This window comes from Xiphophorus maculatus, chromosome 16, assembly GCF_002775205.1.
Source record: "Xiphophorus maculatus strain JP 163 A chromosome 16, X_maculatus-5.0-male, whole genome shotgun sequence".
In the NCBI taxonomy this organism is placed as follows: Eukaryota; Metazoa; Chordata; class Actinopteri; order Cyprinodontiformes; family Poeciliidae; genus Xiphophorus; species Xiphophorus maculatus.
In genome coordinates, this window is record NC_036458.1 from 18,531,102 (window position 1) to 18,674,783 (window position 143,682).

A 143,682-nucleotide genomic window follows, 5' to 3' on the forward strand; every position below is an offset into this window, starting at 1 on the left:
TTCCTTTTTTAAATGTTTTTGTACTTCTTTAAGGTCTTTACTGCTTCTAGAAACAGCAAAGTGCTTTAAAACCCCTACAAAAGGCAGCTGTAGGGGTTTCACTGCCGTCTGGAAAACAAGCCATTTGAAAAACTTTTTGGTTATAATGTTAGGAATCAACAGCCACTGAACCTCATCCAGCGACGCAAGCGAAGCTGCTCAGCTTTACAACGGCTGCTGGAAAAAAAAGAAAGAAAAGTGTTTTGTAGTTGACTTAACATCCAGGAACAGCCACTGTATCCTTGACGATGCTTTTTGCTACGTTTGGCGAGTTTTTAGAAAGGGTTAAAGGGAAAACTATTTAAAAATAGTTGTTATTGTGTGGCAGAAAAGCCACTGTCACTGTGTAGTGTTATTGTAAAATGCAAATCCAAATGCAACTGTTATGTTTAAAATTCTTTATCCTTTGACAAAGAAACGATGAGAAATTAAAGATTATGTGTCCTGTTATGATCTGCTTCAAACTATTGATTTTTCCAGAGCTTTACGGGCGCATCAAGATGGAGTTTCCTGAATTAAAAAACAGAGAGAGACTTTACAATCGAAAAAGCACGGTGGCGAGGAATTCTGTGCTTCTGATATTTCATCTGGCGTCGTTAACTGTGACTCAAAGAACTGATGCATCGCTACGAATTGTAGCAAACGTGATTCCTGGCTGATGAGTTTGACTGAGAGCTCGGCTACTTCCTGAAGGATCCGTTACTCACGCAACGAAACGAGACTGAAGATGTGGCTTGTGAATGTGTGCATAAATTCTCAAATGCAGAGCGGAGGGAGAGTGAAGAGGAAGAGGGACGGGACTCGTTTATAATCTCAGGCTTTCAGTAAAAAGAAAAAAAAATGGCGGTGTCTCAAATCCATTTTGAACAGATGGCATTAAAAGCCTTTCGGAGGCCTCTAGTCTGAAGCTGACGAGGATACCTCACTCTCTGAGCGTTTTCATAATCTATTGATAAGCAAAGGCGGAGAAAGCAGCGACAGGACATGTTTTAGTAACGTGACAGCAAGGTATTACAAAAAATCTCAGACTTATTGTAAGCTGGATGGGTGTCATCCCGAAAGCGGACATTCCCGGCTGCGACTCTGCCGCCACTCGGTTGTCTCCCTGAATTTTCCGGCTGCCGTCTCACATTATCACAAGCCACTCGTTTTTCTCACTCTGCCGCTCGTCGCTTCACGCTCGTTCATCCTCTCATGACTGATTCTCCAACTGTATTGGAAATTCAACGCGGCGCGCACAAGTTAGAGAATAAATGTGTCCGAGGCAGACTGAAGTGTTGATGGCCTTCCCCAAAACGCGGCGGATAATTTGATTGGGAGTGGGTGCGTCAGCGGATTCGCTTGAAAATGCCACAGTAAATATGAAAGAGCTCTTCTTTAGACGGGAATAACAAAACGCTGTTGAGGACAAAAACCTCCGGGTGGGAAACAAGAGGTGGAGAAGACAAAGGTCGGAGTGTTAGATCAGACTAAGACTGCCTTACGACATTAAAGATTTTGCAGAAAATGTATGCTTTTTTCAGGGTATTTCCTGAGGGATGCATTAAGTACAGTCCTCTTCCTATTGATAAGTTTCCTGCAATGTTTAGAATAAATATGGAGCTTAGTCACCTAATCAGGCAGGCAACCATGGTCATTTTTTATAAAGCTTCTGGATCTGTGTCTGCAAGGTGCAAAATGAACAAAAGAAAAAGTGTAAGATTGATCCCAGCAGAGGAATTGTGCACACACCTCCAAATTGCGCATTTGCCGGTTGAATGGACCCGGACAAAACTCTATGTTTTGTCAGGTGGCAGTTTGAATGTATTTTTATGTCATTTTTAGCAGCCGGGAAATTGAAAGAGCAGGCGCTACAAACCGTATAGGGAACATCTCTCTTAGAATAAACTACAGTGGGTTTAAGAGTGAAGCCCCAAAAACATACTGATTTTGTTTAAAGGTATGATTCCTAATGACTGCTGATACACTCGCATAGAATACTGATGGTGTTTCCTCCTCCAAAGCGCTTTGATTATTGTATTGGAAATTACGAGGTAGATTAATAGTTACAGAAAAAAGGAGTCAATTTAGAGAAACTGACATCACTGTCTTCCAAACGACCTAAACGTTAACATCAACATTCTCATTCTTCCAAAAATATTTCTATGTATTTGAAGCTGTAAATGTCTACAAAGGACTACAGAAAAATAAACGCGCTCTACATGTTCTGGCTTTCAAAAGCCAATAACATTGATTAGAGAAGAAGACGCAAAGATGCTGCCTTCATCAGGACGTTTATCGTCTGGACTCTATAGTGAAAGGGTTCTTAAGACGGTAAAATGAGGACGAACTAAACAGGAAAATGCAGCAATTTGTCAGACTTGAGTTTAATTAAGGACACTAGCGAGAGCTCACAGGAGCCTGGTAAACAAAGAACAAACACTGTAACAAATGAATTAATAAGGAACGGGGCTGCAGGCCAGAAAATCCAATAAGAGTCCAAACACAAATCCAGAGGGAAAAGCAAAGGATGTCGGCAGCAGCACGGCACTGAGCTGCAGAGGAGAAAACCGGCTTCGTTCCCAGACGTGAAACCGAGACCAGGTGAAGAGAAGATAAGCCAACGAAACACATTAATGGAGATGCTGTCAAAGATGGTGCTTTTCTGGTGCATTTGCTCCTCTTGTACACATGCAAACCGAGAAGCTGGAGGGAAGCAAAAGATTTTTCCAAAATGGAGAATTTAGAGCCAAAGTTTGGTTTGTCGTGTGTCTGCGTTAACTACACGTCCAAAATTATTCAGAATGATGACATAGGACGACCTATCATCTGCTGATCTAAAGGCCAAAAGTAATAGAGGTGTTTCGCTTTTTTTTCCGAATCTGTTTCCATTAAACGTCAAATAGAGGAAGGGAAACTTAAATAGCTGAGAGAAAATGGTAAGAAATGTTAAAGACAAGCTATGATTGCTCTGGGACAATTTTAGCCTAGCATGACTTTAGCCGTGCTCAAAGTCTTCTAATTTGGAATCCTGATGCTGTCAGGTAGTTATCGCCTCCTGTTGGCAAAGATTAGGTATTGCAAAATGTTTGACTGGAATGCCACTTATTCATAAACAGAGAGAAAAAATATAACTGCTTCAAAAATACCAAAAAAAAAAACCTCCCCATCTTCCTTTGCTGCTCTTCAGTGTGCAGACGATCCCGTGTGCCCTTCCAAGGACCAGACCCTTTCACCAACCTTTTCATTTTGTTCAATAAACTTTATTTATCTGATTTCGCATTCTCCTGGTCTTCTGCATGTGGGTTAAGAAACTGGTACCCATCATGACAGAAACAGAACAAAAGTTCACTTGCATAAGAAAATAAGCATGGATCTAAGCAGCTGGAGTTCATTTGATACTTATTATATATATATATATATATATATATATATATTTCCTGGAGCTAGACATTTGTTGAAATATTGCAGTGAATAAACAAACAAAAAAATGTGACAGCTTCTATCTCTCTCTCTCTTTTAAAGTCACCCTGAACAACCAGGCAGAATATTCTTTTGTGAAGAAAAAAAAAAAACCAGAGGGTAAAAACTTTAACATTAAGAAGAATAACATAAAATAGTTGCACAGAAATGCCATTAGCAATAATCATACATTTCTCAGTGAAACAAATGGATACGAATCCCTCAGAACATCAGAGATCGTTTGAAGCATCAGCCATTAGCGGATTGAAGCGGCAGCATTAAAACATTGTTGGCAGATGAACACAATTTATCGCACGCCTCTTCGAACAGCGTTATGTATTTTTGCAACGGTGCCTCGCGGGGCAAACGGATCCGGCAACTCCTGTTCTTTTTGTTGCTCACACGAAGCCCGGAGCTTGCATCCGAAGGAGCGCTAAATAACAGAGCCGTTACAGATAAGTGAGGGATGGTGGGAGGATGAAAGATGCAAAGTGGGTGACGAACGGAGGAAGAGCCTGTTCCTGTCCAGATGGAGCCTCCATGGGAGTTTGGACCATTTGCAGAAAACGTGTGTGTGTTTGTGTGTGTGGGGAGGTTTATTGTGTGGAGAGAGAAAGAAATGTAATGATTCTGGCATTGGACCAAGTGGAGGCTGAGCAGTTTGGATCACAAAGTTTTTTTTTTAAACATTTCTGACATGCTGGAAAGCAACTAAAATGTCCAGGTTTTAAAAGCCGTCACGAGAAAATGTTACGTTGATGCAGAGACTCAATATTCAGAGTATTGACCGGTGATCATTTTGCAATTATTGATATGATAAATGTCAATTTATGGGCTAAATCCTGACTGGTGGTGGTGACCCACTGCAGGGAATTTCTACTTTTAAGAAACTGACCCCAGGTTGTCAATGAAGTTAAGATTTGAAGATTTTCCTGGCAACAGAAGTAAATTGTTACTGTTATCTGAAAAATTAGGTTTCAATACTGAGGTATCAACTGAAGATGGGTTTTTTTTGTGGAAATTGTTGTCCAATTAACAACTGTGTTAATTAACACATAGTCACACCCAACCTGCTGGCTCTCATAAGCAGGCTCTGCACAGATGGTAAGATGGAATATGACAAAAACATTTTTATATATATAAAACTTACATATTCCAGCTTTACAAACCACTAACACTAGAAGACAATCATTTCAACTACATTTGACATTCTTTTGCAGTTACCACAGCTGTATGGGCTAATGAATCCAAAATAATAACTAAAAACCATAGATGGACTATGATGTGTCGCCTGGATCCACGGTGTGTGATGAGCCATTCTTAATCATGTTTTTCCTGTCTCTTGTTTTTTCTTTCCTTTTTTTAAATATTTCAAGCCACATGTTTCACACACATTCCACCTACTAACATATTTTTTCGTTTTTCTCTTCAGTTTTTAGAGATAAATTGTTTACATGTCCTTCGGGCCTTGGCTGACGGACCGCTCTGTTTGATTTCATTTTTATCGCTCTGTCAGGATTCCTCGGGGCTGCAAATGAGTGGTTGTATACTTGATGTCTAATCCCAGCAGAGGCAGAATTTTTTTGTTTTAGTCACTTGTTAAATCTGCAGATTAATTTGTAGAGAAGAGAAAAAAAAGAAGCTGTTTCAGTTGGATGCCTAAGCTTTGAAAACCCAAAGGCTTTCGTACCCTCGGCTGTAAGAGCCGGCTCGCCCCTTAAATTACTCCTAGGGAAGCTTAGGCACTCTTCATCGAAGATGAGCGCTGATCACGCAGCGACATTACAGGACAGACCAGTGGGCATGTTTGATGTTTGCATGAAATGAGTTGAAGTGGTGTCAGTAAGCACAACAAAAACAAACAATTTGCTGGATTAGATTGGACCGCAATCCCTCCACTCCAACGCAGGATTAGACGGCAACTGGTAATCTGCAGGGAAAGTGGATAACACGGGTTGAACCCTAAAGATGGTGGTCAGTCTTGCCGGTCAGGAAGGTTTAACAGAAGCTGGAAAAGGGGGAGGTCAAAGGTTAAGACACTGCTGCAGTGCTGCAATGCGCCATTAACTTTATGTAATAGCGAGAAAATGTCAAATTCTCCCACGTTTGGTGCTCTCGTTTGTTAAGTTAAAGCAAAAACAGTGAACTGTTCAGAGATGGAAATTGCTCGAGTGATCGTTTGTTTCCTCTCACATTTCTCATGAATTTGGCAGGAGGACACACAGATATAACATGAAAGAAAGCAGTTAGTTGTAGTTGTGGAAAGCAATTTTAAAAAAAGAATAAGAATAAAAAAAATAGGCAGATTGGATAACAACACATTAAACTAGAGCTGTTGTTGATGTGGGTCGGCTCACCGCCCGGGGCATCATTGCGTCAGGGGATGACAGATAAACATGAACACTCAAAAACAAAAAAAGGCTCTATGTTATGAGCAGTTTAAGCGATGTAAGAAAATACATTAAAAAAAATTTACATTTAAAAAACTGATTTAAACCAAATGAAACTGAAACATAATTATAGCAACAACAACATTTATACATTTTGAAAAACATGGAAAAAATATCTCAGCTCTAGTTCCTGATTTAGTGGCAAACACGCTTTAAAGGGGCAGTTTTATGGAAGAATCGACTTTTCTGAGCTTCACATCCTGTCATAAAGTTATTCCCTCATCGGAAACACACCAGGTGTGTTGCCTTGATCCTTTCCAGCATGTTTGAGAAATCCTTGAATCTCCCGTGGCAACCACTCAGCTGTGCAAAATGTCTGCTTGGATCTAGTTCCGCCTTCGAGTTTCCAGGCTTCGGAGCTTCCTTCTCACAGAGCGCCCTTCCCCAACTCAGCTCCTTCAGACTAGCCAGCAGCAATTAGCAAACACCTGGTGGAACTGCTGAGCTCGTTATACGAGCTACTTCTCTGTGAAACGCCTCACCCAGGTCACCCAAGTTGTACCTTGCGCATTTTAAGCCTGTGTTGCCAAGAGAAAATGTTTGGTTGGAAAGGTTAGTTGGAAATGCATAGCTTTAGCCACAAATTTAGGAAGCTAAAGATTATTTGTAGTTTGATTCAAACATAATGTCGCCTTTTTTTTCTTAGAAAGCAGTAAAAAAAATTTTTTTACAGCAGCATTGACGCTGCTCTCAATATGAATAAATGATAACCAACGATAGCAGGAAACCTTCGAAGAATATCAAATTTACAGAAACTGTATCTAACCTCCTGAGACCCTGCATCCTCATATGAGGACATTACATTTTTATAAACACAGATGTAAATAATAACATTGATTGAATGGTCTTTTCGTCACACAGATAGACCCAATGTCCTCGTCTGAGGACATTGGGTTTTGAGATAACCACTTATTGTAGAAAGCTGAAATTTCATTTTTAGGCCAGTTGGGTCCTTATGATCCCAAATGACAAGGAGAAATGTATATGCAAAAACAGACCCATTGTCCTCATATGAGGGCATTGGTTTTGACATAGTTCAAGAGCACATAGACAGCTAAAATTTAATTTCAACTAAAATTAGGTCATACTAATCCCAAATAGTAAGGAGACATAAAAAATGCACATCAAACAAAAGCCCGGGTCTCAGGAGGCTAATCTGAGTGCATGCATCAAGAGGGACATCAGATTATCTCCATCTAACTCTGGCAATAACCAGGGTGCTGTGATGGCGTAGGGGCAACGCACAACCCACATATTGAGGCCTTAGTCCTTGTGGCGTTGGTCGCAGGTTCGAATCCAGGCGTGGTGACATTTGCCACATGTCTTCCCCCTCTCTCATTACCCTCTTTCCTGTCAAACCACTTTCAAATAAAGGCCACTAGAGCCAAAGCAAACTCTGGCAATAATATGATTTTTATTTTTTTTTTAAATAGAGAGAAAAATATAGAGCTATGTCAGGTCTCACTTACTAGAATAGCTGGCCACACTGTCACTAGAAAGTCACTGGAGTTTTCCCCCTAACAGCCCGGCGCATTGTATGCTAATTGGTCCAACTAAAAGGTGAGAGATTTGTCACATTTCTTAGTCATTTGACAGAACTCTGCGTGGCTCTTTTTGTGCCAGGAAATGTGTTGAATGCGTCTTGGCAGAAGAAACCGAGGAAACCAAAAATAAATAAATAAGTAAAAATGCAAGGAATGAATAAAGTGTGTTTGAATTAACTGTCACACGAGCGTATATTCAGGGAGGAATATTGCAAGGTTAACAATATCGTCTAACAAATGAGACATGCTGTTGCTTTCTTTGCTTGCTTCCTGCTTCTTCCAGCAAGTTTGTTTTCTTATAAGGTCTGATGAAGACTTCTAAAACAAATAGAGTGCATGTTTGTTTTTTTTAATTATTATGTTCTGCAAAAAGTGCTTTTAAAAACAATCGAGAGATTTGGATTGCTTTAGTTTCTTTTTTGGCAATCGAAGAGATGGCAGTTTTAAGGAATACAGCGTCTGGAGTTTACTTTTGTGGAAATAGAATTGAGAGCCTATTTTTTCTGAATTAAAATATGACGTTCATGGCATTTTCCTTGACTTCACAAGTACCTTGTACCTTACCAGCTCTTCTTTGTAATTTTACTTAAACTTCAGTGTAAGTGACCTTAAGAAGATTGCAGACTCCATGTTCTGAAAGGCTTCAGATTACAAGTTGTTCTATGCTATTGTTGGTACCTACCATCTGAATTTTATGCATTTCAGAAAAGTAACCTATAAGCTCCAACAAGTTTAACCTTCAGGTTCCAAGACAGGGAAGCTTGAACAGCTTGAAAAATAACCTAAAAGTTTTGGAAACCCGTTTTTTTTGTTTTGTTTTATTTATTTTTGTTCCAAGCCATTTGATAAGTGTAGACCAAACCCCAAGAAGTATTCAGCAAGTCCAAAGAAAAATAGTTATGAAAAGTTCCCAGGAAAGAAGCTCCTATATTTTTGGGAAAATCTGAAGGCTGAAGTCCATCTGGGCAATCGCCAGAAGAAAAAGTACAACAACAAAAAAAGTAACCTGCAAGCTCAAAAGGTCCTGGGAAAGGCAGGATGTATTATATATTACAAGGAACAAATGTGGAAGTAATATGTTTCTCCACCGTTAACGACGATGTTCTCATTAAGAGACAGCTCCCTGTTTCTTTGTACTACATGACTAAACAGCTTCGGCTTCAGGCGAGCATTTTGATTTTCCCTTGGGACTTCTGAATTGAATTGTAAGGAAGAGTTTTCTTTCCTTTTTTCTGATGCAGATTAAAATTTTATTGAGTCTGGCAAGTACCGTGTGTGAGAGAGATACTGTTGTTGCTGCTGCTGCTGCTCATCTGTTCCACCAGTTTGCTGCATTGAGTGCAATCGCTGAATAAAAGAAGGGCTGTCACAGTCTGAGGCTTCGCTCTCTTTGATTCTCTTTCAGTTTTTTGTTTTTAGAATCGGATAAATGGTTCTTTTTTTTTCTTTACTGCAATAATCTTCAGATGTCATCAGTTGCCCTTTTTTTTTTGTTTCCCTCCCACTCCATGATCCTCACCATTTTCGTTTTTGAAGCTGTCCCGAAATACGGCCTCTGATTTTTTTTAAAAGTATAGTTTCCTTGGCACTCTCCTATAAAACCCAGCAAGCTTCATTTCTATAATTTGGGGGGTTTTAGGTGAAACCAAACGACCACATTCCTTCCTCCAAAATATCACAACTTTAATAAAGATTCAGAGTTTTGTACACAGCACGTGTTCAGAACAATACGACACCATACAGGACGTGGACTTGTGCAATCAACGTAGATCATAGAGCATAATGGCAACAAAAGTATCTCCAACAATAGCTTTCAGTTTCATATATCATAAACACAATGACATTACAATAAAAAGAAGAAGAAGAAAAGCCCTAAAAAGTTCTGGCATGAGCTGAACAGACACCAATATCAAAGACACTAGACGAACAGAGGCACAACAAGACGGTTTTGACTTGTTAGTTCGGTGGCGCCGTGCAGAAGCTTCACGTACTGTGTTTATGATGCTGTAAAACTTTGATCAAACTGCTTTCATTTCGCAGTGTCACCGGGGACCTTAACGATGCTTAATTAGCTAAAAACATCTTCAGGATATTAAAGATGGCGACGGTACACGGGTACAAACACCCCTGACAGGCACTTTCCACCGTGAGTAGTAAAATAAAATCAGCTTCTATTTTTTTAAAGACACTTTGAAATGAACAACTTGTTTATACCAGAAGATTCTGGTGTTAATAGGAGTTAGTTTGGCATGAAGGGAAAGGAAAGTTTAGCAAGGCATTCTAACTCTGCGGCGTTCATGCATGGAATGTCTTCTCTCTCTTTTTTTTTTTTTTAAATGGTGAAAAGATTTTGGATTTATTTATCAGAAGCTGCGTTTCCGTTACGAACAGTGCGCAAATTTTGTCGCAAAATTAAAATGTCTCAATTGCTAGATTTTCCTGAATTAAGAATCACGTGAACGAGTTTGTTCACGCGATACAAAACAAATAAAAAACAACATGCCACGTCATCCTCCTCCTATCACTTCCTGTCTTCTCCACTTTTAACAATAATGATTGGTTATTGGTCACATGACTCGTGTGACGCGGGGAAAAAAGTGTTTCCATTGCACTTTTGCAAAATACGGTGAGTTCAATGCTCAAAAATCTTTTCATCAAAAACGTGTTAATTTGCAAAAAATTATGTGGTGAACGGAATTGCAGCTCCTGATGCATGTAGAACATTTAAAAACATTTCAAATTTTACAACTTTGAACATTGCATCAACATATCTCATACATATCAGATGTAATGTAACACCACATATTTAATAATGAAAAAAGAAGAGTTTAGGTTAGCAGTTCTCAAAAGTTGGTCAAGTCCATAATAAATGCATCAGACACTAAAAGTCACTCTCAGAAAGACAAACACAGCCACCCTGCAGGAATGTAAAACGCAACGACCTAGTCCGCGACACTTTGCAGTGGCAAGACATTATCAGTTCTAGATTACATCATGCAGAAGAGAAAAACAATGCAACATCATTCACATCTGATCCATCTTCCCCCTCATTCTCCTGTTTTCCTCTAGCTTTCATCATCGACTCCAGGCTGCCATCCGCTGCTTTAATATTCCCAACACTTTCTCCAACATTTTTTCACCGCCTCACCTTGACTCCGAGCTCTGAAGCTGTCACAGCCCTTAGATAATACCACTTCAAGCCTGGTGCACAAATGGAGGGATTCCAGCTGCCCCCTATTCAACTTCACGCTTCCCACATGGAGCTCTCAGCTGGAAGACGACGGCTCAGACTCGGAACTCACTGGATTCAGTACAAGCTTTCAAGAAGTTAAGCACACGACGGTGTCTGGAGTGCGCAGACATTAAATGACACTGGATCACTATTTTTAGTCATTCAGAAAAAAAATATATATATACACATATCTTGCAAAATAGAATATGAATACATGAAGTTAAGATATTAACCTTGGCACTGTGCTTTGAGAGGCTCGTTTCTGCTAAACCTCGACTGACACCAAACCGAAAACACTTATGAAACACTTGTTGGAAAATGAAGTGAGTGCTGTCTGAAATAAGCAAATTCACTGTTCTCTTAGTCTACTCTGCGTCACTGAGTGATTTGTTAAACTGTGGTCACAGTTAGGGGAGTAAGTTCAGACATTCAGAGCTGTTAGAAAATAATTCTTCAGCTCAGAGAAGTTTAGCTAATAGCCTGTTAACTCAGAGAGGATAAGCTAATAGCTTGTTAGCTCAGAGAGAAGGAGCTATCGGCCTGTTAGCTCAGAGAGAAGGAGCTAACGGCCGGTTAGCTCAGAGAGAAGGAGCTAACAGCCGGTTAGCTCAGAGAGAAGGAGCTATCGGCCGGTTAGCTCAGAGAGAAGGAGCTAATGGATTGTTAGCTCAGAGAGAAGGAGCTAACGGCCGGTTAGCTCAGAGAGAAGGAGCTAACAGCCGGTTAGCTCAGAGAGAAGGAGCTATCGGCCGGTTAGCTCAGAGAGAAGGAGCTAATGGATTGTTAGCTCAGAGAGAAGGAGCTAACGGCCGGTTAGCTCAGAGAGAAGGAGCTATCGGCTGGTTAGCTCAGAGAGAAGGAGCTATCGGCCGGTTAGCTCAGAGAAAATGAGCTAATGGATTGTTAGCTCAGAGAGAAGGAGCTAACGGCTGGTTAGCTCAGAGAGAATGAGCTAACGGCCGGTTAGCTCAGAGAGAAGGAGCTATTGGCCTGTTAGCTCAGAGAAAATGAGCTATCGGCCGGTTAGCTCAGAGAGAAGGAGCTATTGGCCTGTTAGCTCAGAGAAAATGAGCTATCGGCCGGTTAGCTCAGAGAGAAGGAGCTAATAGCCTCTGTGCTAGAATTTCACAAGTTCTGATTAGCCAACTGTGTTCAAAATGTTCACTCTTCACATCTTGTTAGCTGTAGAGATCTTGAAAGTGGATGGGTGTAGCTGGCCGGTTTCAAACACAGGACTTGAAAAATTCTCCAGTGAGTATTCTCATTGATATACATAAAACATCAGCAGGATAACAAGTTGGGGATACGCAACTTGATTTGGTTTGAAACGTGTAACGACTTGACTTAACAGCAGCTTCAAAGTTTTATTACCAGATCATATCTGAGGGAGTTTTTTTTTTTTTTTTTGCTTTTCATACAATATACAGTGGACTGCAGTTAGAAGCACACTGATCGGATCACGTGATAGCGACTTTATCCCGCTTTTGCTGCCAAAACAGTCGTCATCCGCCATGTTTGAGCTCTTAAGCCTGTCTCAATTTGTGGCAAAATGTTCCACCACCTTTGCTTAAAGAGGCCATAGCCATCAAGAAATTTTGTTAATGTGTTCCTGGTCTGCAACAACTCTCCAGTTCGTGGTACAATTCAAACCAACATCCACATTGATGCTGGTTCGGCACTGTTTTTTTTTCCCCTTTCCCTTTCCCTTTCAATAACCACCAGAAGCCCAGAACTCCCTGCAGGAGCTGGAGCTGCAGCTTTGCCGATGCTCCGACCCAGTCTAGCCATTGGGCCTTTGTCAGAGTTGTTCAAAATGTAAACGCTGACCCAATTTTTTATGCTGCTAACACACTGCGATGAGAACAAAAAAAAATCCTTTATCCAAGACACTAACAGGTCAGTGTTGTTCATTTCACCTGTCTGTGGTTAAAATCTCACAAGTGATGGACATATTTCAGTTTGCTAAAGTTTCTAGATCGTACTCATGAAATAATTCTAATTATTTTGTTCTAAATTAAATTTGTAGGAGTTCTTTGTGTACAAATAATAATAAAAAAAGAGAAAATGGCACCTATAGTTTATAATTTCTGTTGTAAAATTTCTTTGACACTGGAGTTGGAAAAAGTTTTAAAACCTTTTACTGATTATCTCTATATTCTCGTTTATGAGGCACAGGAACAGCAGAATTACTGCATCAGATATTTTTAATGAGCCTAAAAATCACAGGTTAGCATTAGCAGGCCAACATTAACTCACTTTGCTGGCTCCGATGCATTAAAATATATTTTATAGTCTTTTATAAAGAGTCACTATTATAAATGTCACAATTATGGATAATGTAAAAATAAAATTACAGTGAACATTCAAACTGAAAATCAGCTCAATTAAACATTTGAATCCAAATTCAGGGGCTACATCTGTTGAAGGCCGCATTTGACGACCGTGCTCCAAATTCAAAGACTCCTCCGAGTCCCCCAGACCTTCATCCTCCTTCCTCCTGGATTTGAAGGACGTTGAATCCTTCGCACTTCCACTGACACCCGTTGATTTCATTAATCTAATTAATGAATAAGATTCAAATAGATTGTAAACGGTTTACAAAAAAGCCCAGGAGCATTTCGAGTTACATTCTTGCTAGCTTGTGTTTGGCGCCGTCATGGTTGCTAGGCGACAGGGCACACGCAGATGTAAAGGGTAAATCGAAAGGCCAGACTGTTCAATTTTTCCGCCATATGTCCTTTGAAGAATGCGGCCCCTGAATTTGAACACGCTTACAGTAAACAAGTAGACAGAAAAGCTAGCAGGCAGGTAAAGTATAGATTTGTTTTTCTTGATCAAATTGTCAGGAGGGTTGCTGAGAATCTGAAATCATCTTCATCTTCCTGTTCTGACTTCAAACTAAGCAAACCCAAGCTTAAACATTTTAACATTTAACTAAAGTTCCAGCTGCATTTATGTGTAAATAATGTGTGGTGTTGCAGTGCACCGTTTTACCTTCAGAAATACCCCAGAAAAGTTGCTAAGATTATGACTCTCTTATGTCGCCTTGCTATTTATGTTTTTGTTGACATACTGAATCAGCGATAGTTGGTGAATTGAATCTTTTCTGCGATCCTCTCTCCACTGGTCACTGGGAGCTTTTGCTGTGTTTACTGCAAGGCTCCCCGGGGTCTTTGGTGGCTCCGCCGTAAACTTGCACCTTGTTTTCGCTCCAGAGGACCACAACGCCCTGAGTTACTCTGCTGCATCGAGCCAGGCTGGCGACCTGGGCGGCCGACAGGACCCGATCCCACAGGCCCACCTGGGACAGCTCTCCGACGAAGGCCTGGGTCGAATCGAAACCGCCACCCAGGGAATCCTGGAGAGGAATTAGTCTGCTGTTAGACAGTCGGATCACTTAAAAAGAGAAACACTTTTACTCTCAAGCACACACGACTCGGTTTTTTTGCAGCCTGGCTGCCTTGGGCGACCCCTCAGCTCTGTGGAAATTTAAGCAGGATTCGATAGAGCGGGGGATTATTTTTTACCTCTAAACGTTATTTTCCTACAGTTTGTGGCTTATGAACAAAATTCACATATTAAACATCCAATATTAGCCCAAACTAAACCTCAAGTGCAAATCAGCCATGAATGTTGATCCTTTCGCTTTAGAAATAACAAAAACTCCACGCCTACACTAAGGCTGCGTTCACACTGCAGGCGTTAATGTTCAATTCTGTTTTTGTCTCTGTTTCTTTCGCGTGGTCGTTCACATTTCCAAATATATGCGACCTGTATGCGATCTCTCGTGTGAACCGCAAACAACCTAAACGTGTCGGATTCACGTCACTTCAATCTGCAGTGTGAATGCAAACCAAGTTATTTTTAGCCTTCTTAGCAACTTGGAAACCAGTAACAACTAAACCATTTCTTCTTTTGTCTGTCTTTAAATATGAGTAACTCACCTGCTCTTGCCCGAGGACTAGCTCTCCCCCAGGCCTGATGTGATGTCCCGGGGCCAGTCCGTGGCCCTCGCCCCTCAACTTTCCTCCCTGGTAGGCCTGCCATGCTCCACCTTTCTGGGTCCAGCTCACACAGACATGCTGCCAGCTGCCTCGAGAGAGGTTCAGAGGCAGCTTCGCCACCTATGCATGGCAACGTGTTGTTAGGACGATGCAGTCTGCGCCGATTGTTTAAAACCCGGGCATGCCTTTATATAGCCACATAGAAAGGTGACAGTAATTCAGCAGGACGCAAATAAGATGCAGCAGTGTGAGGAGATTTCTGGATCCAAATCAGTCACTTCGATCATTTCACGCTAGGGGCGTTCTGCTGCTGCCTCTCCAAGCTATTCCCCGCAGGAATGGATTACCATAATGACTTCTACAAAATAAAAAAATCTATACATATATCACAGCACTGCTCTGCATCGCCGAACGATGCTTTCAAGGACTAAGCTTAATCTTCCATTAAATCACGTGAACAATGTATCAGACGAACACTTCATTCGCCGCTCTCTTATTGCTTTAATGCTAATCCAAAGCAGATGGCCTTCTTCGATATTCATTAGGACATTTAGAAGGAGGTCGTAACATTAACAGGTCGCTGATGCACTCTTCAAATCATAATAGGGATCAGAAATGAACTTTCTACAAGTACGCTTGTAAGATGAGGAAGATATTTTGAATGAAAAGATGCTACATCTTCCATTAAAGTGAGCAGAATAAGGAGGAAGAATCTATTCAAGCATAACGTTCACTTTAAGAGATAAAATTAATGTTTTGAGTCCGATTAGGCTTGAAAGGAGAAATTAAAAGATCATTCTTTTAGTGTTGCTGCTGCAATGGGAAGATCAGCGTTTGTGTGAATTTGCGGTTTTGGTTGATTTGTGCAGCCGTAGATTATTCCTTTGTATTCAACATACATCTGTTTGTTCTCACGTTTCACACTTGTTTTACCTGCTTTTACAGCCTGTGATTTAAAATATATATATTTTGTAAATAATCTACTCGTATTATTGTGTGGGGAGATTTGGTGGCACAGCTTCAGTAAACAACACAGGAGGTGATTGAGCGTTCTGTTTATTTCATCAAGGATCGTAAATTTAATCAGAGTTAAATAGCCGACAGAAGCGTTTAGCTGCCAGAGCTGGAGAGTATATTCAGGAGCGGTCGAGAAACTTTCTTGTTATAATGAGATTTTAAAAACTCATTAAAATAATACGTTTTCAGGAGAGTCAATGGAAAAAAGAGAAGGCTAATGAAAAATTAAATCAAACAGAACTTAAAGGTTTTTGTATTTTTGAATTTTTTTCCCCCAAATTTCAATGTTTTGGGGGTTTTTTTAAACTAATTTTAATGGGAGGTAAAAAAAAAAAAAAAGAAGCTAGAAAAAACCCTGCATATAGGAAAGGACATAATGGCAAAACTTTCTGAATCAGAAGGTTTTCTCTGAAACTGTCGACCAAGTTTTCATCACTGTTTTGTTAGGATCCTGGGCTGTTTTGGGGTTTGATTTATTGATTCCAGTTTCATTATTATTCTATGTTTCTTTTACTTTGATCAGATCAACCTTGTTTCTGTTCATCTCTTTCTTAGTGATTCTACTTTATTATGTTTAATTTTTGTCTCTAGTTATTCTTTGTAACTCTAATTATGTTCCTCATGCCTACTCATTCTTTAGGTAAGGTAATTTTATTTATATTGCACATTTTCAACAACAAGGCAGTTGAAAGTAAATCTTTAGTGTTAGATTTACTTTCTAGTCCGCTGTTTACTCTCCCTCGCCTCCTGAGCTACTTTCTCTCTCTCTCTCTTCCCTCACACCTGATTGCAGGTGTGGAGTGAATTGTTCCACATTCACTCTCCCAGTACTTAATCACTTTTTCTCCTGTCACTTTTTGCCTGTTCCTCCCATTAGATCCCGTTCCCAGTCAGGCTTCTTGTGCTTTTGTTTGCTCCTGATGTCTTTTGTTCTCCCCTGGCTCCCTGTCCTCCCATGATTTATTGTAAATCTTTCATTTTTTCATCAAATCCACAAAATTCTCCTCGGCGCCTCCGCCTGCTGCCTTTGTGTCCTCTCAACAGACACACACCATGACACGTTCACGCTTCCTGACAGCTGGGGTAAAGTCGGAACAAATGTAGAAAAAACCCCAAAATGTTTAGATTTTAAAATCTCTTACAAACGTCAAACCGTGATACTTTTCCTCGAGGTCGTCATTCCAGCCGATGCCGGCCTCAGTTAAATGTTTAGCTTTTTCGGCCCTGTGCGGGTTCCGTACCTTGTCGTCGATGAGCAGCTCAGCCGGAGCGCTCCGGTCTTGCAGGAGCACCAACTCGTTCGGTTGCTCGGCGACAGCGTAAGACAGGGGCGTCCCGATCCCTGCCGCGGCGGGCCGCAGCCACAGGCAGGCGGTGAAGGCCCGCAGCTTGGGGACGGCGTGTCTCATCAGGGCGAACATGTAGTTTGTCCGAGCCGGGAAGGACAACCTGTACCCCTCCGGGAACGAAAGCCCTGCGTCGCCTTTGGAAATGCGGAATGAAGAAAGTGACATGCGAGTCAATTATTTTCCATGTATTTTAAAAAGCATCACAGGATAATTGTGGGCTTTTTGTTTTTGCACAAATTATATTTACGCAGCTTAGGTGTCATAAATCAGAAGAAGGAAATCTGGTTCTCATCGTTATCGACTTGTGTCACGGTGAAATGAATAAATCAGTCATGCTGCTCTCTCTGTTACCGTCTCCACCTCCAGATCAAATAGAGCGATTAAATATGCGCACAGTTTGCTTCCCTCTCTGTCTCTCTCTCTCGCCCTTCTGCAGCTCACCTTCCTCCAGGCCTGAAACGCGGTGCTGTAGTTTGCTGATGCCCTGGTCAATTTCCTGTCTGTGTTTCGCTGCCTCCAGCCTCAGGGCTTTCCTCTCCTTCTCCAGCAGCTCCACCTTCCTCTCCAGCTCCTCTTCCAGGTCCTCCACCCCCCAGGGCCTGTCAGGACCGGCGCCGCGGCCCGGAGAGGCTGACCTCTCTGGCTCGCCCTCCTCTGATGCGTCCGAGGACTTGCTGTCCGTGCGGTTGTGAGAAAACGGACCAATGTCTGTCTGCAGAGGAGGGAGGTAGAAACTGGATCAGAATTTGGGGCTTTGCCGTCTCTGCAAGCACCAAAGGATTTATTCAAGAGGAGTTTATGTAATGCCGCTGCATTTGGCGTGGCTTGATGCATTGTTAACTGGCTGCTACGGTTTGGATTCTGTTTTTCTCTAAATTGAAACCTAAGGATAAAAGAGTGGTAGATTTATCCCAGTTTTCCAATATTGCACTATGTATCGGGATATGCTTTAAAAAAAAAAAAGAAAAAAAGGCAATCTGCAGTTTTGTAAGCAAGACTGCAGGTTGGAGGCTTCCCAGTCCCAAACACTGCTAAAAAGAAAAGGTGCAGCAGCAGGAACTGGCATCTAGCTTAATACTGAACAGATTGAAAGGAGGGGGAGGTCACCGCTGTGCCTTTCTGTAAATGTTAAACCGTTGCTCTACAACTTTCATGGTGTTTTAGTTGTTTATGCCGCATCCAGGAGTTTACCGCAGCTCAGCTTCTCTGAGAAATGCTGCAGAGGTAGAGGTTTTGGTTTTACAATGCCAGATTTGATTTTATACGCCACAGAACCAAATTTTAGGTTTTAGATCAAATCTCAGCGATTAGCGAGAAAATATAGGTATTCTTTTCACTACATTGAGTTCAGTGTGCAGGTGTGTTAGTGCTGTGCCTTAATAAAATATTTATGCCCTTCAATACCTTTGCATTTTTGCGACACTGCAGCCACAAACTTCAAAGTGTTTGTTTGGATTTCCTGTTATAGACTAACAAAACATTGTACAATATTGTAAGCTTGAAAGAAATTTGTTTTTCTTTCTTTTTTTTTCTTTTTTTTTTTTTTACAAATAAACATCTTAAAATTGCATCTGTATATTTTTTTTTCAGCATTACAGAGACCGGACCCTCAGCTACTTGTGGCTCAGAATCCACAGATTCACCGACTTGAAGTTTTTTTTTTTTTTCCCATACAGCAAAATTTTTTTTATTTTTTAAATGAAGCTTTATAAGCAGAAAAATCTAAACATAGAGCTATTTGACACACTAACTGGCTTGTTGGTGAAAAGCAGTCAACCCAGGATCACCATCTTGCCTTCCTTGATGCTAATTGGCTGCATCCTCAAGAGTGGAGACAAGTAGATATTAGCTACCATGGTGTTGCTAAGACATTTTCCACTGTGCTTATTAATGCATGCTAAGGGATATTTGGTGTTTGACTATCAAACTGGACATTTATCCTTTTTCAAAGGAGCGCTATGAAGTATTAGCCGTTTTAAATTTTGACAGACGGCTGTGGTTTTGGAGGTTACTAGCGACTGCGAACACTGGGAGTCCATTGTATTTACAAATGAAAAAATTGATAGCGCGAGATGCTTTTTTGCTCATTCTTCAGTATTATCACAGCTTTTATATTTTAATGCATGAATATGTTTTGATTTAATTTATTCCATTGTGTCTTCAGTGTTGCTCTCCCGCTGAAAGCTGAACCTCCACTGCCGTCTGACGACTCGTGCAGCAGATTTTCTTCTAGTGTAAACCTGTACCTGGTGCCACCCAACTTCCACTTAACATTTCTGAAATTTCATGTTTACCTTAACAGAAAATGATGGAGCCCCACCATTGTTTGAATGCAGGCCAAAAAAAAAGAAGAAGAAAGTTTTATCAGACCAGAGCAGCTGGTTGCTGGATCCCCTACGTGACATTCAGAAAGCTGCATCAAGTTATTTTTCAGAAGGGGTTTTCTTCCTACAAAGGTTGGGTTTGAGAAGAGTAATGTTCTACCACCTGAGCTTTGGATCCGTCCAACTATTCTAAAGTTTCCTTGTGTCTCTTGGCTGTTTTGATTAATCCTCTCCTTGTCCAGCCTGTCGGTTCAGGCTGATATCCGTCTCTGAGTAGTTGTGCTGCTGGTTGATGAACTGAGCGTCACTCTGTGAGCTGTTCACAGCAGCACTGCAGTAACAGACTACATTTGGATTGATTTTTCTTTAAGCATGTTTACCAGATGGCTGCACAGTGGCAAGAAGGTCCTGGGTTCAATTCCCGGCCCGGGGTCTTTCTGCATGTTCTCCCTGTTCATGTGTGGGTTCTCTCCAGGTACTCCGGCTTCCTCCCACAGCCCAGAAACATGACTGTCAGGTTAATTGGTCTCTCCAAATTCTCCCTAGGTGTGAGTGTGTGTGTATGGTTGTTTGTCCTGTCTGTTTCTGTGTTGCTCTGTGACAGACTGGCGACCTGTCCAGGGTGACCCCTGCCTCTCGCCTGGAACGTTAGCTGGAGATAGACACCAGCACCTCCCAAACCCTCTAGGGACAAGGGTGTAAGAAAATGGATGGATGTTTACCAGAGAGTATTAGCATTTGTAGCAGTAAACACATTTCAATGGAAACTTTTAAATTCTCTTTCCTATCAGTACCAAATGCAATAAAACCCCTTTCATAATATCATGACTTACCGCCTCCCGTTATGTAGCTGCTTCTCTATTTGGAAACAGATGTAGAAGGCATGAAACTTTGCACTGCGTTTAACTTTTAAGACGTTTAACATTTTGTGCAATTCTTAGTGCTTAGTGAAAATGATATTAAAAAAATGTACAAGGCCAGTGTAGGGTGGTTTAAATGTAGCTCTGATCTTATTGTTGGGCCAAAATCGTCACATGCTGCATGAGTGCTTAAAGGCATTGAGAGTTGTTGGTGCATAATGGGGAAAATATGTTAAAAAAACCCCCGATTGGACCAGTTTAATCTGAGCCAGTAGAAAACATCTCTTCATCCTACTCAAGTAGGTCAAGTAGCCCCTGCGTACAAAATGGCAGAAGAAAGAAAACGTGTTGATTAGGGAGGAAACTACCCGGTCGGACCTGTGAAAACCATCGATGAAACACAAAAGGCTGCAGAATGAAAGGATTCCTTATTCCCTGTAAAGTGTCAGAATTTGGACATCACACGTCTGCGTGGAGAAACAGACGGAACAAAGGAAATGACCCAAACGGTCACGTCCTACATATAACAGCAGGAGGCGTATTACACCGCGGGGACACACATCCACTCTGTTACTCCTAACAAATATAGGCATGCCATGAATTATGCATTGCATTTCTTTTGCCCAAAACAGAGCTATAAATCACTTTATCCTGGTCAAGTCAGAGCTTGTTTCTAGTTGCTCTGCTGTATTTTCGCTCCTTTTTTCGTTTTCCTGCTCTCTCCTTCTGACTCCACATTTGTCTTTAGAACTGACATTTTATTCTATATTACCGTGTTGAAAATGGCAACCTTTATAAAAAGAAATCCAATTAAAAATATCCATTATAACTGAGTGACATTCATAATTACATGATTATTACTGATCTGTGATGATTGGGCTTTGGAAGTAGCTCATAAATCCCTTCTGGTGTCAAATCATCTGTTTTTATCAAAGACTGAAGACATTTGATTTTATAAACAACTAAGTAAGTCCAAAGTCCAGTTGCTTTGGTCATTCACTGCTTACTCACCGCCTGCGTTTACAGCTATACAACAAATAAAGAAATCCACCCCGAGCAAAACTTGCAAATAATAACATAATGTTCATCCATATAAGCAAAATCCAAAATAGGTTGAAAACTGAACAGACATCTAGATTTAAGATATCTACTTGCGTCGAAGTAAGATAGAAATGTAGTTTGAGCTGATCAAATACTAGACGAACCGAGCCAGACCTTCAAAGATTTTGGCTTGGCAGATTTTGAACAGGATGTACGAACTAAAAAAAGTCCAATTTGAATATATTTCTCTGGGTCAAATGTAGACAAGGACTGGCTGACCAAGATATTTAATTTGACACATTAAAACATCTTGGTTTATTTATTAATCGTTTTGTGTCGTATTACTGAACTCATACCGGATATGGATTCCAGGTAAGATTGTGGTAAACAGTTTGCCACCTAGGTTAAGGTTTTCAGCTGGGTTCCTCTGCCAATTTCTTTATGATTTCCTGCTTTTTCTTTTCCCCTTTCAGTCTGGACTTTGGACAAAACAAGAAATCCCGGACAAGCCCCCAAGAAGTTCCCAGTAAGCAACATTTCTTTGAAAAGAAGTTGCCACATCTACACAAAGTGAACATGTGTTTATAAAGGCACGGGCCTTTATAGAATATATTTTTGCCTTTATGTCTAAAGTTATGTATAAAGTTGTTAGGGTTAATCAAATGAGCTAATCCAGTATGACATTACACATTTGTGCTAAAAATGCTTAACTTGGTTCTCAATACTGAATTAAGATAATGTCTGGCTTCCCTGAAAAAGCATAATAAAGCTGGATGTCCCGTTTTTAGAATAATTGCTGGGGCAAAACAGTAAATAAAGCAAAACAGCTTGACTGATTGTCACTTTTTGAAGTGGAACAGTGACTCAGTCAACTTGATTTGAATTTACCCAAAAGTGAGACGTGATAAACTGGCAGAAATAACTTGTCCTGATTGATGATTGGCCAGCTGGGGAAAAAAGGCAGCCAATCGGAATGTTCTTGATTACACATCATACCTCGGCACTAACAGGTCATAGTGACAACAACACTCTTCAGAGTTTAAGTAGCTACTGAGGTAAGAAGGCAGATATTTCCAGCATCAGTCAGGTGTTAACAGTTAATAAAGTCAGAGAAAGAAAGAAAACTCCTTGAAGTTAATATGAACACTTGGTTTTTGGTTTAGGCTGCGATTGAAGTCAGAACAGGACGTTTAAGATGTTACAGTAAAGCTGCTCTGTTGTGTCCTTTGGATGAATCTACTCTCTTTCTGCTAAGGACAGTCTAACATGTCACCTGTAATCTTTTTTTTCTTTTGTAGTGATATTTACCTGCCGATCTGTGTTACAACACCTGCACTCTCACACAGACAGTGTGACACTGCCTTTGCTTCCGATATAAGTAAAAATAAATGAAATAAGTAGATTCATATTTTAGCAATATGCAAATCAAAGGTACATTTAAATGTGTGATGCTGTAAACACCAGGAGGAGTTGACTGCAGCTGTCAAACTTGGACTGTTTTTTGAAGAAGTTATTGTTTTTTATTGAACATTTTGTAATCAGGGTAGTTAAATGTAGATGTTATTAAGAAAGAAAGAAAATTATTATTGTGCTTTTTCGACAGTCTATGGAAATTAGAGAAATTAGAGTTAGCCAAAATTGGTACTCTTTGTGAAACTGGTGCATCTATATTGACAAGGCAACAATCTGTCAACTCTGAAGCGGCTGAGATCTGAGATGGCCTGAATCTGACACACAGGGTTTCCTCCTCCATGCCTTTTCACAGATTAAACTGACTTTGGATGTTTTCTACTATAATTAGGATAAAGCTGTACTGTCTACATCTGACTTTAGAGTAGTAGAACTGATTTCATTCGTTAGTTCAGGGATTTTCTTACCTCCAGTCTGTCTATGCGGTCTTTGAGTTGGGTGATCGCCTGTTCGAGCTCATCCACAGTTCCAACCGTGAGCAGATGGACCCCGTCGGGCGCAGTACCCGGGCTGTCCCGCACCATCATCCGCTCCAAGTGGATCTCCCCCTCGGCTCCCTTTTCGCCTCTCAGCGCGGCGGCGTTCCCGCGTCTGTCCGGGCTGCCGCTCCTTCCCCCGAGCCCCTTCTCGCACTCGGTCAGCTTCCCCGACAGCTCCCTGATGGTCCGCTTGTCGGTTAAAATCTGGTCCTTCTGCTGCAGAACCGTCTGCCGGAGCTCCTCCGCCGTGGTCCGGAGGTAGCCCCAGTCTTCCCCGGCGTACAGCGACGGGTCGTCCGCCTGCTGCTGAAAGTTCCTGGGGTTGCATCCTCCGGCGGGGACCGGGGTGCAGATGAGCCGACTCACCGCGGGGTCGTGTCCCGTGAGTCCACTGACCCCGTCCGTCCCGCCAAGCCCGACGTCGAAGGTGGGCGCTTCGGATTCGGGCGTTTCAGAACCGTGGAGAGCTCCCAGGGATCCGGGCCGGGCCACGGAGCCCCTCGCGGCAGCGGGAGTCTGCGCGACCGCGTCCGGATACAGCGAGTGGTTGTCGGCCGCGGGCTGCCGCTGCGCCGCGGCAGCCTTGGAGGACCCGGTGTGGACAGCCGCGATGATGCAGATAACCGCTCCGATGAAGGCCACCATCCCGGCGGCCAAGATGACTACGATGAACTTCAGGGTGGCGGCGGGGGGGTCAATCAATTTCCAGAAAAAACCCCGAAATGTGAACACTCTTTCTCCGTAGGAAAGCAACAGCTCCAAATGCGGCAAAGAGTTGAATAATTCATCAGAAGCTAAACCGAGAGAGAGGAAAACGACTCCTGACGCCTCTCTACGAACACAAGCGAGCAGAACACGAGTTTGTCAGCACAGTTAAGTGATCATGGAGTCGACACTAAACATCTCTTTTTCACTGGGACACCGCGCAAACGCTTCCTCTCCTCCTGCAACGCGCATGTCCGCTGGTTCCGGCAGGATCCTGCCTATTAATACTGAGACCGAGTGAGGGGGCGAGAGATGGAGGAGAAACACAGCAGGACTGCCTCTGACAGAACACATCCGCTGATAATAGGTGCAAATCACTTTTCCGAGCACGTTTCCCAGGCTGTGGTCGCTGTCTGTCAGTGTCACACGGAGTTCAGATGTGGAGAAAACTAAATGTCAAATGTCAAATTCCATACTTTACTCATGTCTTTGCCTGTTTATGTATTTATTCTGAAATGTTCTCTATGTCCAAGCCCTGAAAACCAAAACCAGAACCATGCAACTTGAGAATTTCTTGACACAATTCAATCGCCAACTCCAATTTATTCAACTGGGATTTTAATAGGCTGTTCTGAAATACATGAGTGGAAAGTAAAATTAGACAAAAACAAAATAAAGTAAAGTAAGTCATGTCATATCTAGGTTTTAGGTTTCTTTCTGTTACCATTTTGACCATTTGTCCACTGCTTACCAGGTCTTTCCATATTTAGTTTCATTCGTGTTGCTTAAAAGTCTTGCTGCTCATGTTCCTTTCTTTCCATTTAGTTTGCTCCATTTCTTGTATTTATTTCTCCTAGATTATTTGTGAGGCTTTTTTACTTTTGGTTCTAGGTCGTGTCAGTCCTTGCCGAGTTCCTCCTCTGTTAAACTTCATCTTCTCTCAGTCGCCCTGTAATCATCCACCTGGCTGCACCTTGGCAGCGTTCACACTCCTCAGCGTGTAAAGCCTTTCCGTTTCGGTCGCTCCCTGCTGGATCCTTCTTCACTTCCCTGAATGTTGGTCCCGGGTTCATGTCCGGGTCGCTCTGTTCCAGTCTTTTGAGTTCTTGTCTGAATTCTGTCTCAGTTTCAAACCCACACTTTGATTTGTCTTTATATATTTTTACTTCTTAAGGTTTTAGCTCATTTATTCTCACCTTCACTTATTGATTCACTTTACTTGTAATAACTGAAATAACCTTTTTTAAAAAAAATCATTTGGACTGTTTCTGGAGATGGTTGTGGTTTAGTTGGTTTTTTCCTCACCGTTCATGGGCCTGAGGTTACAGTTCGCTATGAGCAAAGTAGGGGAAACAGCAAACATGTGGTCAGATTAGACCAAAAACAAAGTTTTACAGCCTACAAAGAAGTCCTCAAATACACTCCCTGCCCTGCACTGCCCCAGTGAAACATGGTAGTGGCAGCATCATGCCTCTCTACCCTCCTCCATCCTGAAAGAAAGGCTGCAGCAGCGGTTCACCTCGCAGCAGGACGACGGCTCTGAACATACAGGCGGAGGTATAAATGCAAGGATTTGGGCCAAGCATATTTCTGAGTTGGAATGGCCTAGTCAAAGTCCAGGGAAGAAACGTGAATGTGCAAAAAAGTTGGACTCTCTAGGTGGCGCCGTGGGGAGCTGAATCCGAACTCACACCACGTTTTTCCACATCATCCGTCCTTCCACTTCCCAACGATGCACAGCTTCCTGTTTTTTGTTTGTTTTACTTTGTCACAAAATATAAATAAAACAGAAGAAGAAGAAAAAAAATCAGGTTTGTACTTTTGGCTTCTTTTGCGAGACGACGCGTAAAAACGTCGAATGATGATTTGGTGTCTGATCGTTGCCATTTGCATTTCCAATGCATTTAAATAAAAGCATTAAATTCTGCTTTTCTACGACATATGGACGAAGATATGCAACATGAGTGTGAAGCTGCTGCTGCTGCTGCTGCTGCTGCTGCTGCTGCGCTACAGACAACGAGAGATCGATATAACTCCGCGTGTTAATGTGTGCACGGTAAATTACGAGGAAGTTTAATTTCACCACGCTCTCCTGGCTCACTCAGCGTGTGTGGGTGTGTGTGTGTCATCGTGATGAAGCGACGTAATTAAAACAAAAAGAAACGACGATGATGATGAGAGGGAGAGAAAGAAAAGGTGCAGGAATTTGTTTCAAATCGAGCTTTAGATCTAACAAGAGAGGAGTGGAAGGGAGGGAGGGAGGGGATTTAGGATGAGGCTTTTCATCAAGGCAGGAGCTGAAAGCTGAAATTTAAAGTGGGTGCAGCAGGAGAAGGTGAACGAGATTTAACACGGGCTCCCAGGCTTCACTGCAGGGATGGAGAGAGAGAGAGAGAGGCTGAGAAACATTAAACAGTCTGATGAGAAACAGTCAGGGTCTTTAAACCTCCTTCATTTATATGCAACACGTAAACTCGACGGCACTGACGGCTGGGGAAATCCTCCCTGTTCTCCAGTCTGGACGTAATTAAGTTTGTCGCTGACAGGCGACTAGTTGATATTTATTTGCTGTAAAGGAAGACTGAGCATAACAGGTAGCGGCAGAAAACATTAAAAAAAAAAAAAAAAAAAAAAAAAAAAAAAAAAAGTATGTGATCAGTCATGGCTTTTATGAACTTTCACTTATTTAGGAGGGAAGAGCCTCTCTGATGTAAAATGTACAGAAAGATGCAGGCAAAATCAGTAAATATGTAATATGTAGAGGTGAGGGACGGGGAGGATACAGCTTTGGCGTATTAGGGTCGACATCAGAAAATCCTATATATATATATATATATATATATATATATATATATATATATATATATATATATATATATATATATATATATATATATATATATATATATATATATATATATATATTAAAGGGGCGTTTAGCGTTGTCAAAACAGCACCGATTCTCTTTTTATCACATAAAATTTAGTCTACAGAGAAACTCCAGAACAAAGAGATTAGCTGAGCCCGTTAAATGTTCTGCTCATGTCTCCTGGTGGTTTATGGCGCCATCTGCTGTGCGCTGCGTCTCTTCTCCCGTCTTCATGCTCCTCTCCAAAACCGATTGTCAGAGCTGCTGCTTCATTTCCTGTTTGGATTTCATCCCCCCCCTCCCCGCCCCACTAATCAGATAAAACACTGCATGGGTTTTGCACCTTTTTTTTTTGTTTGTTTTTTTGCACAGGCTTTGAGAAAGAAAAAAATAGAGAGGAATGATTCAGTCTTGCAGCATCGCCTTGACTGCAGTGAGTTCACAGGGAGGTCACGAATGCGGGCAAAATATGACAAAAAGAAATATATGTATATATATATATATTTTAAAACGGAAGTTGAATGAAAGAAGAAAATCTGCATCTTCTTTTAATTGCAATTAAAACATTTTTTGGAAAGAACTGTACTCCTGTTTTGCTCCCCATTACTCTGACGCCACTAAAATCCAGAGCATCCAAATGGCTTCAGCAGTCGCCTGGCTGGCTAATGGTTCTCTGTGTACTGATGAAATGACAACACTGAACACATTTTGACTCCATTGTTGAAAGAAAACCCGCAACCTGTTCAAAGCCTCCACCAGTCATGTGAGGACGTTAGCGAACAGAAGGAGGAAGTTGCTCTGGTTAAAGGAGACCAAAACCGAACAAACAGAAACCTTCAATAAATCACGGTGGAGGCAGTATGAAGCTGTGGGAATTTTAAAGAGGTAGTGGAAGCTGAATTCAGAAAAAAAAAATCATCTTTCTTCTGGTCAGAAAATCCAAAGATGCAACCAGCTTCATCAGTGATGTGCATAGATGGACACCAGGTGGTGCTAGAGCTCCTGATATTTTCTATCTAGACAGAAAAAAGAGCCCTTCTGAAATCGTTGGTTTGTGTTCGTATTGTGTAATGTGTGGCCCAAAGTAACATTTCTGCACATGATGTTCAAGATGTCCCTGCAATAAATCTCACACCACTAATGTGGCCCGTTTCTCCCCTTCAGCATCTGCCTCCCAAAATGAAAGCCACTGACTTTCATGAATGAGAGTGGTCCAGTCAAAGTCCACATTGAAATCCAACTCAACAAGCTGTGGAAGACTTTAAAACACTTTCTTTATCCAATCTGACTCTGTAGTTGCTGTCGTGTTTTTCTCTTCTCAGAGCCGTAAAAAGTAAAAATCTGTGTCGTCACTGGAGGATGGCAATGTTTAGGTCAGTTTTATGAACTTATGGAACAAAATAAAACAAAAACAAAGAATGACAGACATGCCTTATGGGATCTCTGTTAGTCAGCTCAAAATGATGTGATAAATATGATTATTTACTGATGAGCAAAATAGTAAATGCAGAAAAGAAAACTAGATTTTTTTATGACTCTATGAAAACAACTCTGATATAAAATGAATAAAACATACAGTGAGTCTTGGACTCATGCACTCGCACGCACACACACACACACACACACAGAGAGAGAGAGAGCATGGGCCAGGCCAGTGTGTTTTATGATTTAGCCAAGTTTAATTATTTACTCCCTTCTTTCTCAGACAGGGCTGGTGTTGGTTTCCATCACACCGGGCTGCCTTCTCGCCTCTGCTCCTCGTCAGGTTCGATCCGGCTCGACCCGCCTTTCCTCCGCAGGCCTGACTGACTCGGTCCACCTGGATGACTGACGGGTTGGTTTCTGGTGTCCCCCAGGGTTTTGTTTTTTCTTTCCTGCTGACTGCTGCGCGCCGTCCTAGATGTGAACATGTCGGGAATTAATGGCGACCAGCTGCACCGCTCCACCTTGGGGATTTACCGGGTGAGTACAAAAGGCCTTCAGGGCCGGAGCTAGTGGGATCATTTCCACCAATCACGCGTGTTCCTTCATCCCAAGAACAATTTGAGTCATTTGGCTGTCAGAGAAAATGTGTGCACATCCTCACTGGTTGAATAGAACATGTTCTTGTACTGATCCCACTGTGGGTGAGTCCAGACTTTCTCAAAGTTTCCTTTTTTCTTCTCTCTCTCTCTTTCAAAATTCAACTAAACCTTCGGTGAATACCTGCCTGTGCTTTTCTAACAGAGTCTCACTGACGAGTTCAACCCCAGTCTACAGAAACTGGTTTCGCTGGGAAACAGCTATGCCCATGCCTTCAAAGGTAAGGAAGGAACGGAGGAAGGAAGGAAAGGACACAAGCAGTCATAGAGCAGGGATAAATAATTGAGAGAAAGACAAAAGCGAATCGAGATTTAAAGGTAGAAAAGAAAGTTTGCATGAGGGAAGGATAAAATGAAGGAAGGGGGAAAAGGAAGTAAAGAAGACAGGAAAGAGCAAAGGAAGGAAGTGAAAGAAGTGTTAGAGAAAAATAAAGTAGAAGAGGAAAATTATAAGAAAGATGAAGGAAAAAATGAGAGAAGAGAACAAAGAAAGCTGATGTTCTTTACTTCTACCAGCTCTCTCTTAGAGGTGAATTATTTTGAAGGAACTATTTACATCGTCATCCTCGCTCAGACGGAAAACGCCTCTATCTTCATTTGCCATCATACGTAAATAAAAATGAGCTGCAGCCATAAACAGATAGAGCTCTGACCAGTTAAAAGACGGTAAACGCTACGACCTTTTAACCGGTGGGGCGTTCAGTAACGGCCCCACCGCCAGACATTAAATATAGATTAAGATGCTATGTGCCACCTGCAGCGCCGCTGAGCCGTAACCTTACGCCGACCAGCTTTTCCCTCAACATCCATTCAAACACGGCTTGTTTACTCAATTGATTGAGCTCTTTACACACAAATGACGTGGCTAATCATAGCCGTTTTTATTGGTCTCAGATTTTGTCAATTATTCTGCGATTATTTTAAAAACTACAGAGTCGTAGCTTTGACTGGGTAACCCCAGACTCAACTCCTCTGTAGTCTCTACCTGGTTTTTACAGGATTTTCCTGTATTTATATCTTCCAATCAACGCAAACCCAACTTCCTTGTCCCCACTGAAGTACAGCATGATGATGCCGCCGCCGTGTTTCACGCTGGTGGTCGCGTACTCGGGTCATGAAGTGAAGTTTTTAGGTTTCTGCCACCTGCAAACGTTGTCTTTTGTCGTGCAGGTTGTGAGTCCGCACAAATTCTGTGTCTTAAGAAACCAGAAATGTAAATGTTTCAAACCGGGCTTCAGAGTGGATGAATTTCAAAATGGCGGTTTCATGTTTCCGTGCGAGCTACATCTTTTTTTTTTTTTTAATCGATGATGTCATAACTATCGCTCTCTTTCTCTTTCCCATGTGTGTCTAACTCTCACAAATAACAAAAATGGCTCCACGCTGTGTTTCTTTTTCTTTAGTGTGTGTGTGTGTGTAATTCTCTGGCGGTGTTACAGCGCCACCGATTGGCCCGGCATACCTATTACATCATATTCTGTGGCGATGCAACCTTTGGTATCGACATACATTTTATCTTAAACATTTACGGAAAAAAATACTGGAAAGTCTTAATTTTCGCCTCGTCTCCTAAATTACTTTAAAAAACAACAACAAACAAAAAAAAAATTTTCTCACATTTTTCTTTCAACAATAATTTTCCTCCTGCTACTCTTTTGTGAAGGCATGATTTATGGCGTGCGCAACTAAATAGTGTCCTCTGAAAAAAATGCTCTCTTCCTTTTCAGATGATAGATTCGACAGTTCTCTGAACGTTTTTCTTTATATACCATAAAAGTCTTCACAGCCTTCCACCGTGTATGAATTGTTCCCTGGTCTTCCTACTCCTCTTGCTTGTTAATTAATGTTTTCCAAGAAACCTGCGACGCTTTCATAGAACAGCTTGATTCGTACCGAGATTAAGTTACACACATGTGGGATGTTTTTACTAATTACATGAGCCCGAATAAAAGGGATGGAAACAAATGCACGCCACACTTTTCAGCTAAGTTATTGAGGAAAAATGTTTTCTTTCCTACCGCCTTCAGTTTTGCGTCTGTCACATAAAGTGCAACTGAAATGCACGTGTTTGTGTTTCAAATATGAAAACAGAAATGTGATAAAGTTTAAGCAGATATGAATGCATCTATTGCAAGACTCTGTTGATAAAGTGTATGTGTACGGCAGACGTGTCTGAAAGCACGACTACTTTCTGTTTCTGTGTTTCAGACCTTGTTGTCAGCAGCGAGGCTTACTTCATGGCGCTTTCAGAGATCGGACAGAAAGCTTTCTACACCACGTCGTCCCGCTCCCTGGGTACGTCGCCGCGCAGCTTCGCCGGGACTCGTTCGGTGTGTCATCGAGGTCATTTATTAAACGCAGGCTCTCCGCCGCGTCGAGAGGGTCAAAGTTTAACCTCGGGCCGTGTTTTATTGCTCCCCTGCAAACACGGCGGTGAGCGTGTAATGCGCTTTGCTGCGGATTTCCCTCGATGTGTGTGAAAAGCCGCTCTGAGAAGAAGGTATCCCACGTTGTTTAGCAGTCGGAGCTTCAGTCATTCTGGTTCCCAGCTCAAAGCGAAGCAAACCTGGCCCGATGCCAGGTTAAACAGCTGGCATGCAGGCACTCAGGTGGGCGGGTGTGCTGGTGTGAGTTTTCTTTTAGTTACTCTGACAGAACAGATCAATGTTCCACTCCATCGTTTCAAAATGCAAACACAAAGTCTTGTCAGGCGTCTGGTCTCTCTTCTGTCATTACAAAATGTTCAGAGCAACAGTTTTGTTGGCGTTTGAGCTCAACAAAAAGTGAAATTAGCTAACAGTGACCCCATTATACCGCCTATATCAGCACAACTAGCAGAAATATGCGCAGAGGCCTTGAAATAAATGGTTGTTATGGAGACTGTGTGCCCCCAACCTGCTACTCTTTGCTTTAGAGAGGTTCTTTTTTGTCATTCTTACCATTCTGCGGTGAAAAGATGTGGAGGTGACTTCCTGTTCTTAATCCACAGCAGTTAATATAATGTCGGCACAATCTTTACCTCGGGAGCAGATTCACGATCTTAGAAGTGTATTTGTAGGAATTTTTGCTCATTCTTCAAGAAGAGCATCTCTGAGGTCGGACGCTGTTGCTGGACATCTCAAAATCTGTTCTGTCGTTTTGCAGTTAGCACTCCGTGTGGTCCAGTTAAGGTTCTCCACACCGTGTTGTTGTCTTCGACTCTTTGAATTGGACCAGGTGACGCAAGGCCTTCATGCATCTGTTCAACCAAACCGTGTATCTGACACTTCTGACCAAAAGCTTCAGTCATGATCCAGACCTCTAGAGAAGCTAGAGGGACCGATAAGAGGAGAACTTTGATTTTAGCTTTGGCTCGTTCTTTAACACTAAAGGTTGGATGAGTTACATCAAATTAAACCCCATTCTGCCTATTAACCTTCATCTGACCATCACTGGCGAACAGGAAACTGGCATCATTCTATCATTCACATCCCTTGTTGTTAAGTTGACCCAATTAATCCGACCATTTCTTCTGGGCTCCGCTTTGTTTTTCAGTCAGCATGTAAATTATAAAAAAAAACAAAAAAAAACTCCAAGTCAAATTGTTTCAGCTTTCATTTCGTGACACTCGTAAATGTTCCTTTATTTAAATGTAGCTCTAACAAATCGTACCGAGTTCAGAACGATGCCCCAATGGGAGCCGCAAAGAAGAAGACGAGATAGAACAGAGGTCCGATAAAGAATCAAACAGTAACCGCTTCCTGTCCGGAGAATAAAGCTCTGAATGACAACCTAACATAAAAAATAAAAAAAATTAAATAAAATGTACAGATTTATTAGTCTGTAATAAATTATTTACCGCCTGAATTCGATTACGTAGCCGTGCCACGGGTTTCATATTTATTTTAACATCACAGGTTAATGATCAGTGAGTGAATCTGGTCATAGCAAACTATGTTCTTATCTTCAAGGAGATGTCCTGATCCAGATCGCCGACAACCAGCGGAGACTCGCCTTGGAGCTGGAGGGAGTGGTAAATGATGTCAATGTTGATCAGATTACCAGTTTAGTCACCAGTCAGGCTTTTTGTTTCTCTTTTGTTGACAGCAAAGGAAACTGTGTTCATCTTTTTCCAGTTCCGCAACTTCAGTTTGGAAGTCCTGCAGGTGATGGAGAACAGCGTCCAGCTGGACATCGACTACATCTCAGTGAGTGAGCGTCGATGTGACGAGGAATGTCGTCACAATAAAGACGCAAAATGATAAAATAACAGTCAGGAAAATGATGAGATTTATGAATTCGTTGGTCATTTTTATAACCCTGTGAGAAGCTATGTGTGCCGTGTTACCGGGGCAACGAAGTGTGACTCACATCTTTGACACGATCTTTGAAATCCAACACGAAATGTATATCCGATCCCGTTTTCAGGGACAATTATGAAGCAAACTATTTTAGCTGAATGCTAAATCTACTATTCAGAAGAGAAAAATGAAAATTTGGACAATAACCTCCGAACTGCCCCACAGCACAGCAGGGCGACGTACGAGAGGGAAGTCCACAAGCAGGCGGCGGCGGCTCAGCAGAGGCAGCGGAGAGGAGGAACCGGCCAGGTCTGCTTGTTTCCCCCCCCTTTTCTCACAACTGGAGCGAAACGCTTCCTAATGTGTTTGCTCCTGGGTTTGATGCATATCTGCACCGTCCGTCCTCAGGAGTACCTGCAGTTTCTGAAGGAGAGCCACCAGGAGGCGCTGCAGGAGGAGGAGCGGCGGTACCGCTTCCTGGCTGAGAAGCACTGCGGCCTCGTACAGTCGATCGGCCTCCTCCTGAACAAGGTACAAGGAGACATTTTTGACGCTCGCAGCTGAAACGATCTGCTCTGATCGCTGCGAGCAACCAAACTCTAACGGCAATTTAACGAATTTGAAACAGGAAAAGACGATGTACGGCTCCAATGGTCCGTGCATCTTGCTTTTCTTTTTACCCCTCCAGGGGTCTTTTGTGGGCTCTATTGTCCCTTATATGAAAGTAGGCTGACAGGAATGGAAGAGAGAGAGGGGGGAGGTCCGGGAATCGAACCCGCGACGGCCGCGTCGAGGACTCATGGCCTCCAAACATGGATCGCGCTATCCCTTACGCCACCACGCCCCCCGCATCTTGCTTTTCTGATAACCAGGAAACTGTGACGCTCCCACAGCAGCGTCACAGTTTCCACAGAAAGAGCAACTGCATTATCACAGGTTGCGTGTTTGAACTCTGGACTCGTTTTTATGACCCCGCAGTGTGGAAGTACTTTAATGTTTTACATTCACTGGGAACTCCTGAGTCATGAGCCGGTAGCTTTTCTTAAGCCACAAGTTATACTAAAACAGGTAGAATAATATCATATTTATACTCACAATGATCATTTATTGCTCTGCTCTGATCCAGGGGTGTCAAACTCCAGTCCTCAAGGGCCGCTGAACTGCAACTTTTAGATGTGCCTCTGCTGCACCACACCTGAACACAATAATTAGGTCGTTAGCAAGGCTGGGAGAACTGATCTACACAAGGAGGAGGTAATGAAGCCATTTCATTCCAGTGTTTGGTACCTGTGGCACATCTAAAAACTGCAGGACATCGGCTGTTGAGGACCGGAGTCTGACACCTGTGGTTACAGTGTTGGAACTGCGCTCGCCACGCCACACTTGAGGTCTGAAGTTATTTCTCTCTGTGCGACCAACACAAAACGTTGGAGGAAAAACACACAGCTTGTGTGTTGAAACAGTTGATTACCATTAATAAGACGTCTGGGTGCTGCCCTCATGTGGCCGCACTGTGCAAAGTACAAACCCATTCCAGACACGTGAAACAGTAAGCCTGTGTTTTTGCCACTTCTTGATCTTTTGGGCGTTTTTTTTTTTAACATAATCTATAGTTATCTTTTAAAGTACAAGTAAATAAGGTCAGTGTCCGATGGTGTGATATCCTACAGAGTAAAGACAACCAGACGTCAGTCGTGTGTTAAGAGCAATGCGATATCTCCTCTTCTTATCAGGGATGTAACCGACGCTCAGGCGTTGGCAGAATATTACTCATTGCTCTTATCTTAGTGGTTGCTAATTGGCAGCGTCCTCAACAACATCAATATTGACAACTACTAAACACACTCTGACTCCCCACAGTCACTATCTGACTAATTTAATTGGTTGTAACAAAAATCAATGAAGGGATCATAAGCTATTCTGCAACTGTTAAAAGCTGCTTCTTTTCTCAATTCAGGCAGCAAGGAGCTGTGCTGCACTCCTAGATCTATATTGTATTATTTGTGCTTTGATTTTTTTTTATGATTAGAGTTGGGAAGTTCAATGACTTTCTGTTTCCCTGTTGTGTCAAAGCGACCCAACTTTCAATCTGACAGGAAACTATGTTTATTTTTCTGCCATGTTGCCATGTTGGCAGAAAAATAAATGGAGGGTTAAAGGCAAAGTCTGAACGCTCAACAAGGATCACCACGTATCCATGACAACCATTACATAACATTCATTTGAGAGTGAGACCTGAAAAAGGTCTCAGTCATCACAAATCTAAAAAAAAATTCTGACGCTTATATCGACCTGAACAAATGATCCCAAATTAAATGTTTCGCTTTTATATTGAAATTATGCTGCTGCAGTTAAAGTTGAATTTTTTAAAAGGCGTTTTAACAGGCGTGCTGTTATATTTGGCCTGATGGAGAAGAAGCGCTGCACTGTTCACACTTTTCTGTTTTATGTGGCAGACATCAGGGCCTCTCCTGCAGAAAGCCGATGTCTGGACAGAGGAGGTCGACGCCACCAGGCGACCTGAGGCCCAGCGACCCGCTGCCGTGGATAACCCTGTGAGTTCAAGAGTGTCAACAACTCGCTGAGAAACAAACTGCTGAGTCCGTGAATCATTTATGAAGAGCTGCTGCCCAGGTTGAACTCGAAGCCCTTCAAAAACTGCACAGCAATGAAGCTGTGGTGTAGGAAAACCCATCACCGGGGATCTGCGCTGAATCCTTCTAAAAAGAGTTTCAATGTTTCGGTTTCAGCTGCAGGAGCGCCCTCTAGTGGAGGATCTGTGATTCAATTAGACTGGATTACAAAGAGGATTCAGCCTGCAGGAGAACGGGAGCAGAATTATGGCGTATAAATGTGTAAATCTGAATCTGAGCTGCAGAGCGCCTCAGGCTGACGGCCCGACATCTGTAATTACTGTTTGAATTAACAACCTGAGATTAAACCCTGCTCCTCGTCTGAAAGGTGAAAAGGATCAGCTGATCCCTTAGCAACAACAGGGAGTTAATATGGATTTTGTGGTTTATTTTTGACTGATGTATTAGAAATTAAGCCCATAAGACACTGAACGCAGCCACATGAGCTGCAATTATGTTCAAGTGTGTAAAAAAATATATTATCTTGTTATTCCCTCTCTTTGTACTATCATAACTAAGAATATTTGAATCTGTGGATCAGATATTCACAGATTATATGTTCAATCTTGAGTTAAGACTCCCAACGGTTTATCCACATTACAAGTTTAAAAATCGTGGAAATCACTTGATACAAAAAAACCCCTAAATTCTCAAGATAATTATTTTTTTTAACGTTTCAAAAGAACATAGAGATACCGTCGTCACTTTGCTGATTTGTGGGTGTCATAAAAACATGAGACCATGATAAACTACATTGAGTCAAGTGTGAGTTTTTTAGGGATTACGGTGTGGATTTGTGTTTTTTAAAGGTTTTGGCTCGGCCACTTTAGATCCGGTGACAATAGCTCCTAATAAACCAGCATAATAAATGTTGTTTTTTTTTTTGGTTTTTTTTTAGACGTAAAAACAATACCTTGTTGTCACAGTCATGCGTCGTAGCATAACTCTCCAAAATTACAAAAGAAAAAACGGTGGACATTTCCTTCCAGCTGCTCAGCATCCAAACCGAGAGGAAACAAATGTCCAAATGTGAAAAAGCGATGAGCAAAAAGAACAGGTGAGAGCTAAAGCGTCAGCGCTACTCCGACAATGAGTGGCGCAAATCTAGAATTGGACAAAGCGACTCAGAAGAACGACCAGAAATCTGAAAACTTGTAGAGATACACACCGAAAGACTTCCAGCTGGTCTTACAACCAAAGGTCGATTCAGGGATTTGAGCCAAATTGACAAACGCATCACATACTGCTGGACTAATGGATGAATACATGTTTACAGGGAGGGATGAGGGCGGAGGACATCCGACAGATCCGAGAGGAGATGACTCTGGGCAAGGTACCGTCAAGGGGTGAGTGGATTTTATGGAGGAATAAATATCACTATGCATTTTTACACACCAGGAGAGATTTTTCCAATAGGTGAACCTCTTCAAAAGTTTAGTTTTATTTAGCCTTCTTGTAATTAATTGCAGTCAGCAGCACCGTTGGTGGAAATCAGCTTATCTGATGGCTCATAATTATTTCAGTCTTTTTCATCCTCGTAGTTTTGCAGCCGACTAAAAGTGATCTCGACAATGTTAAATACCCTTCCTCGTCATTAGTCGGCTCTCTGTTCAGGAGGAAAAACGGCACCTTGTTGAGCACAATCAATTTATCTGCAACTCCCGCTGCCGAAACAAAAGGAAATTAGCATGCAGATTTAGTAGTCAGCTCAGAGTCCTAATGCATGTAATTAAGGAATAACAATGAATTAGAACTTTATCATGCAAATTCGAACAGGAATTAAAAACGAAGCTCAGCCGTTCACGTCTCCCGATGCATAATTTCTGCTCTTTATCGGCTAGATTTCTGCTCCAGCTGACTGCTCTGTGTGTGTTTCGCAGCGCCGTCCCCGGTGGGAAGCGTTTATCGCTCCAGAGGTGGCGGCGGCGGCGGCGGAGCTGTGTCCATGAGGGCCAAGGCGGCGCACCAGCCCTCTAGCTCCAACCCCACCCTGCTGCCCTTCTCCAGGGGGCAGGTCATCACCGTGAAGGCCCGGCAGCCCAGGAACGGCTGGCTCTACGGATACGCCGAGAACGGCTCAGGGTGAGGGGGCGGCAGCTGAGCTGTGGGCGAAGGGGCGTCACCCACTTGTGAGGTTAATGCTTACCTCCTGGTTGTCATCTTTGCTCCCTGTCGCCTTCGTTCTCAGTCAGGGATGGTTTCCAGCCTCCTATGTGGAAGAACTTGATGATCCTCCGATGTCGCCCAGCTCCTGGTAAATGACCTAATAATCTTTCCACCTTTAAAATGATCATAAGCATAAAACTATATTTTTTTTAAAATACATTGAGTCAAGCATAGATTTTTGAGGCTTACGCTGCCATGCAAAGACTTTTTGGACAATTTCATGCTCCAACTCCGTAGGGAACAGTTTAGGGATATTGTTTCAAAATGGCCGCGTGCCAATATACAAAATAAAGGTCAGTAAAGAAGATGATGAAGGATGAGTTTGGTGTGAAGAAAACCGTGACCTCATAGAACACCTTTGGGATGAATCAGCGCAGATACCGTGATCAAGGGCTTCTTGTCCAACATTAGTGTCTGACCTCACAAATGCTCTTCTAAAAAAGTTTCCATAAACCTTGTAGAAAGCCTTCCCAGATGTGTTGACGCTGCTGTGGCTATGTGGTGTATGTGAAACACAATATAATTGAAAATTATATATGTAAAAAAGTTTGCTATAGGGAAAAATCAAGTAAAAATGTTGCAAATTTGCTTTCATCTCTGATTATAAGCAACTTTTGATTCAATGTTGGTATTAAACCTTCTTTAATTCATACTTGCCATCGATTATGCGTCTTTTATCTAAACCCACATCCTGTGGAGAAGTTAAAAAGGATCAAAGTCACAAGAGCTGAAGGAATTTCGTCTTATTGCAGGTTACTCTTTCTTTCTGAGAAAACTTCCAGGCCAGCTAAAATCCGCTAAATACTCATGGGAAAGTGTTTTGTTTTGTTTTGTTTGTAAAGAAGAACGAAGCTGGCCGAAATAAAATCACTCAGGAAAACTATAATTGCTTCTAAACGTGTTCATCAATCAATAAAAACTTCATAATTAAGCACAACTGGATGAAGTGACTAAATGAAAGGCCTGAGGTTATAATAATAATAATAAAAAAAAAAGATCATGTTCATTCGCTCCAAGGCTGTTCGTCTTATTATTTTTGGGGCTAATCATTTGAAAACAGGGTCAGTTTCAAGCTTGAGTCTGGATGGATAAAATGAACTACTTACCATATATGGGTGACCCATAGCTGTGGGAGAACCCACAAAAAGCTGCTTAGTATTTTTACTTGCGACACGAACACAGCAAACATACACACAAAATTAAATTTGTGACAAATTTGACATGTTTGAGAACAGTTCTTTACTTTGTCAGTAGTCCAGGTTTAAAGCCCTTTGTGACAATACAAGGATTTTTATGTTTAAGATTTCTAAGAGTTGGCGACCATCAAACGGGGAAGATTTTACGTCTGTTGAGTTGAGATTTCTCTCGCCTGCACCCAGGAACTACACTCTTCGAAGCAGCAGCAGCATGAGCGACCTGCTGGACCAACCAGGGGTGAGCAGCAGCAGGACCAGCAGTGCCATGAGCAGCGTGTTCGACCTGCCAAAACCCAGCAGCAGCAGCAGCATCAGCAGCAGGAGTGGAGCCCCGCCTCCTCCGCCTCCTCCACCTACGCAATCCTCATCTGTGAGTTTGACGGAAATGTCGTCTTACTCAGAAAGCCATTAAGAATACAAGCCAGAAAGGGCTAAAGCGAGCGCTTCGATGATGACTAACTTTAAAATTTTACCACAGTTGAGATTTAAAATGTCACTAACCAGCCGGGGACGGGGGTTGTTTTTGTGTATTCGCCTGTTTAAAAAAAAATTTTTTTTTAATCATTATTTTATCATCAAACGTCTACTAACACAATTCATGCAGAAGGAGTATGGATTCTAGATGATGAAATTCAGATCCGCCATGTTTGCTACCACCTTGCTGGTGAGGCAGCGTCGTTAAAGAACCTGACAGGGAGGATCCACTTTGACTCCGTACAGAAATGACACAACTCTGAACCATGTGTCGGATGAATTTGGAAATTAAAATTTTCTTTAAAGATATTCTTTGAAGAAAAAAAAGAAAAACAACAACAAAAAAGTTATCAAAACTAATTTCCTTGTTTTGTTTTGGAATTTTTGTATTTTTATAAGGTTTTGTACGGTTATCTGTGTTTTTAGTTTTCTCAGGGGAGTTGTCTTACATTCATAAACTCTAAGCAGGAATAGCAGTAGCTGCGTTTCCATTACAAATATGCACAAATGTTTGTCGATATCCTGCTGATGTCAAGAGAAACAGAGGAGGTGTTTCCATTAAAATAAGAAAGGAAATTAAAATCACAAAAATGGTTGTCGCTAATTTCACAGAAGAGCTATTGATTCAACACGTCCGAATGACACACACAACTTTTCATGAACTTTGCCCAAAAACAAATCATCGTCATTCTCGCACGACTTCCCGTCGTCTTCTTTGTCGTTTCTGTCAGTAATAACATCCGTCTCTTGACCATGACTCGTATGATGCAAAAAAAAAAAACCCCGTTTTGTGAAACACATCTTGGAAATCCAACTCATCCTAGCACAAAAACGTGCACCTTTTCAAACTGTCGTCTCTCCATTGAGAGAATTTATTTTCGTGATTACAATTTGTGCAGTTTTATGGTTAATGAGTCGGTTTTTTTATTGCGCACACAAGATCCCCTTTTGCAACTCTACTGGGTGAGGAAGAAAACAGGCACAAGGGGAAAGTGAAGTACTTGTACAGGATGCTATTATTCCATCATGACCATGTCCAACATTTGGCCTTATGGGAATGACTTATAAGCAGCGCTCTCACTGGGACATAAACAAAAAGAGCAAAAAAATGATTCATCCTAAACTCATGTTATCTTTCATTTCAATAACTAATACCATTTGTAGTTTTATTAATACATTCTGCCTTTGAGGACATTTATAGTCTTGAATGTGGCCAGAAGTGAAAACGAGTTTGACACCCTGCTTTAAAAGAGCCGTGAACCCCTCCACTAGCAGAGAGATACGGTGGCCGGGATGGGGCTGCTCACATGAACTGTAGCTGTATTTCACCCGTCTGTCCACCAGGGGCACTGTGGCCGAGTTCTGTTCTCCATGACTCCTCAGCCTTCGTTCTGGTGGACGCAGGGCGGAAGCTCCAGCTGCTGACCACGTGAGCCCAGCGGTTTGCAGATGCGTGCTGTTGTTTGCTACTCAACCACTCAAATAGGCTGATTAAATATCCTTATATGTGTCAGTGTTATTGTTACCATGACAATAACCGTCTTGAAGTTCAATTAGCTGTAAATCTACCGTCTTAAGCGGTACATTTAGCTTAAAGTTAACCAAGCTAACGATGTAAATGAGAAAATGAAATAATATTTTATATTCATTTGTCTCTGCATGCTCCCAATCAGCTTCTCCGCTATTGCTACTTTAAAAATTAGAGTCATGTGAGTGAAGTGTGTGTATGTGTGTGCGCACTGCAAAAAACCCCAGAAAAAGTATTTTTGGTCTCATTTTAGTACAAATATCTTGGTACACTTGCAAATAAAACTGAGCTAACTTACAAGAAACTTAAAATTAAGACTTAGAAGTTTGTTTTTAATCAGTAATACCTTAAAATTGATGAAAAATGCTAGTAGCACTAGCAGATTATTTCACTTATTAAATAGGAACAACTTCTTGTTATAAAAGAAATAATCAGTCAGTGGACGTAGTACATTTTTCACCAATATTAAGGAGTTATTTACTCCTTTATCTTGATGTAAAGTTACTTGTATGTTAGTTTTGTCTCATTTCAAGCTGTGCTAATATATTTGCATTAGAAACTGGACCAAAAACCTGGTGATATTTTGCGTTTTTGCACGTCAGCGCACGACTTGCAGGAGGACAGGTTAAAGTCAGGCGTGCGACAGGGCAGCTGAGCCTCCGTTAGTGTGTGTGTGTGTGTGTGTGCCGTCTGTGTTGGTGCTCCCGGCTGGCCCTCGCTAACCTCTCTTCCTCTCTCAACTCTTCCTGCAGAAATCGCAGTCAGGGAGACCGCAGAACGAACTCTTCCCGAGGTAAGAGCAGCAGCCGCAGCCTCGGCTGTTAAAACGAAGCCAATTCATGACACTGAGACAGTGAGAACGGTGTTGTCACTGTTCTCCTCTGGAAGAAGGGAGATTTTTTTTGTTTTGTTTTTATTGCTGAGGTGAATCATGAGCCCATTAAATCTGAGAGCAATAGATGGGGGACACTGGTCTTAACTGCACAGACTGACTGCTCTTCCATTAAGAGAAACCATTTCAGCCGCAGACGCTTGGGAACCCGACTTCAGAAGAACAGTTCACTAAACGATGTTTGAAACGCAGCGCTGTTGTCTCTGGCTGTGGCTCCCCCATCTGCATGGCCAGATTCAGGAGCAATTATTTTTAGGTACGCCCAGTTTTTTTTAATTTTCTTCTCACATCTCTTCTCTCTCTCTTTTTCTCTCTGCTTCTTCTCGTCTTCCCGCCTGGGGTTCCTCAGGGGCACCAATCCGTTCGCCACGGTTAAGCTGAAGCCCACTCACACCAACGACAGATCTGCTCCGATACTGTACCGGAGATGACTCCTCGACGAGGGAAGAGGCGTTTCCGTTTAGTTTGACAGGTGGATGATCGGTGATGGCTGTTTTATTGAACCACAGTACTTATCTGTGTGCCATAATGCCTTTTAACCAAAAAAACAAAACAAAACAAAAAAACACCATATTTGTTCTTTTTCTTACATTCGTATTCTTTCCTGCAGATTATCGTGACCCGTTTTCAAACTTGCATTAATTTAACCAGATCGTAGATCAACTTTCTGGATGTTTTCTTGACAATTATCATCATGTGAACGAGTGAAGCAGTTAGTCTTTTAACATTTTAATACCTCATGTGTTTTTTTTGGTTTTTTACAATTTTTTTTTATTGTTACAAGCACAAACTTGAATGTGTTTGTTTTGGATTTTATGTGTAAGAGCACACTTTGTAATTTTTTTTGGGTGTGGGGGATTGTTCTCATCGGACAGACGTGACGTGGACTTAAAATGCTGCATCGTCTGCGAACATCAGTTTTAAAATCTAGGTTTGGACTTTAACTAGGCCACTTAAACAATATACTTTGGTCCAAACAAGAGGTTCCTCAAACAGCATGAGCTCCTGGCCGGGGACTCCTTTTAAAAACCCACAGACATTGCTATAACATTAGTAAAGAAACATTGAATTTAACTTCCCCCCCCCCCTAATTTTTATTCAGTAATTATTACATTCTTTTAGCATGAATGCTGCCTCTTTGTCTTCTGATTTTAGTTGGCAATGAAGTTTTTCACCACAATTGTGATAAAAGAAACGTAATACTTTTATATCAATCCTATCAAATTTTTATTATTCTCCATGGTTTAGTTTTTGGACGGTTCCTTCTGTCTTTTTTTTTTCTTCTTTTTTTCTTTTGTCCAATTAAAGGAACGGCTGTCAATTCCCCCCCCCCCCCCTCATTTTAAAAACTTTTCTACACCTTCTGGCGTGTTTCTCGGTCTTCCTCGATGTTCTCCAACCTACTAATTGGGCAACATTTGGGTTCTGTTCAGCAGAATAATGAAATAATTGTCACAGTTTGACACAAAGACCATGAACTGTCGCATAAAGTTGTAGAAAAATACATAGTTTGTGGTTTCAAAATGACAAAACATGAAAAGAAAACAAAAAACAATCCGATTTTGGGAATCAGATCAACAACATTTTGATATGCGTTCAAATGTATTTAGGTGTAAATAATTTATTCCTGATTTTTTTTTTTTTCGTGAATCTCTACAGCTCCATTTATATCCGTATGTCCTGATGAGATTATAGTTCTGTTGCTAAATATTAAAGGTGCCGCGAATGTACTTCTAGAAAATAATGGAACCCGAGGCAGATCGTGTAAAACTCTGGTGTTATGAATAATGCTGTGTATTAAAGGGTTAGGATAACGTCACGCCATCTCTCTGGGATGATCACTGATTTGAAATTCAAGCGCATTACGTCCAAATATCACGTTTTCCTCACTGCTGCTTTCTGGGAATATTAATAAATCCTGCTGCATTTGTTGTCTTTCTCTAATGAAGCAAACTAATGGGAGTTTAATGTAGCGCAGCGGGAGGTTTTCATCACTGTTTAAGAAACAAGCTCTCATTTTTGTTGTCCCAGTTGTCAATGGCTCCCCGTTTAACGGAGCGCTGGAGCAAGTAGGGAATTTATTGATAGTCGGTACGGTTCAGATCTTTTTGCTCAGGCACCGCAATGGCCTACTAAAAAAGAAAACGATCCAAGATTCCTGCGGTTCTTATTTGGGTTCTCCACTGGGCATACTTAACCTAAATTGAACCTTAGTGTGAATCCAGTTGTGCTAATGGTTTGACAGCAGCCTGGCTCTTCTGAGGAAAGACTCCGGCTACTTGGGATGTTGTGGAGTTTTTATCTCGTCCTCAGCGGAGAATATACATTCATAAATCGGGACTTCTTCACGGATTGCCTGAGCGGCTTGTTCATCGGGAGTCTTTTGCTAATGAGGGCCAATAAGGTGGCACCTATGACCCGCCTCAGTGCGCTTCTTGTTGTGCTTCTTAAGGAAGGAGGTGAAAGAAAACCAGAAACAAGTCAACACAGACTCGCATGTGAGAGCTAATTTTGAGCTTTTAATGATTAGTCGATGTTTTCGGCACAAAATGGCTAGATGGCAAACAAGTTAAATGACTTTGAAGGTGAATTTGGGGCACAAGTTTGAATTTATTCAGTGTTTTCTCTGTATGGAGTCCAAATAAGCTCCAAAATATAAACAACACCTTTAAAAATATATGGCTAAATATTGGTGAGCAAGTCACGTTTGGCGTAATTCTAGCTGGATATTTGCCTTATCTGGTTGCAGAATTAACTAGAATTAACTAGGCCTGTTGTATTTTTTTTTTAAGTTCACTCCAAATATTTTCAAAAATGTTGAGAGAAATCTGAATTTAGATCCTGCTGGCATTTTATGTGATCTTCAAACAAAAAATTGGACAAAACGATCCGAAACGATCCAAGAATCAAAAAGCCTGTCATGGAGTACCAGCTCTTTTTTGTTTTTTTTAATTTATTTTGTTGTTTTTTTTTCCAGTCACTTCTAAATCTTTGAACTTAATCTCAAATCAGCAGCTGTACGGCTGATTCAGGTTGTTCAAACAAGACATATGGACATTTTTGAGCTTGTGTGAATTGGAGAAAATCTTGTTTGCCCAAACGTTGATTTTAGTCATTTTTAAAGTTCTGTACGACATTATTTCCAATGTTGACTGAGTGTAAAATCTTGAACTGTAGATTGAAAGTAAAAGAAATAAACCCAGCATATCAGAAGACGTTGTCCAGACTTTTTGTATTTTACTCTTTTATTTTCTTTCACAGCTTGACTTCTGCCATCATTGTGTTTTTTGTTAGTCTTTTTTTTACAACAGCTCATTATCGGGGGGATAAAGTGATGGATGGAAAGCAGATGGATGGATGGGGCGGCGGGGTTCGGTGACGTCGATGGAGAGAAGAAAACAGAAGAACAAGCAGATTAGACAGACGGTGAGGTCAGGAAGTGGAAGGAAATGCTCTCTGTAAATATCTACATATGCTTCAAAGTACAAACTTTAGTTGCAGGAGTGTTTCGTATCTATACATGAACAGAAACGTGAAGAGTTTGTATAAAAAACAGGATAAATTATTAAACTGCGGTGTGGGACAAGAGGAGGGGGAGGGTCTGCGTAGCACAGCCGACTTCACTGCAGCGTTTCACTTTGTGGAGACAGCAGTGAGGCTGAGGTTAAAGGGAAGGAGCGCTTGAAGCGGGTTCTGGCCTGGGTCGGTCTGTGGGGTGGGGGGCAGGTTGCAGTGAGGCGTGGGGAAGGGGGTGAGCATGGAGTCGGGATGGTGAGGGCCGGGAGGCGATCCGTCACGGCGATGGGCGGCTGTTCATTCCTTCACGAGGGCAGCAAATTCTGGAGAAACAGAAAGCAGTCAAGACCTTTGAGTTATTCCCCCACGAACCGTCACATCCATCAGTCCAGAGCAGGAGGTTGTGTGTTTGCTGCTTTATGAGCTGTCCAACTGGGGGCTCGTGATTGGCTAGCTAACTGAGCTAACTTACAAGTCAGATTTTTTCTAACTCTTAAGACAAGTTCTCGTCAGAAGGTGAGATAAACACTTTCTCATCAAATTATGGTTTTAACACACCAGTCCTTTGGGGTAAGTATTTTTAAAGTTGTTGGGGTTTTTTTTTTGCCTCTAGTGACGTAATGAGAGAGAGAGAGAGAGCGAGGGTCACCAGGCCGGGATTCAAACCTGCGACGGCCGCGTGGAGGACAGGCCTCCTTATGTGGGCCATGCTTAACCCCTGCAGCACCCAGGAGAATTTGAATCTTGTACAAAGATTTAACATTTAGCTTTTGACCTTTAATTAATTAAAGGGACAGTATTATGTGTTTTTCAGGCACAGTGTAGTTTTATAATGTACTTGATTTAAGCTGTAAATAAAGTATGCTATACTTGATTTAGCATATGAAGTGCTATATATATATATATATATATATATATATATATATATATATATATATATATATATATATATATATATATATATATATATATATATATATATTTACACTGCTCAAAAAATAAAGGGAACACTTAAACAGGTGTTTAACACTTAAAGTGTTCCCTTTATTTTTTTGAGCAGTATAATATGATTTAAAGGAAATTTTACTGATTTAGCGCCTTGAAATTGGGCTTTTAGTGTCGACACTCATGCATGTGAGGTTTGACGAAACATCAGAGGAAAAACACAGTCTGGGAAATTTATGACGTTAGTCCAAAGTGGATCCATTTTACTAAAGACGACAGTTTCTGCTGGATGTAGTTTTGGCCTCGTCAAGCTACCTCTTCGTGTCTTTTTGTATTTCTGTTAGTGATTTTTGATTCAGACATTCGCAGCCGGATTTAGACGTTTTGTTTTTACCATCAATTCCAATCTTGCCGTCTCCGTCCTTGTCAGCCGCTTTTAAAAACGCTTTGGTTTCTTTGTCTGTCAGGTCTCTGCCATCTTTGGCAAAACCCTTCAGGACGAATCTGGCGGAACAGGAAACAGACGATTCAGTCAGGAAACGTGCCTCCGACTTCAGCTGGGTTCGTATGGAGTGAAAATAGTCTCAAAATACCTGTTTGTGTGTAATACTGAATTTGTAATCTGTGTAAGCATCTTTGTGTGTAACTTTGGATAGCTGTCTCTGTGAAACAAGGTTGTGAATAAAAAAAAATTGTGGGTAGAAATTTAACGTTTCTAGGAATTGCAATTGTGTGTGTGTACTTTTGTTTTGTATTTGTAATTTCTTATTTGTTTATGCATTTCACCACATATTTACAAGCACCCAGAGTTACGCACAAATTTTCTTTTTACGGTTTACAAATTATGTTTTACAGACACAACTATCCAAAGTTACACACAAAGATGCTTACACGGATTACAAATCCAGTATTTCACACGCACAGGTATTTTGAGACTATTTTCACTCCATAGGTTTGAGCTTTTCCGTCAGGTTTGTTTTCTTTTTCTTTTTTCTCACTTGAGCTCCTCTTCCTCTATAAAGCCGCTGTTGTCGGCGTCCAGCACCGTGAAGACCTTCTTCACGTCGCTGGGGGATTTGGACTTCAGACCAACGATCTCGAAGAACTTCTTGTGGTCGAAAGAGTCGGCAACTTCAGAAAGAAAGACAAGACGCAGGAGATGGTTCAACATCAGAACTCCCAGTGTTATCTCGGTGCGTTCAGCTTCGTAACATGTCTTCTGCAGCGCCGAACGCGTCTGGAAATAAAGGCGGACAACAAAAACAGGACGTGTGGTCCACAAAGATCAGGTGAAATACGAACCAGCATGCAGAAGTATCAATAAAATCAAGCCCTTAACGTTAACACCAAGATGGTAAAGAACCTGCGGCTGGAGCAGATTTGCTTCAACATAAGAACAAAGACGACAGATTTAAATTTTAATAAAAGGCACACAAATGTTTCAAAGTTTTTAATATATACTGCTCAAAAAAATAAGGGGAACACTTAAACAACACAATATAACTCCAAGTAAATCAAACTTCTGTGAAATCAAACTGTCCACTTAGGAAGCAACACTGATTGACAATCAATTTCACCTGCTGTTGTGCAAATGGAACTTTGTACAGAACAAAGTATTCAATGAGAATATTTCTTTCATTCAGATCTAGGATGTGTTATTTGAGTGTTCCCTTTATTTTTTTGAGCAGTGTATATTTATATATATATATATTGCAGATTAGTGTGGTTTAATCTGATTCTCTGCATTCATGGCAGTAAAACTGATTAGGTTTGATTTGTCAATCACTATGCTAGCCAACCATTTTTGTGGCTTAGATTGGTGGATTAATAAAAAAAGACAAAAGTACAAATGGTGTCCTCCTCTTTAATATTCCTGTCTGCGGCGACTCGTTTGCACGATCTTCCTCTAAAATCAAACCAAAAGTGGAGAAAAAAACTGTGCACTGCAGCAGCAAGTTTCCCTCCTTTAAATGGGATTCAATTTTTTAAATAACTCTGTAATCATACGGTTTGGTAGATTAAATTGACAAATTACCCAGTCACCATTTCTATTTCAGAAACTAAAAGCCTTCTGTGTCCTTAAAAAAAAAGAAAGAAAGAAAGTCGACATGCATAAAATGTTTATTTGCTCAGAATACATTTCCTCTAATACTAAAGACTCGGCTTTGCATAATTTATCGCTCATTTATGCAGGGAGGCCTTTCTGCTACAAAGTAAATTGATTTAAAAAAAAAAAAAACAGAAAAACATTTAGTTAATTCCAGAATTATTCTGACCCCTGGAAGGATTTAGGTGCAAAGTAATGTTTTAACATGCAAACGGGAATGTTAAAACGCATCCCTGACGTGAACTTGACGAAGAATCTGTGGGGGGAGAAAAAAAACAACAAAATAACTGATTGAATGAAAAATGGTTTTAAATTGAAATCTGCAAGGAGTATGTAAAGATTAAAAACCTGAAACTGTCATCCTGCTCCAAGGTTTCTGCCACGCACACAAAACTTTTGGGTTTTAAACAAAATTTAAAAACAAAACTTCTTTTAAATTTCACTGGGTTATGAGGAATCCAAGCTGGATTTTACGGATCCACCGCAAGTGTTTGTTTGTTTGTTTTTTTTTACCTGCAAATGCGTCGAGAGCTTTCTTGATGTCATCGGCGTTGAGGATGCTGCTCATTGCCATCTTGGCTGGCGAAGACAACAGGAAGGGGAGAAAAGGAAGGAAAAGGGGGAAACCGAGTGGACAAGGTGAAAAACAAGGTTGCAGAGACAGAGAGAGAGAGAGACAGTACTGAAATGTTCTCGCGTTAACACGCTCCAGAAATGGAGCAGGAAATCAGGACATGCGAGAGGGAAGTGATGGGTGACAAATGGATTGGAGACGGTTTAGAAAAGGTGTAAAGTTAAAGGCGGCTGCAGCAGGTGGAAGTGGAGGGAAACGATGCAGAAACCAGTTCACTGATACCAGCTGTGGATTCTGACGTCTCCAACAAACAAACGTGGAAACGACAGATCTGTGCTTTCCATTTTAATCGCGCGATGTCACTGAGTTGATGAAAACGAGGCACAGAAGCAAAGTCAGCGGGGCTCTAAAGGGGGCCAGCCGAGGCGTCTGCCGTCTCTGAAATACTGCTGGGGAATTTCACCCGTCGGCCCAGGCGACACGCAGAGCCTCCCCTGTGAAAGGCGAGCCCGGGCCCTGACGGCACTTTGGCTTTTTACTCGGTGTGTGACTGAACCCGATCGCCGCTTATGAAGTTGTCACCCTCTGGCGATGCCCTTTTTCACCTCTTCATATTGCAAGCGCACACAGAGCCCGGAAACGCCAGGAAGGCGAACCGGGGGGCAGGAGGGGAGTCAGGACTACAAAGGGCATCTGAGGAGACGAGCAACGTGTCAACAAATTGTTGAGGGGAAACATTTCTGCGTGACCTGCAGTCATTAGGTTTTGACGTGATTTCTGATTAAACTATTTGAGTAAACCTTCAAGACAGATTTTCAAAAATAACTGTTTTGTAAGCGTCCAGTGCAATTAAGTACGTCACGCATAGCTAATGGGGAAATCCTTCGGTAAAAGGCAAGACAACTTCAACCAATTAAACCCTCTTCAAGACACTGATAACAGTTTGGCCAAAAATGTCAAGTAAAAAAAATACTGAATCCTAAAAATTCACACACTGCAGCAATGATTAATGCTCAGTTGTGTCACTTGACTGATTTTTAAAAAAAACCAAACATTTTTTTAAGCAAAGCCAACAGAGTTAAGTGAAGCTGTGTTTTCAAGTTTTGCGCAGTAAGAGTGGAATGGGAACACTTTTCACACGCTTTCATCAGACGTCCTCTTGGCCAAGCAGGGAAAAACCCCATTCACTGCAGATTATAGCGAAGCGTTAAAAAAAAAGTTGGCCGAGGCAGAAAAGGAGAGATCTGCAGACCAGTCCGGAGGAAACTGAAAAATATTCACGTCACCACTTGGCTTTACTTACACACCATCACCAGCTGTTTGAATTTGATAACACATGGTTATTTTTTGGTATATTTTCTGAATTTTTGTGCAGAAAAAAAAACAAACAAACAAAACAATGACAAACAGCCTCAACACTCCATACAGTGAACACTGCCGTGGTAGTGGGCACACAATGTGATTGTTCCAATACTTTGAACTCAAACATGAGACGTTTGGAGCTCAAAATTCAACATGACAGCCAAACTGGATTTTGAATTATTAGAAAACTTTTGAAATAATATGAGTTACAACAACATTTGGCTCCCCTATGACATCAATAAAGTGTTTTCACATTGGATTGAACTGAACACATTTATGTTGCCATTCCCAGATTCAAGTGCTGACTTTCGAGTAAAATTATTGTTTTAATATTTTTACCGCTTTGCCGTCGTGTTAACAGGTGATTTGCACGATTGCGACGTGACAGAAAAAAAAATCCCACCATCTCTTTATTTAACCAATGGCCCAGAGAAGTTTTGAACTATTGCTTTTCTAGATTTCTGTTGAAGCTAGCTGCGCTGCCTCTGCCGACAGGTTCTTCAGCCATTTTTGGCAATGCTTCTGAGCTTGTTTTTATCATTTTGTTCCACCTGTAGGATTTATTTATGTCATTTTTTTCTGCTTCAAACACAACACAAATTGGGGATTTCATGTCTGCCTCTGTGGTTAAAAAACCAACAAAAACATGCCCATCAAGCGGGGAGGTTTAGTCAAGTACAAAGAAATAAGTCAAGTGTTCCTGACTATATGAAGTAGTTAATAGATTTTCTCCTCTGGTGTCAAACTGAGCTCCGGTGATGTACGAGCTTCTGCAGAGCCTTGGTGTTATCTACTTCAGTAACACCCTGCTGCACACAGATCAATAATGAACAGTGCTTAACTTGTGTGGGCCACACATCCAATCCTCTGTCACTGTAAAAGCCCCGTCTCCTTCCCTGACCTTTAGCACGAAGATATCCCGGGGGAAAACAAGCGATTCGAGACAAAACGAGGAGGAGAATATAGATTTATCGCAACGTGCTGCGAGCAGAACCGTACAACGTGAGTACATTAATCCAATTTGAAGCGATAATGTTTGTTATTCACTGACAATAAAAGCACGCGGACACGCTTGGCGGTCTCAGTAACCTCCACGGTTATCCAAACGTCACCGGATCACGAAAAATGTGGAAAACGTCATTACGGTATAAGGTTACACTACTCCTACATCCTAATAAATAAATAAAAATAAAATTCTGCTGATTTGTTTTGCCATCCTGCCCCAATGCAGCCACATCTGTATGAGATTTTTGCATCTCCATCATCAGTTTCAGCTCTACTATACGTAACCAAGTAAAACAATTGGGTACCTGTAAATATATTTGTAAATCTCGTTTTGCTTTTATTTCACCTACTGGTTGTAATTCTTGTTTTTGTTAGTGTGTGGTGCTGTTGTAACAGAGAGGCCTAAAAGTACCGGAAGTTTATAAAAAAACACAACTCTTGTTTACATACTCTGGCACTCTTTCTGGTAAAACGCAAGAGTAGGGCATTTTTGAGACTTTCTTTTAATATTTGAGGAGAAGACGACCTTATGGCCACGTGAGTGAAGAATCCAGATGTTCGGTAATTAATGTCTGAACTGTATTATTACGAAGCTGCAGTGATGTTGCCGACGTCATGTTTGTCTTCTTTTAGAGGCGCCACTGCCGTTTGTTACGATTAGTTTTTTTCTATTTCAGTTTTCTACGACGCTTTATTGCTACGTCTCTGTTTAGTGCTAATAGTGCTGCTAACACGACATTTGGTTAAAGTCGTTGCTAGTTAGGAGCTTTGTACTAGTATTATATGGACCGGCCACGTGACAAAAGACTATTTGTGCTCCATAACTTTAATATCTTTTATTTTGCAACTTTCTTTTTGAGAACAAAGAACCCCTTTTATTTGAAGTTCTGTGTTCTCTATTAATCTGGGCTTCGTTTAGTACTTTCTTTAGCAAGTGCAGGTGTGAGGGTTTTCTGCACAGTCATTTTAATGTTCTCATTTGTTTAGCTGCACCCTTTTTTTTTTTTATCTTGCAAGCTACACTTCATACATTATTTTTCCGCTCATTACTACTAAGCATCACCAAGAGGGTAACAATAAATTATTTCCAGTGCTCCCAGCACTGTTCAGACATGATTAGGTTGTAGCCTTTGCCTGAGGTCAGCACGGCCATTTGTACTTCATATTGTCTGATTAACAATCCATAATCCATAAAGTCTGCTGCTAACAGGTGACTGACTACACATTACACCCGCAACCAAAACCATAATAAGCTGGACGTTTGTGCACACTCACACCATCTGCTCCACCGAAACCATGCCACCCTGGTTGAATTAAATTTCTAATGGGAATCAATAATTTGCATCCTGAATAAAAGATATTCACTTTAAACAAAAAGTATTTTATTTTGCATTTGGTGAAAACAAACATAGTTGTTAATTTAACAAAAAAAGTCAAGTTGTCCACTTTTAATGTGGAAGTCTATCAGACAAAAGCGATTTAATCAAAATAGAATAGAATAGATTTCAACTTTATTGTCATTGCACTGTCACAAGTACAAGCAACGAGATGTAGTTTGCATCTATCCAGAAGTGCTCTACGAGATATAAATATTTATTTACAGATGTACAAGACTATGTATGTATGGACTATAAGGGGTTATAGCAAAGATATATAGATATTGTGTATAAATATAAATATGGGAGCTATATGCACAGATTATACAAAATGTCAGGTTACAGTGGAGTTTTCGGAATAACACACTAACGTCTACTTTATATATGGAGAACATCTATCAATATACATTAATGGTGGATAAAATATCATCCATGCTCTTCTCCAACTCTACTGGAGTTTCAGCTTTGCGCCCTTTGATGAAAATAGATGATTGTTTCCCTCTTGAGGATCTGACTGTCCGTAATGCTCTCAGTAGGTGTGGGAAACCTAACCGGTCCTGCGCAGCCACAGCTGTTCCAGTTGTATGAGTGGAACAGCTGCATGAGTGTGAACGTGTGTGTATTTATACTGAAGCACCAAGACGACTTGTGCCAAGGAGACTTAGAGAACAACTTGCCTCCATTTCAAGAAACTCGAGCTCTTCCATGCTTGAGCGTGGGTTCATTAAAGTGGCACGGATAAAGTAAGAGGTGTTAGGAGGGAGGTGACGCAGAGAAACATGATACTGCTGTGTAGGCAGAAAAGCAGGAATTAGATTTCACTGCAGAGGATTTTTGTTTTTGTTTCTGCTAATTGTGATGGTTCTGGCACAAACCCACTGAACTATGAGCATTGTTTCGTAGGATTGTGTGGCTCAGTAAGACTGAGATCAATGGCACTCAAAATGAAGCTTATATCCCAAACATTTAACGTCACACAAAGCTCTGGTCAATCCATCCCAAGGAAAAAAAAGACTATAACCCAACTAGAAGACCCACCAAGTCATTTCTGTCCACCTACACTAGAAAAGAGAGGTCAGGGGAGGACAATGATCAAACGGGCAACTATTAACCCGACCTTTATAAGACCGTGAAAAGCAGTTCTTTAAAACAACATAAATCAAGTATTTAAACCTTAAAAAAGTCACAGCTTGGTTCACCTTGTAATGTGTTCTCCTCAAACACGTCACGTGCAACCCGGGAATAAAACCTGACAGAAGCTGCAGAAGTCTTTGAACTAGCGTCCTTCAGAAGTACAACCCTAATCGTTGAAATCATTTAGATGGAGCCTTATTGATGTGTGAGAATGGTCCAGTCAAAGTCCAATCTTGAATCCGACTTAAATCTGTATTGGTTTGTTATAAGCCAATAAATCCATCATCAACACAAATCAAATCAAAATCACATTTTATAGTCGTCGTAGGGAAACTAGTCTTGGTCTCCAGAGCTGTTCCAATAACTGCCTTGGTATTGTGTCACACAACATAAACCAACGAATTTATCACATAGAAAGAAGCACACATGCATCCCATTAGAGAAGGGAACACCTTAAAAACAAAAAAACCCATAAAACCGTATCTAATGATGCTCTTCAAAATAGCCGGATAGAACAGCGACAAGATGTCTGGATTCACGCCGACCTTCCTAAATCTACATAAAAAATACAACCTTTGCTGTAGTCGAGGGCGCAGATAGTCAGTATAGTCATTCCAGCTGAAGAGGTGCTCTATAACAAAACCAAGATACCTTTAAGACTTGACTTGTTTTATTTCCTTATTGTGATTAAACAGTGAAGAATCTCGACCAGCAGGGGTCTCCAACATGCGGCTTCAGAGCCACATGGGTTAGCCAAAAATGCTAACGCATAGAGAAATGTTCTAACATATATAGGTAATATTAAACATGGTGGTGTAATGCTGTGGAAAAATAAGACACGTTCTTGAATAACTCTGCATGTATTAACGTTGCATATCGGGCACGAACTAAACGAAGGAGCATTTTACCGTCATGTATTTTTGCAACTTCACCGTAGTCATTCTTAGGCTCCCTACCTTTTCTCACTTACTTCTTGTCGGCGGCTCCACCTAGTGGCGTGGAGTGATATAACACCACGTAACACAACAGGTGGTATCAGCAGTTTTAAGGCGTTTCCATGCACTTATGTGTATATATAACATTTCCACAAAGAATGTCACCAATAGTAAAGTTAATATTCATTTTTCAGACTAATGTTTTGCAAATTTGTTTTTGCTTTTCCCTTTTTTTTTTTTTTTTTTTTTACAATTGTTTTCAAAGATGGAAATGTATTGCTTCCTTTTATGTAAATGTTTGATGCTATTCGTTGTTAAACATAAGAAAATCAAAATTGTTGAATTCAAAACAACAATTGAAACAATTTTCCAATAGCAGATTTTGCAAAAAAAGAAAAAAAAAAACAGAGAAAAATGTTTATAGCTTTTGTGGCTCTAAGCTAATTTTGTTTAGCTGAACCTAGGGAAAAAATGACATTTTTGCTTGAAAAGCTCACTGACGCCTGATCTAGACTGATAAATTGGAAAACAAGAACCACTTCAACAAACCATTCACAAAGTATATATATATACAGTACAGACCAAAAGTTTGGACACACCTTTTAATTCAATGAGTTTCCTTTATTTTCATGACTATTGACATTGTAGATTCACACTGAAGGCATCAAAACTATGAATAACACATGTGGAAATATGCACTAAACAAAAAAGTGTAAAATAACTGAAAATACCCCTTATATTCTAGTTTCTTCAAAGTAGCAACCTTTTGCTGTGATTACTGCTTTGCACACACTCTGCATTTTCTTGATGAGCTTCAAGAGGTCGTCACCTGAAATGGTTTTCACTTCATAGGTGCCCTGTCAGGTTAAGAAGTGGGATTTATTGCCTTGTAAATAGTCATGAAAATAAAGAAAACCCATTGAATTAGAAAGGTGTGTCCAAACTTTTGGTCTGTACTGTATATATTGTGCAAGAATGTAATCTGAACCGAGACTCATTTTTTTAAAACCAGCTCCCTTTCAGCGCGGGTTTTAGTTCCTATTGATTTAATTTCAAACAGGAAGACAAAAGCCTGTAGAGAAACAAACACCTTTGTGCATGCAGCTACGCGCTACTGCACAAAGAGAGAGTGGATGTGAGGGCCTTGCTGCGGAGGCCTGGGGATCATCTGGCTGTTATCACCGCTGTCCACTGTTTAATCCTCTAACAGGTACAGGACAGGATGGGAGGCTTCGCCAGCAACAGCAGTCAAGCACAGGAGGATGAGTGTCGAGAGGGGAAGCCGCGGACAGGTGCAAAAGTACTGACATGTTTTCAAATCATCCTCACCGCTTTACAGCTCGTTAATCTAATCACTGTTGGTTCTTACCTTCATTGGCTGTGTTGTCCTGTGTAAAGCTTTCAAGATTTTTCTAGCAAATAGATATAGAATTGCATAAAAGCAGATCCTAGAAACCAAAAAGAGAAACAAAAAACTATTGTTTTCAAGGTTTTCACATTGAGAGCACGTTTGTTTTACACGGGCATGAAGGACATTTTGAAAAGCAAATTTACTTTGGAAACGAAGTCACACTTATCCTGGCTTCGGCTTGCAACCAATGAAACATTGCTCTCTAAAGCTCGTTAAATGTGAATGGACTCTCTCCACAATGCATGCATGATACCTAATTTAAGCATGGGCCAACTTTATCAGCTCTTTTGTAAATATTACACAAGCATGCAGGAACCAGAACAGCCAGGGGTGCAAGTAAACAAAGAAAGAAACTGAGAAAATGACTAAATAAAGTTTTTATCACATCAATTAGCTTATTGGAATGGATTAGATTTAGGCAACAAACCCTTTTTATAAAGAAAACAACAATATCTATATTTTCCACAATTCCACATTTAAATGTGAATTAAAATGTAATGAAAGAAGTATACAGAATCACATTTGCATGAAATATTCCAAAACAAAAAATTCAGTTGATCTCATACCGAAAGCGTCACTAAAAACGGTATTTAAAGGCACAGGTGTTTCATTCGGATGCTGCTCTGCACATCGACTGAGACTGCATGTTGATCTGATCGTGAATATTTCAGGTTTAGTCTACCGTTGTTTATTGCACGCAAGTTACGATTTAATCGGTCCGCTTCATGTATTATTTTATCTAACTGAAGCCATCAACGGGAGACGCTTTTCCAGCCCTAAAAGGTGCGATTCAAATTTGTCCTTAGAACATTTCTAACTAGAAAAACATACCACGCCAACTTTTACTTTTTAGTACCACGAAGCAATTATTCTGCCGATACGCTCTCGCTGTATCTTAATCTGATCTGCTTTAATGAAGAAGGACGTGAAAGAGGCTAAATTGCCTTTTTGGACATTTCTCCAAACACTTTCATGTTAATCTCTTGCTGTACTTTCTTAAAACCACTTCAAAGTGTGAATATCAGCCTTGTGTTAGAGCAACCCGGTTTTCCCTAAAATGTCTTTTTTTGTTTGTTTTGTTAAAAATATATATATATATATATTAGCTGCTTCAGTAAACAGGATGAAACTCCACACCTAAATCATGCCCTTTGATTTTTACCTGGTTACTGGCTGATGGTGGGTTTTGGATGTGGGACGGGGGTTGGGTCGGTGCAGCAGGGGTGTCCAGTGAAAGATCAGAGGCTCTGCTCTTTGTGTTTTATACACGTCCTCTACAACTATTTTTGGGAGGAAAAATGGGCTCCCATTCGCGATGTTCCACCGCCGTATCGCTTTCCAGCTCGGCTCATGCTAATCAAACATTACTATTAATAATCGTCCATCTCCACCCCCGTCCTTCCAGACAGACGGACCACTCCACTTGGTTTTCTCCTCCTCATTTTCTCCCACCGCCTCCCACCCGGGGGACCTTGCTTTGTCCTCTGTTCCGCCTCGCCTCTGATCTCTTCTTCTTGTCTGCTCCGCTCTCTCTTAAACTTTTAATTTTCACTTTTAATTTCCATCAAACGCTTGTTCCTTTAAGGCACTTGGTAACATCAGTGAATAATTACAAGACCTTGCTCCATCTTTCTTCTTCTTCTTTTTGTAAGGCCCCCTCCAACTCGAACTGTAAGAATGAAGAGATGCGTCTTAAAGTGAACTCGAGCTTTGAAGTGCAACCATTGAAGGTTTCTGGAACTAAATCTGATGTGGTGAAAGATGTTTAAGATTGCTTGCAAAGATCCAACCTTGTCTCGTAAAGAAAAGACAAAGTATGACATTACTTTGCCAGTCTGCCATCTAGTCATAGATTCTCACATTATAATAACCTTATATTATTATAATATAAGGTTATATTATAACCTTATGGTACAAGATAGGAGTAAAATAAAAATTATTCCTACGAAAGTATAAAATATATTCACAATAAGTACATTTATTTCCAGTTAAAGTTGTTGTTTTTTGGGGAGTTTTTTTACATCATATGATTGTTGCTATTCAAACGTATATATTAAATATCTACATTTTGGAATAATAACTTTCCCCAGCTGAACAGAAACGAAACATTTTTTCCTGAAAAATTAAACATTTCCTATTTTACAAACACTAGAAAATTTCAGACTAATATTAAATTTGTGGGGTTTTTCTTGCAACTTTTTGACTTTCGTCCAGAGAATTTGGAGACCAGCTCAACACCTTAAACTGGTTTCTGTTTAAACTGGTTAGTTTAAGGTTAATTACTTAAGTTACTTAATTTAATTGTTGAGTAACTTGTAACAATTAAGTTACCAGTTTCTTTCTTGTAACTTCGTTGTACTGTAGTTACAAGTAAGTTGACTTTTCTGCAGCTGATTGAAAAGTGTAATAACTTCTTTCAGCCAGCTGACCAGGAGTGCTTATCAACAGGTGGGGGAAGGGCGAACAAAATGTACCGAGTGCTACTTCCTTCTTCACGAAATGTAAAATGAATTAAAAAAATGGCATGGCATCAGATTGTAGCTGGATTTTTCTTTTGGTTTTGGTAAAAGACCATGAGTCATTTGTCCTGCTAGCGCTACACTAGCGCGTTTTTTTTGTTTGTTATTTTTTTGGTTGTATTTACCCAAAATGCCCTGGATGAAAAGTAGTCCGCTTCCTGCTTTTGGAGCATGTTCCAGTCCGCTTGGCATCCAAATATTAATTAGAACAGGGCTCTAAATTTCTAAGTGGACCGTCCACATCAGTGTTTGATTGCACATGCACACCTCCCCAAACCAACTGGACTGACTAGGCAAACAAACTAGAGTTTGATTAAAGTGGACTAAACACACTAAACAGTGTGAATGCACTATTATTCCTGCTTACGGTCCTCTGTTAATGCAATACAAGGGTCCCACTTGGCCACTTGACTGATGCACACCAGACCGAAACTGAAGTCTGTATAACTTGCAACTTCGTTTGGTCCGAAACGAATCTGCGTCAGCTAGTTTAGGCTCAGTTTGGAGTTGAGCTTTAAGTAATTTTCTTTTCTTGAACACTTTAGACTTTTGAGAAATGATCTCTAACAATAACGGCCTCGGAATATTTTGGCAACAAAAATGCACCTCCAAAACTTGAATGATTGATTGTTCTGGATTAGCAGCTCTTTGACCCAAAAAACATAAAATAAAGTAATCAATGCTTTCCTTGGCTTTTTCCTTAAGTAAGAGTAAAACTCCTTATATAGAGAATAAAATCTATCGAGGATTCCTACTTGCCCAAAATGTGCCAGTATTTTCTCTTCCAACTCTCTCCCACTGGAGTCAAGAGGCAAAGAAGTGGAGAAAAAAAAGTTTTGGGGAAGACAAAGGTGGATGATAAAAGAAAGAAGATAAAATAGTGATGATAAAGGGGAGAGCAAGACATACCTGTGAAGTCAGCAAAAAAAGAAAGGGAGGAAGAGAAGGATGGAGCCGATCTGGGCACGGATAATGCGAAAGAAAACTACACTCAAGAAGTGGTGGCAGTAATCTTTACCTCACGTCCATCCAGTTGCAAAACTCTTGACACCATGATTTAAATAACGATCTCAGTTGTCCCACCGCCAGAAATCACTGGCCTGTCTCCACATTGTTGTCGCTTGGTTTATTAGTCCTAACCCGTCAATATATTTCTTTAGAGATTGGAGAGTTCATGTGGAGATGTGTCTCCGAAGTGACTGGAATACAAATGTGGAACAGAATCCACTTCAAACATGATTCATCTGTAGTCGATTGCTCCTGGGCAGCTCTCCACGCTGATGCAAACCGTCTCCAGATCGGTGGCGAATCTTTGAACGAGAGCATTTGAATCTATCATCGGAGGTGCTTTGTGAGATTTAACGACGTCGCAATGCATTAAAGCAAGTTACATAATTCTAAACTTTAGCGAGGTTAAGGAATGCATACAGTATACGCAAACTTCCGGTCACAGTGTTTCTCCTCTTTGTCTCATTTTGGTCGCGTACATTTCTTACTTCTAACTTTCCTTCCAGAACCGGGATTTAAGCAAACATTCGGTTCCACGTCACATAACTCGGGACAAAGGAAAATTACTCTTTGGCTCAACCGGAAAGATAAAAGTCGAGGTTGGAGCAGAATTCCTTGGAGGAAATAAGAGAGCGATGCTGATAAGACAAGGTGTGGAGACAGATGAGATGGGGTCCTTTGAACTCGAGTGCAGGTAAGCCAACATCCCGCAGACGCACCGCGAAGCTCGTCGACTACCAAGAAGCAGAGATAAAAATAGCAAGATTTCTTCCTTATCTCCAAGTTTTCTGCTTAATACAATAATTTTATTCATAAAAGTCTACAGTAAAAAAGAAAGTCTTTTATAAAGATGGTTTCACACTATAGGGTTTAAATTGGTAGCATTTGGTGAAAAAAAAATGAAGTGACAGATAAGACAAAAAATGTTTTAAGCTAAGAGCGTAATTACTGCTGCTTGTATCTGTGGTGTTGCATTTCCATCAAATTTTAAAAAAAAAAGATTCATAGTGCTGCTGTGGGGCATGCTGTGGTGGAGCAGGGGGTTAGCACGCCCCACATTTGGAGGCCTTAGACCCGCGGACGTCGCGGGTTCGACTCCCAGTTCCGACGACCTTTGCCGCATGTCCTCCTTCAAAAATGGCGCCGGCTCAGCTGGCTGCCTGCAGACGCAGCTACTGTCGTGTGTGTGTTAAAAATTCTTGCTGTAATTGCGAAATAATTTCCCTGCTGGGATGAATAAAGTAATTCTTCTTCTTCTTCTTAGTGCTCAAAAGATTACTGAATTAGTGATTCGTACATCAAACCTTCTGTAAAAACGACAAAATTTTCATTTGACATTTACAGTATGTACTTGCATTAAGGTTCAACTTAAATGAGATTCTGTTGAAAAGTCAACACAAAAGGACAATGCTTAAAGTCCTCCAAAAAGTTTTTTCCAGACTCATCCTGCTGTCATTCACGGCTTTGTAATGCATTGTGGGAAAAAAAAAAATAAAATTGGCTGAGCATGTTAATACTAACGCTCCCTTGAAAAATCTATTTAAATAATGAGTTAATGATGCAATTTGACCTTTGGGCATTTTTGTGCAGCACAACTTTCATCAGTAACTCCATCTTTGTTTACAAAATAGAAAAAAAGATGCAAGTATATTAATAGGCTCTCAAATCCTTCTGGATGGTTAAAAGATTTATTATTCTCCACTCACTTGGTCTCACTTTTGCTGGATGGAAATCATGAAATCCATCGCAGGAGGCCAGTAAACCGATTTACCCTCATCATCCAATTAGATCGAAGCTAACAACACATTTAAATCTGAACTCCCTGTCAAATTAACCAATAGAATTGATTCATGGATTGGGCGACATGCTGCGTTGAAACTGGGCACCTGCCTAATTTGGTGCTGGTCCTCCATTTTCTACCAGCTAATGCTGCTGTGTCTGACACAAATCAAAATCCTACAGCAAGGATGTCGGATCAAATTGTTTGTCCAAAGAATTTCACCGACAGTCAAATTTACCTTAAACCAGGGGTCCCCAAACTTTCTCCTGTGAGGGCCACATAACTTGTCCCTTCTCTGATGGGGGGCCGGGGTCAGTTTGTAACAGAAAAAGTGTGACGATTGTAAGAGTGCTAAACATAAAAATGTATTGTTTTTCAGAAAGCACAATCAAATAACCTTTTCTGGATTCTTCAGAGAACAAAAGTTAGGACATAACACTATTTATGAAATAAATAATAACCAAATAGCACTGGGTTCTCCACATAAAAAAAAAGGGTTAGGGCCAATTATATGCAGGTATAAAATAGTTACTAACTAGTAGTTAATAATAAATAAAGTTCATTACTAAGGAACATTTATTTTATTGCAAAAGTCCAACTTATCAAATAAGTTGGACTTATCTGGTATTAACTTATCTGGTATTGTTCAGGGGGCCGGACCAAATGTGGAGGCGGGCCGCATCTGGCCCGCGGGCCGTAGTTTGGGGACCACTGCTTTAAACTGATTCCTGTCGTTCTCAAACTGTTTCGGAACAATTTTTTTCTCTAGTTTTGGAGATTTTCTTACCCAACTGCCCAAATCAAACTCTCAAATCCTCATCTCTATTTTCATTTCTTCCAACACTTTAGAATCAAAGATTAATTTATTCCATAAATAATCAAGTTATTTACTTCACCTGACAGAGGTCCCAATATAACAAATGTAAATATTTATCCTGCTGCTTTTACAGCTTGATTAAGACGAATTTAACTTCCACATAAAGCAGTGGTTCCCAAAGTGCGGGGCGCGCCCCCTAGTTGGGGCGCAGTGCCATTGCAGGGGGGGAAGAGGTATGGATGAATGAAAAAAAAAAACAGTTACACAAACGTGTTTCACTGTAAAGATGGTTTGTAGTGTTTTGGGGGAGATTTTATTGTAATCCATGGGGGGGGGCAGAAAATCTTTGAGAACCACTGGCATAAAGGAAGAGTAAGGCGTTGAGGATTAGCTGCAATCTGCAATTGTCCCACTAGGTGTCACTAAAAAACCTTTTCATTGAATAGTGTCCGTTTCAGGCGCTATTAAGGAACGCTTTTATTTACATTTTTTTAGTCTTACGCAGAAAAGGCAGTATTTAATATGCACTGCTGATCAGAAAATGCCTCAAGATAAATGAAGGGAGAGGAATGAGTAAGAGGTAAAAGCGCCTGGTGGCAAAGAAAATAAATTAAGTATAAAGACGGCACGGGTTCAGGTTGACTCACATACGTTTGTGAAAGAGAGAACGGAGAGAAGAGTTCAAACGCCCGGTTTCCTTTGTCCTTGATGCCACTCTTGCATTACCCTGAGTCAGCACAATTTTCCTACCGTCCTTCTCACACTTGGAGGGCACAGAGTGGAAAGAGGGAGTTTATTCAGAACGATGAGAGAAACGTGAATGTAATGGAGAGATAAATCAAGGAGAGAATGGAAATGTTATAGGAAGAGATAGAAGCAGAGGAAGAATGTCACATTTAAACAACACAGCAAAAGAAATGACTTCCTAGACGATGTGAGATTCTGTCCGACGTCATTTCCTTTTAGTTTTTGTTTGTGCCTTCTTAATAATTGCTCTTTCAGACAAAACAGTAATCATGTTCATGAACATTTCCCTCCTGTTTCATCAAACCCTCGTTCATCTGGTACATTTTCATGCAAAGCAACGCATCTCCCGGCCATTGCTTTGCACAAACTGGAAATATCAGGCTACTGAGAGTTCAGCGGCACCAGGAGACTCTGAGTTCTGAAAGAACGATTGACGTGCCTTTGCAGCGCGGAACGGGCTGATGTTCTGATAGGGGAACAAGACGAGGCAGAAGAAAACATGTAGACGGGATCAGGGTGGAGGCTGCATCAGAGGGAGAAGGATATTGATTACTGTGTCGGCCCCGTGATCTGAACAGTGCGGAAGACATGAGCTGCCCAAGCAACTGAGTTGTCAAGGTTCCTCCATCAGCTGCATCTGGACGCCTTTTATCTGTTCAGAGCCGTCAGAGTGGAAGAAACGTTTTTAGAGCTATATTTTTTTAAAACTTATTTTGTTTGTTTGCCTTCTAATCACATCTAAAGTTATACATTTACTCCTCTGTCTAATAATAAGAGTGTAGAAACTATGTTTTGATTATTTTAGTCCTCATTTGCTCTGAGATATAATCACAGGCCCCACAGGGGCCTACATAGAAAACTACAAATTCATTTTTTAAAAATTTTTTGTTGGTTCATTATAGAGTTTTTGAGCCGTCTATCATATATCCTATCAACAGTATATAGTGTTTATCTTTGTCTTTTTTGTTTTGAGAACCAGAAAGATCTTGTGGTGGTTTACAGGACCGAGGCAAAATCCTCAAATTGATTTTTGACATTTAAAAATGTCTGGTCTCACAGATGTTAATATATATATATTTTTTTATCGTTGAATAAAGGATGGCTGATCAGAGTCTACAAACAGGTATGATGGGAGGAAGGTGAGAAGAGAAACGTGCACGTATGTGTATGTTGCAGAAGAGTGTTTGAAAATTTTATCCATCTTTATTTCTGTAACAAACGAATCTGATCTGCATTCTCTTTTTTTGTTGTAATTTTATCTTGATATATGACGTGCTATAAAAATACATTTGCCTCGACTTTTCTAGTGCAAAATTGATCTGCGATGAGTTAGTTTACTCAGCCTGGAAAGCGGCCATAAAAACCCAAACAGCAGAGAACCAAAAACAGATCCTGAACTCCAGAACAGAGCGTGAACAGACCGAGAAGCATTCCCCCCAGTGAGCGCCGAGGGGAGCGACGGCGTGTTAAATTCAGCTTCAGGAAGGGAGTGATTGTGTGATTCCCACAGTATCCATTGCCTTGGCTGGAAGAATGGTGTGAACTCAGACAACAGGTGTCTGGGCATATTTGAGAGTGACTCGAGGAGCTATATGAGATCCAGCACCCAGAAATGACTGTGAATGTCATAATGTAGCGTATGCAGACCAAAGCGAGGAGATATAAAAGTTGATTTTTTAATTTTTTTAAAAATCTTTTATGATTGACCCATCACTGGAAAATGCTTTAAATGACCAAGAATGGCATGAAAACCAAAGATTTAAAGCATAACCCAGAACAAACATTTAACAAGAGGAAGAGCATGAATATTGTTTGTTGTCCAAGAAAACTTTAGATTAAAGGAGAGAAAAAAACAAAAGGAGGAAAACAACAACAGCTTCTTAAGGAAATCTACTATTGATAACAGACCCCAGAGTGTAATTGTGGTCAGTGGCATCTGTATACATGGTATACAGTTTCTGCTACATGTAACCTAATCTCTGGCAAAGTCACTGTCGGCTAATTTTACCTGCCGTAGTTAATCTGAGTTTTGGGAATGGACTCCAGTTAGACGGTTTTGTTTTACGTTTGCGACCAGGCAAGAAAACAGAAGTTATCTGTAATAGTTTTTAGATTGAAACCAATCCAACTTAAGCCAAGCTGCTACCACGAAATATCAGTGGTCATTTTCAGCTTCTTCCCAGTAATTGGTAGAGGTCGTGAATATTAATATATTTTGCATTTATTCAACAGATTTGTTTGCCAACTTTGGAAGACATTATAGAAGGAGTCATGTTTACGGTTTGCAACAAGCCACGGAGGGGACACACGGCTAGCACTACGCCACTGGTGAAACATGATGCTGGCCCATTATTCTGTGGAGAGGCTTTCCGTTGGCAGGGAACGGAAACTCATCTCAGAGTTGATGAGAAGATAAATGGAGCTAAATGCGTGGCAATCTTGGTTAAAATCTGCTGGAATCTGCAGAAGGAATGGGGATTAGTGCAGAGGTTCACCTTTCTTAAACTCAGTCGGAGCTAAAATGGGACAATTTAGATCGACGCATATTCATGTAGTTTGAACGGTCCAGTTGATGCAGTTTGCCATTTTTGAAAAAGAAACAAGCAGAAATGTTAGTCAGTGGAAGCATGCCACCCGGAGATCTTCAAACTATTCACTCTGGCGGCTGAATCAAAATAACTCACTTTTCTGATTTCTACTCGGAAACAGTTTGAAAATTATGCCTCACTCTCCCTACGCTTTAAACTTTTATTGGTTTATCTCAGGAACGCTGATGAAATAAATTGAAGCTTGTTGTTGTAGTGCGGCCAAAGGGGAAAAAGTCCAAGGGGCTTTAACACTGGAAGGCACTGTGACTGCTCTGCTGACTCTGGCAGAGGTAAACACCTGGACTGGTTCTCCTCAGGGTCCGCTGCCTTATATGTCAAACTGTTTCCCTGCCTGATTTAAATGACAGGGTGGATAACAGGCTTGATGACAAAGAGAGTTTGCACAGCCATTGGAAGTGTGCTGGATGAGCGACACATCTAAAACATGAAGGACAGCGGGTCCAGGATGGTTGGATCTGCCTTTTCTGTTGCATAAAAGTAACAGGATCGCTTTAAAAGGCAAACCCATGTTCATTTCTTGCTTTTTGTTCAACTACATGTATATTGGTAGCATAATTTAGCTAAATTCTGGACATTGTAAAAACATCAGTGCTAAAATAAAGGCATTAATATACTAAAAAACACTGCGTCACCCTTTTAGCTCTCTCATTTTGTCCATTTCTGTCTTCATTTGCAAAACCAGTGCGTCTCCCAAAGAGTCACTTATATTGCATGTGAATAATAAATCTTTCAGTGCTCACCCACACCGCAATGGAAATGTTTATGCATTCAGAAGCTCATCCAGTTCTTTCTTTTAGAAGAAAAATTGTGTGTTTTATTAAAAAGTTAATAAATACTGTATTAAAGTTGGGATTTACCTGGAATGCTGCCTGGAGTCTCTGAAACGTGAACAGTTCTTAACGGTCTAAATTTCAAAGTTCTGTAGTATCCACAAGCTTTTGGGGGGATTTTGTACCAAGATAAAAATGATGTATAGAAGGTTAGGAAGCAGAGCCTGCCTGGACGAATGCTAATCGGACGGCTTTGGAGTTGGAGGCTGGGCTCCACCTAAAGCTCCACCTTTAGGAAACAAATGCAGCACAATGCTGTTTTCTAATGATGCTCTAGATAACAGCCTCGAGGATTTCTAGCTGCACTGACACACAAAGGATATTAAACTATGGGCTATAGACTCATCTTTACACCAATATGACTAACTGGACTACCAACACCCGTCTGCCACTAAACACTGACTGGTAGATGGAGGTTTATGGTTGCCATGTGAGTTCCCAAGAGAAATGTAGACATTGAATGTTTAGACACACTTCCAAACTTTCAGCTCATTATTTTCTGATGAACAACCAACACAAGCAGATTCTGCTGAGCAGCCAAGAGTCCAAGGCCTGGTGTCCACTGATACTTTTTGAGCCTGATCTCTTCAGGAGAGTCATCGCTCTTGATGAAACTACCCTGGGCTGAAGACCAGTAATCTGTTCTGTTATACTGTTCTTCAGTTTGTTGTTTCACGTGTGTATTAAAGGCATTAACAAATTAGTCACACTGCAGCCCTGCTGGTGTGTCTCGCTGAGGGGTGCCAAAGTCCGGTCCTCGAGAACTGCTAGTGTTTCAGAACCATCCATGATCCAGTACTGCTGAATCAAATGAATGCCTCGTCAGCAGGCCTCTGGATCTGAGGGACGTGCTGCTGTGGGGATTCAGCCATTTGATTCAGGAATGCTGGAGAACGGATGCATTCAATTTTGAAGGCTAGTTGCTCCTAAGGACTCCTGGTTTTGACATTTAGACAGTTTTCTGTGCTGCTTGGATGTCAAGCGGTGATACAGGTGCTTATCTCCTCCCAATCGCATTGTGATCTCCTGCATCTAATGATTCACTCTACTTCATCAGTTTTTCTTTCTTTGAATAGTTGCAATGTCCTACAGAAATCACCACAGCAAGATTGTTCTGTACCATTTCAGTAGATTGGGACAAGTCGATGCATTGTAATACTAAGAAGATTTCTTAGTGTCCTATTTTCTGTTATTTTACTACCCCCTAGTAGCTAATTTAAGTTAGGTATTGTTTTCATTAAAATTAAGTCTGTCTAGCGTTTTCAGCTTGCAACGTGGCAGAGCGACAGTTTGCTTCAAGCCTCAAGTATCTTTGTCCATAAGTAGTGTTATTGTGCTCAAATGTTGTTTGACAAAAGTTTGTCTGCTGTTTAAGTTTTTGTGTCATCTTTAACCTTGTTAAACGTGTCCAGCCTTCGAGGCACTACGTGTTAAAATTCTGTCTTCCATATGGCAATGTCTGTACTTGAGACGTGTAAACTCTTCATGTATGGGTTTTTTTACGCTTATTTTTCAGTTTTATAAAAATTAAAGCTCAGACGGCTAAACGTTTGAAGTTTTTTTTGTCCGCCATCTGTCTAATGCAGTCCAGCACACCTGTGTAAGGGCAGAATAGTCGATAAAGATATTTCCGGATTGCTGAACGATGCCAAGTGATTCAATAACACCTCTCTGCACTGAAGCAGTATGTCCAAATATGACATTTATTAATATTACTACACATTAAATACTGTTAAGAAAAAGTGATTAATTTTAATGCTTAATACAGTTAATCTTACGACATGTGTAAAGGTATAGCCAACACTCTTATTTGGAACAGTTTTCTGTTGAGCATGTGGGAGCTGAAAATAGCAGACATTCGAACAAGCAGGGCCCTTTTCCTCCCCGCTGAAGACAGAGCAATAAATTTACATTCCGATAGGGGGGAAGAGACTCTTTGGCGCCTCTCCCCGTACCAGACAGAGATGAACACGAAGTGGTCCGCCCTTTTACTTAGACAAAAACCAGACACCTTTGCCATAATGAGGGGAGTTTCCATGTTTTTCTGAGTCCCTGAGGGAGTTTCTAATTGGTCAAAGAACGGAACGCCTTGGCTGCATATATTAAATAGGGAAACACCTCTTTACTTTAAGATTCCGTGTTAAGAAAAAAACCAGAGAGAGAGAGAGACAGCGGCCGCTATTTTTTGCCTTTTTTTGTCTGTGTTTTATGTTTGTCTGTTTTCCCCTTGTGTGTTTTATTTTTATGAGAAAATACATATCTCTGTACCTCTGCAGCTTTGTTAATTGATTCATGCGTTGCTTTGTGTGGGATTAAACTCTGTGATCTGTGACGTCAACACGCTTTGTTGTTGTTTCGTTTTAGCAGCACGCCGTCGCTGCAGGTCGCCCACGGAGAACGCCGCTCGCCGAGGATCCCGGGAAAAATTAAAGAGGAAGAAGGAGCCAAACGTTTTATCCAAAGCTAGCATTAAATGATCCTCTTTTTTTAATAATACAAACACATTTCTCAGTCAAAGCAAACAGCTTGGCATTCTCAGTAATCACGGCTGTTTGGGTCATGGACAAGATACCATCTGCTAAAAGCTTGTGGTAATTACGACGAAGAAGAAAACAGGAAACCAGCGATGCACTGCCCGGTCAAGGATGTGGCAGAAGTGAAAGCATTCTCTCTTTCCCTGAGGTGTGAATTATATTCTTGTAAACAATCAAAGAAATAAATGTGTTTAAAGTGTTTTAATTAACTTAAGCAAAACTATTACAGAGAATAGAGGGAATTCCTGTGCTTCTTGAATTCTCTTCTGTTAATGTATATGTTGTTCAGATGCAGGGAATGCATTTTCACCCTCTTGTATTTCTAATTTTAGTTGGACCTATCTACAAAACACGAGGATTAGCTAAACCAACCCGTTGTTCTTGGATCAGAGATCAGGTTTTCAAGGTACATTGAATACATAATAACCTGATGTATTTAATACTACATATTCTGCTGTAATAACATATTTTTTTATTATTTGTAGACTAAACAAATAATGTAATGATACCTTCAATGTCAATAGCACCAAAAAGTTAAACCCCCTCCACAATAAAAATAAGTTTTGTAGTGTAGATCAATCGTTTTAACTCTACAAACTGCTAACATTAGCGGATATTTACGCATTCATGTGTTGCACAGCAAAGCAAAGTGCCTGGCACTAACAAAGATACCGTAATTAAATCAAGTTAATGCACTGGCATCTCATGTGCTTTGATCCACTCCCTGCTAATGACCCATGGCGGCATGAGACTCGTTAGACTTATGAAGCGCACACCTAGTGCTCAGTGCAATCTGATTAGATAATGGAGGACTGTTCAGGCTGCCCAGAGTCAACAAGTGACCGAAAGGAGGGTTAAACAAAGTCAAAGGAAGGATGTTGCTGCATGCAGTAACACTAATCTCATTCTCTCTAGTCTGCAATACACATTTATTTAATATCATTTAAAAAAAGCGTTAAAATATATTTCAGAATAATTGTTATGTTGCCTTCCGTCATTATTTAGTCATTTTGAGAGGATTGTAAAATGTAAATCTATATTTATGTTACTTTTTATGCCATTAAACAAGTAGAAATTGTTGTTGTTTTAGCTTTTGCATATAACCGAAGGTGGCAAGTAAAACTGTAATTTTGGTCTTGGAAGCTTAATGGCATTGAAATTTGTGGGAGTAAAAAAGGCTTTTTATCACAATCATTGATGCAAAAATATGAAGAATGTTTTAATGCCTGAGTCTCACCCAATATAATGAAATTATTCTAGTTTTTAAAATACATAATCAGTTAATGTAACTCGAATTGAGCAGTCACAGAAAAGTTGAAAAACTTATAAATGTTCACAATGGGAGGTTTAAAGGTATGCTCTATTTCACTTCTCTGATTTATTCAAATTACTTCCATAACGCATAAAAATTGCGGTTAGTTTCCTCCAGCTTGACTTACTGCTTCAAACCAATATTCCCTCTATCAAGAGGCTTGTGCTTTCAATGCAACGTTATGCCCAGATGACATTTCTTAAAACCTCGTGGGACAACGTGCTATAGTCTAATGAAACCAGGCTGGGCCTGTGGATCTTGGCTTTAAAAAGCAATTTAGACACCAAAACATAAGCACACATATCTAGAAAATGCTAAACCAACAGTGAATTATGTATATGTTTTTAGATGGAATATGTTTTTTTGTCAATGTGGATGAAAAATATAAACAGCTTTGACCAAAAACCTTTGGTGCAATGCTTATTCTTCAAACTGCATCATCTGTGGACATAATAAATCATTTAGTATGAAAGCAATAAGTAGAAGTAGTATAGACACAAAAAAACACGAATCTGTATTGTTTATGAAATTCCTGTAGATGTTGCCAAATACCTAATAACATCATTAATACCAAACAGATAGGAAATTCATAATTAACAACCACCATTCATTCTTGCATTTCTTTGGCGTGGAGTGCTTATATAGCATCCCCATCGCTTCCATTCTTTAATCCACAAAACGTGATTAAAATACCCTCTGAATCTGATTACATTTAACCCAGTGTGATGTTTGTACTGTAATGATCCAATCTGGATGAATATACAGTAATCCCAGGTTGGTTTTTTTCCAAAAATGGTTAATCATGTAGTAATCATGTCTACATCAGAGGACATGATGATGTATAATCATCATGTACAGTGACTGTACATGGTCACTGAACCATGTACAAAAACATGGTTCAGTGATTCACATAGCTCCAGCAGATCAATACTCTGAACTTTTGTTGTGACTCGGTGAAGGGACATTTAAGGGAGCCCGTGTTCAGCAGCATGTTTACAAAACCTAACGCTTCACCAGCCGGTGAATCCGTGTGCGTTATATTCTGTGCATGTGCGGAAATTCTCGAGTTCTTGTGGCTGGAGAGAATACAAAGCACGGATAAAAGGATAAACAAAGAAGAAGGCAAAGCAAATAGCCAGTTGTTCTAGTTTGGCAAAATGTGTCAGACCACACATAGACTCCTTCATTTCTTTGACTCTTTTCTAACTCACCGACACACAAGGATCGGGGTGGAAGTTGTGATTTTGGCTCTAGGTTTGCCAACAAGGCCTCCTGACGCAGAATGAAAGGCGACAGACGAGGCAGGTGAGGAGAGGAGGAAGGAGATGAGGAGACAAGGAAACAGACAGGGGCAATAATCAGGAGAGGCATGCGATCAAGTAGAGGAGGACGCAGGGAGGAGGTCGTTGGATGAAAGAGAGAGGGAACAGCTGAAAGATCCAGATTAAAGAAAAAACATCAGCGGACACTAATGGAAGTACTCAGCAGTGACAGTTCAAAGAAATTAAGAATGGTCCTCTTGAATTATCTTTCGTCCTTTGTCTCTCAGGTTCAGACATTGATGTGTCTTTAATAGCTTTGTAAGTCACCCTGTCCACCAGTACAGCACAGTCACTGACCCACTGAAGCATGGATGCCACTAGACCGTGATGTTAGCAGCAGGTCTCTTAAGTCATAATTCACTCTGTAAAACCATAATTTGTCAAACTCAGAGCCTCGTGTTTGGCAAGCTGCCAACAAATTGGCTGTGAAAATAAAACTTTTGCTCACTGACAAATACCTCTGTCGCACAATTATGCATGTGGGGGAACCAGGCGGCTCAGTGGTAGAAAGAGGCTTCAGTCCTCAATGCAGCACACCTGACCGTAGGCCATTTGCTGTATGTGTTGACTTTCTTCCTGTTGAACTAAAAGAAATGTTCTGTATCTGACTTTTGTTTCAAATTAAAAGAAAACCAATGCCTCTAAGGTGTGACAAGACTGGCCAGGCCCTGTTTTTCATCACACCTTCACACATAACAAGATTAGAAACACTGAGACAGCAGCTTTCTTTACCAGAGATGTTCATTATTATCCATTTCTTGTGTCAGTAGTCATAATGTGCCTGATCAGTGAATATCTTTCTCCTCATTTTCCTGTCCTTTCAGTCTTATCTATGGTTCTTTTCTTCGTGGTTTATCTTTTTTGTCTTTTGCTTCAACTCCTCAGTTACCTTGTCAGTTCTTCGTGTTATGCCGACATGTCAAACAAACATCTCTGAATTGTCTTCGTTTCCGTCTTTGCCAAATCTCATTCCCTCTCTCAGATGGAAGCTGGCAGCTGGCAGTCACGTCCGGGGCTGTGATGATGATTTTCTCACTTTTTCTCATTTCATCATTATGCCATCCTCCGCTCAACCGAGACGGGATAAAATCGCCAGCTATGCCTCAACAGGCAGGTGTCTCCTTGCATATCAAGCAGTTCCCAACGGGACTTTGCCGGGTTATATGCAGAGGCGGGGGGAGGATTTTACTCAAGAGGCGACGGATTTACCGGAGAGCTCTGCAAACTCTGCGAACATAATTTCAAACGTGTGCGGTATCACTTGATGCTGGAGTGGTTCCTGACCACTTATGATGACATCTCTCTGTTTGTAATAAAAAAAAAAGCTCTGGATCAATTTTCATTCCATAAAAGCTAATCACCGGCTGGAGTTTGGATACACCAGGCCTGTGATTACAAGTCCGGGGCGATGCTTGTGTCAGCCTGTTACGAGCATGTTTTAATTTTTACAAGGCTAAAATGATTTATGGTGCTGAATTAGAAAACAACCTGAAATAGTGTGAGTACTCACTATTAAGCACTTAAGCTTCTAAGTTTATTTACGTCATTTGGAAATGATTCTTTTTATCATGACTCAGCCTTTTCTTTGACACGGTATATCTGAATTTCCCTTTCCATATGTAGAAAAGTTCCCAAATAGTGACTCTATTGAACTTATTTAGCTTAGGCAGATAGCTGGACAGACAAATTTCATTTAACAACAATTACTTTTTGAATTGTAAGAGATGCTAGCAAGTGTGGAGAATTTATCCGTTCTCCATGCTAAGTTCTTGATGCATGAGATTGAAAAGAGTCAGTGAGTTTAATTCATGAATTATATTTATTAATACCAAAATACAGCTGGTCCATTTCACATGCTACTTTTAAGAGCTAGCAGAACAAAATGGCAACCAAGAAGAGTTTGTGATCTCCTTTGTTAGCCTCCAATCTAAGCTACGCCCTAAATAGGGCGTTCCCTAGTGTGTCATTTCCTCTAACCCTAGCTCTCATTTGCATTTCCTAACATGTCATTTTCTTTAGCTTCAGTTTAGCAACTAGCTAAAAGAAATAGAAGGAAAACACAGAATTATTTATTCTCAACACAAGCAAACTACCAAGAAGAAGTAGTTCTTAGTTCATGCCGAGGCATTGTTGTTAGCTGTAGCTTCGTGCAAGAGGCGTATAGAAATAAAAACAGCGCTGAACATGAGTGCATGCATCCACAATGGCATTAGATTTTGCTGTTCAAACTTCTTTTCTTTTCTTTTCACAGGTCTGGCCAAAACCCACGAGTCAGAGAAGAGAGGAGTTAATCAGAGGGATTACATAAGTAACTTCATAAAGCTGAGATCAAAGTTTCTTTGATCATAAACCTCCGTTTGACCTGAAGAACAGCAGATCGTTGGAGAAGCACGAAAGTGGCAGCATTGCCACAGACAGGTGGGAACACTCAGGTGAATCAGGAAGAAGTGTTCGCTTGATGTTCACAAGCAACTTGGCTTGAATTGAGACTGACCTCTCTAAAGTTGTGTTGCCGTGGCTGACTTGAATGATATGAATGGCTCTGCCTTCGGAAATAAAAATATTAAGTGTAAGTATGTCTGGATCCCAGATCAGCGGAAGATAATAGACGGAGGGATTGCAAAGGTTGAAAAACACTTGGAGTGTTGTGGAAAACAAAGTTGGCAGATTAATAAAATAATGTAGAGTTTAGCAAGGAAAACAGATGAAAACAGTAAGGAAACTGGAAGAACACTGGCAGTCCAACAACAGGTACTGGGAGCTTAAGTTTCTTCGGGAAAGCTGATCCAGATTGTTTTAAAAAGTCATCATCCATTGTATGTTGTTTAAATGAGAGACACTTTGGAAAATGTATTAAATTGTAGTAAAACTTTAGATCTGTGCAAAATTCAAAAGACCACAGAAAGTAAAGAGAGTGCAATAAAAAAATTTAAATGCCAGATATAAATAGAGACTTTTAAATGAAAGTGAAACGTGTCCAAAAAGTACAACAAAAACAATAGTCAAGTGTGATGTTGAAATTTCTTTAACATTTCTGCTAAACAAAAAAAAAAGTGAAATGGCATTCAATACCAACCCAATGAGGATTGTTCTCAGTCTTTGTTACATTTCTTTGTTTTAAATTGTCCTCATTTTTGATCTTTGACTCTTTCTGTTGATTTGCCTTTGTGGCTCGACTCGATCTGCTTCAAGATGAAGGAGCAGTGTGTCCCGGCAACCTAAGTGGATGCTCTCGTCTCTCCGCGCATCCCTCCATCCGTCTCCTCCCTCTCATTTAGCCATCCTTCTCTCCGTCTCCTTCACTCGCGCTCTCTGCTTCCCATCGCCCCCCATTAATTTTATGCTTTCATTTTCTCTCAGCGGCACACATCTAACAAGCCAGGGATCATCAGACCGTCTTGGCAAATTTTGCTATCACCCCTTCTCTTCTTATGTCCTTAATGCCCCCCCTCCTGTCTTTTTCTATTTTTCTCTCTCCGACTCTCTAGATCATTTGGCCCCAGCAGTCAGCCTCTTAAACTCCAGGTGTGCCGCACTGAATGATGACCGCAGGAGAACCAGGATGTGGCTTACACACAAACCTGCAAACACACACACGCTGAGCAGTCAACGGCCCCATCATTGCACCAACGGTTCTGTGCCAAGACTTTCTTTCTCTTTCTCTATAAAGACCATCTTTCATGCATAAAGCCTGAGTTATAATATCAAATTTAGACAAAAGCCTCTCTTTGAAGGATCATAACAATTGTTTGGGGAGAAAATCCATTCAGTGCATAAAAACCAAACTAAATTTAACTTGAGTGTGTGCTCTACAAACATGTCTCTCAGTGTTTATGAGGGTTTTTAGTCTGTGTGTGTGTGAGACAAATGTGCATTCAGTACCATTTCCCTCCTCCTCCTCTGGGTTCTCTGCCAAGCGATTACTCTCCCCACTTCGTGTCTCTTTTATTCTAATTCCAATGGATAAATTCATCCGGCTGATTAAAAGGACAGCATCATCAATACTGCGCTATCACAGTTTTGCCTCTCAGTTCAGTGAGGCGTAAAAACTGCTGTTATGTTTTGTGGGGAAAATGCAGAAAAGTCATGGCGTCCATAAAGAGGAATTCATTATTTACGGATGAAAGCAATAGAAAGTTCCATCCAGTGAGGAGGATTTCAAAATAAATAACTTTTTTTTTTTTTGTGCGTCAGCGCCCGACTTTAGGAGAAAGTTTCTAATAATTTTTAAGGTTTATCATTGTTGTTCCAGGAGTTTAGACTTAAATGTATATTCATACATATTTGGTCCAAACAGACCAGAGTTTGAGTCCCCGGTTGTTCCGGACCGTTTGGGTCTCTGTTGTTGTGCACAATGATGAAAATGAGCCTCTTAGTGTTGCTAATGCTAATGCTAATACTGCTAATACTGGGATAATTGGGCTGAAACATACCTGATCCGCCGTTTTCTGCTTTGCGACGCTGCTGCCAGCGTGTTGGGGATCAGAACACTCATCATCAGCTTTCAGTGGCTTCTGCCAATACTTTTCAAAAGTTAGAAACATAACATCGCAAAACCGTCATTGGAGGAGCTACTCTTGACATTCAGTTTTAATTCAGAAGTGCAGCTAGGAGGTCTTCCAAAGCTATGCTCTCTCCCACCGCCGTCATTCCTGTGGAGTGAGACGATGATCGTCAGCCATCCTTTGTTTACAAGTTACAGCGCGCTCACAAAAAAGCACAATGTGAAAGAAAACAGTACCAAACAAAAAAGCCAGCTGTAGTTGTCATGCCAGCCCCCAAACGACGCAGTGATGCTAGTGTGTCACTGAATGTGCATGCACTGATGACCCTTAGCCAACAACAAGACAAGACAGGATGCTCCATATCGACACGGTTAGGTAGACCAACAATGTCATAGCAAAGGATGTTGGTTCATACTTCATACAATCTGCAGTTTGCGAACAGCGCTGGTCTTCGAGGGTTTGAAACCTTGCTGTGATTTGCTTTTTGCGGTTATGATTTGAATCCGCAGAAAAAATTGCCATATTTTCACCCTAAACACATGATTAATGCTCCATTTAGAGGTGGATTTTTCTTTTTGACCAATCATTCGCAGAACTTCATGATGTAACATTTGTGAGTACTTTCTCCTTGCAGAAAGACAAAGTTTGCAGGTTCTCCTTGTGGTTCTCTCCGGGTGCTCCGACTTCCTCCCACCATCCAGACACATGAATGTTAGGTTACTCTAAATATGTGTGTGTGTGTGTGTGTGTGTGGGCGTGTACGCACATGTATTTCTCTGTCTTTGTATTGGCTTACGATGTGTTGTGGAGCTTCTTCTTGCCCATTGACCGATAGACGTAATTTACGACCCTCGACCCTCCAAGCAGAAAACTTTTCTGGTCAACTGAAGGACGACTTTGCCAACATGTAGCAGAAAGTAATTTTTAAAATCTGTGCTCATACATGAGTAGTAGACTTGTGCATTTCAGCTTTGAGCACAGATGACACCGATTCAGAGTGACGGTCATGCTGTTGTGTTCGCCCATGACTTGCGGATGCAGTCTCTGTAGAATCCGTCCTTTTAATAAACTTTGACCACCCTCATTTTGTCTGCACATCAGCACCGGGAACAACCTGTAGAGCAATTAGAACCTAAAAGAAGCCGGTCTATTTCTTCAGGAACGTACACAATCTCTGGATAAAGGAAACTACTCTAGTCAATTCCTCACCGATGCATTCCCTTTGGCCGTGAAATGTCCGTTTTACGTGTGATTGGTGTCACCATGCTGCAGGCTGCATGTCAGACAGAGTGATGCCCTCCATCCTGTGTCACTTTATTGTGATGCCTCTTCCTTTTTTGCTGTCTTGTTCACTTGTTTTATTCCTCAGCTTTTCAGCAAGGAAAGCCTGCAGGCCACCCAAACACACACACCACGACACACGCACACACAACGAAATCAAGCATACACTCTTTTTCACAGAGCAAGTAAAAAGCACACACACGCTTACAACAAGACAAGGTCAATATGTAATATTGCAATGAAACATGATATCTGCTTGCAAAATGTAGACCGCAAAGCTGACAGCCAAGGATTAACGGCAACAGAGCGGGTTGAAATGTCCAAATTTCAGGATTTATCTGTTTGATCCCAGTGTTTTAGACCAAATTAAATTAAATGCTTTTCTATCACACTCCTTTGATTCGCCTTTGAGCATTTTTGAAGTGAAAGCCGGCAGAGGAGCACGGAGTACGACCTTCGTCTAAAAATTCAGTCTGAAACGTTTATGTCTGCTTTTGAATAACATCTAAAAACAGTTTATAGTCGCTTTGGTGAGGTTCGATGAGTTTCCTGTTGCATCTTTCTCGCGGGGTCGTGTGCATCGGAGTCCGTGTCTCCCCAGCTGAAAATACTGCAGTCTTCGTCATGCCTGACTGGCTCACAGCAGTGTGATGTAAGGGTCTTTTTTTTTTTTTTTTTTGTGGCTGCTGTAAAGGGAAGGAGGGCCGGTTTTACTTTGATTCGGTTGGAGGGGGGGATAGAAAATTAATCGAATAGGACAGATGTTGATTATGTCACAGAGTATGCATGTGTAATAGCTTACTGGTGTAGCGCTCGGGGCAACGGGACACAAATACGGTTTGGGCCCAGAGTAAATGGGGTCAGGGAGAGTCATGGATGTGTCTTTAACAGACACACATCCTGTGGCCAACCGGATGGCCACATGGTCTGACATACAAAATAAGCGCAATCACATATTTTGACCGCTGCGTGCCTTCTCTATGTTCCTTATAATGTTAGAGAATAAAGGAACAAAGAGCATCTGGAACAAAGTGGTTAGATTATCTATGCTTTAATCCAGCACACTGAGAGCTCCTCGGGGGTAAATGGCAATCAGACCCATTTTTGATGATTTTAATGAGGGTTGATGGATTTGGAGACGTGACTCACTGTACGCAGCAGAATAAAACAGCCTCGCCTTGTTAATGCCCGCGACTTAATTAATTGTCAGTTTCTTAATCAGTGCTGTCCACAGAAAAACACAGATATTGTCTTTGCTGCAAGAGTGGTGCCAAGTGCTGAGCCCATGCGTCTAATAATAATAAAAGTCAATGTGCCACATGTGGAAAGCAAGGCCTCAGCAACATCATTATCATTATTTTTAATGTACTTTCTGCCTCTGTGTTTAAAAAGCAAATGTAGTTCTGGGGAAAAATCCAAAAATTTCAATTAGTGCTGGCGTATCATTCCAGGCCACCAGGTGGCAGTGCAGCCGTAACCGTACGTCCATACAACAAGACGAAGCAAGGCAACGTTTTAGGTTTTAGAGTAAACGATGAGATGAGGTTTTAATGCCATTTTTGGCTAAATTTATAATCCCAATTTTCTCTGATTTTGCAAATCACCAGCTTTGTTTTAAAGAATCTGATATCAGTGTAGAATAATTTGCCCTGGGATTTGACTTGGCGTTTGAAATGTTAGCTTATGAAGTTTTCATGCTTGTCTAATTGTAAGGCGATGCTAACGCCAAAAAGGATTAAAAATTTTTCCTCTTGTGTGTTACATGGGACAAATATTTCTTCAAAGAAAGACTCTCTCGTCACAATAGAATTATCCAGTCCAGGTTTGAACTCCTTAATAATTTATATTTTGAAAAAGCAATAATTAAAATGCTGTTCAGGCATATCTAAAGTTTCTGACAGTGGGCTACAAAGACTTCACATCATCACCTTCCTAAAACCGTCTAAAAATAAAGAGGGAGATAAAAACGTATTTTTTTCTGGAGGAAATTAAAGCTGCGTTACTCAAACAGTTTTAGAACAAAATAACTTGACTGGATACCAATTTGCAAAGTTTTGGGACAGTAAGACAGTTTCATTAGGTGAATAAGTCAGTATCATCGTTAGAGAGAACAATAAACCTTGTAGAAGTCTAGTCTGTTTTCCACAGAGGTCGCTTTTTGTCTTTCTTCTTTCCATCTTTTCCTCCCTTTTCATGGACCCCTCCTTTATCTCAATTTGTCATCATTCACTGCCACTGTCTCAATTTCTTCATTGTTTCCCCCTCTTTTGTCTGTTGAGCAGCTTTTCTTCGCTGGGGATCCACGTATTCGGCTTCAGCGGGACACATTCGCTACCATCCCCTACTCTCCTCTGTACTGCAGCATCATAGGCAACAGAAATAAAGAAAGCAAGCCACAATTTGTATTCCAGTCCACGTCTGCGATGCAAGTACAAAACAGGAGAAAGGGTAGGTGGACAGAAAAGAGGCAAGGGGATGTTAAAGTAACAGCTGGAAGACTGGTTAAACTCTGTGGACAAAAGGGCAAGTGCTATAGGGCTCTGAACACGCTGTTAACAAACTTTCTTATTCAAAAATGTGACCTTCAGCAACATGATGGCTTCTTGGTGCTATTAAGAGGATGTGTGCAGCAACTTGAAGTTAGGAATTAATCTTGCATCGCCGAATTTCTCAGTCATTACCTGAGTGGCTCCACGTTGACACAAGTCTTATCTGCACTGCGCTCGAGGTTGTTCGTGTTTTACAGGATTGCCTAAATGTAGACTTGCAGTCTGTTTCCACACACAGTTTGCAGAATGAGAGAGTATACGGGCTCTACCCGTGGCACCGGGAGTGCTCATCATTTTGTATTGTGCATGAGTGAGCAGCGCTCATCACGACCACAGATTTGCACACAGATGCCAATTTGTGCCATTTGTGCCTCTACCTCTGCCAGGGAAGCCTGGTCAGCTGCTTGCTCTCTTGTCACTCATGGCAGCCCCTGCAGTGCTGTGTGTGGGAAACAATTGAGCAGAGCTCCACTGAACTTGCAGCAGAGAGCTTAAACAGTTAAAAACTCACAAAACAAAACAGAGTTTTCATGGAACAACAAAAGGCAGTCAATATTTAAGCTCGCTTTGGTGAATCATAAATCATCAGTGTAGCCGGCTGCGTCCCGCATAACGAGAGCAAGTTTTCTTTCAAAAAGCTAACGTTGAAGAACGGGAGTGAGGCTCAACTGGATCGACGTTGAGCGTCTACTGAAAGAAGTACACTCTTTCTGGGCATGTGCTGAAATGTGCTGATCCAGGACAAATTCAGCCATATGTAGTTCAAATAGAACCGTTGTCGCGTCTGAACAGAACAGTTTCAGAAAAGATTGATGGATGAATCTAGGAGTTTTGGCCTTTGACGTGGAGCTGCTGGTTTGAGTTTGACAGAAAACCAAAGGATAGATTTTTTGACCCACAAGATATACTCTGGTCTTGTATAGAGTCTTCAGACATTTCTCACTGTAAATGGTGAAGCATATTGACAATTAAGTGCGTATTAAATAATACCTACATTTGAGGCATTTCACAGCTGATTAAAGTTAAGTGATCAATTTTGCGTCTGCGCACTTCAGTCCAACTCATTCATTTTGGCAATGCCAATAATTGACAAGCATAAAAAGAGTGTATTTTTCACGACAAACCAGGAAACCCTATGTTGTGTTGGTCTCAGAGGTCATCTGCCCTTACTACATCCAACTGCTTGCCCTTACTCACGTTGACCTTAATCTGCACTGTCACTACCTCAAATGGAGTTGCATGATTACCCCAAAAAGGAAAATAAGCTCACCATTGGAACCGGTGCCTTTCAGGGACTAAACATGGCCTGGAATATGACAAGTCTTAGCAGGATTGATGGATATTGTTCTCAATGAATGAGTCTTTGCAAGGCCGCAGGAAAGGCCTTGTCATTCGTGTCATGGATAAAACTGCTGGCTGAGCTGAATGATGGCTCACTTAAAGTGTAATTTGTTGCTAGATCGTTATTCAGCATACCTCAGGTACATGCACTCTCACTAAAGTGAAAACAATAAGAACCAACCAAAACTTAAGAAATTCCCAAAGCTACAGACTTTGTGTTTTTTGATGTAGGCACACCAAAGCCTTGATTTGCCCTCTGACTCAAAGACATAAAAAGAGAAAGTTAAAAAGATATACATCAGTTCAAAACATTGTGGTCCTGTCACATTATGTACACACTGTAAAGAATGACATGTTTCTGAAGGCAATAATGGAACACCTTCAGAGTAACAAGCAGGAAAGGGTGAGATTGGTGTCAAAACCGAACAAGTCAAGACAAGATAACTTGTCCCTTATTTTGTGTTCTATCTTATTCATAAAAGGTTCTGTGATATATTCAAGTCTCCTTGACATGTTGACAAGTTACTAAATAATGGAACATATAAAGAATATATACAGTATATATATATGTGTATGTATGTATGGTTAATGGACTGTGACATATTACTAGTTTCAGCATGTTTACTGTTCTGAAGTCATCAGAAAAGTCTACGAATTATCCTCCGACAAAGTAAAAAAGCAGTCAAAAGAAATGTCAAGAGTTCTTTTTTATCTTATCAACTAATGGTTATTCTTTAAAAGTGACAAGACATATCACAAAAAAATAATTTCTTATGGAAAAAATAAATATAACGGACTAATTACAGGAGAGTATTAGTACAGAAAGTGAAGGCCATACTGGGCTGCAGAAGGTTTCTTTAATTATACAGAGTTCAACGTATCTAAAAGCACCTTAGGCCCCCCTGTCCTCTCACACACACTATGCAATTGTCGTGAAAGAATCCCTTGCACCAAATATTACAGTAGCATCCCACACAAGATGCCACTATAAATGGTCTCCAGGCCCCTTCCCCGTGGCACGACTATGAAGGTCCACCGTCCCTTGTCCAGGATAGAAGCTATACACCTCACGCTACGTCTAAGGTTAAGAAACTATCAAAACGTTTGGAACATCTTAGGAGTCTCCAGTTTCAGATTGACCCCGGCAACTTCATTTTCACAATCACCATGTGCTGTCCTTCAGGTGACACTGAAGAGGTTTTATGTTAGGTCCAGATGTCCAATGTCCAGAGAGGAATCCAGGCAAATATCATCCTCCCATGGTCCTTGGAAGCTCCTAACTACCTCAGCAATAAACTCTGCCTCCTCCCCAGTGGACAAGGTGATTGCTGTGTTGAAATCTTCAAGATGTTTTTTCCATCCTAAGTTGTATAATTTAAAAAGTAATATGGGAGTCTTACTGTTGGCTAAGTATTGACCAAGTAGATGTATAACCTTACGTCTCAGTGCTTGAGGACAGTACATCTATATATACCGAGATATTGCTCCCCAAAGATGGCTACTTTAAGTGGCTTTGACAAAATAGGTCACATCATCATCCAATTAATTTTCTTTTTCTAAAAAAAAGGAAAAAGAAAAAAAAACGACCAGGCTAAAATAACAAGAGACCTCTCTATCCGTTTTCTGGCTCTCTGTCCCATCTGACCGCGGGTTTGTTAATGATCTCATTTAAGGGGTCACGGGTTTTCTAATTGGAAATGGGCGGACTCCTGTTGCTCTGGACTGACCTCAGTGACAGTCTAAAGTTAGCAGCGACTTTTCGTCCTCGTTGAATATACTCAAACTCCTGTCACACTCTGTGCCCACAAGCACGGCCAATCATTTAAATTACTCAAATGGCCTCTGAACCTCCTCCGAGAAGGAAGCGCCTACCATTCAGAACATTATGGAGAGATGTACTCACACGTGCACCAATGCATGTTGGGCTTATGAGAAATTAGCACCACACACACAGGCGCCTACACACAAAGAACAGAGAGGAGATAAAACAAGCTGCAGTGGTAAAACTAAGAATATGATCTTATGTCCTAAGGCATGTTCTGTGGCATCCGCACCTTCAGCAAAACACCTAAGCCCTTCTGCTTATTGCAGGATTGAGCAGGACCTTCACATGACTTGACAAAGTCCAGCTGTATGGTAGAATACTATAAACTGGCACACACACACTAAAAAAAAAACCCTGCATCGAACAGATTCAGTTTAATCCACACTTATGATGCCTTATTAAAGGCTGTTGGCGTGTGATGACACTCTCATGTCTACAGATGCATACAGACAAAATTAAGCCCCAAACAGGCAGCACGGATCACGTTTTACATCGATCAACGTGTGTATCAGCCGGCTCATCAAGCTCTCGGCCGCATCGCACAACATCTGTCCTTGACCTTGGCGGCGGCGTCTGAACAGTGAAAACTCTGGGGAGTGAGCATGGCTATCACAGCCTTCTGTCAGGGACCATTACAATAACAGGAGCATTCATTAACGTGTGCGCGTGCTGCATAATTGCAATAAGTAGAAGAGTGCATGTCATCTGCATAGCTTATGCCTGTTCTTGTCAGCTTGCTGAGGTTTGAGCGGATTGAAAGAAAGCTTCTTGCATAGCTAATGTGGTTCCTTTTTTTTATTATATCAGCTCAAGAGAACCGTGGAGCTCGCTCCTCCAATTTTTATCAAAATCTACTTTAATTAATGTCATTAAAACAAAGGGCATTACAGGGGGTTAATTGTGCTTTTCCCAAAAATCAGAGTAAATGCAAATTCTCCGAGAGACTTCTGCTCTACAGCGAGGAGTGATGGAGTTTTAATTATCCAGACAGCCTCTTGCGTTGCTCAGGCACCCCGGTGACAAGGTGGCTGTATTTGCAAAGTAGATGAAATGAGAGGAATATTGTAAAAAATAAAATAAAATTCAACATGTGTGAAACCAGAAGAAAGAATAGGCCGAAAAAAGAAAAAGACAATACCTTAAATGCCAGAATGTAGTAAATAAAGGTCAACCAGAGGAAGGAACAAGCTGAATCACTTCCCCTTCTGACTGTTCGCAACTCAGTGACCCCTTTCTGACATCTCTCACTTTCAAACAAGAGCCCACGCAAACAGCTACTCCTCTGTCTTCCTCCATTCAGTCCCCCTACCAGCACACGATCTCAACCACGCTCCACAGGCCTGAGCAGCGGAGGGAGGGAACATTGGGAACCAGAGGGCAATTGGCAAAGTATCTATGACCTTTGTGCCATACATACATTTGATGTTGTTTTGTTTTATTATTATTATTTTAGCAGCAACAGGAAAGATTTTCAGAGTTCATGGGAGAATGGATGATGGAGGCAAATCTTGGCTTCAATCCCTAAGCCAGGCGATTACAAATTATGTGGATGCATTTCAGGTAACTTGCAACTTCTTGTGCAAATGCACCATTTTCAATAGTTCTTAAAAGTCAACATTTGAAAAGGATCCTATCCATTACTTTTCACCCCCCGGTGTCAATACATTGTAGATCCACTTTTTGGGGTGTGTCTGCAGCAGCTTTACAAACGTACAGGCTGACGATTCGGTCGGGTGTTCTTGGAAAGATATCTCAAGCTGTCAGCTTCTCATCGAGTCTGACCAACTTCACTCCACCTACTGACGAAAAGCGTCCCCACAGCATGACACTGCCATCACCATGTATCATGCAAGGCACTGTAAAAGTTGGACCGTATTTTCTGGACTACAAGTCACACTTTTATTGACAGGTGCTTAGATATTAATTGATATTGACGGACGTGAGCCAAGGATTAAACATTAACTCTGCAGCTGAGAAGAAAGCTTATTTCAGGACGAAATGTGTAATGAAATTTAAGCTGCAGCTTTATGTTGATTCATAATTATGTCATCGTGTGAGGCTTGTGTAAAACGACCTTCTACATCATAATAACAACCACATTGTGAAAGTATTTTCTTCAAGACATTTCCACTTTGCTGTCACTCATAATGTCAAACCAGTAGTCAGAAAAATACTAGCAAAATAAAAATGTGATGTTTCCGTATCTACAGTATATCATAATGTGATGGTCTGAGGTGAGATGGTCCTTCCGGATTCATTTTTGAAGCCTGCATTGACACAGTCTCTTTTTAAAGATCTTTTCTTATATTTATCCTATAAAAGGAGCATTTAGCTGCACTAACAACAAACACTTAATTTTTTTTTTTACAGAAGCTGTCTACTGATTTTTTTATTTTTTTGTGGTCAGAGTTCAACAGTTCAAAGCATTTAGTGTAAAATAAATCCAGGTCTTACTGTCCTCACATTCTCTAAAGATTCTCAGGTGGAAAATCTTCACATACACCAGTCCCCACACTTTCACTTTGACCTTTCAGTAGCTCCCATTAGCACAGCTCACACTTGGCACTGGCAGGAGTTTTATGTGATCTTTTTACAAGTAAGGCAGCTCTTCAGATGCGATTATGAGACATTAATAACACATTTTACCCTTTTACGACTAAGACTTGTCCTTTGCTAGTTTAAAAGCCAACTCCTGTCTTAAAACCTCTTACAAGGCCAATGGCTCAATGTCTACCTGATTCATGAGGGAACAAATAAATACTGGGGTTAAACCTAGACAGGTAATCAGAGATGCACTAGCTCTAGAAGTGATTAAATCTCTGAGTTTGTCCTTTGCATGATGCATAAACTTAAAACCAGAGTTAAAGCTGGTTAAGACATTTGTGGATCTGCTTGGATTTCTGTGCCATGTGACCTAAATAATGTCCAAGAACCACCTTTGTGCACATTTGGCATGTTATCACATCATTAGGTCTACAGCTATGCCGGGTTGTCACAGTATTTCTTTTGGAAATGTTGTACATTTTGCTGCATGGACACCACAACACCAAGTCGCCATCAATACTTCTACAGAATAAGCAACTGCTGCACAATTTACTGTAAAGCCAAACAAATGTGACAGCAGTCACTTCATTACATAATCGCACTAATCAGATGCTTTGTCTGCACTGAGCAAGCTTCAAATAACTCTCAATAATTCAGATACATGACCACCTCATCGACTGCATACAGTACTAAAAGTGTAGCCTGAGATGAACAGGTGTGGAAATAGAAAAAACAAGATGCTAATACAACAACAAACACTTGTTTACTCTGTCCTAATGCAGTAGCTCGTGCGACATTGCATACCCATAATCCAAATATATAACACACATAAGAGACATAAAACAAATGTCAATATCACTCAGATTACCCGAGTGATGACATGAATTTTTAAAGTCAGTGCTAAATCACTAACGGAAAAGAAATAACTTGGTTCAGTGTGACAATGAATTAAAAATAAGAGCTTGCTGTGACAACCTTAGGAGCAACAACGGGGTTCAAGTATTTTAACTGACCATCTGTTTTTTACATCACTGTGAAGGGATTGTCCCTCTTTTCTTGTCACAATTAGTTAATTCAGGCACATCGACACATCGTTTCATGAGTGAACAGCTATGTTTGGTGACATACCATGCCATTTCCAGTCCAAACTTTAACTAGACCATGCAAATATCCCAAGTTTGGCTTTAAGGAAAGCTTTAAGCTTTAACTCCATTCAGCTCAGATCTGGTGGAGTTATCACTCTGAACAGCCAAGTAACCGAATCACAAAACCCAATCAGTGTGAAGTTGGAGACAGAATTTTAACACGAGTAGTGGTTCATTATAAACTTCAACGCTGCTCACACTCTGCACACTGATGCAGTGCTTAGAGATTTATGAAGGGTAGAAGGAGTCCCAAAGAGAGACCAGTTCATAAAGGCATTTTAAAAAGACTTAGCATGAAGATACCACATCCACCAGACAAGCCTTTTCCTTTGCAACTGATGAAAGTTTATCACAATAATTTGGACCTTTAAATCACTTTTTTCAGCCATTTAAACACAACTGTGTCCTGGATCACTCTGGAAGATCATCTACCACCAATTTGTCTTTCATCTGTACCATAAACCCCCACAAGTAAGGTACATTTTGGTCTCTAATCAAAGTTAAAGCAAGCTAATTACACTGCTTTCAGATATTGCTTAAAAGCACTCTAAGGTGAGAGAGAGTTAGTGTGTGTGTTAATCCATCAGTCAGGGCGAGGGACTCAAATTAGTGGGTCAGATGGAACTTGGTTTAACTATTGGGATATTTACAGATTTCTCCAGGTGTACATTTATGCCAGGTCTATACAAAACCTTTTAAACACACTGACATGCGCAACTACTCAGCCTGCCTGCTTGGCTTTGATTTTCTCAGTCACACCCCGCGGCGAAATTGCGAGGTCTCCTCCCACAGGAACATCATTTCACACCTGGGTATTTCACACTTCGCCGAGCTTCATCCTCGGTGAAATCAGTGAATTCCCAAGAAATCGGGTGGAAATATTTAACCATGTATCAAGCTCGACTTGTATCGTTAATGGAAAAGTGGTGATTTAGTTTGTGGAGATGTGTGATGTGATGAGAGGAGAAACCACAGGAGCTAAAAGGGAAAAGGGGATAGAGTATAAAGTGTATTCTCAGTGTCCACTTGTTTCAAACTAATGTAAGAAGAGGGCATTAGTTGAAGGTGATTAAGGTGTCTGGAGGATAGATGTTTAAAGACCTGCAAAAATTAACTCAGACTTGACTGCTGCTGCTATCTGATCATATGCTTCCTTGCAAAATGATGAGTATTCATCGAATCTTCCCATATTCTGTCACATTACAAAGGCAAACATCTTGGTATTTTGCAGAGCAGCATGGTTTGGTTTTAGCCCCTTCAGTCAATACTTCAATCAATTTTTGCTTCATTCAGCTGCTATGTCTTCTGTGTCTCCTGGGTTTGTACACCTAGAGACTGAAATGTTTGTCCCGTTCTGTGCAAAGTACCCCAGCCTTACTCAGATTTAACGGATGGGTCAGTGTTCAAGACCTCACCTGGATTAGAGACTGAATGTTCTCTGGGCCAGTTTATGAATTTGCTTTTACCTGATCTATGCCATTGTACCTGTGGCTGTATAAGAAAGGTCAATGTCTTAATGCAGCTTTTGAGAGATCTGCATTCAGCTCCAGTCATCCTGACATCAACTTCATCCTCATTGCATATTTCATCATTTTTCAGAGGTTTTCTGTGTCCCCTACATCAGTGGTCCCCAACCCCCGGGCCGCGGACCGGTACCGGTCCGTGGACCAATTGGGACCGGGCCGCGCAAGAAATAATTAAATGCTTCCGTTTTATGTGTTGAGTCTGGAGGATCTTTTATTTTGAAAATCCTTTAACCGGATTCTGTCAGTTACGTCTTGTGTGCCAACATTGAGCCCACAAGCAGCAGAATGAGTTAGAAACAGCAGCAACAGCATCGGTGTCGGTTCGTCTCCCCGCAAATTTCCGAAGTCTTGACATTAAATTACACACAAGTCGACTGTACTTACCAACTGGGTGACTAGTTGCAAAGGGAGCTAAATATGATCACATATTCCTTCTACTCATCCTTCACCTCCTTAAGTTTATTCATCACCACCTGCACTTTAGTTGTAAGCTAATGTTACTTCTAGGTGGTCAGATAAGATTATTGAGCATCAAATATAATAATAAATGTATTTTAAAAGGGTTCAGACATGGGTTTAAAGAAGCGCTTATTTGTGACTATATCTCTCTGTCGGCGAGCCACAAATCCACATCGCCATTACTGCAGCACTGTGCCATACGGATGGCGGTGTTATAGATAATGTTAATGTACCAGAGCGGACGCCGCAGCTTCATTCTGCCGTTCTCTCCCAAGATTCACCTGAACAGGAATGTAATGTCCTTTCCCCCTCCTTCATATCTACCTCTTTTTCTTTTTCCTGACAGACACACACACACACACTAAGGCACGCACACTCTAACGCAGCGCTCAGGGAACCAATCAGCACTGCCTGTTCGCTGGTCCTGTTTGTGAATGGGATCCGTACGGGAGAGGAGCAGGAGGAAGAGGAGGAGGAGGAAGAGAGGGGCAGGCGCAGATGCATTTGTAGGCATGCAGAAAAGATTTATCAGCAAGCAAATTTCTTTCTTTTAAAAACATTCCTGGTCTGGTTTCTCGTTTATCCTCATCCTCTCCAGCTCTTAATCCCTTCCTATCTTCTCTGTGTTTGTGTCTTTTTTTCGATACTGCTTTTTTTTTTGTCAATGCTGCACTAAAACAGCCTTTATCAAAAAGGTTTTCCCTCACTTTCCTCCTCGCACATCATCACTACCATGATCCCTCTTCATGTTCTCCACACTTTTCCCCCCTGCCCTCTCTCTACTGCAGACACGCCATCATGTCCACACCTGTGTCCTGAAGCAGGTGCCAACCGGGGCAGGTACAGTGAGCACACACTCAACGAGACACTCGCGCAAACTCCTCAGAAGAGGCGCTTACCTTCTGTGGCGAGGTCTTTGTCCGGGGTGCTTCTGAATTGTCAGTGGCTGGATTGTCAGGGGCGCCGAGCCTGCGAGCTTCTGGCAGCTGGAGAGGAGTGAAGGACAAGGGAGGAAGAGATGGAAAGGGTGAGGAGGAGAGACAAGAGGATGCAGAGGGAGAGAGAGAGGGAAAAAGTGGACTAGAATAATCCAAGAGAAGGAGGAGGGGTGCTCCGGCTTGCTGGAGGTGAGATGAAGGGGAGAAAGAGGGAGGTAGGAGGGCGATAAAGAGAGAGAGAGAGAGCAGGGGTGCACTGGGTTGGGATAGGAGGGATTCCAGCGGATGGTGGGATGAGGAGGTGAACTGATGAAGAAGAGAAGAGGAGGACGAAAGAGCAAGAAGCTGAGAATACCCTCAGCAACATACTTGAGGTTAAACGGGGAAGGAGGCAGATTAAAAGTAGAGCGGCGCAGCAAAAAGAGGCGGAGAGTTTATCGGGACACACTCACAGAAGCATAATCACTGCGTAATTCATGGGAAAGTAAATGCTTGGTACCGGCCGAGCGCCCCTTTATTACAACTGTAACCTTTAACGGGCTGTTACAACTCATGTCAAGCCATCGCAATGCCGGCAGTCACTTGAGACAATCAATTCCAGAGCGCAGAAAATGTCCTTCCATCCATTAAATCACGGCGTAATCCAATCTGGAGTTGGTGCGGAGCAGTCCAGATTCCGCAATCAAGTTCGGAGTGATAACTTAGCGGCTCGGAGAGGAGGCACGGAAAACAGGGTGAGGAGAAGGAAGGAAGGAAGGAAGGAAGGAAGAGGAGCGATCTTTGTTGGAGAGTGAGTGACAAATGGAAGCCAGAGGAGTCGGCGTCCTGAGGAAGAGTTTGTGCTGACGGTTGACGGCGTCGGACACAACAAGAGGAAGACTAGCAGTTTAGCCTTCAACTCAGGGATGAAGGACAGTGAACCGGAGGCTATAGGACAGCGGAGGAGATGGAAAAAAAAGGTTAAATGGAGGGTGTGGTGTCACGCAGCAGGAGCCTAAAAGCACTTTATAGCTGTGGGTTATAGATTAGAAAACAACTGGCCTCTGAGCAGAGACACGTGCCAACAGAAACACACCCAGGCCCAAATTATAAGTGAAATAATCTTGTTATAAGATTATTCCACTTATAACAAGACATTTTTCCCACAAATACATTTTTCTGCCAGTGAAACCAGTACTTTTTCATCAATATTAAAGAATTATTTTCTTAAAATAAGCCTCCATTTCTTGCAAAAAAATTACTTGTAAGTTAGTTTGTCTCATTTCAAAGGTACTGAGATATTTGCACTAGAACCTAGACTACAAAATACTTGGTAAGATTTAGTGTTTTTGCAGTGACAACAGGATAATGTTCTTGTTGTCAAGGAAAAAGGACTTTTTGTGATGATGAGATACTTGCCAGATGAATACGATGCATATATCGGTGCGCCTTTTCTTCCACTTATTCATTCAGTCTTATAAATTTAAGTGTGAACTACACAGATCATGCTAAATTGACTGTAAGTATTTTGATGAATTTCAGGGGCAAATAATTGTTTAAAAAATGCCTAGATGCTCATTTATAATTTAACTTCAATGCAAATGAATTTCAGAGTGCTTCATATTGCGCCCCATTTCCATTGATGGAATTTCTGATCTCCATTTGGGTCGGTTGAGTTTATAAGTCGGTTTAATTGGAGCCAGAGGCCAGATGGCCCATTTTTGTAAAGCATTAATCACAATTTGTGCGTATTATGCGTGTCCCCGTGTCAGGGAGTGTCGCTTTGCAGGCACAGAAAAACCTCTGTCAGTTTTCTGTCCGTTTGCACCTCTGGAAGTGATTTGAGAAAAGGTGCCAACTTCATCTCAACTCTCATTCATCCCAATACGACACGACAGCCATAAATGGCTATCTAGAGAAGAAAGTCACATTGCAGTTTCCTGTTTGTTTTGGGGTTTTTTGCATTTTGTAGCAGAGACTTTGCTCAGTTAGTTTCATCTGGTGAGAATTCAGTTTTGCCAAGGTGACTATTTATTTACCCAAGGACGCATTAGCTAAGTGGAAGCTGCAGCTCCGCCGAGGTTCTTCAAAGCAACATACCCGGTTGCTTTAATGTATTACAAATAGTGGAAGTCCATTTACACACAGAAAAAATAAAAATCAACCATGCCGAGCGTATAAACGTATTAGAGCTTTGAGGAATGCAGTTTATCCGTGTGAGGCAGCGCAACAAAGAGCGGTTACTCTGGCTACGGACATTTTGGGCGCTAGATGGACATTGTCCAAGAGACGGGGACAGGGACGCGACTCGGGCATCGGTCCAGCTTTGAAGGATTTTGCTTGATAAGCTGCTGAGTTTCCTCTGACCGTAGAGCTGCAACATCTAAGGGAAGGCACCGGGTGCACCAGCGTGTTGAGGGGTAATAAAACGCAACTCATTTGAAGTCAATTATAATAACATCAAATACAAATAACTAAATATCTATCATTGCTTCAAGGCTTTCTCTTGTGTTTTTGAGTGTTGCTGACACTCGCAGAAAATCTCAAGGATTTATTTATTTTTATTTAATATTGCTGTAATCTAATCTAACTGTGCTCAACTTCCCTAAATGGCTGTGAAATCCAACTCAGCACTGAACCAGGGTAATGTGCGACAGACCGTGGGTTTTTTTGTGGGGGGTTTTTTTGGAGTTGAGAAATAGTCACTACACCACGTCATTTTAAAGCACTTATGCTTCAAATACCCCACATATCGGCAGTTTGTCCTTCCCCACATCTGCAGATGCGCCAGCCATCGATCCAATTAACTCAAGTTACCTTCTCATTAGCCTGACAGATGATTTCACTCCACACATGCAGACTGTGCGTTGCGAAAGCTGCGTCGTTAAGCACCACCAGCAGCAGACTGGTGTAATCTTGCCGATCATAATCTGTTTCTAATAGCGACATGTATTATTATTGTTGTGGGCAAATGTGCCTCTTTGCATTTATTTTCAACCTTTCTTTTGACTCTACACCATTTATGTTCTCTGGCTTTCCTGATATTTTTAGGATATGTGCTGAAACAGATGGAGAACAAAAGTCTAATTTTTAAGGTCATATTTATTGAAAGGAATATAATTCAAATGCTAACTGAGACACTGAAACTACCAGAGAACACTGGTGGAGATAAACAGGCAGGAAACAGGATGATCTGACAAGCAAAACTAACTAGCTTATAACTGCCTGGGAGGTGATTAGTGACCAAAAGAAATTTCATTTTCTCAATGCTTGAAATTAAATGAGAGTAAAGTAAATACTGTTTCAGCTCAGTTAGCAGTACTCAGATTATTTCTCTTTGATCAGATTGTTTTTGAAACAGTCAGATGTCTGACTTATTGTTGCCATGGCTTCATAAGCTTCTTGTACACAATATCTAAGTTAACAGGAGGCCAACCTGCAGATGTCTGATGGCAGAAACTTCTTCCTTGTGTCATGTCATGAAAGACATCGAAACAAATTAGCCACGATATCAGGAAGAGAATCATGGGCCTTCATAAGTCCGGGTCGTCCATGGCGACCTGGACAGGCGTTTCTTGAAGCTTTCGTTATTTAAAGAGTTCAAACAAAATGGCGGTCCGTTTTCAAAACGCAGACCAACAGTGACAGAAAAAACTGATCTGAGCGACATGTTCAGAATTACCAAAGACAATAAATGTATCTGTGGATCTGACCCAATCATGAGACCGTCGCTTTACATTAACTTTCACATACCCTGCAAACAAGGCAACATTTTGCTGTAAATATTTGAAGAAATTACATTGTGCAAATGAAGAGCTCTGTTTGAGCCAAGGATGAATTCAGCCTTCTTTGTATGCAAATACTGAGCAGTTATTCTTCCTGTGTTATTAGGGAAATAAGGGTTTGCTGCAGAGTCACATTCACTCATGTGTGTCATGTAAATAATCATTGCTGATGGTACTTCCCCTGGCCCTTAACTTTCTCACTATTATGCCTCGACATGCAGTGGATTTAAGCTGGGCATCTAAATGTTTGGTAAAATTGTTGGGTTTTTTTTTTTGCTCTGGTGGTTATTTCTCCTACTACTAAACTGAATGAATTTTACTAAATTCAATTCAGTTTACTTGACTTAAACAAACTAAAGACAGAGCAGATCTGAATCTGGTCCAAACATAAACCATTTTTACATTTTTGTCCTTTTAACCAAATATAAGCAAAAACTATACTTGGGTATAATTACTGCACAGCCAGAATTTGTGATCTGTGTTGTGTCCATATCAGAATTACTGAATTTATTTATATGATTAGATTTAATTCTTTAAAAGAGCACTGAGGGCGTCTTTACACTGTGGGAAAATGCTCCACAGTAGCAGATTTTATTTGTGACCACTAGGGGCCACAGTTGAGCCTTAGATTGGCACCCAGAAGCTTTCTGCTTCTTACACATCATTAGTGTGCAGTTTAGCTCTTTTAATTTGCACTAAAGACATTAGAGAGCAGAATAAAGCCTCTTAACATAATTTGAAAATTTGTTTTATGTGGACATTTACTGTCTCGTGTTATTTTTTAGGCCAACAGACCGTTAAAAAAAAATGGACAAAATCCAAATCTGCAATCAGAATCGCTCCTACGCTGCTTTCACATTCATGTGTGCTCATTTCTACACTCTGTGGTTTTATATGAATATGTCTTGAGTTTTGTATATTCTCATATATTTCTTAAGAGCGTGAAGTCATGAGATGTTGAGTTCCTCATTTCTTAGAAACACACTGACTTTTTTTGTTTTTTCTCTGATTCTCTAGAGAAAGCAGCTTCCCAGCAACAACCCTGGACCCAAAATAAGCTGCATTGCAAAACACTCATACTGACTGTTCTGCATCAATAGTTACGTCTGCTTAAATTTAGTCGTTCTACAGTGACAAAAATCTACAAAACTGGGTTGCTCATACGCTGTATAAAGTAGTTTTAATTTAATCGTGCATGTTGCCGTTATTGGCATGTAGCTTTCTTTCACTAAACGCCGTCGTTTTGTTAAAACAAACAAGAGTCAAAAACAAAAACCAGAGAGAAGAATTGAGGAATTGGTCACATTGGTGTCTTCGCTCACCAGCTTTTCTCATAGAGAGGTGTGAAAAGTATTTGCTGACAGGAAGTGTCAGGGCTAAAAAGAAAACACATGAAGGGTCAGCTCATTTTTTTATAGCAAACTGCAGAGCTGACCTAGGTAAACAATCTTGAGTTTGATACTTTTTGAGCGCTGATGATTTTATCTTTTAAAGTTCATTCTGGTTTTGACGTTTTTTTAAAAACAAAACTAATTTCGAGGTAATCCTCGGCGCATGAAAGCTCCTCAAAAAGAGGTTTCTGAATGATTATGTACTGTGAATATTAGCGTTTATGAATGTGTAACGTCCATTTGCAACCATGCAAGTTGGAAAAAAGAGAAGCAGAGACTTTTATGGCCCAAACAATACAACAGGAAGGTAGAAATTCATGTAAGAATAAAAAACTATTTAAAAAATTCTAATTACAATTTGAAAGAAAGAAAAAACACAACATCGATGCATTAAAGCTTCGAATTTTACTACAAAAAAGGCTATGGAAATAGATGGAAAATTACCATAAATTATAAAATAAATGAAATAAATAAAGTTTCAATTAGCAAATAAATCATACATAAATCACTTAACTCAGTAGCAAAAACTAATTTCTTTAATATAAATGCTGAGTTATTATTTTGGGAGAGAAGTTAAGATGGTGACCCAGACTGGAGGAGAGTTTATCACCAGTGTTACTATTCTTCAAGAGCCGCCATTTTGAATTTTACCACAACTTTGTTCAAACTTTTCTGAATCTCTTTTACAAGGTGAAATAAGAAATGTTTATTTGATCCTGCATCATAATATTCTGTTTAATTTACACCAAAGAACCAGCTTGTTCACTTAGGATAACATTGGCCTTTTACTTGCCAAGCAGCTAGCTTAAGCTAATGCTAATGCTGCCTACAGTCAACATTCACTCTTTACCAAAGAACGTGTGAGATTTGTAGTGTTACATAAAGAGTCCAAATTCAGTTCTTAGTCAGTGAAAGTCTTTATGAAGTCGATGTATTTACTGTTACGGTTCATTTCTGTTTCAAAACTATGTTTAATATGGGTCTAAATTTGTGTAAATTATGCCACTTTTGTGTAATATCAAGTTCTGTTGTGTCTGTAAAGTAAATATGTTGCCTTCTACGCATCTCCTAACTTAGCATAGTGCATCTGCATTGGGATGAAAGGAGTAAAATGCAAACTGTTCAGTAGTGCAAAGTGGGTAAAGTCACGGTTTTGTTGCGTCCATCCGAAAAATAATTTCACCCTATAAAGTAATCTGTGCCATTGTTTATTCTTCATAGCCTTTTGTCACTTTAAATATAGTTAATTTAAACCTTTTTTAGGGTTGAAGAGCTAACTATGCTGTTCCAAATTCACAGCCAATATCCATTTAGTCAGAGGCCAGGATTTTTTTTTTGTTCAAACATGACTCAGGTTGTGCTGTTTCGCCACAGCAACTTTTAAAGTATTTCACAGCATTTTCCTACAGTTTCATGATTTCTAAATGTTCTTTTTTTATTTTGCATTTTCACCCTGATTTCTTTATTAAATTAATTTCACTTTCTGATTTAAAAAAAAAAAAGTAATCTAGTTTTACCTTTTCTCTCTTCCAGAAACTGTCACACTAAGTCGCGACAAAAACATCCTGCAGCCTCTGCTAGAAATCTGAAAAAGTGATTTAAAACTTAAAAGCTTGACATTACTGGAAGGCGAAGGAAGGACTGGAGCCGTTTTCTAGAAGAAAAAAAAAAAGCTAACGCGTTTAAGAAAGCAGATCTGAAAAACGTCTCTTTGTCACGCTGCAGTTTCTAATTTTGGTTTTGAGGAATTAATATTTCTGCAAAGACTGCTAAAAGCGCTGCAACGATCCAAGGAAACGTTCCAGTTCAACTCATTTAAAATAAAAATGCTGTTCTCTGCTTCGGTGCTTCTTCAGCTTAACGCACGAAACGAGTGCAGGCATTGAAATCACATTTTACTCTAGGTGTCATTAGCTGGTGAATGTGTGAATAACGTGAGCCGGTAATGACTGTGACGATCCGGTTATTTAAGTTCTGAGTTGAGCGATAACAGAACCAAAAGTGTTAGAAGCAGAACAATCTGACTCAACAGCATTGGCTGACTAGAAAGAGTCACGCTAGATAAAGGAATCTGCTCTAATTTCCAATTTCCAATGGGGGACATTATGGCAAACCTTACAGATTTAAGCTGTTTTGGTTCAAAATATTGTTAGATTTCATTCACAAAGATTTTTTTTATAATAAATCCCCCAATTCCTACGCGATGATGTAACCGGCTTTTTCCACTTCAGAAAATGTCTGAAATGAAAATCTGGGTAAAATAAAGATTTGTATATTCTGAATGGATGCATATTTTTATATTCATAATTTTAAGAAGCATTTAATGACATCATAATTTCAGACGGGCTTCAAATGTCCTGGTTTATCAATAGCTTAGCACATAAACGGTGTCTCATGGTTGCCATGGAGACTTGATGACCCCTCCCCCCCCAAGAATGTTTATTTATTTACTTGTTTATTCTTATTTTCCTGCTGAATAAATGTTTTGCAATTAAAATTTGGTGGCTGTGAGATTATGCTGTTACAATACAAAATTAAAGAAGCTTCATTGTGGCCACACAAATAAATTTGGTACCAATAAATTCACCCTGTTTACATCACAATCTGTTTCAATAAGCCATCGCTGTTTTAGCCAAAGCAAAATCAAAGGAAGTTCTGTTTTATTGCAGACTTTTATTTTTCATTTTCAAGATCCTATTTTTATTACAAAAAAAGAATTGTTTCCCCTCTGACCTTTGATCCTTTCAATGTAAATAAATTCCTCCGTTTAAGATGCAAAGCCGACCAGAGAACAAGTGGGCGTGACGCACGCTCTTCAACACTGAATGAACACACTTTGAAGACGCGTTAATTACGCCTACCTCCTGCTAACTGCAGCGCGCTCAGGTACATTTTGTCAAGCGTTTAGAGCCTCGGGTTGGAAATATCTGAAGTGGTTCGGGTAAGACAAACAGCGTAAACGGAAAACAACTTTGCGTGATCACATGTCAGTCAGTGTAGCTGGTAATATCTCCTGAATGTAAACATATGGTAGCACATCCTGGCAGAGTTTCAGTTGCGTGTGGCGTGAGCCACATAAAGGACATAACGCTGCTATCTCAAAGAAATGCGGTCGGTGGTTGTTTGTTTTTACTCACGGTTATCTTAAAAGTCTTGCAGATTGCAATCTATAATCTACCGCATGCTTGTGCACCGACAAAACGGGTAAGCGGCATCCCAGAGTAACGCATCAGGCGTTGGTTTGCTTCGATGCGCTCCGAGGTTTTAGGGTTTTCAGGCGTCTCCTCAGCAAAACAACTGATTGTGCCTTAAAGGCGAGCTGACGTCGAGAGTCGGTCTGGGCAGAAAGGGGAAACTGAAGCAGTCGCACAGGAAACTCCCACAGAGTTCTCGTCAGCGTTCATACGGAGCCGTCAGACGAGAAGGAAGGAGTGATGACTGTCGGACAAAAGGAAAGGCGCTCCTCAAACAGAAAAACCAAGTAATTGGGTGAGATTTTTTTAATATTACAAAATATATTCAGGTATTCATGCAGTCAGAACATAGACGATTATTACTGTATATGATAAATTTAACCTTGTATTGATTAGTGAAAGTCTTAATATTTGTCTCCATTAGGGTGGATTAGCCCTCTGTGTTATAAAGGTATAAATTTAACACTAAAAAATGTTTTCTCTGGTGTTTTTTTTACTGTCTTTATGCCTCTTTTATGCGAATCGCTGCCTCTTTTCATGTATCTCTGCCTGATGGTTTCACGTCAGAAAACACCGCAAACATCAACAGCTTGTCTTTTTCACTTTTTCTGCTGGATTCCTGATATTCTCTTTGTGGGATTTCCCCCAACCTGCTTCTGTAAACCAGCAGCTAAAAGGGTAAAGGTCACGCCCGGGAGACCCTCGAAACCCCCCCTCCCCAGTTTACAGAGCAATATCGTGACTTCTTCTCTGAAACTATTTGATCTTTACGCGCCGTTTCCCCTTTTTTCAAACTGAAAATTTAAAAGTGTTTTCCGAAATGATTTAAAATCATTTTAATTTCAAAATATATTTGCAGGAATTCACGGTGTTTGTCGGAGTCTTTGCATCACGTTTCTCTAAATTGAAGTGATTGACTTTTTTATTAGGAAGCCGCGTTAAAACATACACAGATGATTTAATTATGATTGATTAGAGCTGTAGATGGATTCTAGTTACTTGTTTTAATTTGTACATTTTTCCGCACATTAATCGCAGTTATACTATAATTGCACAAAATAAATACGTATTTTAATTCTTTATACTAAAATAATTAAACGTAATCATTTTAAACCCTTTAAAATAATTTTTGAAACATTTTTTTAAAAATCTCATTTTTAATTATTTTTAAAAATATTTTTTAAATATGCTTATTTCCTAAAAACACAGTGACCGAGATGATGGTTTTTGTCTTGTGGCTGAAACGGCTCGAGCTTTTCTGTTGTCTTTCCCTTCTTGAAGGTTAAACTACAATCTTATTCACGAATGCCTGCAAAAGTAAAACTTTGAAATAATGCCATGTATTTATTTATTGATTTTTTTTCATGCCAGTGTGTGTGTGCTCCTAGAGCGTATGCTTCTTTTTCTTCTTTTTTTTTTTACTCTTTACAACATGTGGAAGCGAGAGATAAGAGGGAGGCGGATGTGTGGTGACATCCCACAAAAAGCATACACTCAGAGCGGAAGACTGCTGGTGATGTGGTCATGACTCATTTCTATATTATTTCTAGTAAATGGACTGTTTCTCTCTCTGTCTGTCTGTCACACATCTACGCTGCCTATTTATATATATATAAACATAAAAAAAAACAGCCTCACCTCTAAGGCAAGAGCGCCTTGATGATGTGGAGGAAACGCCGCTGATGTGGATCATTAAAAAGAAAAGAAACGAGGCTCCGTGAACCCTGAAGGGATGGCTCTCCTCCTGGTCTTGATGTGGTTGGTTCTCCCGAATCGGGCTCTCCTCTCTGGTCTGGATCACTGCGGCGTTCATGACGGCAGCAGCTCAAACAACAGTGAGTATCCATCTGAAAAAGATATTAATAATAATCATTTAAAAACAGCAAAAAGAAATGGAAGCTTGTTTCACATATTTGTGGGACCGTCTACCTTTGGGTTTACAGTGATGCACAGTAAACATAACTTATTTAGGGGTGAATCATTTTAATTTGAGTTTATCTGCGTCATGGCAAATATCATTACAAGACAATTGAAAAGCCTGAATTGAATTACATATAAGCAGATGTGGGCAGAGTACTCAAAAACATTAGTACTCAAGTAAGTGCAGCAATACTTCAACATATTTCTACTCAAGTTAAAGTCGCAAGTAGCCGTTTAAGAAATTATTCAAGTAAGACTAAAAAAGTATTTGGTAAAAATGAAAATCAAGTATCGAGTAACTGATCAAAACATCAATCATTTTATATTTTGAAATTACATAATCAGACAGACCAAAATATAAAGTTATGTGGAGAAGACCAAAACCAAAATAATTCAGATAAGTAACATAATTACAAAGTAACAAAAGCAGGCGAAAGAAAACACTTTTCAAATCAATTTCTATAAGCATAAAACTCACAAAAACTGAAGAAAAACTGCAGGTGTGTGTCTATGTTCGGTTATTTTTTGGTTAAAATATGTTTGTTCTTCATTCGGTGAAGCTGCTCATACTGTAAAAAGACATTTTACTCAAGTAAGAGCAGCAATACTTCATGGTAAAATTTCTGAAGTAAAAGTAAAAAAAAAACAAAAAGTACAGTGTGGTAAAACTTTTTTGTTGTAACCAAAAAGCTACTCAAGTAAATGTAGCTAATTGCTATCTAATTCTGGATATCAACCTCTTCAGGGTGACGGTTAAGGGGTTGAAACGATTCTGACGTTGCCTCTTTAATTCCCTCATATACCCATTTGGGTCAATGGTGGCGTCTTGTGTGCCGGAAAGGTGGTTTGCCCAGGGCGCCAAAAAGGCTAGGACCGCCTCTGCATTTGGGATTGCAAAATTCCAAAATTAGAAATTTCCTGAGTCATTAATTTTTTAGCAATGAATTGACTCTTCTTTGTCGTGCTGCAGTGTCGCCTTGGCTGCAGTCCTTGCAATGCCACAATGACTACAAGACCCATGTGGACTGCAAATGGAAGGCACCGACAAACACGACTCTGCAGGTCTGGCTGAGGGGAAACGATGGCAGCAGGTAAACGGAGCAGACATTTCTAGAAGTTGCCTTCTCTAGAGGTGAGGTTCTCCCTAACAGATTGGTGTCTATATCTACGCAGTGAGCTCTGTGTGCCTTTTAAAGACGAAACAACAACCGAGGATGGAGTTGTCCAGTGCAGATATAAAACTCTTGTGCTTGGCATGGGAATCCGCCATACTGTCTTCTTCACGAACAACCAGACAACAAGCTTCTGCTCGTCTTCCAATCACACATCTCTGGATCTTGTTCGGCGCCGTAAGCAACAGTTACATGTACAGTAGTAGATTATGTAAAGCAAAACTAAGCCTTACAGTGATGGTGGTGTTGCACAGTGAGGGCACGTCCGCCTGGGGGTCTGACTGCGTCTGAGGAAAGCGATGGCAGCTGCTGGCTGAAGTGGTCCAGTCCGTATCCTCCATCGTCCTCCCTGAACCAGAACCTCTCGTATCAGCTCAGCTTCAGGACGCAGGACGAGGACGGCTGGACTGTAAGCTACAAACACAACAAATCACCACATTGCCTTTCTGTGCAGCAGGGGAGTGTTTAGAGTTGTTGTTTTGTTGTTGTTGTTTTTTTTTACAGTAGAGAAGAGAGGGACACTAACATGGCCAATACTTCAATAACCAAACTATTTATTTAACTAAACAAAACACATGAATTTGCTTCTTACAGCGGTTTAGGGCACGGGCATTAGCCCGTGTTTATCGTACGACTAGAAAAATTATTTTTACGATTAGCTTGATTAGCTTAGCCTAGCTTAACTGCAAACAACTCTATTTTTACCACTATGCTAACTCTACTTAAATTATTTATCAACTTAAAGTGAAAATTATTGAACTTATTTGCTAGAAATTGTAAACAGCTGCTTAATTACCGCGTTTTTGCCTTTATGGAGAGTTTTTGTTGCACAGTAGAGGCTCTTTCTTATTAATAAACATCATTTAAATCAGCCTGCCAATGGGACTAGCAATGGAAATTAGCCACTCAGCTCTTATGTAAATGTTAATTCATATGTAATGTCCCATCTGGTGGGTGTGGCCAGGCAGGCTGACCAATCAGATTTAAAGGGTAACAGGAGCCACCTCCCCCCTCCAATCCCACAGTCAACTCTGTGCCCATAGCCTACTCATAGTAGACAATAATGAGACAGAGGGTGAGTCAGTGCTTATTAAATTTCGTTTTTAATGTTAAATACACACCTCTTTACTCAGACTGAGGCTGTCGCAGACACCAGCGTGAGACTGGAGAGGCAGAAGCTGCTTCCCGGCCGTAGATACGAAGCCAGAGTGAGAGCCCGGGCCGGCGTGGGTCGGTGGAGCGAATGGAGTCCTGTGGCGAGCTGGAAAACTGGAGATGGTGAGTGAAATAAAGAGGAAGCATAAATACCCTTTCAACTTTTTCACACTACCACTTTGCAACCAAAGTACACACTGCAATATGGGGGAATTTTTCTGCCATAATTCGAGCGCACACATTTTCAGTCTGAAAGCAGGATTTCAGTCTGATATGTGGTCCAACAGCTCTGACTCGATCACCAAGCTGCTCCGCTGTTAGACGTATACACTAAAAAGGTCCAGCACTCACATCGAGGGACTAAACATAAATCGAACCACATGAACATTTTTCTACCCATTTCATCACGTCCTACTTTCTGTTGGTCTACTGCAGAAAATCCCAGTAAAATGATGCAGTAACAAACAGTTTTGCTTTCTTTTCAAACTTCAATTTTCTGGGTCTTTTCACAGTTATGGGAACTACGTCTGGTGTTTTCCAGCTGTGAGTTAACTATTGTTTTCCTTCCCTTTCACATCAGACCTCGGGCAGGTTCCGTCTCTGGACTGTGTTCTGGATGGAGAGAAGGAAGTGACGTGTAGCTGGGAGGTGAGCAGAGAGCTGGCTTATCTCGTCACCTACCAGCTGACCTGTCGACACGACCCGACAGCACGGTAAGTCAAACTCAAAGCCGTAGACGCGCCCGCCCTCTGCTGCTTCTTCTGAACTGACGCGAACTTCAATCCTTTAAAGGTTTGAGGGATGTTGCATGAACCCAGCTGTGAGTTCTGACCCCGGAGGGACAGAAGTGAGGTACAGCTGCCCTCTCACCGATGTGGACCCTGAACGTCTGCAGCTGAAGCTCCAGCCGGCACACAACGCTAAGACCTTTCAAGCGTACAAACACAGTGAGTACAGAGAATACAGAGGAGGTGAGAAGTGGTGGCGGCGGAAGTCCCTCTGTGCTTATCTGAGCATATAAGGCTAAATTAAAAACACACAAGGGGGTGATAAGACCACAGGAAGCAGTGCAGACAAACAGCGGTTAACCAGGTTTGTGCCATGGTTGCACAGCACCCCCTAGTGTTTGATTTGTGCTATTACCTCTAAATCAGTACATAGGACTCTGATCAGCTGTTTAATTGGGGATTTAGTCGCTGGTAGGTCACTATGTTAAACACCGACCCCTAGTGGACGTTTTTAACCATTACATTCATGTTTGTTTTTTCTTTTGAAAATATACATGTATTATGTTATATATGATGTACATAAAGAAATGGGGGGAGAAAAGGTTACAGCAAACATAAAACATACAACCTTGCAGTAGGTCAGGTGTTTTGCAAATATATTTATGCCCCTTTTTCAGGACTCGTCAGATCACAATCACAATCCCTGACTTATTTTAATAGTGTTTTGTGTGATGGACGTCCAAAACATAACATGTTGATTAATAACATAACATAATGTGTAATTAGAAGGAAAATAGTACACTGTACAGTTAAGTGTCACATGTTTACTTTAGTGGCTTGGGAAGACAGTTATGTACTATTTCGGGTTAAGAAAGGAAAGGTTGTGGGGCGTGCTGTGGTGGCGCGGTGGGTTAGCACGCCCCACGTTTGGAGGCCTTAGTCCTCGACGCGGACGTCGCGGGTCCGACTCCCGGTCCCGACGACCTTTACCGCATGTCTTCCCCCCTCTCCTCACCCTCCTTCCTGTCTGCCTACTGTACAAAAAAAAAAATACGAGCCACTAGCGCCGCAAAAACTCTTCGGAAAAAAAAAAGAAAGGAAAGGTTGCCGATTTCTAAATGTGAAAAACGGTGAAACTTTTGCTTCCACTCAATAATTACAAATTAACTTCGCAAAACGCTGTGTACGACGTAAATGGTGGGGTTACGCAGAGTATATTTTCAAAAGAGCGCCAACAATGGGAACCACTTGTACAAAAAGATCTGTTAAACCCTGCGTTTTGACTCAAGCTACAAACAGTTATTTTCTGTTGCCTTTTTTCAACAGTCCGTACCAATTCACCAGTGCAGGTGAAAGTGAGGGAGAATAACGGTGACTGGGTTGTGGAGTGGTCTCCACCAGCTGAGGCAGCTACAGAGCTGTTGTACCAGGTCTGGTATTACAGGACCACAGATCAGGTGAGAGGATTCTACGTCTTCGTTTTCATTTCCCCGCTTTCCTTTTAGCGGCTAATCACCACAGCAGCTCTGGAAAAACGGGCCTGAATATTCATAGGTTGTGTGTTTTATTTATTTCTGCCGCCAGGGATCCACGGAGCTGCTGAACATTTCCGAGGGGTCCACACGGGTGAGCATCCTGGGAACATCCCTCGTGCCGCTCCAGGACTACGAGGTGAAAGTGAGGTCACTGGTTGCCCCTGGAGAAGGTTCCACCTACGAGGGAATCCCCTCAGAATGGTCTGAACCTGCGAACTGGACCTCAAATAAAGGTGCTTACAGTATTAGTGTGTGCAATGTTGATGTTTTCCTGCTGTTTTGTGCTTTGAAAAAAAAACAAAATCTTCAAATGACATTATGAACAGGACCTTCTCTTTAATCTGGTTTCTGCTCCTCGACAGCCACCTGGTCCGTCTCCACACTGATTTATTTCTTCTGTGGCGTGATTGCAGCCGCGCTCTTTCTGACTCTGTACCACACTATCCCAGTTTGCCGGAAGTAAGCGCTGCTTTGCGTTGACTGCAACGTGTAAAATGCAGTTAAAACAGCAGTCAGAATCGCTGATTTTCTTTTTAAATGTACGTTTTAAATTAACGCCCATTTATGTTTTTCACCAATAAGGGAAGTTGTGATGTGGGTGGACTCAGTTCCCTCTCCAGGCAAAAGCAAGAGCCTGTCTGAGATCAAGGTGAGACTGGATTATTTTCTAAAAGTGACTCTAAAATGTTACTAATTTTCACATAGTGCATAAAGTAATGCAAAAAAAAAAGCATTTGCCCCCTTACAAGTCTCTTCAGTTTTAGCTTTTTCAATTATTATTATTGCGTCCAGCCACTCAAAAACGTAGTCTTACTACTGTAATTTAGATCACTGTCCTGTTGCAGAACCAAAGTTCAACCGGACTAAAGGTCCTGTACTGATGACTGGACTTTCTGCTAAACAATTTCTGCCACAGAGCAGAATTTATGACTCCATCAATTATGGCAAGTCTTGAAGAAGCAAAGCCTCACACTACCACCATGTCTGACTGACTTCTGTTTATGACATTCTGTGTGAGCCTCTGGTCAAATGTACATCTTCCTAAAATAATATTTCCCCTTAATCTTTGGGGATCATCAAGATTTCTTTGGGTAAATGTGAGATAGGTCTTTGTGTTCATTTTGGTGGGCGATGGTTCTGATCTTGGAACACTACCATAGAGGCCATTTATGCCCAGTTACTGAATCGTGACCTCTGACCTTAGTAGAGGTAGTGAGGCCTGCAGGCCTTTAGATGCGTCTGACTGCATTCTTTGAGTAATTCTGGTTGAACTTTCACCACTGCTCCATCCCAAAGTCTTAGAAATGGCTTTCCAAACTCATAAACGACACTGACCTTGGTTTTCTGTTGGTTTTTGAACAAGTGTTGCTGAAGTAAGCTTTGCTTCATTGCCACGTTTTCTTCCAATTCAGTCTTCCTCGTCCCCGACCCTCGTGCAGAGCGAGAAGACGTCCATTTGTAGCGTGCAGCACCTCGACCGCGTATCGACCTGGTACTAAATTTCACACTTTACTCACATGACGCCACAAAAGTCAGATAATGAATGCAGCGACAACTCAGGATGCATTCTTCTGTTGATAGCCGATGTCTGCACTCTGCCGCCGTGGCGATCGAGAAGAAAGAGGGAGCTGATGAAATTATGCACCTTTCCCCCCCTTGCAGCTCCACAGAAGCTTTGCTTTGGCCGACCAAGAGCACTGAGACGACGGGCGGCGACCAGAGCAGGAGTTGCTGGAACTGTGATAACCTCCCCTCCCCTCTTGATAACGCTCACGACTCGGACACGTCGTCCATGAGCTTCAGCGGGCCATACATCTTTTGTCAGGTCAGCTACTTCCAAAAAGAGAACAAGAGCAACTGAATAATAAAGGAGTACTCAGCATTTGTATAAGGAATCAAATGGAAACAATAAAAATGTTGTCCTAAAAATCCAGCAAAACGTGTTATAGACACTGACTCACCAGCTCTCTTACTAAGATCTGTTTAGTTGTGTTTCCATGTGTGTCGGTTAAATCCTTTATAGAAAAGACATAACGTGAGATGGTAACACACTGTATTATAAGCCTGGTGGGCCACCAGGCTTTATTTGTGCCCTCAACAGGCTTAGCATTGCCTAGTTATTTATTTATTTTTTTTTTTATGTTTGCATTTTTTGAGACCTTATAGTTGCTGTTCAGGTATTAATCTTCCAATGTTTCAATAACATAATTATAAAGTGACATTTTCAAGTTTTCTGTCAACTTTTAACTCAAAAGCACGACGGGCCGCTGGATCAATGACTGCCCTGTGACCCAACCACAGGGCTTAGCAAATTTTCTGTAACGTTGGAGAAAAACATATCCTGTCACAATGCAGCAGGACACACGAAGGCCCACCTCAGTGATCTGTGGGATTCATACATTTTTGATGGGAGCGTGTCAAAAGTCTCACACATACTGAAAAATACTTTTTAACTTCCATCGGTATCTAGCTTTGCTACAGTGTTCAAGCTAGCTTGTACGTATGAACAATAAACTGAGACTTAGCTTCTGTTATTTGGTGTCTGTAGCAGCCCTACTACGTCCACAGACCTTTTTTGTTGGCATTTCGTTTTAGAGCTAGCCTTCTGTTTTGTTAAGCTGCTACATCCTTTAGCTTGCAAATAACAGGGAAACTGCTACACAAACAGTAGCTTTTTACACACCTGCTAGCAATGAAAGGTATTAGGATTTAGAGCTAGCCTACAAGAACTTCAAAAAATGTACTTTAAAAAGTACTTACTGTTCACTCGCTTTGCTTTGCAGCTGTTTAACGCGCTTGAGTCTCTTTCACAGGGATCAGGACAAATGTCAATGGAGGTCCAGCAAGAAGAAGTCCGCGAAACTAAATCGGATGAAGCCGTGCCTCTCTTCCCGGCGCCATGTCCTCTTCGCGATGGAGATTACGTGTGTCTTCCCAACCGCACTCTCTCAAGGTCCACAGAGGACCTCACCTCCCACAGCAGCTCAGGCCCAAAATGGTACCACAGTCCTGAGCAGGACCAGCAGCACCTGAACGCCACACTGCGGCCTGTTCAGTCTGGCAGCCGGTCCGGCTTCGGAGAACCAGCGGTGAGAAGTCAACCGCCTGATTACACTGCAGGGCCGCTCCCCTCTTGGCCTCAAGGGGGCGCTAACTCGGGATACTGCCAGCTCCCAGCAGCCTTCACGGTACCGCCAAAATGAACAGCTGCATGCAAGAAACAAAACAACAAGGCAGGATCAATCAGTAATTGACTTTTTGTAAGCTTCTACTTTATTATAAGCTCCTCAAGCTGTTAGAGGGAGAAAAAAAAATCTTGTTGTCGTTGCACATATTTTATATTGCCTTTACTGATTTTAATTTAGTAATATGCAACCAAACATTTAACAGGGTAAATAAAGTGTTTTTATATCTACAAATATTCCAGGAAGAATATTTATATATATTTTTTTTATTAATGTTTATCTTCAGCATGATTTTCTTTAAACAAGCTGCCACTATGTGTATTAAAGTGCTTTTCATAATTATCCAAAAAAAAGAAAAGTGCCCTTACTGGCACTGACAATTTTACCAATTTATTACCCCATTTAATGTGCAATTATAACATGTAAAATTTTGTCTTTTCCATGAAACTGCTAAAGCAAAGAAACAGAAGGCGAGTTAAAGTCAGAACATTGACGCTGTGACCTTTTTCACCATTTTATTTCCTGTACAGAGCATTTTAATTTCAATAAAAGTTAAACTCACATGCTAATAAGACAAACTGGCATATTTACTGTCAATACAGTCATCATTCAGATCATAATCAGACAAACAAAATGAAGTTGTTTCCGTGTCAGAAGTGAAGCCATTTTATTTCAGATTATTATCTCTGGAGGCCTCAAAAAAATGAAAGCTATAGTTCTATAATGTTTTTGAAACAGGGGGATGATGTATATTTAATAAAAATTACGACAAGGGAAGTCTCTGATCACATTATGTGATGGTTACTCCTTTCCTGTTACTAGCTTCACCATGTTATCGCACAAAGTGGAAGTACAAAGATAAATTTGCTTAATGGAAACACTCCAATGTCAAAAACACAAGCTTTTTTTTTTTTTTTGCTAGGATGAGGCGGCTTTTTTTTGACTCTATCAGAATTTGTGTATATCACAAAACTGCAACAGAAACCCTTTTTTCACATCATACAGGTGATGTGACCAACAACACAAGGTTACTACAGGAGGAAAAGATGAAGATGACAGGAAGTGGAAGGAGAATGACGGCGTCGCATGTTTTTTAATGACATCATGTGAAAAAACTAGTTAACCTTTGATCTTAAATCCGAAATCGTGTTTCGGATTCAATAAAAATACCGCAATTGCGAAATTGTGTTGTTTTTTTTACATTAGGGAACATCGATAAAGTTTTGTGCACACTTGTAATGGAAACTGACAGTGGGTTGGCCTGAATTTGGTTTTGGCCAACTAGAGGGAATTCTTGACTGAAATTATTTAAAGTGTAAATTTATTTCATTTGCATTAACCTGCTCTTTTATAATGACCTATTTGGAGCTGCTTTACTTCACTTCTTAACGTTGGGACAATTTCCAAATGAATCATTTGCCATAAACTGCTGTAATGTACCTGTAAAAGGGTTTTCTTTGCCAAAGTAGCAGCAAGAAAGAGCTACAATCTCCCCAAGGACAATAACTAAACAAACTGTGTGATATCAAGTATCATTCAATACACTTGTTACAATAAAGGCAAACTCAAATTTATTAATACTCCGGGCAGATTAAGATTTTGATTAAGCAGATTAAGCAAAAGAATATACATTTTGAAAACAAATGATTGCCAGGACTTTAGCAGTAGAAACTAGTTGTTAATAATTGAAGATTAATATAAATGCATCTGCCAGGGTATGAATAATTTGGGGCCAAAGGGAATGTTGCAATGTTTATCAATATAAAAGGTTGGATAAGGCTCCTGCTTACTCAAGGACATGCCTGCTGGATCCATTTTTAACAGTGTACTGTATATTTCACTGTATCCATGCCACACACATTTTCACTGTTTTCAAATTTATTGCTCTGTTCTTCTTTCCATCTGTTCGGCTTAATGGGGTTGCAGAAAGTTCAAGGGTTTGACAGTTTTCTCGAGGCAGGAGAAAACTAAGCATGCAATGTGCAAGCGTGCAAGTGGCTCGCAAAAATAATCCGACCTCTTGAACTTTTCCACGTTTCGTCACTTTCCAGTGAAAAAAATTCAGTGCATTTTATTGGGGTTTGATGTGACAGTTTGGAATCCAGTATGGATTTAATTTTATATGCTTATACGTATTTAAAAACTTAACCTACATCCACCACAAATAGCAGATTTATTGTGAAACATGGCATCCCTACAGTAAAACACGGCGGTGGCGGCATCTTTCTGTGGTAATTATTTTCTTCACTTGGATCAGAGAACCTGGTCAGAGTTGTTTGGAAGCGCAGAATGGTTTGCATCAAACCCATTTATGTGTGTTTATTACAAAAGTACATAAAACACCACTTATTATTTTCCTTCCACTTCAGAATTATGCACTTTAAGTTTCGGTGTGCAACTTAATTTTCCAATAAAAAACATTGTATTTTGTAGTTTTAGCAGGAAGGAGTGAGGAAAAGTTCCAAGGGAGTCATTGCATGGGATTGCTACGCGTCCGTATCGTAATTCATATCATGAAAAACAAAATCCCTTTTCATAAAAACAACAGAAGGTTGGAATTCCAGGCATTCTGACATCAACTTCCTGTGTTTCGAGCCCGTTCCAAGGTGCAACTTCCTGTCCGATGGGACTGACGGGCACTTTGACACCCTGCGTCATCACAACCACATTACTGGTTCATACTTTACCCACACTGTAACCAAAGGGAGGACACGTGGATTTTTTCCCCAGCGTGGGCTTTTCCAAATTCTCTGAGCAAAACAGATTCCTTCGTCTTCATCTCACTTCAAAGGGCTATTGTTTCTCCAGCCGTAGCTGAAGGATGGATCCTTTTCATTTTTTCCCTTGCTCGTTTTAGAGATTTAAATCTGGTGCGTTGAAACACAAGGGCTTGATTTGAGGAGCGAAACGCAGGATCTCGGCTTAATGAGAAGGTAGCTGCGCGGTCGTGTGTGTGCACGGCATGTCCTATTGGACGGTCAAGTGGAAAAACAGGAAAATAAAAGTACTGGAAGGCGTAGGGATGCTTGTGTAACCTCCTGTTTCCTCACAGCTGTGCGTCAGGTAATCCAGGCCTGACCAGGGTCATGGAAAAGAAATATCCTTGAAGGTAGACTAGATCATTAGAGACATTGTGATTGATGTTTGTATGATCAGACGAGTCCCGGTGTGTTTTTATAACACAACTCCTGTGTCATCCACTGCATCTACGAAGTGCTTGTTGTGTAATCTTTCATGATTGTTCTGTCATTGTAACACCTTGCTGTTTTAGTGTTGCTTGGATGCTCTTTCCCTGAAGCGCGCCACATGTTTCAATGCCTTCGTTTCACAAACAAGCTACGGCTTATGAGTTTTTGTTTTCATTTAACCTGGGGAGATTTACACCAATTTACATCTCCAATGTTTATTCTGTCTTTATGGATTTCAGCTGAAGATAACGTTGAAAGGATTCAAATGCCCTTCGTCATGTTTGGCCCATGCAAACATCACGGTGCACTGAGAACGTCTTGACCTCAAAAGTTCCTAATATGTTATTTCTTTATTAAAAATACATCTGTTGTCCATAGTTCTAGTAACTGGGATATAATTTAATTAATCTGGAAGATATTTTCACCTCTCCTCTGAAAGATTTACCAAAACGTTTAGTCTACATAGTCGTTTTAGTCACGTTTGACTCACTGACTCTTCATCTGATCCAACTGCTTGGGTTGGGATGTAACAGTGGCATACCTCAGGGATTAGTTCTGGTTTTCCTCTTTTTTCCATTGCCCCCCTCACCACTGCCTCCATTTTCCAATTTATTGAGAACATTAGAGTATATCAGTTAATTTTTCAGTTGTTTCCAATTGCTTATCTTCCAGCATTTTGTCTACACTGTAAACAATAAAGGTAGTAATGTGTTGGCAGAGAGGATATAAAGGATTTGTGAACATTGTCAAAAAACTGACAAACTATCAACCAAGATTCCCAAATGAGTAACAAATAATGAATCCAACATTATTTAAAGTAATGCATGAGTGTGATAACATTTGCGCTATTGTCATTGTGTCATTCCATTGGCTGTTTGATGTCAAGGTACCAGTGTTGCTGAGACCTAGCGAGGCGTATTGTCATTTGAGGTCAATCGTAGATGACCCGCCCCGTGTCTTTTGTCATGGCCTCTGTTTCCTCAGAGGCTCTCTCACCGCTGCAGAGGGTGATCCCTGTTTGTGTTTGTCGCAGTCAACAAGCACGTCTCCACGCCGTCTTTGTTTGAAGTCATCAGTAGGCGGGGAGCCACACGGACACACATGGAAACACAGGCATCCCACCACGATGCTAAATTCAGAGATAGCCTGGTGTTTAGAAGTATCATGCGCCTGTGAGTTTTACAGTAGCACAGCTGGTTGAGTACCTGAATGGCGTAGAGAAACATTGGTAAGAAGAGTATGAGAATACAGAGCAGATACCATTGGAGTTGAGCATCGGGGTTTTCAAGTCATTCCTCGTATGATTGCATTTGGACAGATGTATGACTTCTTGGCATGATGGTACACGTGCATAGCTGTGTAGCTCACTGCTGACTGGGGAGCTTTTCAAGCCAAAAGAGTCAAGTAGGTAACTGTGACACACAAACTACAAGGAGAGTGTTTGCCAAAGTTCACCTTCAGTTCCTAAGTCTCAACTTTTTCTCTCTCTCTTTTTCTTTGCACTAAGCAAAAATCATTGAACCCACTTGCCTACTCAGTTCAAGTAGGCGAGGTCAGCGTGAGTGCATTACTCAATGCGATGCTTCTGGATACAAGATGTGTTTGCAAATTGATAAATAATGCAGTTTAAATATTGAAGCTCCAAGCAAGTGGCTGTGTGAACTACAGGTTTACAGAGCATATATCACTAGCTTTCAGAACCAGAAAACCTGAAAATGTTCATCACTATACAACACAATTGTAACAGGATTTTCTAAGACGAAAAGAGGCCTCTGAATAAAGCCCACTAAAACTGGATGGTACTACCTTCAGACATCCATATTCAGTTGATTAAGATATGTGTTCCAGTGAGATTAAAAGTACCTTTTGAAAATAACATTGAAATAAATAAACTTTTCATGAAGCCTAAGTTTCTAGGGTGAGCAGAAAATCATCGTAATGAACAGAAGTAAAGTTTGAAAGCATCAGTTCCTGTAATTTATCTATATAAATATGGTAATCACAGAACAAACTGCTCTCTTGACAAAAAGGCAATTTTTCAGTGAATATGTTGAATTTATCAAAGGTACTGGCTAAGACACAGCGCCCTTTAACAATACATCCTTTTGATTCTGTGTGCATAGAAAATCTTTTTAGACACCCACAAATGGTTTTCTGTCAAGAGCCTTTTTCTCCTAATGATATCCCTGAATGATTATCCATGGTAAATAGCTTCAGCTGTGGCCGTTTTTTTCTTCTGTGTCTGAGCCAAATGAAGGCGAGCGTGTTGGACAGTATCTCCAGTTAGTCAGCATCCAAATATCTACTCCAGTCAACATATGTGTGTACAGTAAATCAATATGTTGAGAGAACGGCAAACTAATAGTTTGGAGTGAAAACCTTATGAGTAAAACAGGGGGAAAAAAATTGCACCTAAGACAGAACAGCCGTTTCTGGTGGGAATGTTTTTAGGTAGAACCTGAAATTACAACCTCTAAACACTGCATGAAATTTAATTTGCTTAGTTCTCGTCGCAAGTGACCATTTTCTTCTGAAGTAAAATACAGGAAGGGCTAAGATCAACATGCAAACATTTAAATAATTCCAAAGCCTTAAAGCTTTCAGAGAGGTCCAAGGGAATTCTTTTAGGTATTTTTTGAACATTTGCGCCATTTTGGATCTGATTAAATTCAGTGGCGCTATGCTAAGTGTGTGCAGCGACACTATTGAATACATTGAAGTGAATCGGCTATGTGAAGCCTGTCATAATCTCTTGTCCTAATAGTAACCACAAAGGCGCTTATGAATGATTAGAAAGGAAAACTTAAAATATAGTGCCCAGTTTGGGATGGGGCACCATATTACAGAGGAAAAACTGTTGTGTTTCATGAATTTAGCTGCATTGTGACAGAATATTTAAGTATCCACGAAGTTAGCATCAAGATGTTAATATTGTTTGCTTGAGAAAAATCCTGTTAAAGATAGTGCCTGCTCATATGTACTCCAGGGAACCATAACAAAACAAATCATCACCATAACATGCGAGCATGTTGACTCACTCCAATAAAATAAAAAATGATAAAACACTAATTTTAAAAAAAAAAAAAACAACGAATACGATTTCCAGCTCAATTTAAATATTCTTATAATCACATGAAAATAAGCAAACATTCTCTTTTCACAATTGCATATATTAAAACAGACAGAAATAAGTAACAGTTGTAAATTGGCATAAAGAACACATAGGCCAAGATTGTCAATAATTTAAGATGTTTGTCTGACGGTGGATTACTGGACACAGCAGTATGCTTATACAAGTAATTAAAAATAATGGCAAATATTCACAAAAATAACAAAAGAATGTTTTAAGAGTAAAAATGCATGGCCTTCCTGGATTCGTCTCAAAGAAATTTAAACCAATGTGTTGCAACGTCTTACAGAAGAGCTTACGGAGAGCAGATTTATTAATTTTACAAGGTTCAATTCAGAGAGGAAGGTCGAGAAAACATATTTCTAAAACTTTCCATAGAAATACGTTTGAGATAAATAACGGAGGTGCAGACGTGTGCATACAGCACCACTAATTTTGACGCAGGAAACAACCATTCACACATTTTCTGCACTAAGAAATTTAACACGGCATCTGACTGGGAGGTCATGGAGAGTTTGGGCACCATTTAACAATTTCTTTCTGTTTGAAGCCACAAATCCACAGAGAGCAACCAAATCTTTTAGAAAACCTCAGTCTCAGCATATCACCTTGGCAGTATTTCTGTAGAACATTAATCCACAGTAACAGTACAGACAAATAAATAAGAAACAGCGCACAGTCCGCTCACATGTAGCATTGATTTTGCAACAGAATTTGTGTTGGCACGCAGTTACTTACAAAACTATTCACACACCCAAACTTTTTCCACACTTTGTCACATTAAGACCACAAACTTTGACCAATTATATCCTGATTTTGTGCCAAAGACAAACGCAAAGCAGTGCACAGTAATGAAGTGGAAGGAAATGGACGTAGGTTTCGACTTTTCTTTCAAATATTTTTCTTATTTGTAAAAGAAAATTCCAATCATATTTCACTTTCAATCTCCTTCTGAATTATGCGCTACTTTGTGTTTCTCTATTATAGAAATTCAAAGAAATCACACTGAAGTTTGTGATTACAGCGTCACAAAAAAGTGGAAACTAGCCGGGTTATAAAATACGTTTGCAATGCGATTTAAATGCTGTTTTTGTTTGCTAGTTATGTGTGTGTTACTCCAGTGTTTTTGCAATGAGTGAAATATAATTAAGTACGGTTTAAAAAAAAGGAGACCATTGTTATGTTTGTGAGCTGATGACCAAAATCATAATGAAAGTTCTGCCCGTTTTGCAGCCTCATTAAGATTTTCTTAAAGATTACGCAATTTGTAATTTTTAGCAAAACGGTTAAATCCACTTTTGTTAACGTTTTAACCAAATATGCTTTGTTGTGGTATTCTTCCAAAGAAACCTCCCATACAGTTTTGGTTGTCGACATTCTCTTTCACAATATCTAAGCATGGATCCACAGGAATTGCACTATTTTCCACAGTTCTACAGCGATGCCTCTTCGGTCCCACACAGTCGCTGTGCTTGAGCACGTCTTTGTCTGTCTTTGGGACGTGGGACTATCAAATGTTTGGGGAGGGAAGCATTCTCCTGAGCAGGTCCGTCCTTTGTTCATATTCCCTTTTTTGCCCTCGTGGTGTATCCAGAAATCGTTACAGGTTCAGCAGACACTCGTTAGTAGTGTTACCGAGGAGATATCACAGGACAACCAGGTTACTGACAAATAAATACTTAAACCAAAGGAGTCATCCGGCTTCATCTTTGGACAATTCCCACCCTGCAACATGTTCTCCATGTGTCCCTGGAGGTAAAAACAAACAAAAAGGAAGACATGCTCAACATTTGCATTATTTTTCACAGTTCTATTTATAAGGTAAACATGGATGGGGGTCAAATTGAGGCTTTATCACAGTATTCATACAAAAATGTAACACAATATTTTTCAGTAACACTTTATTTGACGGGGTCATGACTTAACACAAGTCATGATGATGAAGGTGTCTTCATGAATGTTTACAGCTGCTGTTATTCGGTAGATAATGACACTTTTAATGTTTTAAAGTGTCATTGTTTACCGAACGACACATAATGACAACAGTCATTGACATTCATGAAGACTCCTTCATGTTTATAACAGGCGTTATGTCATGTTTATGACAGTGTCACTCTTATGCACACCCCATCAAATAAACCATGTTTTCTATTGAAAGTTTTTTTCATTTTGATACACAGGCTGGTTATATAAAATAGGTTTTTTGCTGATTTGCCCCTTATTGAAAAATATTAGGAGTCTAACAAGCTGATATCAGTAAGCTAATGCGTCAGGTTACTGCATTTGCTTAGGTGGCAAGCCTGCAGTGAGTTACTTAACATCATTATAACTTAATAGTTACATAATCAAAGGAGTCAGTGGTTTTCCTTAGGTTTCTGCACCATGTAGTCAAGAGATATTTCCAAAAAGCTAAAAATGCCTTTCTACAAAATCTTTGTTTCAGCTGAGCAGCATCTGCTTTGGGAAGGACTATTTTAGAAAGTCTTGATCTCATTAACATGACTTTAAACAATAGGAACTGGATAGAGGGACATTTCTGTGACACCAATGAAACCTTCATAGCAAACACAGGTCTGTGCCTAGTTAGGATATACATCCATTTTTATTTTGCAGTCATCTGTGAGCTCACCTGGTTTTATTTCAGTCCTACATGAGCATCGCTCTCATTGCTGCCTTGCTGATCCGTTTGCGATTCTTCTTCATTCTTCTTCTCTGAGGGTTTGGACGAACCGGGAGCCTGGGGCCGGTCGGGGCCGGTGCTTTCTGCGTGGTAGTTGTGGATGTTGCTGTCTCTGTGAGATTGGAAATCAAATTTAAAACAACTGATTATGTTCACTGTAGTGAACGTTTAAATAATGTATAGTTTGACCTTGTTTTTTCAGTCACCTAGTAGTCTACTCTGTGTTTCTTTTATTCTTTTACCTGGTTTCGGTGTCGTATGCAGATGATGATGCTTCCTATGTTGGAGATGCTGACTGTCTGTCTCCTTCTCTTTCAGCCTTTCTTCCTCCTCCTGCTTCATTTTCTGCTGTCGCAGTAATTCCTTCTCTTCGTCCAGTCTCTTGTGGAGAAGGAGAAGCTCTTTTCTCTCAGCCTCCAATTTCTCTTCTGTGATTTGCGACATCCTTTCCACGTCTGGAGTCTCATTTTCTCTCCTTCCTGCCGCCTCTCGAGGCTCTGGATTGGGCTCTTTGGTTGGTCGGACCCTGCTCCTCGCTCTGGTTTCCTCGCTAGGATCCAACATGGCTCGAGAGTTCTCAGCGACACCCTTAGAGAGTCCAGCAGTGTGGCTCTCAAAAGGTTTGGATTTGTCATCTGACCCTGGAGGGCTGTGTGTTTGTGTGTGTTTGTGTCCTACTTTAGGATTCCCTTCGGTGCTGTTGAACCCATCTTCTTCCAACTTTGTCTTTGCTTCCACATCCACATTACCCGCTGGGGGTCCTGCATTGTCTTTAAAAACCTCATCATTCTTCATCCCGACATTTTCTTGCGTCTCTATTTGCTCTTCGGTCCCAAGAAGTCTGGTGAAGTTATGATCCCAGTGCGGAGGAAAGAGAACTGTCTCCTCAGACCGAGACACGTCTTCTCCTGCAAGACTGTAGCCTTCTCCTGGCTGAGGGAAGGTGTCTCCTCTGAGATCCCAGCGCTGCCCCAGGAGATGCTCCAGATGAGCCCTCTGGTTTGGTTTCAGCTCGTCCAGCTGGTGGAGTTCATCTTTGGAGTGGACCTTCACCTTAACAGCAGAATAAAAAAGTTCAGTGGCTGTTTTCTCAAGCTCACTACAAATGCACTAAGCATGGAGCTCATAAAGCAAGTAGACAGTAATAATTCAATGCTCTTATCCAACATTTGCCTATTTGCATTTGCTTATACTTTACAAATATGCATGCAACTAAAAGGCGCTAGTTGCTTAGTGGGTTTGCTAGCATTTGTGTACACAAACACAAACCAAAGTATTTACCTCCATCTGCCAGATATTATGACACAGATGCACAGAACTAGATGTTTATATGCTCGACCAGGCTTCAACTGGCATTGCCCGAGTCAAAATGTAGCTTATTACTTTGGTCAGAATGTGGGCTTGACTGACATTATCAGTCTAGGTTATGAAAAACGATACCGAGTGAAAAGTATTAAGTTAGTTATTATATAAGGCATCAGAAGAGGAATAAAACCTGTCAGAAACTTCTAGATAGTATTTTGTTTTCTCAGGAGGCATTTTGGTTGTTGGTTCAGGCAACAGATTACAGCAAAGTGTTTTAAAAGTATAGATTTTAAAACTATACTTTCTCCTAATTCTATAGGCATTACACATTGATTAATAATACTACCTATACCAGTTGCTTATTTAACTGTAATCTTTTATATTTTTGAGTGATTTTGCCATGTCTTTTTGTCTGACATGCCGGTGCCAACAGATTTCCATTGTATTGCCTTGTGTATACAAAGACAACGCATTTCCGAATAAAGTTTTCTACAAATGCCAATATAAAAAGCCAAATTCAGTTGACAACATCAACTGTATCAACATTTTGAATCCCGTTTAACTGCAGAGCTGTGTAACGTTGACTGCTCCCTCACCCACACGGTGTGACAACGCCTCGACTTTTTCTCATCCTTTAGTTTTAAATTGGTTACTTCTGAGGATTATAGATCATGCTGAAAAAATTGTATGACATGTGTTATGGTGCATTTTATATGTGGCAAAAACAACAGAGAAAAAGCATGGCTGCAGTCCGTCTTGTAAGATAGATGTGCTCAAATTACTTTCAATTATGTTTCATTTTAAAGCGTCTGTGTCTGAAAATTGAGAAATGTTTAATGATTTTAGAGACGTGACAAAGAGAAGCAGTTCTAAATCTATCTTAAGAAAGTACAAACTATAGTGGTGTCATTTGGAGTTCTCTGAGAAAAATCTGAATATTAGCAAGTAAAAGATTTTGACTCCACTTTTTGCAAATTAATCCCACCCAGCTGCAGTCTCTAGCAGTAACAGCTTTCTCTACCAATAGGAGAAACAAAACCTGTCAAGAAATCCAACAAAAGGCATTTTTTTAACATTACAGTGCCACAATAAGACTAGTCTGCCTTTTAGCTACCTCTGTTCATGTGCTCTTGCACAATGAAGCTGCCAAAGCGGAACCAGCTAGTGACAGTAGCACAGCTGGTTATAATGGGCCGCGGCTCACGTCGACCCCCCACTCGACGCCTACTCACCGGCTCAACTTTGTGACAACCTTTCTAGGCGTAAAAGTCAAACTCCACCCTCCTGCCTCTTCTTCACATGAATCACACAGAGGTGATAGGAAGAAAACTCAGGCCTCACTGATTTGCCGTGTTTACCTGACACGTCGACTCCCAGGATAAGCGTTTGATTGGTTGATTGGGTTTGATCGTATCTGTTGGAAGCAAACCCAATCTAAGACGACCCGCCAGATTCTGAAGCAGCGAAAAGGACCTCATGCTAACACCAGATGTTGTTTGTCAATGCCCTGAGGTGTTAAGAGATTACTTAGCAGGGCAGTAAAACTGATTAATCTATTCTGTACCCTAGTTATTAAGGTTAAACCTTGTCTCCGGATGACAGAGAACACGCAGAGTAAAAGTCGTACCTGTCCTTGCGCCGGTCCCGGGCCGAGGGTCTGATTTCGATGCGGGTGGCTGTGCAGTCTGTGAGAGGATTTCTTCTTGAGCACAGCGGGGCGCGGGGCAGGCTGACATCTGCACTCCACATGATCCACGACCGACACCACAGCCTTGGCATAAGTGGGTCTTTTGTTGATGTACTCGATCTTCATGACCTGGAGAGGTTGAGAAGAAGATGGGAGTCACTGGGAGGTGCTCTGAGTTTAAGAAAAAAAAGGAAACAAAAACGTTTTGTGGGGACGCTATGACATGGGTATATAAATATATGCTTTTTTGTACTCAAAAAGGAGCTGTTGCCAGGCAACAGATGAAGGTTAAATAACCTAAGCTGCAATTTTCTGTTGCTTCTCAGAGTGAACTACTTGAGAAGCGCAGAGAAATAAGATGCAGAGCAAATTTTTTAATTTATCTTATGAGTGACTAGCCTCATCAGTGATTGGTTGGCTGTAAACTAAAAATCTTATTTATTTCCAGTCAGTGAATGCAACATGTACAAGCACTAATGGGAAAACAACACTCGTTTATGTGGAAGTTGTTACGGAAGGAAGATGACTCAAACTAAGCTAATTTCAAGTATGGTCAGGTGATCTTTAAGAAAATCTTTGTTATAGTTTTTTATATATATAATTAAACACATGTTGACACATTTTTAAAATTTATGTGAAAGGTTACAAAAATGTTTTGCTATGAATTACGGTTCTTATTCTCAATTACTATCAGATAAGCTCAAAATTTGTAATACTCCAGAGGGAGTTAAAGATGGCGGTGATAGCAAGAAGGCCTTCCAACATTACCAAACATGAAGCGTCAAAAACCTGTTGAAATATGCAAAAAGCAATTATGAAACAGCTGTAACTGCTCTAATGCTAAAACATTTTTCTACTGATTATTAAAAAGGCTGCATGTTATTTACAGCATGCCATAAATGTACGTGAATGTAACATTTTACAACAGAATGCTTCTTTCTCATCGTTTTATTATGTTTTGGGAGACACCTGTCATTTCCCATCAGAAACAAACGTCTTAAACTGAAGGGAAATAATTGATCTCTTAAGGCTGTTTGGGACAGGAATAACTTTGGGCTTAACTCTTCCTATTTGCTAATCATATAACCGAGCATGCTCATTTACCTGCAAGTATCTGGTGTGCGTGACAACAGGAACGCACTGCAGGCTCTTGGTGTTGCAGCAGCCAGAGCAGCGCTGGACTTCCACACACGGCGGCCACAGCAGAAAGTTGGCGTTGCTGCGGTCCAACATGGCTCTGGTGACCTCGACCACTTCTGTGCGAACTTTACACTGAGCCTGCTGGGCGGGCTGAGCGTCTGAGGGGACAAAACACGACACGCTAAAGCGTCAGGTTTGATGAGCCAGACAACGCCCACTTCTCTGCTCGAGAGTTTGAGCTTTTCTGTTGTTAACACACAAGGACGTGTCTTGAAAAGAAACACTGAGGAGGTTTTATTCAAAGATTAGGCCAGTTTTAGATCACCGTCTGGAAATGACAAAAAGGTTAATGGGAAAAGATTTTCCCTCTGTCACAAAAACTATGAATCATCTCCCAGACGGACTGACAAAGCATTCTTTAGCCAACATAACGAGTTTCCTTATGGGAGAAACAATGCAGAAATATGTAAAAAAAAAAAAAAGATCACAGCAAACCTCAAAAAAACCCCATCACCAAATAAAGAGAAGTTTGACTCACCGAGGCTGCGTGGAAGTCTGTGACCTCCGTTGGCTGCAGAGTTAGCTTCCTCCTCATCTGAGACAACGACACGAACATCATTTATCCCATTAGAAGAAGACAAATAAAATGCTCACTGTGCACAGAAACCAGGGGTGGAGCATCATAGCACACTACGGTTTTAATGTTTTTGTTTCATTTTCTTTAACCTTTACTTTGCCATTTTAGTCCCTTTGAGATCAAAGATCTGTTTTATGAGGAAGATCTGGCCAAGACAAAAAAAATTTAATATAAAAGTTTTTATAGTTAAAACTCCTCCTAATAAAGAAAGGGCAGAACCAAACTGAGAGTTAATGTGGTGCCGCCCCTCCCCGACCCATTACTGTGCACTGCCTGTAAGCTGGCTAAGAAGAAATAACGAAAAATGGAAAGTTTGGAAACACTTCCAGTAAAGGAAAACCTGGGAATCTTGCTAAGATCAAACTTTTTTAAAACTACAGTTAAGATGCAACAGATGTGAAACACCTGAGCAGCTGGAGCAACTAATTAACCGGCTGACATCAGCTCACTGTAGTCGTGTTTCTCTATAGAGAGCACAACAGTAGGTTTTATCATCCGGCCGTTAACGATACTGCTTTGTATCTATGACTTGGCACTCCATTAATCTGTTATTTATGGAACCTCGACTACATTTAATCAACTCGAGTTAAAAATCTAAAATATTTTAAGTGAATCTACACTAATGCTGTGTGCTTAGTTAAATAAATTGACTAATTTTGACTCAATTGGGCTCAAAATGTTCACAAATATTACATAATCATAAAAAAAACCCTAATAAATAACATAATGTAATTATTCCAGGACATTCAGCTTTGTGAGTGTGCTCTTATTTTGAAATGTCCCCTTTCCCTTATGCTTTGATGCGGGTGATGTTTTGAAAGATCAGAGCCAGTAAAGTTGGCCGAAATATGACAGGAGGGGTGAAATGAGCATCGCCCGACCGTTCGTTTTGTGTATTGACACGTAATGTGCCAGGGACGTGCAAAAACTTTATCAAACATATTCTTTTTGTATAAAAATCTAAACAATGAATCACATTAAAACGAGGGATCTCAAGAGATGTCGCTGCTCAGTTGAAGTGCATTACTGGATTTAGATGCCAGTTCACTAAAGAGCTTTTGGTTCCACTTTAATCTTGAATGTGATTTGAACTGATTCCACGTGTCTGCAAGACGGAAAAGAAAGAAAACAAAAAGCTTTGGGTCTTTACCTACGGAGTCAGTGAGCAGCAGCAGCTGGAGGTCCTCTATGGAGTTGATGGGGCTGTTTCTAACCAGCTCCACCAGGGCTGCAGGCAGAGCGTCCTCCTACCACACAAACAGAAACAAAATCAGCCCAAATAACAAACACAAAACCAGAAAAGCAGACATAATGTATTCAGAAGCTCGCATGAGCATTAAAAGTAAAAAACAATTCAGTAGGCGATGGGAAAAAAACCGCAGCAACATCTACGATTGTCTTTAAAAGCCTCTAACCAAATATTTCCAGAGTATCACACCAGAAACCACTGAATGGCTCTACTTTGTGATTCTAGAGATTTGACTGTGGGTTTAACCCCCCCTCTTACCCTCCTGGGTCATTAATGGGCAAGAGACAGCCTGCAAGGGAGGGGGGGAATTAACCAAAGCAGACACACAATGGTCACTAAGAGCAGGGTGAATGACTATTGGCGTTGTGTCCTCTCATCTGCTAACATTTAGGGGTCAAAGGAGCAGGCGAGGAGTCAGGAAGTGGGGGAAGGAGTGATACAGAGAGAGGATGAGAGAAGGGAGGTGCATCTGGATAAAAAAAAAGAAGAAGAAGAAGAAGAAGAGGGGGGATAATCGATGAGTAAGAGAGAGGCTGAAATGGACGAGAATCAGACGAGAGTCGAGAACCTTAACTTTGGTTTAAATGGGGTTTGGAGAGGTGAAGCTCATTTTAAACAAGCTGCGCCGCAAACTGCGATGAAAGCTTTAATGAGCGCAGTGTAACAGACTGCGTTTCATTCAGGACATAATAGCAGCTCGCAGCCATCCATGCATGAACATGTACTCTGCCCACACCGTTCTCCCATCGACATCCGCCCTCCGCCTCCCTCGATTATTGGTCGACTTCCCGGGCAGGCGGCGGTGGAAATGCCCGCTGTGTTCCACTCGCATCCCTTTCCACCGGCTCCACCGATGCCCCTGAGGACTCACCGCGATTATTTCCCCCTCTCTGCCGACGGAGCGCGCCAGGCGGCTCGGCTAATTGAGTCTGACGGTAATTACGGGGTGTGTTGCCTTTTGTTCGCCGCGGTGCCTGCTGTCGCTGCAATTTGTGTCCAAGCAGGAAATATTAAATAAACACCTTCGGCTCTGGTGAACAGACAGATGCGGAGAGGGCCGCCACAAATTGTAAACACGCACTAATTGTGGTGAGTGCGCAAATGGGGACGAATAGGACAGCAGATGTCAGTGAAACTTCTGCTTTATAGGTGGTTTTTATGCGATGTCTGCACACCAAACCCTACAAGTTCAGTCCCTCCATCCTCACTGTGGTTTACAGAAGTCTTTAAACTTTCTCTAAGGTTGAAGGGGATTTTATTTGGTGAGGCAATATTGTAAAATAGAATGTAATTGAGGAGGGATATAGGCATTTTTTTTATTAATAATTGTATGAAAAAGATGTTTAGGATTTGCCCAGCACCCCAGTAGTCAACTCTTTGTAACGCAACCTTTCACTACACTTACCACTGTAAATTTTTTCTGCGTCTGTCTCTATAACATAACCTTAACCCTAACCCGAAAATTCTTAACTATATTCTCAATTGGACTTAGGTTTGGACTTTGACTGGGCCATTCTTGCACATAAACATGTTTGGATCCAACCCAGAAATGACCAACTCCGCTCCTCTAAAGCCGCTGTCAGTTTTCTGCATTTGCTCGAGTTCTGCAGAGGCCTTCATTGGATTCAGGCAACATCTACAGATCCAATAAATCGTCTATAAATCTACAAAATATCTAACAAAAATATACCTCCGGGTCCATTTTTGAACCAGGACAAAATGTGAAAAGATACTTAAAAAAGAAACCTTCAGATTAACCCACGTCTAATAAACGGTTTCTGTCAATCACATGGCATTCTTCTAAATTGTCCTCCCTTCCCACAAGATAAACTATATTCTGCTGCAGATCTGCAGCCGTCTAAGTTAAAAAAAAAAACACCAATTTTGCCATAAACCAGTCGTTATCGCCTGAAGCGCCATCCCATCTCCCTGCAGACGCCCTGAGGAGTCCCAGGTACAGGCAGCGGCTGCAGCTCCGGAGGAGGAGGAGGGAGAACATCTAATTGCAGATAATTATGGGGGTCGAATTTGCTGGCGGCAGCCACAGCACATGTGGGAGGTTTCACATGCAGGCCCAGAGAGCGTGCCAACACGTGCGCGACAGAGCAGCTCAATCCACCCCGCTGTCACAGTTCAGTTTACCTCTCAGCTCGGGAAACAAACCGGATGCCTGGCGCAAGAACGTTTTTGAATATTTCAAACTTTTACCCAGAACACATAACGACAGTTCGCAAACTTTCTCTTTGACCTACAGAGCAGCACAGTGGCGTTCCGTGTCCCCGCTGCGAGAATCCTTGATCTTTTTCAATTTAGACCCGGGGAATTCCTGGCTGTGTTCCTCAAAGCTGTAGCAACTTTCCCCCATAAAGCACTGTCAGATTTGAAATTTTCTTTCTGTGTGATGCCAGCCTAACGGCAGAAAATGAGAAGACGACTTGGTGACGGGAAGCTGAAGTCATCCCTCACAGATCAAACATCTACCTTTTTGTGAGGGTCTATTTACATTCACTGTATGAATGCGTCTTTTTTTTACACCAGGATAACAGAGTGCATAGCGCCACCTCCCTTGACCGACTAGGTTGATTTGTACTTCAACCCAGTTTAGATTTGGAGGTCAGTGGCACAGGCTGATCGTTGTGGAGAGGACTCGCCTCGTTCAGATGAAATCTGCAAGCGGAAGCAGAACAGCTGATAAAATGCAACCCCTTATCGGCAGAGAAATTTCTGCCTGTTTTTCCCTTTTATTTCTGGTCAAGCCTCACTTGACCTACATAGGACCCCTGGTGTGGTTTGGGTTTCCTGTTTGAACAGAGCTGATGGTCAGATTTCACCCATCTCTCTCTCTCTCTCTCTGATTGTTTTGGGGAGAAAACTTCATCTACAGATTAGTGCTGCAATGAAGCCAATCTTAAGATTTACATTCAATCAGTTTTAATGTAGTTTGATAAGGAAAACAAAAATAAAAATCTTGTCTTTTGAGCTGCACATGTGTGCTGTCTTGCCTTTGTGTGTGTCTTTTGTTTCCCTGTGTTTTCCCCCTGCGTGTGACGGCTCTGGTGGCAAACTTGCTCTACAAACTGGTTACAGTCACATATTCTTCCTGTTGCACAGCTGACTACTGAATTAATGGGACGGACGATTGCGTGTGTTCTCCCAACACCTGTGTGGTCTTGTTCCTGGTACTCCAGCTTCCCCATATCATCCAAAAACATGCATATTACTTTAATTGCGCTCTCTTTATCTCTCTCTCTCTCAAGTGTGTATGGGTATAATTATTTATGCTCTGTGGTGCACTACCTATTCACACCCCTCCAATCATTCAAGAAAAAACTGGACTCCCAAATTGTAACCCAGGAGTTTATTAGAGATCATGAACGCATCACGTCCAACCACGTGGAGACAACATCTTCCAATTAGCGTCCATCCCAAATTTCTCCCACATTTCTTGGTCCATCATCCAAAGTTGTGTGCGTGTTTTGGGTCTATAAATGAGCGGAGTTCTCTGTAACAACAAGCCACCTCACATGGAAACCTTTTTTTTTTTTATTATAAGAGTATGTTGAAGCAGGTGCACTTATTCTAAATATCCTTTCTATATAAACATAATACAACTAAAAAAAAAAAGGTAGGACATAAAAAGTTTAACCCATTTCAAGGTTGTTGCGGTGACAAATATTAATATTGGGCAAACATATATGATCGTATATCTCAATAATGCGACCCATTATAAAAGTTTAAGCTACGTTTTCTGCCTTGTTTCTAACGTGGTGCGGCATTTTTAACAGGTGTCAGTAAACTTTTACTGGTAATTTTATTTATTTTCCCCCCTCATTTTTATTTTTATTTTTTATTTTTACTTACCTCGGCCACGCCAAACCGCGCGCACGCCGCCAGCCACGCGAGCAGCAGCAGCTGGACCCACGAGCTCATCTTGCTGCCCAGCCTCGAGCCTCTCCAACGGACCGGGCATTTATGGAGGCGCGAGCGAGCCTCTCTCCTCAGCTCGGCGCGCGGAGAGGAGGAGGATGAGGAGGATGAGGATGAAGAGGACAGCGGCTCGGCTCGTGGAGCTGCGCGCGCCTGTGAGCTCCGTCCCGTTGCGTGCAGAGTCCGCGGATGAAGAAGAGCGAGAAGGCGCCGCAGCCTCTTCTTCTTTTCTCCTCTTTAAAAAGTAAATCCGCAGCGATAATAAAGCTCCGGCTTTCTTTTCTTCTTGCTGGTGTTGTCTTTTTTAACCCAATATGTTCCTCTTAGCCTCGGTTGTAAAGTCACCAACAATTCACCTTGCTCCGTATTGATTCATGGAAGACAGAGAGTTCATAATTCAATTAAAAAAACAAAACAAAACTCAGGAACATTCCTGTGGCCAAAGGTCCAAACTTCACGAAGACATGCGGATGAACAGCAACACAGAGTATGAAATGTTCTGGTTTTTAAGTATCCCTTTGTTAACATGGCATTTTAGAAATAGTCTAAAGACAGAAAAAAATTAAAAAATCAACCTAAAGTCCATCCTCCATTAACCGTGATGCGTCTCAAAAATCCAGCTTTCCTGCTGAAATTTACAGCGGCAGCTCAGAGTGGTAGTTTGCGCTCTTCTTCTTCTTCTTCTTCTTCTTCTTCTTCTTCTTCTTCTTCTTCTTCTTCTTCTTCTTCTTCTTCTTCTTCTCCTTCCAAGGAGTCTTATCAGGGAGCAAAGTGCTGTGTGGCTTCTGCCCTGGACCAGCCTGATTACGCGGCGGTGGTGCTGTTGCTGCTGTGAGGAAGGGCTGGTTCCCAGCAGACCCTAAAGCTCGGCTTTTTCCTCTCTCTCCCGCCCCCTGCCTGAAGTAAAGGCCATAATCCGCCTGCAAACCAGCGGCATCGTGGTTGACGCGCAGCAGTCGCCCTCAATCTTGATTCATGCAAATATTTGTGTCGTTTTTGTCGTTTTTGCTTTGTTTTAGTGTGTGTGTGTGAGAGAGAGAGGGCACGCGCTTGCTGTCCTGCTGACTTTAGCGCGTGCTACTTAAGATAAGAATAAATGGTAGTGTGTGTGTGTGTGTGTGTGTGTGTGTGTGTGTGTGTGTGTGTGTGTGTGTGTGTGTGTGCGTGTGCGTGCGTGCGCGTGCGTGTGTGTGTGTGTGTGTGTGTGTGTGTGTGTGTTATTTATACATCTAATGAGAAGTTAGAGATGGAAAAAGTATTTATTTGCCGAGTAATTTCCCTTTTTGAAGGGGACATATTTGACATATTCCTGCTATTTTAAAGTTGTTAGAAAGTTATATTGTTTAGGGGGGGAAAAAATAACAAACCAAGTGTAAATTTGAAATCCTATAATCATATTGTTTGCTCCAAACACACTTTTGTCTCTGTGAACAAAAAGCTAGTTTTACGATCTGGCGTTAGTATCAGGGACCAAATGAAATAGAGATGAACTATGGGAATTGAAGTCTTTTTTATTATTATTATTATTTCAATGCACAAACACCAGCAGTTCAATAATAGATTGTAGGATGTTAAAAACAGCTCTAAAAAACCAGCTTAACATGTTTATTAATAGAAAAATGGAAACTTTTGGAAAGCAAAAGGACTTTTTTCTTCTTTTCTTTTCACACAAAATAAAATCGGACACACCTCAAAATGTGATTCTACAAAGTGTTGACTCAGGAGATTGAGTATAATCGTTTTTGGTTGATTAGATACAATAAAATAAAAATGAAAAAAGTCAAATTTGGCAAAGGATTTCAAGCGGTAGTGCATACACACTGTAACTCTAAATTCAGCCTATTTCACAATCCCTGTTGGAAATGCTTCCTTGGAGAAGTCAGCAGGAGAGTTGCTAAGGGAAATTGCCATTTTTTTTATTGTTGTCTCCATTCATGTCACCTCCAGCCAACCTATCAGGACAGAGAAAGGTGTATCTAAATACCACAGGAGTTATTCTAAGAGTCCTGACCTTTGATGGTCACTCATGTTTAGGGAGCATTTCTGAACAATGCCCCGCTTCAGGTCTGCTTGACTGCACAACGAAGGCCCAAAAATAGCAAATCATCCAGACGATGTTACGTTCTTAATGTTAGGAGACAGGTGGGAAAAGAGCAGGAAAAGCTTTTTTAAAATTTATTTTATTTTCCTAAAAATGACTTAGAGTGTGTTTCTAACTGAAGATTCAAGCTGCAGCCCCCGTATGATGCTAACATTATGGACTTCTGTTCATTTTAGGCTTTCCGTTTTAGAGGCCTACTATTTCTTTTGTTTTGTTTTTTGTAGGAATTGATGACAAGCTTTCCATTTTTAAAAAATGGATGTAAAAGTTGAACTTATGTCATATGCAGCTCAAATATATTTGGCTTGATGACCCCTTTGTACAGCTTGGAGGCGATTCTGGTCCCACGGCGTGAGATTCAGAGGAAGATTCAGTCTCTCTGCTTAGTCCGCACACAATCCACATACAATTATAAATACTTTGCATTTGCTTTGCAGCATAATTCTGGCTGAGCTTATGACCATTCCTCTCATCAGAAACTGCCGCACTTTGCCTCAATTGGTTGGCGTCTGCTCGAAATCAACTTCAAGCCTGACTGACATTCGCAGCTGTCCAGGAGCGGTTTTGTGGTCAGGAGAAGACAAAGTTTGCGCTATTCAGCCTCGTGGACAGAAAGATTGTTTGGCGTAGTCAAGGTGATGCCTTTGAACCAAAGAAAACTGTACCAACTGTCAAGCAGCGTCATGTCAAGTCGCTGTTTTGCAGCTGGCGGATTTTGGGGCATCGTGCAAAGGTGAAAGAAAACTGGAGAGGGAGGGCTTCACCTCAAATCAACAGCTGGAAGGTTAAGAGCAAACGATCCTACGCACACACATTCAACATCTGGAATAGGTCAAACATTTTAAAATCAAACTAACTGAAAGACCTCTGTGCAACTTTCTAAAGCACGTTTACAGGGTATGCATGACTTTAATAATGTACATATCGGTTTTTGACTCTGTGTGGCTAATGAAAAAACCCCAACAAATTCAAAGCGGTCGGTCCACTCAGTTCTTGCTTTTAGAATAACAAAGTGTCCCAAATCAAAAATTAACCCACCACCCCCCAGAAGTGAATGATATTCCGTTTAAGGAATGTTCCAGCATGCCGCTCTTCCAGTTTCACCGTAGCCCCGGCGAATAATAGGATGCCATTGTTTTTCTAACAAGACTGCATGGAGGAAACGGCATGAGCTGTGCGGCTATATTTACACCGCGTTTCATATTTGTACGTTTCGCCAAGGCCACTGGCAGTTTGCTGGCTTAGGATACTATAGCACTATAACACACAGGAAGTAGTGGTGACGTTAAGGGAAGCGGTGACCGTAGCTGCTCATGAATATTTAAAAGTGGACCTAATAGTTTGCACACATTTTGAAAAAGAGGGGAGGTGAAGCTTTAAGTTGGACTTTTTCATGCAACTTTAATGGATTGTTGTTACGTTCATGCACGTTTTTAAGCTGCCAAACGTGTAAAATCAGGTCAAATTAAAACGTAGAATGAGCAATGGTGGATTGGATGACAGAGAAATGCAGATTGTGCTTTATGTTCAAACTATGGCTGATTTACAACTGTGTGTTTGGTTTCTAAGGAGAGGAAAGAGGAGGAGGAAGAGGGAAGAGGATGATGAGGAGGAGGAGGGGAGAACAGGTTCCCGACTAGAGGCAGGGTTTTTCCCTGCATTCATATCTCTCTGACGTGGATTTCCCCCCTTCCCCCCCACACACACACCTGCGACTGTAAAATCCCACCACCATCGCAGTGAGAGAAAGACATCCATCAACAACAACAACAATAAAAATAAAAAAAAAAAATAATAATAATAATAATAATAATAATAATAATAATACAGACCTTTGGGCACTTAAATAACTTATAAACAACATAATATAGGAGAAAACATAAGATACAGAAACCCTTCAGCTGTGAGTTTGACAATGAGGAACAGCAAAAACAAACACAAGTCTATGATTTAAACTAAAATGTTTAAATTATCTATTTATAAATAAATAAATATTTATTTATTTTTTACTGACGACAACTTAATATAAAACAGAGAAGCATGTCGGAGGCACCTGTACCCTGAGCAAGAAGCTGAACGCCTGCGACCCGTCAGAGTGAGTCCACACTTGTTAAATTCAAGGAAATTAATGAGATCTCGACCTCAACTATTGCATATCTCTACACACACACACACACACACACACACACACACACACACACACACACACACACACACACACACTCGGTGCCCTGTGCCAGCCGTCGCTTCAACCACGAAAAGCGAGGACAGAAGCCTCTCTATGTTAACAAACCGAGTGAGAAATGACAGCGCTCGCTCAAACATTTAGGAGCTTTTCAGAAGATCCGGTGAAGGTCACAGCACCATGAACCAATCCTCCATTTCAACAATGGCTGCATTTGATTTCATCCCTCGTTTTTTATTTGTCCTCTTCCACTGAAAAGCTCCAGTGGTTAATTTGACGCAGTAATCGCATAGCTGAAGTCAACCCCCTCCCTCCATCGCCACCTCCACCTCCACCCGTGTGGATTCTTTGTTTTCCAGCTGAAGAACAGGAATCGACTCTGTTTGTGTTGCCACGTCTCGGCCGAGATGCTGCTTGCGACGCGCCGTCTTGGTCAGGACGGGTCAACCTGTCCGATTAGTCACAGGGATAGTCTGTCTCCAAAGCGTGTCTCTGGGATTATCATGCAAAAAGTCATCGGTTGACCCCTTCCCAGATTGACTGCTCCCTCCGGGTCTCAGGTTGCTCTGACGCAAGAATGTAGCCGAATTCAGAAAATGAAGGAGAGTTTGATCATATGCAACGGCGTTTTTGGGAGTTTAAACAAAGGCGTTTGTACGGCAACCCTCAAACTCACCTTCTTGGACTGAACTGTTCATTTCGGACTTCATCAACATCATGAACGTCCTCAAAAAGTCAGCCGTAGCAAAAATGTATTGACAAAACGACCCATTTAAGGGGGCAGCATTATGTGAAACCAACGTTTTTTGAGTTTTACACAATGTTATAATGTTACTCCCTCATCAGAAACACACCTGGAGTGTTGCCTTGATTCGTGCTTGTTTGAGAAATCCAAGAATCTCCCGTGGCAACAATTCAGCTGTGCAAAACGCTTGGCAGGTATAGCGCCGCCTTCAAGGCTTTTTCCAAGCTTCGGCCTCACGCAGCTCTCGTCCTCCGCTCCTCAGCTCCTTCAGACTAGCCAGCAGCAATTAGCAAACACCTGGTGAAACTGAACACCAGCTGAGCTCATTATAGCAGCTACTTCTCAGGGAAAGGCTGATAAAAACGTTGCTAAAAGGTTCATTGAGAAGTGATGCTGTGATGGCTTCCTGAAAACAGAGTCAGAAAGAGCAGGTGTTTCTTAAAGCGACAGAGGCCCAATTTCAAGGCGCTAAATGACCAAGTAAAATTTCTTTTAAGTCATATTTGATATGTATATATATGCTAGCAGGTAACAAAAATGGCACCATGTGGCTGGAAAACACACAACACTGCCCTTTTAAACTCTTAAAATATAAATAAATAGGCGTCTCTGCATCAAGCTAACCTCGTTTCACATTAACGTAACACGGCGCCATTATTTGATTGATGAAATAATATTTATGCACCCAACTGTTTTCTCAAAGGCTCTAGAGTCTAAAGGCCCTCGTTAAAAACATTTTCAAGTCACTTTGGCAGTTTAAGTCCAACACTTCCACACCTGTTGAAAACCAATTACACTGAAATTCTCCTCAGGTACGTTTACAAGCAAACCTGAGCTGAGAGTTAAGGCGTCTCAAAGACCCCCGTGCCTCGGTGAGGGAATGTCGGCGGCAGGGAACCAGCGCAGGGCGACTGAACGCGCAACACTGAGACAAAGACGCACCGATTCGGGGAAGGAATCGGAATGCAGAAGCAGAGGATGGACATTCAGATATGAAATCCAAGTGTTGTGTTGAAGGCTAATTTATAGGGCTAATCGCTGCTACACCTGAGATACTTTTACTTTTGCATTTAAACGTAATTTGGTCTTTCATTGGTAAGACTTCAACATTTCTTTATAACAAATAAAACTCATGGATTCTGGTGTTTCGATTGAGCAAAAGAGTGTGCTCTGCTTCACCACACAGTTCCTTCACCTATATTCTCTTTATCCGTCAGTATTTGCTTTGCAGACTTGCTCGAACTCCGCTGGATGCCCATTTGCTGGTCGAGACGTTGCGATGACACAGAGAGAGAGCGAGCGAGGACGGACCACACCGAGCTGCCGGGTGTAAACACCTCTGTGAGGAATGCCATGGTTTTGTTCAGCTCCAGGAATCTGTATACAGCAGCATTCCTCCCCTCCCTATCCTGCTGTACAGGAGGACTGTGCTGCAGTGGCTCTAATGAAAACCACCGGCTTACTGTACTCAACCACAACGTATAATTAATAACACTGTACACACGCGGGGGGGGGGGGGGGGGGGGGGGGGGGGGGAGTGCCTTTCTTTACTTGAGCTCTGAGTTTGTTGGTTTTTCTTCTGTCTTTCAGTTTGATTTCACGGTTTGTGCCAGCTTTAGTTTAGTGATTTTATACACGCATTAGCAAAAACGCTCGATTCTAGAGCTAGCATTAGCACTGCGGCGAAGCTGGCTGCTACAGGAAGTCAGAAAAGTCACAGTTTCAAGCTTCCATGAGGGATTTCTTCACAAGTAGCAGGATTATTTGTAAACCGTTTACATTATTGGCCCCTCGACAAAGATTTCAACAAATGTTCACAGGACTTTGGTTGCGACAAACTTCACTTGTTCCCATGAGTCAGTTTCTACGGTTCAGTGACTCTCTGCATTCATGGCGCTTTGATTTTTATGTTGCAACCACAGATTTCCATCTATTTTACTGGCACTTTATGTGACAGACTAACACAAATAAGTACATAACTGTGAAGTGGAAGCAACAGATTTTACATTTAAGCATCAAAACTGTGAGTTCATTGCTATTCAGTCCTTCTAATTCAGTATTTTGTGAGAGTTTTTTCAGGGAGTGTCTCCACCAGCTGCTTTGCTCAGTCAGGTTGGACCAAGAGCGCCAGTTTTAAAGTTTTGTCTCAGATTTGTAATTGAGTTTAGGTCGGGGCTTCTAACACCTGAACCTTTTTACTTTTTGCAACCTTCAATGGTATTTATTTTATTTGATGAATATCCCCTTCGTTTAGATCCATCCGCACTGTAAAAATAAAAAAGAAACGTCTCTATTTTACGGTAAACTACCGGCAGCTGTGGTTGCCAGAATTTGACCATATTTATAAGTGTTTTAAAATATAAGTACGGTAAGATTCATACTTATACAGTAAAATTCTGGCAACCAGTAAACTACTGTAATTTTTTTTTTTTTTACAGTGCATCTTCCCATTAACTGTGACCAACTTTTCTGTCTTTAGCATTTCAGCATCTTTTCCCACAAGTTTGCTTGTATTAAACCTTAACCCGGACGCATTATGACTTTCTTACATCAACAGCTTTCTTTTTGCCACTTCTCCATGAGCTGTGAATCTCTGCAGCTCCTCCAGAGTTAAAATACGGTTATTTGCTCTCATGTTAAAGCTCTTCTTGCCTAAAGCGGCAGTGTGAGTGGACGGCCATGTTTTGGCAGGGTATCAGTTCTCCTAAATTTGTTTTAGGATCACAAATAGAACAGTTCTCAGTTTATTCAGGGCTTTTAGAGTAATGCATGCCACACTTTTCAGCTTTTCATCTGGAAAAGTTTAAACCATGCATCATGTTCTGTCCTCTTCAAAATAAAGTAAGAATAATTTTAAACTCTTTTTCAATGTGAGATCAGAAATCCCTAAAAACAAAACGAGAAAGAAAAGCAGAGTTTCCGGATGAAGCCGCCACGTCTTTTTCAGAATAACTTTTCCAGAAATAGAAAAGGGGAAACAGAGCTGGAATACAGGTGTATTTGTGACCGTCAGTCTGAAACCGAATGCCTGAGTCGTGTGTGTTTTTATGGCGCTTCATGGTGAGCCTCCTCCCAGTCATTCCTGTTTACAAGGTTACTTCCTGAAGATGTTGTGCATGTGACACACGGTCCATCATCTGTTACTCCGTTCAGTTTCAGTGTGTGCGCTCGGGGTGTGTGACGGCTCCGCTCACAACCCGGGGGTCACGAAGGGAGAGTGTGAGGGTTCACTTTTCAACACGAGCTAAAGACTCGCTTTGAGATATTCAACATGACAAGCTGCATCGAATTGGTGTAATTCATGGTGTTCAAGCTGAATTATTCCATGGCAGAGCAAACTTAGAAAACTAAAATTTAAAAAAAAGAAGGTAATTAAGATTTCAGACCAACTGCAAAAGGATTCTTTCAGTAATAACGGTGCTTTTCTCCACAGCTGCCCATTGTGTGCATGTTCACATCCTGACGCAGAGAACAGGACATTGTTTCTGAGAGGACCAAATCGAAATGCTTCGTATGTTGTCATGAAATTGGCCCACAGGGCCGTGACGAAAAAAATCAGTGTGGGAACGGGGCACACTTCCCTCTTTGAAGTAATTCAAAGTGCTTGGTAAAAATAAAGAAAAGGAAAAAATGGAGATGTGTGACTGTCGCTTGCAGCAGCCGTGAATGTTGCAGCGGACTGGAGAGGTGCTAAAAAATAAATAAATAGACGAATCCAAGAAGATTCTGTTTTGTTCTTTGTACTGTTAGCTGGCGTGAAAAGGGGAATGCAAATTCATCAGTTAATAAAACTGGAAGCACAAGTAAGGACGTGCAAATAAAGTCATATTTTACTGCAGCAGCATTATAAAGAAAAGTTCCGGTTTCCACATCAGTACATTTCTTCATGTGGGAACATAAATCCCAGGTCGACAGGGAAAACAAAAGCACCTGAAATACCTCACAAAAAGATCCCATGAAATTCACATGTGAAAGTCACATGTGAAGCCGCGGACACAAATGTCCACATGTGAAAGATGTGAGACACATGTAAAAGCACATGTGTACGTGTGGATTTGGAACGTTTTGTGGTAAAAACCCATGGGGTTCACATGTTCTCACATGAGTTTCACATGTGATGTGTGACTGTCGCTTGCAGCAGCCGTGAATGTTGCAGCGGACTGGAGAGGTGCTAAAAAATAAATAAATAGACGAATCCAAGAAGATTCTGTTTTGTTCTTTGTACTGTTAGCTGGCGTGAAAAGGGGAATGCAAATTCATCAGTTAATAAAACTGGAAGCACAAGTTCCGGTTTCCACATCCTTATTTTCACACGTGATGTAAAATTAATGAGTTGTTGGTTTTTTTTTACATATTCAGTACAATCACCTGATCTCCACATGGAAAAAAATCAGATCATATGAAATGATGTGTGGTGCACATGTGAGGAATATGTGATCGAATGTGAAACATGATCACACGTTGAAGAAGCCATGGATCACATGAACAAAATACTCGATCACATGTGAAATCCACGGAGTTGTCTTGTTTGTAATGCATTTCTTTTGGCCATTCTTCAAAACTGTGGCATTAAGAGAACGTGCTGTTCGTGTAAGACATGCTCGCACTCAGAGGTGCTGTGCCCACAGTCAGAGCAATCATTTCAAAAAGTTTATAATAACTGTAATTGTGGCAAACAAAGATGGATGGGAACTCGTGTGTGTCTTGCCAAAGCCCACAGGATGGAGAAATAATCCCTCAGGTGTTAAAATGTTGCAAAAAACCGGCATCTCGTCTCCTTCACCGTCTTTCGGCGCTAGTTTTATGCCAATTAGTTGTGCAGGAGTGAAGCCAGGAAAAATAACTTTCTGTCTGACCATCACAAACGTAAACATGTGGCGACTGCTTAACTGTACGAGAACCAGAGTGGTGAGGTGGCCTGCGTCTCATTAAAGATGAGTGACATCTTTTTTTTTATCGCCCCGCAAGGGGTCTTTTTGTGGGCTCTAGTGTCCCTTTTTCAAAGTAGGCTGACAGGAAAGGGGGAAGGCATGCGGTAAACGTTGTCGGGTCCGGGAGCCGAACCCGCGACAGCCGCGTCAAGGCTACGTTGCCTCTGAATGTGGGTCGCGCTAACCCCTCCGCCACCACGGCACGCCCGAGTGACATCTTTTGTCCCGCTGTCCAAATGTGCTTTGAATAGTTTTATTCATTTTGTCAGAAAGATAAAAGATAAAAACAATCATAAAATGTGTGAGTGAGGCCATGTGACTCTCTGTCAACAACACCGGGGATGTGCATTGACTTTTTTGTCACGTTTAAATCTAAATTTATTCCTGCTGTTTTCAGTCGAGTTGAGTGGTTTCCGGCCTTCTTGAACCACGAGGTCATAGTGCAAATTATTCAGATGTTTTATCTCTTAAATTCCCGTCTGTATTTCTTTCTTCTTCTGTTCATCCTTGAAGATGACGTCAAAGCAGCTTTTACCCACTGCGGTGGAGGACCTGTGATGCTGTGGGATCGTTTTCCTTACAAAGGATCTGGAAACCTTGTTGACGCGTATGGCGCCACAAACTCTGCAACAGCAGATTTTTGATAAAAATGTGGTGACTTCTACCAGAAAAAAAAAAAAAAAAAAAGGGGCCATTTCAGTCCACAGGCCTAAAGTCTATAGACGAGACTAAAAGTAGAAAACATAAGAGATGACGCAGGAATCTGTGATCTATAGAGACAGTGCAAAGGTGTCCTCATTCTGCATAATGCAACCTTGTGACATATTATGGAAGAAGATGGAGTGTGGTCCAAATGGCAAAAGCACTTAGCTGTGGGTAATAAATGTGGCTTCAGCCATCCGGCTAACCGAGATGACAAGCTTGAAATAAATCAAGTTGTGTAGCGTTTTCGCTGGACTTGCCTTCATTTGCCGACACTTTGTACGTTCAGGAGATTTATTTACTGAATGGAAGCTACAGTAGGCACAAAAAAAAAAAAGTAATTTCAGCTCAGGACGTCGCAGGTAATTAATGTAACAAACCCCCAGTTGACTGCCGTGTAATTTGGAGGCGGTGATCTTTGTTGAGTCGCCGTGGTGCAGCTGCTCAGTAAAACTCTAGAGTGCAATAAATCACCCAGACGTCACCTTCTCGGCACAAACTCGTGGAGCTCCTCGAAGGAATTTCCACCCCAGCATTCTGGGATAGTTCTGCACATATATACGTCTCTCTCTCTTTGTGTGTGTGTGTGTGTGTGTGTGTGTGTGTGTGTGTGTGTGTGTGTGTGTGTGTGTGTTTTAATAACCACCTGCGGCCCACGCACACATGCAGCTTCAATCTGCCCTTATTGCACCAGCTTTAGGTATGCCTCAACAAATGAACAGTACCAGACGCAACTATGTTTTATTAATGCATCAGTGGGAGAAACTGGTTGATGCATGTTCTGTTGGGTCAGGTCCATTGTAGTGGCGCAGGTAGAGGAAGAAAAAAGAAAAAAAAAGGAAGAATCTTCTGCTGAAAGGAGCCTAATGGTTTAACAGGAGGAGGAGAGGAAATGAGAGGAGTGGCGTTAAATGAGAGGGTGAGAGCAAGGCGCTAGCTGTTAAAGAGCTAGAGAGAGTGGAAACGGGGAAATCCAGGCTTTACCTCCCAGAAGACAAGAGCGGGAGGGGCTGGGTCGGGTTTAGGAGGGCGAGAAGGCTGGTATATGCCTGCGAGAAGACCTGCAGGTGATCCTCAGCTGCTGCTGCTGCTGCTGCTGGGGGTCGCTGAGGACAAACACGTTTGGCGTCTGTGGCACCAGCGATTTCCATCGCCTCCTACTCTAGATACAATGAAAATTGTGTCTGGAAACAATGCCATCTGCAGAGACAGAGTGGGAAGAAACTTTGGATTGGCCCGGTTCTGTGTCGGGGATGTTTTTGTCTGAGCAGCTGCAGCGGCCCAGGCCCTCTATGCCTTGTTTCTGAGGAAGGGGTGTTCACAATGTGAACTAGCTGGTGGAAAGACTTGGAAAAATGGTTATTCATCCATTCAAAACTACAGTCGAGATGTCCAGAAAGCCACAGTCCGACACTTTGGGAGCAAAATTTAGGTGTAAAGCAGAGCATCCAATCAGAAAAATGTAGGATCCAATGTGTTGGGTTAGAAAAGAGACTCCATTCTTCACAACGTGGCCTCTTTGTAAAAAACAACAACCTCATCAGACTTCTTTAGACTTCAGGTTGAAAAAAGAAACGACGCGGCGGTGAAAGACGCCGCTGCCGATCTCCGGGCCTCATTGGACGACAGGTGAGGTAGACCTGGGGTCAGGTTGCCATGGAGAACGGTACGGATACGGTGTAGTGGTAAAGAAACAAGAGCATCTTCAAAATAAGGATTATCGTTAATCATTTGTACAGTCCTAGTGACCAATCAGAAAGACCTTAACACCAACTAAACAAAAAAAACCGAGATAGAAAATTAGGGACGCCAACAGTGACGGTGCCTGAAGTCTTGATTTGGTGGTAATTTCTCAAGATATGCAAAACTGCTTTCATACTAAAATCAAATCACAAACAGAATTAAATTAATGAAGAAGAAAAACATTGGTTAATGTCATGGTATTTGAAAATTGTAATGGGAAGTTCATATTTTTGTGAGAAGCTTCAGGTATTTCCTCGCAATATTAAAAAATAAGCCATTACCGTGCCTTGTGATGAAAGAGAAAGAAAAATCAAAACACATTTGTGTTAAAGTTTCATCCATAAAATGTGAGATTTATCAACCAGCGTCTTTATGGATGAAGCTACAGGGAGTCTTCCTCTTCTCTCATCCACTTTGTGTAATGCAAAACAGCCCCACGGCATGATGATGCCACCACCATGCTTGAAAGTTGGTACAGTGTTCTTTGTATTAAAGGCCTCACCTGGACTCCTCTTAACATATTTCTTATAATTCTGGACTAAATAGCTTAATCTTTGTGTCTTCTGACCATCTTTCTTTCCCCAGAATCCACCGCGGTTTTAAATCTAGTTAAATCTCTTTAAAGCTCAATCTATCCGCCATGTTTAATACAGCACCACACCCAACCAAGGGCTAAGAACCAGAGTTGATTTTCACTAATTGAGTGATTTTTTCTTTTCTTTTGAAGGTTCAACATAAAATCAAGCAGATCAGGATTTGGGAGAGCTGCTCAATAGCCATTGAACTACCTGATAGCTAGAAAAAATAAGGAATTAACAACTACATTTTTGCACAACCTCCTTAGTGTGACGCTTAGTCCGGATCTTTCCTCTGCCCCCGGCCTTCTTCCTGGACTCCACACGGCTTTAAACGCTTTCTGCTCTTCCCCTCTCTCCCTCTGCTGAACTCCCCTCCTCAGCCCGCGTCGTCTTCCTCTTTCCTCCTCTGGATTTGTTTGTTCTCCTCCGGCTCCCAGGTGTTTTCCTGCCCTCGGCTTTAAGCCCGTGTTCCGCTCTGACTCAGGTAGCGCTCGCGCTGATGGCTTTCCCCGGCCCGCGCTGACCTGTGACCCCACAGACGGAGCGAGCGAGCAAAACGGACACGAAAACAGACACAAAAACAACCGAGGCTGACCGTACGTCACGCCGCCTTGCACGCGCATGGATGCGCACTGATTCCAGCTCCCTCCTTCTTTCTCCCACTTCCAACAATAACACAACAAACCTGGCTTCCTCCGCTTGAGGGAACAATGGTAGGATAGCTTTGATGGCCAGAGGTAGTTTGTTGTAGAAACTCGCTTATCGGCCCCCATCAGCCATAGATCTTGGCAGCGTCCCACCGGTAGCCGGGCGGTTTTGTCTCTAACGAGGTCCAGGATATCAAAATGTGTGGAAAATTTGTGCGCAACAATGGCTAATAGATAGGAACCTGAGAAAAAGCATGTAGCAGTGCTCGTCTGTTAAAACTAATGCAGTGGATGTGAAGATATTTTGATAGTTTTTTTTCCCGTTTTAGCATCTTGTTCCTCTTAATTTCACTCAAAAGTGTCAAATTGATTCAGAAGTTATGACCTTTTTCTTCAAAATGAAATTACCTGTGAACATACAAGTTATCGAAAACACCAAGGCTTCGATTCTTATGGCTCCGGATGATCTGCAAGAACATTCTGGATGGAAAGAGAAAGCTCCTTCTGGACAGCTTACTTTATACTTGACAAGACGTCTCCTGAGAAGTCCCTGGAGGCCACGCCCCCCCGCAGAGTTTACCTGCGTGTTAGCCACACCCACTTCAAATTTCTGACCAATCACATTACTGGTGGACACACACAAAAAAGTTTTCCCAAATATGTGTGAAGAAAATCGGCTAGAACTCCTAAGTCATCGGTTCTGAAGTCGCAAGTGGCTCTTTGGACCTTCAACCTAATGAATGCTCCTAATAATAGATAGATAGATAGATAGATAGATAGATAGATAGATAGATAGATAGATAGATAGATAGATAGATAGATAGATAGATAGATAGATAGATAGATAGATAGATAGATAGATAGATAGATAGATAGATAGATAGATAGATAGATAGATAGATAGATAGATAGATAGATAGATAGATAGATAGATAGATAGATAGATAGATAGATAGAAAACATTTTTCTCATAATTACATTGGAAAATAATTATTTTTATTTTTTGTTAAGTAATTTTTCCACCAAAAAACATCCCAATAAAGAAAATATATGTCTTATTTTTGTAAATATTTTTATTCGTTGTTTGTTTTAAAACCTAAAAATGGACATATTCTTTTAAAATGACTACAAATTTCCTATTGTAAATATTTATTAAATTTCTTTTTTAAATATATCTTTTCTCAAAAGGTTATGTAAAATTTGCTGATCAACTTTTAAATGTTTTTCCTAACCTGCATGATAAAACTCAGGTGTTTGTTCCTGCCTTATTTCAAAGCTATGTGCTCTTGTTTTCCCCATTTTGAAGAGTGGCCAGGATAAATGTGGCTGGCATTGGATCACATGTTACAACTTTAGACTCTCTCTGATCAATGTTTATTACAGAAATGCCTGGGTTTTGGTTGATATCTTCTGCTATGGCTGCTTTTCAAAGTGGCAAGTGGGATTTTTGCTTCCTGATGTGGGATTTTCTTCCCACTCTGTAAATGTTTCCCATTTAGAGCTTATTTTTTCCAGTTTCCTCACTGATTTCACACATTTTAACAAAGGGCACCAATAATAATGAAGGGTGTTGTGTATTGATCTGAAAGGACAGGCTGCCTTTCAGATTGAGCTTCCTCTGCCTGTGCATTCATACCAGCAATCTATGTATCTGAGTGCTTTGTGAAAGATGGTGTGTGTGTGTCTGTGTGCTGCGTGGGCTAAAGGAGGCAATGAGTCACTTCACACATGCCATCAGGACACAACAGCTCCCCCTGTTGCCAGGGTAGGGAAAGCCCCGAAGGTGTGGGTGTATTGTCTTGGAGAACAGAGCGTCCGGTGACATCATAGGGCTCCTTTCTCCTTCCCCCGTCCGATGAGGAAGGCGGGATGGAGGGGAGCAGCGGGGGGCAGCAGGTGGAGGCAGCGGGGTTTCTCATTCGGGGGTTTTTGGTTTTTCTCTCTCTATCTGCTGGAGAGAGTTTGGGAGGAGGCAAAGCTCATCACTCATTCCTGAGTTGTAGTAATACTTTGCGGCTATCGTCAGCTCTTAACTTCCATGAATGGGCCTCTGTGTTGCAAAGCCTCCTATCCTCTGTGGCATTTAGCAGCAGGGCTGACTGAGATGTGAAAAGAAATCCTTACTGTGGCACAGAGACGCTGCAGAAATGCGCCTGCATGTGCATCGAAAGGTTTTTTTGTTTGCTTCTTCAAACATTTAGGAGTTTTGTTGGGATGTTGCCGGACAGACAGAGACACAGCAGCGGATAATCTGCAAGTGGAGTTTCTACAAGAATATGAAAAGTGTGGCATGGCAAAGATTACTTTGTAGAGTTATCTGTCATTGCAAATAGAGGTGCAATATTTTTTTTTGGGGGGGGGGGGGGGGGCTGGACTTTGACTGGGCCATTCTAGTTCTTGTCTAGTTCCAGCATCTCTGACTCCGTTATAGTTATGGTGCATTCAGGGTTTCACTTCTCCAGCTCTCTTTTCTTTTTCTCAGTGTCTCTGTGAACATTTTCCTTTAAACATGTCACATACGGTACATGCATTCCAAAACACGGTTTTGCACATGTTAGCAGTATCATCACCGCCACATTATTCACTCAGACGAGGCCAATAATTCGGTAAAGAATTATTTAAATAAATAAATAAAAATTCCCAGATGTATAACATATCAGTCTAAACAGGAAAATTCAAATAGTTCAAAAAGGAATTGGGTAAAAACAAAAAAAGAAATTAATATTACCAGTCTAAATAGAAACTTAAATAATAATAAATACTATTTATTACTATTATGCTGTTATGTTTATTTTATGTTTATATCATATTTATCATATCATATATCATATATTTATAATATCACATTCATGTATATAATTTTTATATCGCTTATGGTTATATTTGTATTTGCTAATAATTAACCTTTTGGATGGAGTAGCTTGTGAACAAGTACACAGTTTCCCCTGGTGATCAATAAAGTAAATTAAATTCTATTTTATTAGCTACAAAACAGCAAGCAGTCTATTCCACCCTTTGCCATTTAACAGTGAA

General features: G+C 41.0%; 5 protein-coding genes and 1 long non-coding RNA gene across 9 annotated transcripts; 2 read left to right on the plus strand and 4 right to left on the minus strand.

Moving 5' to 3' along the window:
* Nucleotides 1–9,136: 9,136 nt before the first annotated feature.
* Nucleotides 9,137–24,315, minus strand: LOC102225465 (neuronal pentraxin-2-like). The gene is made up of 5 exons (XM_023349291.1): nt 23,179–24,315; nt 17,518–17,788; nt 16,969–17,210; nt 14,651–14,830; nt 9,137–14,064 (listed from the first exon to the last, which is right to left on the minus strand). Exons 1-5 carry the CDS (start codon nt 23,893–23,895, stop codon nt 13,834–13,836), a joined length of 1,641 nt encoding a protein of 546 aa, XP_023205059.1. The 5' UTR covers nt 23,896–24,315; the 3' UTR covers nt 9,137–13,833.
* A 4,168-nt stretch (nt 24,316–28,483) lies between these two features.
* LOC111611642 lies at nt 28,484–32,841 on the minus strand. The gene is made up of 2 exons (XR_002754143.1): nt 31,140–32,841; nt 28,484–28,720 (listed from the first exon to the last, which is right to left on the minus strand). It is a non-coding gene; the product is annotated as an uncharacterized LOC111611642 (long non-coding RNA).
* Nucleotides 28,515–45,287, plus strand: LOC111611641 (brain-specific angiogenesis inhibitor 1-associated protein 2-like protein 2). 3 transcript variants are annotated; one of them, XM_023349004.1, is made up of 15 exons: nt 28,515–28,589; nt 28,681–28,786; nt 29,051–29,126; nt 31,114–31,200; nt 32,856–32,917; nt 33,021–33,092; nt 33,411–33,494; nt 33,594–33,716; nt 35,642–35,740; nt 37,095–37,164; nt 37,699–37,900; nt 38,007–38,072; nt 39,364–39,550; nt 41,935–41,975; nt 42,424–45,287. In XM_023349004.1, the coding sequence occupies exons 2-15, from the start codon at nt 28,733–28,735 to the stop codon at nt 42,503–42,505; spliced, it is 1,305 nt and encodes a 434-aa protein (XP_023204772.1). In that variant the 5' UTR covers nt 28,515–28,589; nt 28,681–28,732; the 3' UTR covers nt 42,506–45,287. The 3 variants fall into 3 exon arrangements, with proteins under 3 accessions (XP_023204772.1, XP_023204774.1, XP_023204773.1); XM_023349006.1 differs by lacking the exon at nt 28,515–28,589 and adding an exon at nt 40,999–41,083 and having other exon boundaries at nt 28,694–28,786; nt 42,424–42,473; XM_023349005.1 differs by lacking the exons at nt 28,515–28,589; nt 41,935–41,975; nt 42,424–45,287 and adding an exon at nt 40,999–41,443 and having other exon boundaries at nt 28,694–28,786.
* Nucleotides 45,288–45,557: 270 nt separating this feature from the next.
* LOC102232891 (parvalbumin-7-like) lies at nt 45,558–90,170 on the minus strand. Of its 2 annotated transcripts, none has more exons than XM_023349007.1 (5): nt 89,992–90,170; nt 49,156–49,221; nt 47,534–47,666; nt 46,930–47,039; nt 45,558–45,913 (listed from the first exon to the last, which is right to left on the minus strand). In XM_023349007.1, the coding sequence occupies exons 2-5, from the start codon at nt 49,214–49,216 to the stop codon at nt 45,888–45,890; spliced, it is 330 nt and encodes a 109-aa protein (XP_023204775.1). In that variant the 5' UTR covers nt 49,217–49,221; nt 89,992–90,170; the 3' UTR covers nt 45,558–45,887. The 2 variants fall into 2 exon arrangements, with proteins under 2 accessions (XP_023204775.1, XP_023204776.1); XM_023349008.1 differs by lacking the exon at nt 89,992–90,170 and adding an exon at nt 57,602–57,700.
* An 8,004-nt stretch (nt 90,171–98,174) lies between these two features.
* On the plus strand, nt 98,175–109,257 carry LOC102232631 (cytokine receptor common subunit beta-like). The gene is made up of 15 exons (XM_023348433.1): nt 98,175–98,674; nt 100,012–100,214; nt 101,270–101,390; nt 101,473–101,648; nt 101,726–101,880; nt 102,605–102,749; nt 103,207–103,339; nt 103,419–103,573; nt 104,681–104,811; nt 104,939–105,122; nt 105,252–105,348; nt 105,472–105,538; nt 106,302–106,381; nt 106,552–106,714; nt 107,703–109,257. The coding sequence occupies exons 2-15, from the start codon at nt 100,112–100,114 to the stop codon at nt 108,090–108,092; spliced, it is 2,100 nt and encodes a 699-aa protein (XP_023204201.1). The 5' UTR covers nt 98,175–98,674; nt 100,012–100,111; the 3' UTR covers nt 108,093–109,257.
* A 5,099-nt stretch (nt 109,258–114,356) lies between these two features.
* LOC102232368 lies at nt 114,357–127,997 on the minus strand. The gene is made up of 8 exons (XM_023349598.1): nt 126,952–127,997; nt 122,992–123,088; nt 121,743–121,799; nt 121,169–121,362; nt 120,005–120,193; nt 117,315–118,125; nt 117,022–117,184; nt 114,357–116,141 (listed from the first exon to the last, which is right to left on the minus strand). The coding sequence occupies exons 1-7, from the start codon at nt 127,018–127,020 to the stop codon at nt 117,039–117,041; spliced, it is 1,563 nt and encodes a 520-aa protein (XP_023205366.1). The 5' UTR covers nt 127,021–127,997; the 3' UTR covers nt 114,357–116,141; nt 117,022–117,038.
* Nucleotides 127,998–143,682: the final 15,685 nt, after the last annotated feature.

Coding starts and splice junctions, on each gene's coding strand:
- LOC102232891 (XM_023349007.1), bottom strand. CDS start 49,216: ATGGCAATGAGCAGCATCCTCAACGCCGATGACATCAAGAAAGCTCTC. Junction 47,040..47,533: donor ATAGAGGAAGAGGAGCTCAA/GTGAGAAAAAAG, acceptor CTGTTCCGCCAG/ATTCGTCCTGAAGGGTTTTG. Junction 45,914..46,929: donor CGGCAAGATTGGAATTGATG/GTAAAAACAAAA, acceptor CTGTTTCTCCAG/AATTTGCTGCCCTCGTGAAG.
- LOC102232368 (XM_023349598.1), bottom strand. CDS start 127,020: ATGAGCTCGTGGGTCCAGCTGCTGCTGCTCGCGTGGCTGGCGGCGTGC. Junction 121,800..122,991: donor GCTGCTCACTGACTCCGTAG/GTAAAGACCCAA, acceptor TCGTTGTCTCAG/ATGAGGAGGAAGCTAACTCT. Junction 117,185..117,314: donor GCATACGACACCGAAACCAG/GTAAAAGAATAA, acceptor CCAATCTCACAG/AGACAGCAACATCCACAACT.
- LOC102232631 (XM_023348433.1), top strand. CDS start 100,112: ATGGCTCTCCTCCTGGTCTTGATGTGGTTGGTTCTCCCGAATCGGGCT. Junction 101,391..101,472: donor AGGGGAAACGATGGCAGCAG/GTAAACGGAGCA, acceptor ATATCTACGCAG/TGAGCTCTGTGTGCCTTTTA. Junction 102,750..103,206: donor GAGCTGGAAAACTGGAGATG/GTGAGTGAAATA, acceptor CTTTCACATCAG/ACCTCGGGCAGGTTCCGTCT.
- LOC102225465 (XM_023349291.1), bottom strand. CDS start 23,895: ATGGTGGCCTTCATCGGAGCGGTTATCTGCATCATCGCGGCTGTCCAC. Junction 17,789..23,178: donor ACCGCATAGACAGACTGGAG/GTAAGAAAATCC, acceptor CCTCCTCTGCAG/ACAGACATTGGTCCGTTTTC. Junction 14,831..16,968: donor AGCTGCTCATCGACGACAAG/GTACGGAACCCG, acceptor TGCCATGCATAG/GTGGCGAAGCTGCCTCTGAA.
- LOC111611641 (XM_023349004.1), top strand. CDS start 28,733: ATGTCGGGAATTAATGGCGACCAGCTGCACCGCTCCACCTTGGGGATT. Junction 33,093..33,410: donor TGGACATCGACTACATCTCA/GTGAGTGAGCGT, acceptor ACTGCCCCACAG/CACAGCAGGGCGACGTACGA. Junction 37,165..37,698: donor GGGCAAGGTACCGTCAAGGG/GTGAGTGGATTT, acceptor TGTGTTTCGCAG/CGCCGTCCCCGGTGGGAAGC.